At 42.5% G+C, this 144,179-nt stretch overlaps 1 protein-coding gene across 2 annotated transcripts; it reads left to right on the forward strand.

Moving 5' to 3' along the window:
* Positions 1-13,723: 13,723 nt before the first annotated feature.
* LOC148018225 (protein ESMERALDA 1-like) lies at positions 13,724-89,287 on the forward strand. Of its 2 annotated transcripts, XM_087661339.1 has the most exons (11): positions 13,724-13,935; positions 14,004-14,822; positions 73,966-74,041; positions 86,068-86,135; positions 86,386-86,474; positions 86,606-86,803; positions 86,964-87,171; positions 87,317-87,484; positions 87,900-88,067; positions 88,205-88,395; positions 88,483-89,287. In XM_087661339.1, the coding sequence occupies exons 2-11, from the start codon at positions 14,442-14,444 to the stop codon at positions 88,676-88,678; spliced, it is 1,743 nt and encodes a 580-aa protein (XP_087517465.1). In that variant the 5' UTR covers positions 13,724-13,935; positions 14,004-14,441; the 3' UTR covers positions 88,679-89,287. The 2 variants fall into 2 exon arrangements, with proteins under 2 accessions (XP_087517465.1, XP_087517464.1); XM_087661338.1 differs by having other exon boundaries at positions 13,724-14,822.
* Positions 89,288-144,179: the final 54,892 nt, after the last annotated feature.

Here is a 144,179-nt window from a genome sequence, read left to right on the forward strand (position 1 = left end):
ATATAAAGTTGAAAAGTAAATGAGAAGCTCATTCTTGTGTGTGGCCAAAAGTAGCTCTCCTCTTCTTCTTCTTCTTCTTGTTCTTGCTTGCTTGAGCTTGTGCTTGAGAGAGGGAGTGTGAGAGTGTGAGGGAGTGAGTGTGTGAGGGTGAGGGACCGAGGAGGAGAAGCTCTCCATCTTCTCCTCTCTTCTTCTCTTTTCTTGTATTCTCTTCTCTTCCCTTCTCTTGCTTGCGGCAATGGAGCTTGGAGCTTGGAGCTTGAGGATGGAGCTTGCTTGAAGCTTGCACTTGGATCGTGGAGCTACCGGAGTTCGCGGGAGAGGAGGTAACTCGAAAGGTAAGCTCACTACACCCGTAGATATGGATGGCGCGTCGGTTATGTGAGAGATAGCCATTAGTGCTCGGCTTGGAACGCTTGAAACAATAAGCGGTCCGTGGGTCTTGGCGGTTGAGCGAAAGCTCCCACACCACCAATAAACCAACCCCAAGGGTAAGTTTTCAAGAAAAGGGGATACCAACAGCTACCAAAGAGCAAGGGAGTAATCCTTCCAAAAAGTGATTTAAAAATATAAGGGCTTCAAATATATTAGCAAAGAAGAGGTGATCATTAGTAAATTGAGGTTCTCCCTCTGTAGTCACAAAGGACTAGGCTATAATCAAGGATAAAATACCTCTTTGAGAACCCCCTAAAGGGAGAAGCCTGAGTGAGAGCACCAGTAAGAAAAAGCATTGAAGGTGTGAGCTATGGCAGATGGAGCAAGAAAGCAAGAGAGAGAGAATGAGAGAGAGAGAGAGAGAGAGAGACCGAAGATGTGGGAACTCCAATAATCACAATGTGCGGTCGGCCTTCCCTTATTCAAATGTCATTGAAAGAATAAAGAATAGAGTGATAGTGATGGCCGACCACCACTTGCAGTGTATAAGTGTGAAGGTACTATCAATGTAATGGATACATAGGTGGTTAGGCACATGCACCTTTACCCCCAACAATACATGGATAGTTAGATACAGGTACCTTTAACCCCGATAATCTCCCACTTAAAGGCGAATGTGGCCCTAGTGAGGAGAGAATAAGAAAATAGTGACAAAATACAAATGTACATAAAGTACAGTAGGATGAGGAAGGGCATCATCTCATTCAATGCCCATTAGCTTCCTAAGGAAGGAAAAATCCTTCACTGTGAGACTTTTAGTGAGAAAATCTACAGGATTTTGGTTAGTTGAGATCTTGACAAGCTCAATGGACTTGTCCTCAATGACCTCTCAAATAAAGTGGCAATGCACCTCAATGTGTTTTATCTTCACATGGAAAAACAGATTCTTAACCAACTGAATAGCATTCATAGAATCAAAATGTAGTGTAGGGACCACATCATTAATACCAAGGTGTGCAACTAGATAACCTAACCAGAGAGCATCCTTGCAAGCCTTAGTGGCTACAACATACTTTAGCTCTAAAGTGGATAGAACCGTGCATGTATGCACCCTAGACATCTAAGAAATAGTACCTCCAGCAAAGGTGAAGCACAACTAAAGGTGGACGTCTTACTCTCTGTATGTCTTGCATAATCAAAGTTAGTGTACCCCATGACTCTTATATCCTAGCCACCATAGCATATGCACATATCTACAGTGCACTACTCAAAGACTTTAGATACATACTCACCCCCATTGTTAGGTCATAGGCATTTTAGCCTATACCCAAACTTGTTCTCAACAAGAGTAGGCCAATGTTGAAATGTAGCTAAGACTTTCAACTTTTGCTTTATGGAGTATGCCCGGACCTTATGTGAGTAATCATCAATGAAAGTAACGAAGTACTTTGCACCATCTAATTACTTGTAGGTTATAGGTCCACAAACATCATAATGAACAACAGTTAGAGACTCTCCCATGCGCATAATCCCAGACTTTTTATGCAAACTACATGTATGCCTACCATAAAGACAATGATCACAAGAATCAAAACACTTATAGTTAAGGGGAAAAAGATACAACAAAGGGGTAAGCATTTTCATTTCCTTTAATGGCATATGCCCAAGGAAATGATGCCATAATGATACATGTGCTATTGCAACCACTACCAAAACATGGTTGATAAACCCAAATAGGAGTAAGGGATAAAGAGTCCTAGACTTGGCATCTCATGCCAGGACAAGATTTCCACAAGTAATCTTCCATGAGGAATCACCAAAAGAGACAACATAACCTACATCATCCAACTGTCCAGTAAAAAGTAGACTTTTAGTCAAAGTAGAAACATGGTGTACATTATACAAAGTAAACATATTGCTCAAACCAAAGTACAGCTGGATATCTCCGATACCAAAAATATCCAATGCCAAGTCATTACGAAATCAAACAAATATTGTCATGCTGTGATAGGAGTGGAACCAATCTTGATGAGGGATAAAATAAAATAAAGTCCTTGAATTAATCATCCAATATTGAGCATAGCTAGATGAGACATCAATCAATTGCAAAATATTAAGAGAAGAAGCTGCAAGTATGTAATTGTCATCAAAATCAATCTACACAACACCAATCTCTTCAATTTTGATGTTGGACTTGCTAGGGACAATGCTGTGATTATCATTATTTTTTTACACTTTCCACTTTTTCTTCTCCTTGTGGAAGGAAGTGAGCCCTGAAGTGGAAGCATGGAGCAAAGGCAAGAGCTATAATGGAAGGAGCAAGAGAGAGAGAGAGAGAGAGAGAGAGAGAGAGAGAGAAATGTGGGAACTCCGAAAGTACAAATGTACATAAGTACAATAAGTACAACAGGATGAGAAGAGATATCATCTATGGTGAGAGACTTTTAGTGAGTAGATCTACAAGGTTTTGGTCAATTGAGATCTTGACAATGCCAATGGACTTGTCCTCAATGACCTCTCAAATAAAGTGGTACTGCACCTCAATGTGCTTCGTCTTTGCATGGAAGAATGGATTCTTAGCCAATTGCATAGCACTCATAGAATCTTGGTGCAATGTAGGGACCACATCAGTAATGCCAAGGTTAGCCTAACCAAAGAGCCTCCTTGCAAACCTTAGTGGCTGCAACATACTCTAACTCTATAGTAGATGGAGCCGTGCATTTCTGCATCCTAGACATCCAAGAAATAGCACATCTAGCAAAGGTGAAGACATAGATAGAGGTGGACTTCCTATCCTAGACACCATAACATATGCATGTAGCTATTGTGCCCTTTAGGTGCCTCATGATGCCCTTAACGACATCCAAATGCCATATAGCGTGCCTCAACTCCCACTGTAAATGTTGTGTAAGGATGAGTGGCTATCATGGCATACATTAAATTGCCCATTGTGGATGTATAAAGAATCTTGGCCATCTCCACCTTCTGCTTACTAGACTATGGACAATCGGCATGATTAACCTTCACATGAGAAGGTAAAGAATAGCCAATAGGCTTAACACCCTGCAAATGAAACTGCTCAAGGACCTTTTGGATGTACTCCTTCTATGACAAGTAGAGGACTCCTTTAGAGTGATCGTGTGTAATGCACATCCCAAGAAAATGTGAGGCCTATCCCATGTCCTTCATCTCAAAACTCTTATTGAGCTAACCTTTCAAGGCATCCAACTCATCATGAGCACTCTTAGTGATCAACATATCATCCACATAGAGTATCAAAATCATAAGGTTGTCATCATGAGCCTTATTCATGTATAAACATGAAACCATATCACTATGGGAATATCCCTATGAATGTATAAAAGCATCAAATTTGTGGTACCATTCCCTAGCTACATGCTTAAGGCCATAAAGGCTCTTTCTCAATCTACATACTAGGTGTTCCCTACCAGGGTCTACAAAGCCCTTTGACTACTCCAAGTAAATCTCATCATGCAAGTCTCCATGAAGAAAAGCCACCTTAACATCCATCTGACAAATATCCAAGTCAAGCTGACTCAACCAAAGCCAGTACCAAGCATAGGATAGTCATCTTCACAGTATAGGGTAGTCATCTTCACAACATGAAAAAATAATTCATCAAAGTCCACACCATGCTCTTGTTTGAAGCCCTTAGCAACCAATCTGGCCTTGTATGTTGGCTTGGGGTGTCTAAGGGTACTTTTCAACTTGTACATCCACTTACATCGCAAAACACTCTTTTCACTAAGAAAAGGAACCAAATTCCACATATGATTTTTATATAGTGAGTCATACTCTGACTGCATGGCCCTCTCCCAAGAGTGATTGTCACCTCTTTATATGGCCTCATCATAAGTAAGAGGCTCACCAGCATCTACCACCATAACATAGGCCATAGAGGGTGCAAAATGCTTAGGATGATGTCTATCTCTGATAAATTGTCTCAAAATAGGCTATGGAATATGTACTCTCTTGTGGAGCATCAATAGATTGCTAATGCAGGCTGTCTAGCTAGCTGTATAGTAGCAAAAGGCTTCTCCTGAAATATCACCATGTGTACCTCAACGACATGCTCAACCTACTTATGCATTTTCTCCTCATGGAAAACAACATCATGGCTGTGAATAACCTTTCGAACTTGCAGATCCCATATGTCATAGCCATCTCACCTACATCCCCATAACCAAGAAAGATGCATTTCATAGATTTAGGAACCAACTTGTTGCACTTGTCCATGGAAACATTGTAGAAAGCCTCACAACCAAAGACATGCCGCAAATGAGTATATGATAAAGATTTTCTAGATCATGCATCCTCTGTAACTTGATAGTCAATAACAATGCATGGGAACCGATTAATCAAGTGTATGGTAGTAGTAACTACCTCAACCCAAAAATGTTGTGGTAAGTTTGATTGGCTAAGCACACTATGGACTTGCTCTTGAATTGTCCTATTTATATGCTTGGCCATAACATTTTGGGGTGGGTTATACGGGGTGATCAATTGACGCGTAATACCTTGCTTGACACAAAACTTCTCAAAGGCTTTATAGACATACTCATCCCCATTATCTAACCTTAGGCATTTTAGCCTATACCCAAACTGGTTCTCAACAAAAGTAAGCCAATGTTGAAATGTAGCCAATACTTTTGATTTTTGCTCAATGGGGTATGCCCAGGCCTTATTATGTGTATAGTCATCAATGAATGTAATGAAATACTTCGCACCTCCTAATGACTTGATGGGCCTGGGGCCACATATACACGAATGAACAAGAGTCCAAAGCTCGCCCATGCATGTCATACCAGACTTTTTTGTGTATTATGTGTCTACATGCCATATAAACAATGAGCACAAGACTCAAAGCACTTATAATCAAGGGATGAAAGATACAGTAAATGGATAAGCATTTTCATTTTCTTCAAGGACATGTGCCCAAGGTGACAATGCCAAAGAGATATATGTGGAACTGCATCCATTGTCAAAACATGGTCAGCTGACCTACATACAAGCAAGGGACAAAGAGTATTGGACTTAGCACTGCGTGCAATGATAAGATTTCCACATGTAATCTTTCATGAGGAATCACCAAATGAGAAACATAGCCTGCATCATCAAAATGCCAGTAGAGATAAGGCTCTTCATGAAAGCCAATACATGACATACATTACAAAGAGTGAACATGCTACCTGAACCAATGAGCATCACCAATACCAACTATCTCTAATGCAAGGTCATTACCCAAATGGATAGATCTAGTCATACTGCAATAGGAGTGAAACTACTCTCTACGAGGGGTCACATGAAGGAAAGCCCTTGAATCTATCAACCAACACTGAGTATATCTTGACAAGGCATCAATCAGCTATGAAGTATCAAGAGAAGAAGCTACAAGTATGAAATCATCATTTAAATTTGTTTGCATGACATTAATCTCTTCAATCTTAATGCTAGACTTGTTAGGGATAATGTTGCAATCAACATTTTTGTCATGTGCTTTACCCTTGCTCTTTTTCTTGCGCTTGTCCTCGTGCATTTTATGGTATTGTGGCTAAATATGTCCTGCTTTTCCATTGACTTACGGCCACAAGACTTATTGCGAGACTATCCACGTGATAAGAACAAGATTGCTAAGAGTCTCTCCCACAACAATCATTATTACTCCTAGCATTATTGCCTCTAACTGTCAAAGCATGAGAGATGGAGGAAGCATCAACATTCTTTCTATTGATCTCTTCATTCAAGAGTGCACCCTCTACATCCTACAACTTTAGCTCTTTAGTAGGCATGTTTACACACATAGCAATATGAAATGTATCCCGTGATTTAGGTAGGGTAACCAAGAAGAACAAGGGAGAGAGATTACCCTTGAATTCAATCCCCTATGAAGACAATGGTTGAGAATGAAATGAAACTCTTTTAAGTGGGTTGACATGGAAATGTTCTCCTTCATGTGAAGCTCCATGAGTTGCTTTAGCCAATAAATCTAAGAAGTAGGGCTCTGCTTGTCATAGACATTGTGAATCTTATCCCATAAGTCCCATGCAAACTGCCCATTAGAGATAAAATTATAAAAAACCTACTTAGAGAGGGACAATATGATCATGGACTTATATAGCTCATCCAGTCCAGCCCAATCATTTGCATCAATAGGTTCGGCCTTGATACCCTCATGTTTCAAAGGCTTAATCTATATTTTCTACATTAAAACTTTCTAGATTTGGGCCTTCCAATAGCTATAGTTGGTGCCATCCAACTTGTCAATATTAAAGATAGCACTATCATTAGAATCAATAGCCATAATGGGATCAAGAAAGAACTCAAAGTTACTTAGAGGTCTCAACTCCTTGAGCTCCCAAGATTGGCATTGGCAAGACAACTGAGGATTTCTATGGCGAGCCTCTCCTTTTATAGGTGTTGGAGGGTGGCTAAAGAACTTCTAGAATGCTCCATGATGATATCATCGATGATGCAAGCGATGACATGGTATATCTTTTAGAGGATTCTATGATGACATGGCGAGGGTGGGTTTGGATTGCTGGCTTAAGGATGTCATATTAAGGGTACATTCACATGTGGTGTGGATTCATATGTGTACTAAAGGGCAAAATGTGATGCTATAATAACTTGAAAATCAACCCCAAAACCATTGCCAAATCAAGCTAAAAATAAGATATATTGACCAAGTAATGAGCTGTCCACAAACTCAATACAAAGATTGTCAAATGGAGGTGACTGCTCACACAAACAATGTAGTATTGCAATTACAACATGCTAAAAATGAAGCACAATAGTAAAAAATCAATGCCAAAGAGGAGCAATCATTGATACAATAAAAATTGCAAGTGCCAGGGATATAGCTACAACTAGCAGTGAGTGAATATGCGACTGGCACCAATAATTGTCAAAGGATCAGTGTGTCAAACTGAGATATATCCCATATGCATAACTATCATGCATAGAGTAGGTCTCGCAGATAACAGAAGAGACTAATCAAAGGCACAAATAATTGAGCAATGTAACGAAAGCTCAATACATAGCCACCAAGATGCATACATAATTGACAATAGCATGACAAAGGTGTTGGCCCAAAAGCAATGTCAGATTAGCCCACTAAGCATCAATTGTGTACATAATGCATGACGAGAGCATATATATGTCACCAAGTCCCACGGTCTCACTATAAGACCCTCAAGCTCAACTACATAACCAAATGCTCAATGTAACATCCAAGTGTCAATTGTGCTATGGCTCAATACAAAAATCCTAGTAGCTCTCCCACTGCCAACAAAAGTTGAATACCAAGACGAGCAAACAAGGCTCAATGTGGAAGACATCCATACATCCAAGATCCAAGAAACATATAACTGGTAGCATCCAACCTAAGTAACTTGCAATGCTTATATGGTAGCATTTAATGACCATACATAATAGTGAATGACGGCCAATGTCAAAAGTCAAAGCTCCAATCCCAGCTCAAGAGCATGTAAAGAGCATAACCAAGCATGGAACATCAATGGTATACCTCAATGTAGCATCCAAGGTGCTCGAGAAGCATCCAATGGCTATAGACATACAAGATCCTTGATAAAATAGTGTGTTGCCATGTTATTCCAACAATGAAAAAACCTCTATAAACTAATCCAAAAGAGCTCAATGTGGCCCACTAAGCATCTCCAAGCAATAGCCAAACATCTATCGATGTGCCAGCATCACATGAGCATCAATAGACCAATATAGGAGCCATAATCTCTGAGTAGACACTATTTTAGATCTATGATAATAAGTTTACTATTCATAAATATCAAGAACAAAGATTAGAAGCTCCAAAGGATACCCAAGTTACATAATGCTGATGCCAAGGAGCTGGGGAAAGAAGGCCAAATTGACTTAGAGCTCATAAGAATTGGAGGATATGCCAGAGAGAGTCAGGAAGTGGGCAACAACCAACATGCGCAATTCACGTTGTTGTTGCTGCTCCTCCTACTGATGGGAATGGGGTTGGGGAAGCACTTCAAGGGACTAAAACAAGTCTACCCATGGCTTGGAGAAGTGGGAGATCAGACAAGTGACTAAAAATAGAATGAAACTCTTTAAGTAGACAAATATAGAAGTCCCATTCTTCATACAAAGGTCCATGACTTGCTTTAGCCAATACATCTAAGAGGGAAGGCTTTGCTTATCATAGACATTACAAATCTTATCCCATAACTGCTATAGGTGATCTGCCCTTTAGAGACAATATTATAGTAGACATGCTTAGAAAGTGACAAAATGATTGTATATTTACATAACTCATCTAGTTCAGCCCAATCCTGTGCATCAAAGTGTTCGGGCTTTACATCCTAGTGTTGTAATGGCTTAGTCAGCAATTTTTGCACTAGGACCTACCACATTTATGCCTTCCAATACCTATAATTTGTGCTATCCAACTTGTCAATATTGAAGATGACATTGTCATTCAACCCACTAACCATAATGCAAGAAATGAAAGCATAGTACAACACCAATAAGTTGTTGTAAATAACTACAAATAGCCCCAAAATCACAACCAAAGCAAGGGCTAAGCAAGAGGAACTACCAAAATGGTGACTCATCCACAATTTGTAATTGAGCAATGGTCAAATCCAATTGAATGCCCTTAAATAGAATGCATAAAACTAAAATGATTGATTGCTATAATAAATTGTAACAATATGCTATCAACAAACTATGAGCAACCAAGAAAGAAAGATTAGGAACAACCAACACTAAAAGTTGTCACAATTATAGTATGCCAACAGCCATACAAGTCATACTACTTTTTATAAATCTCATTTGACCACAAACATAATTGAATAGGGTACACACAAGACATTGAAAGTTAGTCCAACTTGGTGCAATCAAATCTCTTTTTTCAAATGCACTTATCTCTTGATACAATGCACATAAGCCCAGGTTTTACATCTAATTGGCACATACTTTGATCCATATCTCCCACCACCTAAATCTGCAAACTATATAGTCATAGAAGTGAAGATAATGAAAAATAAGGGTAATGGAGTACCCACTAAACAAAACTATATTGTGTGCTTCTCAAAACCATTTTTCTTTATTGGATAGGGTGGTAGATGACCAAATTTAACAATAAATAAATTTACAAATCTAAAAATACAAAATTTATCAATTAATCTTGGATAGGTGATACTTGATTGTCCCCAACAACTGGCACCAGTTGTAATATTACTTTATATTGTATTGCTCTAAGTTGAAGTACACTAAGATATGGATGGATCTCCTTTAATTTTCAATACTAATGATTGTCATAAACAACTAGCAACAAGAATAATCAATTTGTCCCTTTATTTGACATGAAATTGGGCACAAATTGCTAATTGGACTCTTACATGGGGCTAAATCAAATGGGAATAGGTTCACTCCTTGGATCAACTATAAATTCTCAATTCAGAACTCTTACTCTTAAGTATGGGGTCTTCATTTATTGGGCATTGCGCTTGAGGTGGCTGAGATCGATGCTATAAATTAGGATTTTAGTAAGCAAAAATCTCTATGTTGCTTTTCACATGGCTAGAATCAATTGTGAACTGCTAAGGAATTATGCAAATACTAGTGCAACTAGCGAGACCTCCTCTTTTATTGTCACCTCTCAATGAGGTGGAGAATGAAATCTATTGCCCTATCCTGTCATGCTGTACAATCAACAGTCAAGAATTTGACAATCCCATAATGCACCAACAATAGTCGAGATCTAGCTAGAATCCTCTCTTGCAACAATAGCTCTTCACCTCCCTCTACCTCCCGAATGCCTATGTACCACCCTTAGCAAACCCCAAACGACCTTGTCTTAGCTTGCATGGGCGAGCTTGCCACAAGTGGCAGCCTTCTAAAAGCAAATTCTAGCATTAAGCAAACAATTTCAAAGTTTAATTTTTTGAAAAATAAGTAATTATCCATTTGACCGTGCCTAAAAATTGGATGGTGCCCATCTACATTTTATGTGTTAACCTCTTTGGAACTTTAAGTTATTCCCAACATTAAATGGCCTTAGACCAGCATTAATGAATTAATTAATACATAATCCTAATGTCATCATAGGACATTCTAAAGGCTCATCTGAGTACTTATCCAACATAAGTCAATACAACTTTTGCCAATGTTACCCATTGGACACTTAGGGTACTTAGGCTATCACGTGAGTTAATTGACCTACACTTCACATGTGCATAACTTTATAATGCCAAACCTAACCATTGAAAATACATACCCATATGACCCCCCCGGGCTCTCTCACTCACCCTCTTGCACTCCATTGCTTTGACTCTGTATTCCACCATTGCTTTCCTCTCTTCAATTGATGTCAAAGCTACATTAGTGGGAGCTTGTTCTTGGAGAGAGGAGCATAAGGAATCAAGCTTCTTCATGAGGTAGAGGGTTCAAGATTCTTTCACAACATTCAAGCTTATTGTTTTGGATTTGAAAGACGTACTAATCTCACTATTGAGCTCTTTGTTTAAGTCAAATAAGTGTGTTGGTTTGATATTGATTTGAGGCCTACCATAGCTTGATTTTGGAAGCATTTTGACAGCCAATAATGGTTGGATTCAACATAATATAGTATGGTTTTGGATTGCTCACCAAGAGAATTGGGTCATCTATTCCATGTATGCAAGCACGAGGTCTGCTTAAGCACAAGGGAAACGTGTTTTTGAGAAGCAAGAGATCAAGTTAAGTGAAAAAGAAAGGAGCTTTGCTTTTTTCTTTGAAGCTCAAGTCCTACTAGTCTTGGCTTCTTCTTTTTGACTTGAAACAAGCTTAGATTCTTGATGAAAATGACCTATTTGGATGCATTTGGATGAATTGGGATATTCACACCATTTCCCCACCTTTTTTCACCTTGTAGAAGCTAAAGAGTATCAATTTTATAAAAAAGAACATTCATTGTCCCATTTGGATTAATGTCAAACAAGTTAGAACCATTTTCATATTGTAGAAAGAAGATATGTGTTTGCACTTGCCTAGAATTTCAAGGTGAAAAGAATTAAATGGTGCTCACAACAAATATGGATAGTAGTTAGGGTTTGTGCGGCTAGACATCCCATGTGGGCCGTTGTTGCAATTCAAAATGCTCTCTTTTGGCTCAACATTGAACATGCTTGACATGCCCTCCAAGTAGTTGAGGCCACACATAAATGTGTTAGAACTTAAAACTCTCATGCTTCATTATAGTAGTCATGACTATCTTGATTATAATGTGTTAGAACTTAAATTCTAATGTGTGAGATAAAAATTATATTGGTTTTTGCTTTTTAAGATACTCACTATTAGGGTAAACACATAGCTTAGAAGCTCAACTTTGGGCTTTTTATTAACTTGAATCTAGACAAGATCATGTCAAATTGGCAAACCAATAGATTGCAACTCTCTTGTTCATGTTTTATGTGTCCATGGCTCAAAAAGTTCCTTAGCATCTGAAGATCTCCTCACCAGTCAAAAGGTCAGGTCGATAAGTGTGCTCGTGGAGGCCCCCAAGATTTGATCAACTTCTAGTTTGCAAGTTGCTTGAGCATCACACCCACACTGCCACCTACAAGCCACCTACAAGCCAGCACATGATGGGCAAGAACCACACTTCAAGTTGCAAAAGCTGCTCAAGCACCACACTGCACTGCCACCTACAAGCCAACACATGATGGGGAAGAACCACACCTCAAGTTGAAGAAGCCATAATAATGAACCATCTCCAAGCTATTTTGTATTTATTACATTGTCCATATCAAAGGTTGTATTATAGCATTTGCTCGAACATGAATTTCTATCATCACTTTCACCAAGTGTCTCCACCTTCGCTTGCTATTGTAACACTAGGCCCTTCAACGCCTTGCCCTCCCCTTCTTCAGGCTACATAAAAGGTCACCTCACAATTGAAACGGTAAGAGAGAGAATATATATTACCGTTGCTTCTTGTAGGTGAGAGTGAAAAACACCTTGCCATTGCTTCCTACAAGTGAGAGAGAAACAATATCTCACTGTTGAAAGGGTCTCTCCATTGCCTCCTTTTTGTTTTTGCCTCCCTAAACTTGAATGAGTCCTCTTATGCAATCGATTAGGGCAACAACATCAAAGTAGTGAGGAGAGGAGTGCTTATGTAAGGAGAGGACAACAAATGAGGAGGTCAAGCAAGAATTGAAGTAGCAACATCTTGCTTACAGAACGGTAATCATGACTTTTGAAATTTTATTGTGGCATAGAGAGGGTGCATGATGGTGAAACATAAAGCACATATGAGAGAGAGAGAGAGAGAGAGAGAGAGAGAGAGAGAGAGAGAGAGAGAGAGAGAGAGAGAGAGAGAGAGAGAGAGAGAGAGAGAGAGAGAGAGAGGCATGTAGCATGCATTAAGTGGCCACACGTGTGAGAGAGAGTAGTGGGATCACAAGTTTGTGCTTTACTAGCATAACAAGTAGAATGCCCTCCATTGTGGGTTACAAAACAAGCATTGGTAGAGACATGGGAGGGGAATGCATTCTCCTATTGCCAAGTAGGGTTAGCTATTGGTTTGGGTTTTCTTTTGATTCTAGTACTTAATAGAATATAGTATGGTTTGTTTCAATGATTGCTTTGTGATCTTGAATTTTACTAGGGACATACAATTGTAAATCTTAGTATTACTTGAAATATGCAACATGAAAATGGGAGAAAGAGTAAAAAAGGGATTCTTTAATACACAAAGAGCACTTGAAAATAAAAAAGGAACACGCTCGAAGATCAACTTGTTATAAGGGTGAAGTGCTATAAACTTTTAAAAATAACGAGCCATATTAGTTAATAACTATTGACAAAATCCCGATTAATAAGGCACCTTAGAGTTTACAAAAGTTTAATGATAAAATAGCAAATATACCAGTAATATGATTGGCGTAAAACTAGGGAAAATAAACTAAATAAGGGGAATCAAAATGTGGATCATGTGCGTGGGGGGGGGGGGGGGGGGTTTTTGGACGGAGGCTTGGGCATGTGCGATGATGTTAAACAGTTAATCAGGCGCCAGCGGAGGGTGGGGCCAATAAAAGTGACGTCCGCGTCCACGTGGAAAGCAACGCAGCAAAGGGTCGCGTCTCGCCCGCCCCCAGAATCGAAGAATCCCGTGAGGAGCCGATCGCTCGCTTGCCACGTGGACCGCGAGCTAGCAAGTAATCGCTTAAATAACTTTAAATTAAATCTGCAGATTAATCAAAGTCAAAACCATAAATCGATTAACCGCCACCTCCAGTCAAATTGCAAAAAACCTCCACGCTTAACCCGATTAAAACCCTGTTTCAGGTCCGCCCCATATTGAGAGAGACAGAGAGAGAGAGAGAGAGAGAGACGGGGAGTCGTGTTTCCTTGTTTCTCTGCATCTTCCCCCCTTCTCACGGACGGTATCAACCGCGGGTTTTTCCGTCCATAGTCGCGACCTTGAAAGCTCCCTTAAGTCGAACCAGGGACGGGCATATTCTCCGTTTGTCTCCGTTATCTTGTGGTCTTGGATCGGCCATTTTCAAGGTACCAAGCTTGTGCAGGTTCCGGGTTCCTACGGCCTGCTTTGACCTTGCATCCGTGTCCTCTTGCAGAGCGTTAATGGCGGTTTGCCTCTCGCTCGTCTCAGCAAGCTAGTGCTCGCCGCTTGTCCGCTTATGTGGATTTTTTTCCTTTAAAACTCTCATTCGGGAATCGGAAGCTTCTGCACAAAGAATGTCATGATCATATGAGCCACGAGTTCGATTGTTTAAAGGCTATCTCCTTGCCGCTCCCTGACTTCTGCAGGCGTGGGTGCCAGATTGAAAGAGATTTGTGTGCTATTTGTGGAGTTGGCTGTGGAGCTGCAGAGTCATCACGGATTGAGAAGGGAGCATTCTTCCGCGTCTTCTCGAAGGCCTTCTTGCAGCATTTTTCCAACACGCTTTCATCAAGGCACAACCTTTTCTCAACAGGCTTTCATCAAGGCGAAATCGCTGAGCATGCCTTTACCTCCCTGATGCTGCAGCACCCCCACCTCTGGGCCGAGCCCTATGCATGCATACACTCGGCTGCCAACGGGTCAGCACAATCTCTCCTCCTCTTCCCCTCCAGCTTCACCTCGCCTTGCGTCACCTCGACTGCGGTATGGACGCACCAAGAGTGGCCGGATGCAGAATGTTGGCCCGGCTCTCCCACCTCGCACCTTTCTGCAGCGATTTGTGTGCCTTCTGCTGTCTGTGCTGCTAAGACGCCATGGAATTTTCCTGCTTGCTCCCCTCGTGTATATTTCAGGGATGCTTGTCTACATGGGGACAGTTTCATTTGATGCTCCTGCAGTTCCACACAGTGACCCACTGGGATCAGTGTATCGAAGTCCTGAGGTCTATAGGCGATTTTGGCCTGCCATGCAGAGGGCAAATAGTTCTTATGGGGTAAGACCTGTCTATAGCTTCACTCTCGTTTCCTATTTTCCCCACCAAGTTGCTTTCTTTTCTTTTGGCAAACATTTGAATTGATGTTCAACCGGGATATGGAGGGATTCAAATACTAAGGAGCCGTGCCTGTAAGTGGAAATCTTGCATTAATTATGCTGTAAAACTCTCATCAGCCACATGATATGGTAGACTTGGCTTACTTAGTTCGATGCATGATATAATTTTAGTTAAATTCCAAGAAAACTCTGGCAATCAGAGTTGTGTGCTTCGCAGAGGAGTAAGATGCCAGAGAAAACACTGTTTGTGATAGAGTCTGTTGGTAGATTGTGTTTTTGGCACTATGATAGTATCATGTCCATAGAAAAAACCAAACATCCGTTTTTCAAGCACATGAAGGTGGAGGACTCAGATTGCGTGCAACCACATACTGATGGCAAACATCCATGCATATTGCACAAGCATGAAAATTTGGATTTGTCGAACTCAGTAGAATGCTTTGACTGGTAGTGAAGATGCGTGTAGCAAAATGCTGTCTCATGGGCAGATTTGCTAAAGTCTTTTTGGTTAGGTAGACTCCATTATGGCTGTATGTGTTGCCCTATATTCAGGTTCATAGCATATCATTGGCTGTTTCTTACCTTTTTTTCAAAGGGTAAAACTGCAGTCAGCAACTACCATATCCCATCTCACATGGCAATGACAGGCTGCACACAGCCCAAAGTGTCAACAAGGGCACTGGATGAGAATGATGATGATGGCAGCATTGGAGACAGAGAAATAGGCTAGAGTTGGATTGTGCAACCCACAAGACAGAAAAGAGTGATCTGCCCCAACCATGCGGCTGGCTATAAAAAGCCACAATTGACCAAATCTGTCCAACTTGTCAATAGGGGCCAAAGTAGTGTGGTTGGCTAGTCTAAAACTGGCTGACCAGCCTGCCTTGGGAATGAAAATGCCGAGCAGCCATCAAATCGGGCCAATTTGGTGAAAATTGTGAATATGCAGCTGCCTGATCACTAACAAGGCTGGGTAACTAGCTGCATGTACAATGTGAATGCACCCGACACTCATTGAGAAGGCAATGCACACAAACTGAATGATAGGCTAGCAATATGGCTAAGAACAAATTCGGGCTCATTTAGAACATAGTGAGTGTTATCCTTGAGCTGTGGGACTCCCTCAATTGGAACCATCAGCTCACCTTGGCCCAATTGTGCTTTCAAATGACTCTTGTGGAACAACAAGTGAATTCAGATGTTTGGATGTAAGAAGCTTGTAGGATAAGCTACTTATCTTCTTGTAATCTAGAAAGAAACATAAAATTGTGAAGACAATTTATAATACTTGTTGATAGTTACTGAATTGAACTCCTTTGGGACTCTTAAGGTAAATCCACATACCCTCTTGAGACTCTGGAGGAGTACTATGTTAGTTAGCATAAAATGTGGCATGATTTTGGGCCATTTTAATGTTTTCCCTTGCAATTGTCAATATCTCCTGCATTTTGTGAAGGAAGTCGACCGTGGATTGCAATTTTACCCCCTTGAGCTCGACGACAATTGATGGTTTTGACTCATAACCGTATATAAGCATAAATAGGCTATATCCAATCACTGAACTCTTAGCACTGTTATAATCAAATTCAATTTGAGGAATGTGATACTCCTAATCATATTCCTCCATAGTTTGATGTGTCCTCTCGGTCTTTCCATCAGTCTTGTGATGTTTTGAGGATGACAGAGACAATGGAGTTTTCAATTTCTGAAAAATTGTCTACTGGAAATGGCTAATGAACTTAAAGGCTTGATCATTGACTATTTCATTGAGTAAACTATAAAGTTTATAAAGATGCTCAATAAAGAGACCAATCAAGTCATGGCTTTTAAGGGTTGTCTTTGTAGGGGTGAATCGAGCCATTTTCATCCATCAGTTGACCACAACCTAGATCGTGTCATGATCTTGATTTGTACGGGGTAATCCTACTACAAAATCCAAAGAATGCTACTCTATTTCTTATCAGAAATTTGTATTGAATGTAACATCTACACTTGTTTATGGCATTTAGCTTTATTAAGTTGACATTGCTAGCACTTATGCACATAATCCTCAACCAAAGTCTTCATGTGGGGCCAATAATAGTTGTGAGCAACTAAGGTCAAAGTTTGGTGTATGCTAGGGTGTCCCATGCTTAGCGCGTCATGATACTCTTAGAAATCTTGTTGTTGCAAATATCTTGATCAGTGGGCATGCACGCTTTGCCTTGTTTAAACAATAATATATTATGAATGGAATGCTTTCCCACCATCTTTCTCTTAGTAGTCAAACTTTGGATGCCCAAATTGTCAGAGTGCAGCGATGCGGAAGCGTGGGACCAAGACTGAGAGAGAGAGAACGCAGAGAGAAGAGAGAGAAAGAGACAGTGGAAGAAGAAGATTTGCTGTATAAAGTGTGGTGTATACAAAGATATGCAGATATGTAATGGGCGCAGTGCGCGGGACTGCGTGTCTCCACCTCAATGATGCAACCTACTGTTCACCTCGAAGTCCGCTGTAGTCTGCACGATCTCCAGCCTGAAATCTGCAAACAGAGATGTAATCTGCACGAATCTCCAGCTTGAAACTTGCGATCAGAAGTAAGAAAGAGTGTGCTGGACATCGGCTATAAATAGCCAGAAGAAAGCGCCCAGAATATGCAGGTCTGCTGCATTAAATGCAGCCGACATGTACAGTACAGTCGGACTGCCACGTGGCAGTCTGACCAGTCCGACTGGTATGGCCAGGATCTGACAGACATCGCTAACACCCCCTCTCAGAGCCTGGACGGGGCAGAAGCCTGAGGGATCTGGCATGTCTCCGAAGTAGAGCCTGGGAAAGCGCCTTCGTAAACAAATCTGCAAGATTGTCCTCCGTCTTGTAGTACTCCACAGCTATGGTCTCATCCAGAAGCTTCTCTCTGATGAAGTGGTAGTGGATCTCTATGTGCTTCCTTCAGGCATGGAAAACAGGATTCCGTGCCAAGGCAATGCAGCTCTCATTGTCACATTGTAGCAAAGTAGGACGAGTCTGGGGGTAGCCAAGCTCCTCCAATAGTCTCCGAAGCCACACAGCCTCACATGTGGTGGAAGACGCGGCCCGATACTCTGCCTCAGTAGAACGAAAGGGCTACCGTGGGCTGCTTCTTGCTACTCCATGAGATAACACCTACACCCAAGGTAAAATAGTAACCTGTAGTAGACCGCCTGTGGTCCACATCACCAGCCCAATCGGAGTCGCTCCAACCTGCAAGTACAAGATCTGAACCATTTGTGCTTGCTGGATAATGAATCCCTAAATCAGATGTTCCCCTCAAATACCGAAGTATCCTCTGGGCAGCCTGCCAATGCACCGTCTGAGATTCACTCATGAACCTCGCCAAGAGACCAACAACAAAACAAAGATCAACACGAGTGTTGAGGAGCCAAATCAATGATCCAATCAATTGACGGTAGCGGGAAGCATCCGCCATGGGAGAATCTGAATGTGAAGTGGCCTTCCAGTTCAGATCCATAGAAGTAGAAATGGTCCGACAATCCTCCATCGCAAAAGAAACCAAGAGCTCCTGTACATATCTCTGCTGAGAGATGAAAATCCCCCTCTGAGACTGATAAATCTCATGGCCCAAGAAGAAGTGGAGGAGACCCAAGTCCGTCATCTCAAACGCCTGATGTAAAGCTGCCTTCGTCTCTTTGACCTTCTGTGCATGATCACTTGTGACAATCAAATCGTCAACATACAATACAAAAAGCACATAACCAGCCTCGGAAGTGTGTACATAGAGCTGCGGATCGGCCTTGGAACGCCGATATCCCAATTGTGACTGAAGCAACGAATCAATCTTCTCGTTCCATGCACGTGGAGCCTGCTTGAGGCCATACAAGGCCTTCTTTAACCTGTAGACTTTCCCATCTGAAGATCCAAAGCCAGGAGGGTGCTCGACATAGATATCCTCCTTCAAATCACCATTAAGGAAAGCCGACTTCACATCCAACTGGTAGACAGGCCATCTCCTATGGCCAGCCAAGGCAAGAACAGCTCGAATAGTTGCCATACGAGCAGTGGGGGCAAAAGTATCATGACAATCAATCCCTGGGCGCTGTGCAAAACCTTTAGCAACAAGGTGAGCCTTGTGCTTGCCCAAAGAACCACCCTTGTCGGATCGCAAGGTCTTCAATCGCCGGCCTGATGGGTTCTCCTCAAAGAGAAGCCAATCCTTGAAGTGGGAGAAAGCCTTTGACTTCAGCGCCAAGAAATAGGCCCAAGTCATCCTGCTATAGTCATCTACGATCAACATGAAGTATGAGCTTCCTCTCAAGGACTCGTTCCTAATAGGGCCACAAAGATCCGTAGATACAAGCTCCATCAAGGAAGAAGACCGCCGCGAAGCTTTGTTGGGAATCACATCCCTATGCCGCTTTCCATGAATGCAGGAGACGCATGGCTGTTGGCTTACCACTATGTCTGGCAACCCTCGAACAAGCTGTCTACGTGACGCCCTCCGAATATAATCATAGTTGAGGTGACCAAATCGAGCATGCCATAGCTCTGACTGTGTCTGAGAGGTAAGAAGAAGAGTAGGGAGGGCAGTAGAAGACGTCAATTTGTAGATGCCGTTCTCATATCCGGATGAGAGAACCTTCCTTGACCCATGACCAAGGACTCGCACCGAATCACTGTCAAACTCCACCAAAAGTCCAAGTGAACAAATCTTATGAACCGAAAGCAGATGATACCTTAACCTGGCACATGCAAGACCTCTGAGGTATGGGTATCACCACGTCCATCTGGAATAAGTTGCATCTCACCCCGTCCTACAATAGACACCGAAGAGCTATCTCCAATGAGAATTTGCCCACGCGAAGGTCACAACTGGGCAACACCAACTGATGAAGGAGTCATGTGCCGGGAGGCACCATTGTCAACGATCCACTCTCGAGCCTGGGGAGCCGTCATCGCAGAATCAGAAGCATTCGGTGTAGAGTCAATAATGACAACTAGATGAAGAAACACAGCTGATGAGGGTACAACCACCGCTCTAGAATCCTTCGTGTCCTTCTTGTTGGTGTCCTTCTTGTCTTTGTTAGGGCAATCCTTCCAATGGCCGGTCTTTCCACAAATATGGCATGTGGATTCTTTTTCCTTGTCCTTCTTTGACTTGTTGTCCTCCTTCTTCTTCTTTTGGTCCTTCCCCTTCTTTTGAGAGGCTTGACTTGTCAAGGCTTCCGACTTGGAAGCATGCTGTCCCTTCAGTTGTTCCTCTTGGTCCAAGACCATAGGAACCAACTCTTCCCACCGAAGAGTAGACTCACGCCCCGAAGCAATAAGGGCGGAGTAAAAAGCACCGAATCGTGGCGGCAACTGGGACAAGAGTGTGATTGCCATGTCTTCGGAGGAAATCGGCTTCCCCGCATTCTGAACCTGCATCTGAATCTGTCTAAGCTTGTTGATGTGCTCCCGCAACGAAGAAGACTTGTTCACGGACAAGGTCCGCATCTGCACCTCCAAAGAAACCCGCTTCATAAGGGTCATCCGGTTATACATCTGGTCAAGCTCTAGCCATATCTCCCGAGCCACCGTCAAGTGTTCGATATGGGCTATCACGGCTGTCGTACAAGACAAAAAGAAAAGAATGAATCCGGGCATTCAGTTTGTCCCAGTGAGACTGTGCCTTGGCCAACTCCGCACGAGCATCGGAAGAGAGTTTGGACTCATCTCTCATCGAGGGCCAGTCGATCTCTTGTACAAGCTCCGCCAAATCGTAAGACTCAAGGATGGCCAACATCATCACGCGCCAGATGCGGTAATTGTCGCCATCGAGCTTTTGATCTGCGGGAAGAGCCGGTAAGACAGGCACCTTCCGGTCCATGATAATCTGGAACTCCAAGTCAATCTCTGTAGACATCTTCACCTGTAGTGCCTTCATAAATGCAAAAGCAGCCCCCTCTGACTGTGAAAACGCAGCCTGCTAGGGCTCTTTCTTCCACGTCCCGTCCCTTCTTCACCTGCCGGAGGCGATGAAAAAGCAAAACCTGCACTTGAAAGCTGAAAACTCAGCCTTCCTCCTCTTTAAACAGCAGTAAACAACAGCAAATTCACCAACTGGACTCCTTTCCCGCGCGCCCACGCTCGCTTCAGCCTTGTTCGGATGTGCAGCCCTTCCGCTCACCCTCGAACGCTGGAAACACATCCTTGTGTCGCGATGGAATCTCCTCTTCAGGTAGGTTATTCACTCAGTCAGCCCTTCTTCATTGCTCTGATACCATGTCAGAGTGCAGCGATGCGGAAGCGTGGGACCAAGACTGAGAGAGAGAGAGAACGCACAGAGAGGAGAGAGAAAGAGACAGTGGAAGATGAAGATCTGCTGTATAAAGTGTGTTGTATACAAAGATATGTAGATATGTACACGGGCGCAGTGCGCGGGACTGCGTGTCCACCTCGACGATGCAACCTGCTGTTCACCTTGAAGTCTGTTGCAGTCTGTACGATCTCCAGCCTGAAATCTGCAAACAGAGATGTAATCTGCACGAATCTCCAGCCTAAAACATGCGATCAGAAGTAAGAAAGACTGTGTTGGATGTAAACCGGCCTGTTCACTGGAAAGGGCGGTAGTGTACAACCAAAATTACATAAATGCTTTCACCCAATTTACAGTCGTCCACTTTACCTGAACTTCAAGACATAGAATCAAGAAGAAAAACAGGAAGCTAAAATGCTCCTGTTGCCACACAGACACCCTGTTGGCCCCTAAGTTAGGCGCCCCTTGCGGTATTTCTTTATTTTTAAAAAGGAGAAAGTACAATGGGCTGTCTTTACCTATTCTGGGTGAAATTTGGCAGTATAACAGTACAATTACTGACCCAAAACAAGCAGACCAGGAGGGGAAACTCTGCCCAAGTCTGAAACTTCTGGTTGGAGTGCAGAATTGACCATTTCAGCCTGCTGTATTTACTAGTTCAGACCTGTTCTGACACCTGTTTACAACTCGTACTGTTCCCTGTACTGTTCAGCCCACTGTAATTACTGGTTCAGACATGTTCTGAAACCTGTTTTCAGTTCATACTGCTCCCTGCACTGTCCTGCATCATCTGGGCCAAGTGCCCCTTGATTCTAACATCATTTGGGCTCTGAAATAACCTCTGAACAGTCCAGAATCAGAACTGATTTAATGCTGTTTCAGACACTTGCTTGGTGAGGTTACCACCCTCACCTGTTCTTGCTTGTGGGCAGCAAACAACTGCTCCTGTTCCTGGAGAAAAGAGGCTCTTGTCTCATGCAAAAACAGCATATTCCACGCAGCTGTACCTGAATCAGAAGAAAGGCCCTTGATTTTGCAGCATACCATACTGTCAGAGAGAGAAAGAGAGAGAGTAGGAAGCAAGCTCAGCCTTTTGTGCATCATAGACAAGGTAGACCAGCTCTCAAGAGCTCTCCATCTGCAGCAATCCATCTCCCTTTCACAAAAATGAGCCCCCCATGCATTGAAACTCGTTTTTGTGCTGCCCTCTCTCTCTCTCTTTTGGGAATTTATGCCCAAATTGTGACACATGGCATACATGTAACAATTTTCATGTTTAAACCTTTCGGTCTAAAATTCTCCATCCTTGGTTCAAAATTTGACCTCGGCACAGACCAGAGGATTAATCCGCGTACAAAAACGAAGATAACGATGCGAACAGATTCTGGGGTCCAAAAATAGCAACTCCCTAAATTTTAGGAGTTGCTTCCATTGCATCCCCACTAGTCTTCTAACCATCTTTGCAGACTATGGCTACATCCAGATCTATAATGTAGCTCAACTGAAGTGAATTTCCACTTATGACCCCACATGGACTAATCTCTTGAAGATTTGTCCATCTTCACTTTGAACTAGTCTCTTTCAGGCTAGTTCTTCAACACACTTGTCCATATACACTTTCACAAGTCTCTTCCAGGCTTGTCAATCTACAGTGCCATCAGTCTCTTCCAGACTTATACTGGACCTTAACTGTCCAGTCTTGACTCACTAGACATTCCTGTCCGTTTCACAAACTGGCCATGCAACTCAGGCGTTTAGATTTCAAGAGGGATCCTTCCAAAAAGAAAAACCAAATAAAATATGTAATAAAGAAATCAACAAAAAGGTAATAGTTGTCGGAGTCTTGTGACACTGGACATTGGCTATAAATAGCCAGAAGGAAGTGCCCAGAATATGCAGGTCGGCTGCATTAAATGTAGCCGACAGGTACAGTACAGTCGGACTGTCACGTGGCAGTTCGACTGGTTAGTCCGACCAGTTCGACTAGTACGGCCAGGATCTGACAGACATCGCTAACACAAATTGCCAAAGCTCCTTGGGCTACTAGGTCCATCTTGGACTAATTACTAGATTTTTCCAAAGCAAGGATTGTTTTGGCAACACTCTTTGAGAGAAGGATAGAAATCAATCAAAGTTTCAAAGAAGGACAAAGCATTAACTTTAGGGATCTAACCAAGGTCATCAATAACCACATTAGTTGTGCCTTAAACCTTTTTTATAACGGATCACAATGTGAAACTCTTGTATAATCTTTGTCGGTCATCAACACTTCGGGTTACAATCTATGGGCTGTGAAGAAATGCTCTAAACACAAAAAACACAAAACCAATTGTACAATGAAGCACATACTAATAAATTCAGAACACAGTTAGAGCTAGGGTAACTCAAAGATAACACAATGAATAATGAAGTGAATGACTACTGAATATACAATGCTCATGCAACAAACATACTATGCAATGGATATTGAACCTCGAACTCTTGTATCTTTGGGATAAAGGTACAGGTTATGAGCTGGAGAGTGTGTTGTATTTCGAATGGATCCCGAAATGTAGCTAGGCAGCCTTCGCGTGTCGAATACCAACAAACACAGCCAGAGAGGTTGGATCTGATGTAGACAAGCAATGCAAGAGAGAGAAAAACAAAAAACACATTGCCTAAGGAGAGAGAAAATTGGTGATTTTGCAAAGCTAGTAAATGTAAGATAGCTATGTTGGGTGATAGGTGGAAATTCAAGGTGAGAGTGTAGGTGCTAATGGCAACTTTTGGAGAAGAGAGATTGATTGCAAGTGCAATGTTACATTAATGAATGTAACTTATTGGGAATAGCATGAGAGATGACTGTTCGGGGGCTTTGGGTGCCCGTACGAGGTTAGGGGAGCTTAGGAAGCAAGTGAGTTATAAATTAGTATAACTCACCAGGAATTGACGGCTGGCAAGAGAGATATGTTGGGTTTCTCTGGGATCTTCCTAAGCATGGCCAGGTGGCGAATTGTGAGTTCTCGTGCTTTCTTTCAGTGGGGGTGTCTGTACAAAGACAGTCCTGTAATACTTAGTCCTAGTCCCTAATACTGGTATCAGAGCATTTTGTGACTTGGAGAGCCATTCATGACCTGGAGACGAGCGAATTATTTGCGATTGGAGACGAGCGCCGTTGCTAAGGGCCACTCGCAATTTTAAGACGGGCGACGTGGCTGGTGTCTGGTGGTCCAAGCGATCCTGTAATTCGTCAGGGTCATTGCCCAAGTTCAAGGGACCCTATAATACACGTGGCCGGTGACGTCCACCCCTTTGGCCGTAAATTTTCTCCTCTTGGGGTTGCAGGCGACATAATACATTAAGGACCACATCCAGCGTGATAGGGCAGCCTAGCTTCCTGCTCGATAGAAAAGCTCGAAAACTCCACCTCATCTTCCACGGCCCGTTTATTGTCACGCTACTTGATAGAAATCAGGCGGATGAAATACAAGAAAGTGTCCCACCCTTTGTTTCCAAACTTCTTACAATTTCTTTCCAATTCCAATTCCAATGTATAGATGGAGGGGAAAGAGAGAGAGGGGGTAATGGAAGGCTGTAGTTCCGGGGACCACCCTACGGTGGATTCCCATAAAATTGAAATGCAAGAACCCTAGAAAGAATTTTTTGCTACACGAGAGCAATTTGATGATCTAAGTGCTCGCGTGCAAGCATAGGGGGTTCAAATGGAGTTGCTAACTCAAGGACTCATCGAAATAAAATCCCAATCAGCCTTATTACTAGAAAGGGATAAAGGTAAAGTAGTGACCTCAGATATTCCATCTTCATTGAAAGATGTAGATGTGACTATGCGAGACCCAAGGGAACCCCACCAAAAGTTGAGGGATAACCCAGTGTCAAAAGATACGAAACCCCCTCAGTTTCATGGGGAGGAAAAGATAGAAACAAAGACACTATCATTTATTTCCTCCAAAAATGGGAGGATTTACACAAATTAAAGAATACTCCACCACATCTCCAAGCGCTGGAAGCCAATTTAACCTTGGGGCCAAAAGCATATAAATGGTGGAGAACTTTAAAGGAGGCAAGTAAAATACTTGAAACTTGGGCTCAATATGAATCGGTCTTTCTGAAAGAATTCCTTTCTGAGAATGAAATGGAAAGAAATTGGGAAGATTGGGATTTTGTCAGACAAAAGGGAAGACCTTTGCTGACATATCTCGAGGAGTATCGTGAGATAATCCTCAAATTGGAAGGAATAGATGAATTTCAAAAGACAAGAGGATTCATAAGGGGACTAGATAAGGCTAGTAAAAAGAAAGTGAAAAGCAGTTCACCTAAGACGCTTGAAGAGGCAATTAAATTTGCATTAATCAATGAAGATAATACGCGTCCAGGTGCACTCACTAGTCTCATCGACACAGAGCCCAAGACTAAGGAATTTGAGACCTCAAAATTTGTAGGTAAATCCAAAAGGAAAATGCCATCCCTTAAGGGTAAGAAACAACCCTTTGAAAAGAAACAATATGTACGGTTGAAGCTAAGTCAAGATGACTTTGATAAGGCCAAAAAAGAAAGGCTGTGTTTCAATTGCCTATCTCCTAACCATGCTGCTTGGAATTACCCTCAAAGGAAAAAGGGGGAAGATAAAGGAAAGGATAAGGACAAGGGCAAGGGAAAAGAGAAACAAATCCATGTAGTGCAAACTCTGGAATTAAAAGGGCATGAAAAATATAAATCTTTAGAGGTCTTGGACAAGGATGTACAACACAGGTGTTGTATGTCAACTTCTAGGTGGCAACCTACCTTCAGGCCAGATGATTTAGTTAGAGTGTATGGATCGATAGGTGGGAAGAGGGTTAGAGTTATGATTGATGACTTTGCCACCCACAATTTCATAAGTTATGCACTAATCAAAAAGTTGAAACTTTTCCAACAAAAGAGTGAGCATCAATATGTTGTTTGTATGATGCGAGGTCAGGATAATAAAATATGGGATACAATGGTATCCAATTTGGAAATGGAGATCCAAGGATATAAAGATAAGCTTGATTTCCAAATTATGAATATGGAAAGGGCCGATATTGCTTTAGGGAGGGAGTGGCTATGGTGATCGGAACCATCCTTAAAGCATTGTTATCATCATAATACACTGGAATTTGAAAGGGATAGTAAGACTTTTGTGATCAAGGTGAACATGAAGTATCTGATAACCCTTTGATGTGTTCCCTTGAAGTACAGAAGTTGATGAAGAAGGAAGCTTGTGAGGTATACATGTTATGGTCCCTTCTTATATAGGATACTTTACTTCTTGTAATATAAAGCAGCAATTTTCTTATGTTTGTGAGTTGAATGTAAATAATGAATTAAGTGGTTTGTTAGATGAATTTAAAGATGTGTTTCCATCTGACTTACCTAGTGGCCTTCCACCAGATAGGGGTGATGTAAATCACCCAATTGACATAGATAGGGATACACGCCCTGTTTCTAAACCACCTTACAGGCTAAGTGAAATACAGCACCAAGAAGTTGAAAGACAAATCAAGGATTACCTTGATAAGGGGTTTACACAACCCACCAATTCACCTTGGGCTTCCCCAATTTTATTGGTGAAGAAAAAAGATGGTTCTATGCAACTTTGTGTTGATTATAGAGCACTTAATAACGGTGAAGAATAAATTTTCTATGCCCAGAATGTAAGATCTTTTTGATCAATTACAAGGGGCAAAATTCTTCTCAAAGATTGACTTAAGATCAGGCTATCACCAAGTAAGAATTAAGGCCCAGGATGTATAAGACAGTATTTTGTGGCATTATGATTTTTTGATGATACCTTTTGGCCTCACAAATGCACCAGCTACATTTATGAAGCTGATGAATAATGTGTTACGGCCCTATCTAGTATGCTTTGTAGTAGTCTTTTTGGATGATATCTTGATCTTTAGTAAGTCAAGAGAAGAACATTTGGAACACTTACGGTTAGTATTCCAATTGTTAAGAACCCATTCCCTTTATGCGAAGAAAACTAAATGTGAATTCTTCGCACAAGAGGTCAAATATTTGGGGCATATTATCTCGAAGGAGGGAATCAAGATGGATCCAGAAAAAGTAAGGGCAATTATTGAATGGCCATCTCCAAGGAACCTGAAAGAGCTGCAGATCTTCCTAGGTTTATCTGGATTTTATCATAGATTCATTCAAGATTATACCAAGATAGTTATTTCAATGACAAACCAACTTAAATGGAAAGGGAAGAGCTTTAATTGGGGAACATACCAAAATGAAAGTTTTGAAAAACTCAAGGTAGCTATTGCTATAGCTCCAGTACTATTAATTGTGGATCCCAATACACCATTTGTGGTTGAAGCTAATGCCAGTGATAGGGCAGTAGGCGCGGTCTTATTACAAGAGGGTTGACCGTTTGCTTTTGAAAGCAAGAAATTAGACCTTGCAAAACGGAATTATTCCGTTTATGAGAGGGAGTTGTATGCAATAGTATATGCAATGAAGAAATGGTGGCACTATCTGTATGGTGCCAAACTTTTGATCTTGTCGGATCATGAAAGCATTAAGTGGCTTAATGACCAACCAGATCTATAAGGGCGTAAAGCTAGATGAGCCGAACTCCTTCAAGAGTTCGACTATGAGATAAGGTATAGAAAAGGAAAGTATAATATAGTGGCTGATGCACTCAGCAGATTGCCCATCATAAATGAATTGAGTTTTACTCAATTCTCTTCCGATTTGCTTGAATCCTTAAAAGGGAAATACCAGGTTGATCCGGCATATTCCAACATATGGGAAGCAATTAAAAATGGGGATCCAAATGGAAGGGTGAGGATGTTCAACAAGGAAATGGAGCATCAAGAGTTGCTCAAACGGGATTCAAATGGAAGAATGTTACTATTGATAATGGTTATTTACTCTACAAGGGTAGGGTATGTGTCCCGAAAGATGAAGAAATAAGGCGTCAGATACTCTTTGAGTGTCATGATACCCCTAGTGTGGGACATCCAGGAGTTAATAAGACTTATAGTCTTATTAAAAGGCAATTCTATTGGCCTGGAATGAATAAGGACGTCTTTGACTATGTAGTCAAATGTAATAAGTGCCGGGTTAATAAAGCTAAAAGATTGAAAATGGGAGGACTTCTCCACCCATTATAGATTCCTTCGAGAAAATGGGAGAGTATCTCCATGGACTTTATTGTTGCATTACCCAGGACATAAAGGGGGCATGACTCTGTGTGGGTGATTGTGGATAGGTTAACCAAAATGGCTAGGTTTATTCCAACTTCAACTAATGTTAAAACACCAGAATTGGCTAGATTGTTCATAGAGAACATATACGGATTGTATGGCCTTCCGGCAAATATAGTTTCTGATCGGGATAGAAAATTTGATAGTCAATTTTGGTGTGCGGTATTTAGGAAGTTGGATACTAAACTTAGCATGAGTACGGCGGAGCATCCGCAAATTGATGGGCAAACTGAAAGGGTTAACCAAATCCTTGAAGATATGTTGAGAGCATATGTAAGTAAAAGGCAAACTAATTGGGAAGAGTATTTACTGATAGCAGAGTTTGCATATAATAATGCCAAACACTCTTCCACTGGATATAGTCCGTTTATGCTAATGCATGAGTATGTTGAGAGCATATGTAAGTAAAAGGCAAACTAATTGGGAAGAGTATTTACCGATAACAGAGTTTGCATATAATAGTGCCAAACACTCTTCCACTGGATATAGTCCATTAATGCTAATGTATAAGTTTCAGCCCAGAGCTCCTCATGCAGTAGGACTGCATAAGGAAAAGGTTCAAGCAGTAAAGGATTTTTTGGAGGATATGAATAGTATGTTAAAATTTGCTCAAGAAAATATTAATAAAGCTCAAGACCGAGCTAGAGCTTATGCAAATCCTCACCGAAGAGACATCTCCTTTGAAGAAGGGAAATTGGTCTATCTTAAAGTGCTTGGACAAACTAAAACTATGAAAACGGGACGATGTCCAAAGCTTTCACCTAGGTATCGTGGTCCTTTCACTATACTTAAGAGGGTGGGGGAACAGGCTTACAAGCTCCAACTACATGCTGGTAGTAAAACACATCTAGTTTTCCATGTAAGCAAGCTAAGAAAGAAGCTGGGTGATATGGATAATCTAGTCTTAAATGATAAGATTGAGGAGCTATTCAGTGACCAATCTATTCCGCATGAAGCAGAAAGAATTTTAAATGTTCGTAATAGACGAACAAGGCATACTATTTATCAAGAATGTTTGGTAAAATTGAGAGACTGTTCAGAAGAAAACTCAACATGGGAGCGAGTAAGCACTTTAAGAAAAAAGTTTCTCAATTTATAGTTGGACCTTTTAAGTATCATTTTCGAGGACGAAAGGAAATGTTACATTAATGAATGTAACTTATTGGGAATAGCACGAGAGATAACCGTCTGGGGGCTTTGGGCGCCTGTACGGGGTTAGGGGAGCTTAGGAAGCAAGTGAGTTATAAATTAGTATAACTCACCAGGAATTGATGGCTGGCAAGAGAGATACGTTGGGTTTCTCAAGCATCTTCTTAAGCGTGGTTGGGTGGTGAATTGTGAGTTCTTGTACTTCCTTCCAGAGGGGGGGGGGTGTCTGCACAAAGACAGTCCCGTAATACACAATCCCAATCCTGTAATATGCAAGTACGACGATGATGGCGTCTGGATGCAAATGATGGTGACTAGTCTTGGTAGCAGCAAACGTAAGTTCCTTGATAATGGTGATAGCTCCAAGAGATAGATGACAGGTACAAAGATTGAAATTAGGTGTTAGATGTCAGTAGACTGTGATGGAAAGCTCTGAACGCAATATCTCCGCGAATGGGGTGTGGGTAGCATAGATACAATCCTTGAAACCTGCAAAACGAGATTAAGAGAGAGTGATGGGATGCATGCCTATTTTTAGAAATTTCGGCCACCCAAATTAGGATTTTGCGTGTGGGATGGAGTAACTCTCTAGGATCGCGTCTCTTTTTAAAATAAGAAGGTTTCTTGAATAAGTGAAGAGGGTTATTGGCAAATATTAGAGCTCAGTTGGATGAGCATTAAGCTTAGTAGTGGCAACATTTGGAGTAGAAAATCAGCATGGATTTATCAGCCATATCTAGATAGTGTGAACAACCCCGAATTTGCGCTTGGTTGTGATAGGGGAAGTTCCGCACACTCCGTACCGTAAATATTAACTGTCCGCACGCGGTGTAAACCCTGTGCAAAGGTATTCCCTACTTCGCAAGTTATTAGTAACTTAAACCATACCATTCACGAGGTCTCCACGTCGATAGTTAAAAGCCGGGGTTGAAGACCGTATAACCGCAAGGGAACGACCGCTTGGGAAGGGCAATAGGATAAATTAAGGCAAATTTTTTTACTATTATCCCTTCCCCTAGCCGATGCATGGCTGGAGGAGAGGGAGTGTGGAGGGGGGATGGCCAAGTGAGGGACTGCATGAGGGGAGTCCTCCACGTGTGTGGAGGCCCTCTTCCCCACCCCCATGTCTATATAAACACCCCCATCAAGGGGGTGTGCTAGAGAGGGAGAGAGTGAAAGGAGCTGTGAAGGAGGAATTGAGAGAGAGAGAGAGGGCCGTGCTGGAGAGGGAGGGCCGTGCTGGTCGCCATGGGAGTCACCGCCATCGTGCAGGAGCCGCCGTGCTGCCGCCAGCTGCCGTAGCTGCCGCCCAGTCCGCCCTGTCCACCAGTCACGCTGCCGGGCCGTCCGCCTGTCGCAGGCCATCTCAGCCGCCGCCACGCTGTTCACGACCCCCACGTGGTCCTGAAGAAGCTGAAGCTTCTTAGAAGCTTCTTCTAAGGGGGGGGCCCTCCTTAACCCCCTTTTCCACGACATCTCCCCAAAGGTCCATTAATACCCCCTCCCCGGGACTTTGAAGAGGGGAAGGTGAAGCCGTAAGGACCCCCACTAGACCGTCGGGAAAGGCTTTCCGCAATAAGTCTTTAAAGCCCTTTTTCTGCAAGCGACATCCCGTAAAGAAATCTTCCGCCTACGAGGAAAGGCAAAGGTTGGACGGTTGCATGCCAAGGCAAGACACTCCGTAGACCACAAAGGCGAATCGGAAGTCGAATTTACGCCTACGATGGGCCCAAAAAGATCACAAGGTGCGACCGCGAGAGGCTCATCTTCGAATGTACAAGTGAACATTCCCCCGAGCCCTCAAGTCCAGGTTCCTTCGAGTTATTCTCGCATGATTAGGCGCGCTTAGCTCATAAAAGGAATTGCATTTTTACGCTTAATTTTAATGCATACGGAAATTGGAAAGAAATACATGTGATAAAGCATCTCTTGAAACATTAGGTAAGGTTGAATTATGTCATGAATTTGAACGAGTAGAAGGCTAGTAGCATGTAGTTTTGGTGCATTATCAAAGTAATGAGTCTAATCCTAGGCAAGGAAATGGGATTTATAAGTGCATTATCTTTCGTCCTAGACATGGTAGAAATAAGCGTGTGCCGCATGTTAGGCAACATCCTTCTCGTAATGATTTCATGAGGCAAGGTTAACCCCATAAGGTATTATCCGAAAAGGAATAATAGAGTACAAAGATGATCTTATGAACTTGCAAATAGCATGTAAGATGGAATAAGTTAACACTAGCTTTGGATGAGTTTCATTGACTACTTCGTAACTAGGAGAATGTTGTGTATTGCGTAATCGTCATGCGAAAAATAACATTCATTAAGAGCCGCATTTAGGAGTCAAAGCATAAGATGCCAAAGTGTAGACAACAAGGTTGTAGGTATGACTATTGATGTAAGACCTAGTAGTCCTAGGAAAAGTTAGTACCCAGATTATCGTGCACCAGAGAAGGATAAAGTTATCATGGACCATGTGTTGCGTAAAAACAATAAACCGCATGTTTACGCGAATTGGTGGAGTTATAATTATTGTCATCCGTTAGATTTAGTTTATTACCTTTAGAAGGATCATCCTTGTCGCAAGACAAGCATAATTGAATTGACTAAACCACAAGGATTCATATGGGCATGATTGAGTCGATATGATAAGTATCCCAAGTGTTAACTAGGGTTAGTGTAATAATAATTCGACCTAGCATTACACTGGTTGCCAAGACAAAACCCGCGAATCTAAAGATCTTACCCACGTTCATGAAATGTCGAATCAATTGGATTTTCATACATGAAATGATCTAAGGTTTTATCCTAAGGATCATTCGTTCAAAGTGATGAAACTCCGACGGAGTTGCTTATCTTTAGTACCATGGGCCAACATAACTAGGAATGGTTTGGAGGATACCCTAAAACCCTGTTACTCGGCTGGAGGTAAATTCCGTGACCGGAAAACGCTAAACAATGGGTGGAATGATCCCGTGAAATTAGATGCAATACACGTGCAAAAAGCTGTAACATTGTATAGACTTGAGATTTGTCCACAAGAGAGTTTTTGTCATCTCTCGAAATGAGGTTGGCAAGTTATTGAAGGAATTTAACTTACAAGAGGATGAGTAATCATCCTGTTACTCACTTTTCTTGGGGAATAATTGCCAAGGGAAAGGAAAGTTAGGTATTTGCAAAGGACCAGACAATAAACTAAAGCGACATGGTCGCTGGATCCTGCCACAACAAAACCTAATGTATTGGTAGGGTATGACCCTAACCCAAGAATGATAGGAATCTTGCCAAGTTGCAATTGATTCCGGATCGAATGCGGGTTGCATTCGGGGAAAAGGAGTCACTCCTTAACAGTTTGCCAGCCAAACGACCATTGGAATTTGATTGTGCTTGTAGCAGTTTAGAAAGCACTGTTTGCATTGTTTGCTCAATGAACTAAAGGAGGAAAACATATCTAAATACTTCAGGTTGAAGCCTGAAGGGAGAGGCAGCTTCAGTTACCCCCGACTGCCTGCCTAACCCTAACCAAGGGGGTTGTTAACCGCGCCGGGAACGTGGACCGAACCCGCCGTGAGAGGTCTCTCCGTTGAGTTCTGCTTGGAGCAGGAGGACGCTTGGGTGCCAGGGGGAGCTCTGGCTGTAAATCCCTCGCCTTCCGGGCCCTGCACAAGAGACTAACGTGACTCGGGATTGGATCTCGAGGCCCGCATACTAGTCTACGGGCGGAAACTTGGAATAGTGATCCCTGGTGGATTACTGGATAGCCTTCGGGCGGATTATGAATACGCCTACGGGCGGGAACTCCTTGTATTTCAAAGATAAAAGGATAAAATGATAATAAAGAAGTTGTTTGGCATTGTTTTCTTTATGTCCTGTGATAAGATTACGTGAAGGAACCAGTGCATAACAGGGTTAATCAAAGAAGCTGTTTGTATATGTCAAACTAATGTGGTAGGTAATTACATAACTAAAACAAACCGAGGAAAGTGCGGAGGATGGACCATGGGTCCGTCCTACGGATGGGTGGTCCCGGTTAGCCGGGAACTTTTCTCAAAGTCTTCGACGAACAGCAGGTTGATCTTCAGCATCAAAGCGAATAACGAAGACGATGACCTAGAGTTACATCCTACCCGATTTACGCTGTTTTAGGGGAACGGAATGGGACTATGCCTTATGGCAGAGAGGTCGAACCTTGCATCCCTCTCGTTTCCCATTCTCCTTGAACCAAGTGCAGCTTGAATCCGCTTCAGACCGGGCGTTTCTACGTAAAGTAGTTCGATCGGGGCTGACGCTAGTTGCTGCTAGCTAATGATCAAACAGGAAAACCCAAATTCAGGTCGATCCTAAGCGGGAACGGCCAGGATACTTCCGCTACGTGGCAGACGCGGGAAGACCTAGATCGCAAGTCCCGTAACATTCCATGGGAGTGCCGGGCGGAGCTTTCTAGACCTCGTTACAGTTGGTCCGCTAGAATCATTCCGGACACGTCTTAGCAGTCCATCGGGAAGGAGGTCTAGAAAGCTCCGCCCGGCACTCCCATGGAATGTTACGGGACTTGCGATCTAGGTCTTCCCGCGTCTGCCACGTAGCGGAAGTATCCTGGCCGTTTCCGCTTAGGATCGACCTGAATTTGGGTTTTCCTGTTTGGTCATTAGCTAGCAGCAACTAGCGTCAGCCCCGATCGAACTACTTTACGTAGAAACGCCCGGTCTGAAGCGGATTCAAGCTGCACTTGGTTCAAGGAGAATGGGAAACGAGAGGGATGCAAGGTTCGACCTCTCTGCCATAAGGCATAGTCCCATTCCGTTCCCCTAAAACAGCGTAAATCGGGTAGGATGTAACTCTTGGTCATCGTCTTCGTTATTCGCTTTGATGCTGAAGATCAACCTGCCGTTCGTTGAAGACTTTGAGAAAAGTTCCCGGCTAACCGGGACCACCCATCCGTAGGACGGACCCATGGTCCATCCTCCGCACTTTCCTCGGTTTGTTTTAGTTATGTAATTACCTACCACATTAGTTTGACATATACAAACAGCTTCTTTGATTAACCCTGTTATGCACTGGTTCCTTCACGTAATCTTATCACAGGACATAAAGAAAACAATGCCAAACAACTTCTTTATTATCATTTTATCCTTTTATCTTTGAAATACAAGGAGTTCCCGCCCGTAGGCGTATTCATAATCCGCCCGAAGGCTATCCAGTAATCCACCAGGGATCACTATTCCAAGTTTCCGCCCGTAGACTAGTATGCGGGCCTCGAGATCCAATCCCGAGTCACGTTAGTCTCTTGTGCAGGGCCCGGAAGGCGAGGGATTTACAGCCAGAGCCCCCCCTGGCACCCAAGCGTCCTCCTGCTCCAAGCAGAACTCAACGGAGAGACCTCTCACGGCGGGTTCGGTCCACGTTCCCGGCGCGGTTAACAACCCCCTTGGTTAGGGTTAGGCAGGCAGTCGGGGGTAACTGAAGCTGCCTCTCCCTTCAGGCTTCAACCTGAAGTATTTAGATATGTTTTTCTCCTTTAGTTCATTGAGCAAACAATGCAAACAGTGGTTTCTAAACTGCTACAAGCACAATCAAATTCCAATGGTCGTTTGGCTGGCAAACTGTTAAGGAGTGACTCCTTTTCCCCGAATGCAACCCGCATTCGATCCGGAATCAATTGCAACTTGGCAAGATTCCTATCATTCTTGGGTTAGGGTCATACCCTACCAATACATTAGGTTTTGTTGTGGCAGGATCCAGCGACCATGTCGCTTTAGTTTATTGTCTGGTCCTTTGCAAATACCTAACTTTCCTTTCCCTTGGCAATTATTCCCCAAGGAAAGTGAGTAACAGGATGATTACTCATCCTCTTGTAAGTTAAATTCCTTCAATAACTTGCCAACCTCATTTCGAGAGATGACAAAAACTCTCTTGTGGACAAATCTCAAGTCTATACAATGTTGCAGCTTTTTGCACGTGTATTGCATCTAATTTCACGGGATCATTCCACCCATTGTTTAGCGTTTTCCGGTCACGGAATTTACCTCCAGCCGAGTAACAGGGTTTTAGGGTATCCTCCAAACCATTCCTAGTTATGTTGGCCCATGGTACTAAAGATAAGCAACTCCGTCGGAGTTTCATCACTTTGAACGAATGATCCTTAGGATAAAACCTTAGATCATTTCATGTATGAAAATCCAATTGATTCGACATTTCATGAACGTGGGTAAGATCTTTAGATTCGCGGGTTTTGTCTTGGCAACCAGTGTAATGCTAGGTCGAATTATTATTACACTAACCCTAGTTAACACTTGGGATACTTATCATATCGACTCAATCATGCCCATATGAATCCTTGTGGTTTAGTCAATTCAATTATGCTTGTCTTGCGACAAGGATGATCCTTCTAAAGGTAATAAACTAAATCTAACGGATGACAATAATTATAACTCCACCAATTCGCGTAAACATGCGGTTTATTGTTTTTACGCAACACATGGTCCATGATAACTTTATCCTTCTCTGGTGCACGATAATCTGGGTACTAACTTTTCCTAGGACTACTAGGTCTTACATCAATAGTCATACCTACAACCTTGTTGTCTACACTTTGGCATCTTATGCTTTGACTCCTAAATGCGGCTCTTAATGAATGTCATTTTTCGCATGACGATTACGCAATACACAACATTCTCCTAGTTACGAAGTAGTCAATGAAACTCATCCAAAGCTAGTGTTAACTTATTCCATCTTACATGCTATTTGCAAGTTCATAAGATCATCTTTGTACTCTATTATTCCTTTTCGGATAATACCTTATGGGGTTAACCTTGCCTCATGAAATCATTACGAGAAGGATGTTGCCTAACATGCGGCACACGCTTATTTCTACCATGTCTAGGACGAAAGATAATGCACTTATAAATCCCATTTCCTTGCCTAGGATTAGACTCATTACTTTGATAATGCACCAAAACTACATGCTACTAGCCTTCTACTCGTTCAAATTCATGACATAATTCAACCTTATCTAATGTTTCAAGAGATGCTTTATCACATGTATTTCTTTCCAATTTCCGTATGCATTAAAATTAAGCGTAAAAATGCAATTCCTTTTATGAGCTAAGCGCGTCTAATCATGCGAGAATAACTCGAAGGAACCTGGACTTGAGGGCTCGGGGGAATGTCCACTTGTACATTCGGAGATGAGCCTCTCGCGGTCGCACCTTGTGATCTTTTTGGGCCCATCGTAGGCGTAAATTCGACTTCCGATTCGCCTTTGTGGTCTACGGAGTGTCTTGCCTTGGCATGCAACCGTCCAACCTTTGCCTTTCCTCGTAGGCGGAAGATTTCTTTACGGGATGTCGCTTGCAGAAAAAGGGCTTTAAAGACTTATTGCGGAAAGCCTTTCCCGACGGTCTAGTGGGGGTCCTTACGGCTTCACCTTCCCCTCTTCAAAGTCCCGGGGAGGGGGTATTAATGGACCTTTGGGGAGATGTCGTGGAAAAGGGGGTTAAGGAGGCCCCCCCCCTTAGAAGAAGCTTCTAAGAAGCTTCAGCTTCTTCAGGACCACGTGGGGGTCGTGAACAGCGTGGCGGCGACTGAGATGGCGTGCGACAGGCGGACGGCCCGGCAGCGTGACTGGTGGACAGGGCGGACTGGGCGGCAGCTACGGCAGCTGGCGGCAGCACGGCGGCTCCTGCACGATGGCGGCGACTCCCATGGCGACCAGCACGGCCCTCCCTCTCCAGCACGGCCCTCTCTCTCTCTCTCAATTCCTCCTTCACAGCTCCTTTCACTCTCTCCCTCTCTAGCACACCCCCTTGATGGGGGTGTTTATATAGGCATGGGGGTGGGGAAGAGGGCCTCCACACACGTGGAGGACTCCCCTCATGCAGTCCCTCACTTGGCCATCCCCCCTCCACACTCCCTCTTCTCCAGCCATGCATCGGCTGGGGGAAGGGATAATAGTAAAAAAATTTGCCTTAATTTATCCTATTGCCCTTTCCAAGCGGTCGTTCCCTTGCGGTTATACGGTCTTCAACCCCGGCTTTTAACTATCGACGTGGAGACCTCGTGAATGGTATGGTTTAAGTTACTAATAACTTGTGAAGTAGGGAATAGCTTTGCACAGGGTTTACACCGCGTGCGGACAGTTAATATTTACGGTACGGAGTGTGCGGAAATATTAAATGTAATATTTCCGCACACTCCGTACCGTAAATATTAACTGTCCGCACGCGGTGTAAACCCTGTGCAAAAATGTAATATTTCCGCACACTCCGTACCGTAAATATTAACTGTCCGCACGCGGTGTAAACCCTGTGCAAAGGTATTCCCTACTTCGCAAGTTATTAGTAACTTAAACCATACCATTCACGAGGTCTCCACGTCGATAGTTAAAAGCCGGGGCTGAAGACCGTATAACCGCAAGGGAACGACCGCTTGGAAAGGGCAATAGGATAAATTAAGGCAAATTTTTTTACTATTATCCCTTCCCCCAGCCGATGCATGGCTGGAGGAGAGGGAGTGTGGAGGGGGGATGGCCAAGTGAGGGACTGCATGAGGGGAGTCCTCCACGTGTGTGGAGGCCCTCTTCCCCACCCCCATGCCTATATAAACACCCCCATCAAGGGGGTGTGCTAGAGAGGGAGAGAGTGAAAGGAGCTGTGAAGGAGGAATTGAGAGAGAGAGAGAGGGCCGTGCTGGAGAGGGAGGGCCGTGCTGGTCGCCATGGGAGTCGCCGCCATCGTGCAGGAGCTGCCGTGCTGCCGCCAGCTGCCGTAGCTGCCGCCCAGTCCGCCCTGTCCACCAGTCACGCTGCCGGGCCGTCCGCCTGTCGCACGCCATCTCAGCCGCCGCCACGCTGTTCACGACCCCCACGTGGTCCTGAAGAAGCTGAAGCTTCTTAGAAGCTTCTTCTAAGGGGGGGGGCCTCCTTAACCTCCTTTTCCACGACATCTCCCCAAAGGTCCATTAATACCCCCTCCCTGGGACTTTGAAGAGGGGAAGGTGAAGCCGTAAGGACCCCCACTAGACCGTCGGGAAAGGCTTTCCGCAATAAGTCTTTAAAGCCCTTTTTCTGCAAGCGACATCCCGTAAAGAAATCTTCCGCCTACGAGGAAAGGCAAAGGTTGGATGGTTGCATGCCAAGGCAAGACACTCCGTAGACCACAAAGGCGAATCGGAAGTCGAATTTACGCCTACGATGGGCCCAAAAAGATCACAAGGTGCGACCGCGAGAGGCTTATCTCCGAATGTACAAGTGGACATTCCCCCGAGCCCTCAAGTCCAGGTTCCTTCGAGTTATTCTCGCATGATTAGACGCGCTTAGCTCATAAAAGGAATTGCATTTTTACGCTTAATTTTAATGCATACGGAAATTGGAAAGAAATACATGTGATAAAGCATCTCTTGAAACATTAGGTAAGGTTGAATTATGTCATGAATTTGAACGAGTAGAAGGCTAGTAGCATGTAATTTTGGTACATTATCAAAGTAATGAGTCTAATCCTAGGCAAGGAAATGGGATTTATAAGTGCATTATCTTTCGTCCTAGACATGGTAGAAATAAGCGTGTGCCGCATGTTAGGCAACATCCTTCTCGTAATGATTTCATGAGGCAAGGTTAACCCCATAAGGTATTATCCGAAAAGGAATAATAGAGTACAAAGATGATCTTATGAACTTGCAAATAGCATGTAAGATGGAATAAGTTAACACTAGCTTTGGATGAGTTTCATTGACTACTTCGTAACTAGGAGAATGTTGTGTATTGCGTAATCGTCATGCGAAAAATGACATTCATTAAGAGCCGCATTTAGGAGTCAAAGCATAAGATGCCAAAGTGTAGACAACAAGGTTGTAGGTATGACTATTGATGTAAGACCTAGTAGTGTTTAAGTTAGACCAATGTAATTTTAGGTCAATACCTCCTCTCAAGCCCAAAAGTGAGCCACGAAAAGTAGGCTAGTCAAGCCCTTCCAATATGTATCTTTTAACCCAACGCATCCCACTCCAAAGCAGCCAAGGCATCAGGCTAATGGTGCACGTCGGCCGTCCAATGACGTACCAAGACTACAAAGGCGATGGTTATCTTACTAAGGAAGCCCAAGTGAACACCCTAGAGAGGCAAGGGCATCAAACCAAGGGTGCTTGTTGGCTGCCCAGGGGCTTAACAAGTCTTGCAAAGTTGGATGGAATCAACAATGATTTTTTTTTTTTTTGGGAGGGCTTTGTGTTAATTTGTTCACAAGATTTAGAATTAAGTTAGACTTTCAAAGCAGTGTTCGTACCATTGAGTCATTGCGCCTCGAAGTACAGGAAATAAAGATGGATAGCTCCTCTACCTTTAAAAAATAATTTAAACAATCTCACACACTACTAGGATAAGTGCCTAGGGATTCCTAAAGGAGTGTATTTGCCAATCATATGGAGAATATGTGGAGAGACAAGTAATATGACGTAGGAGCAAGCAAAACAAGCAAAGCTAGTATGCAAGCATAGGGAAAAAACCGTTGTTCGAAGATTGCTATGTGCAATGCCACAAGTATGGTGGATTCGGAGCTGACTACTTCAAGGGTGATTGAAAAGGGATAAATGTGTATAGATGCATGTTTACATGAATAGAATGCCAATGCATGGGGTAATGCAAAGGGAGATGTAAGCTTTTATTCTTATGTAGAATGTGATGCAATGGTGCCGCTTGGACAGTGTCCTCGTAGGAGAATTGTTCACTTGTCCAGGCATCCTTTTACAATCATGTCATCCTAAGAGTGCGGATAAAGTTATAAATGTCCATAATGTACAATACAAAGTAAATAAATGTCTGAGAGTGAAAAACTGTAAGTATAATCATTGTCACTATGAAGAGAAGGAAACTGTTGCCTCTTAAATTGGAAGGATAAGTAAGAGGGAAGTATCTTTTCCTTGTCAATTGGAAGTAGAGGAGGGTGTATCCAAGTTGATCCATGGTAGAAGGTATTGTGGAATCAGCCTATTGACAACCTTGGTCAAAATATCTGCAAAATTATTAGTGGAGAGTATAATCTCTAGGCGAATAGTGTCTAGCTCAATCTACTCTTTAGTGAAATGGAAATGATCCGCCATGTATTGAGTTTAAGAGATGATGATAAGATTGCCCGCTAGGGCAATGACAGTCTGGTTGTTGTAGAATACAACTATAGGTGACTCGCAAGGAAACTGAAGTACGGATAACAAGTTCTTCAGATAGATAGCCTTTGTGATACCATCAAAGAGAGCTCGATACTTTGCGTGAGCCGTGGAAGCCACCACTGTCTCTTACTTACTGTTAGCCCAAGAGGTGGGTGTTGTATCCAAGGTGTAGAGGTAACTGCTATGGGAACATTGGGTGTCAAGATCTCCCACCCAGTCAAAATTAATGTATCCTTGCAAGCATAGACCATTATCGTAAGTCCATAATTATAGATACACCTTAAATATCTTAATACACGAAGACAAGTAATCCAATGAGACATTCTAGGTACATTAAAATATTGACTAAGCAAACTAATTGAGTAGGTAAGATCTAGCCTAGTATGAATCAACCAAAGTAATTTTCCTATAATAGAACGATAGGTGTGAGCATCAAAAGACTAACTCGAGGTATCCTCATGCAAATGGACAATGGGATTAAGAGGCGTGGCCCATTGGTTGTGTTTGTTTAGTGCAATATTATTCCACAAGTTGTAGGGCGTACTTCCGTTGTAACAAAAAGAAACTCCCTTGGATCTAACAATCTCCATCCCCAAGAAATAAGACAATATACCTAAGTCGTCATCTTGGATGTAGAGCAACTTTGTATCTTTATTTTTGTTATAGCCGCAGAATCAGAGCAAGTGAGTAATATATCATCAATGTACAACAAAATATAGTTGACTCCCACGCTAGTGGTGTGCACATATAGATTTGGATCATTGGGGGTAGAATGGTATCCATGAGTTTGTAAGAACTAATCCATCCAGTGGTACTAAGAACTCGGTGCTTGCTTCAGCCCGTAAAGAGCTTTCGGCAAGTTAAATACTTGATTATTTTGTTCAACGAAAGAAAAGCCAAGAGGTTGCTCCATATAGACTTCCTTCTCCAAATAACCATTCAAAAAGACACTTTTGACGTACATCTGATAGATTGGCCAACTGTGGTAAGTGGCAAGTGCAACCAACAAATGAAATGATGTCAACTGAGCGGTAGGTGGTGTGCGGGTTTTCTCATAGTCAATGTCGTGCTTTTGCTCGAAACCTTGCACTACAAGGCAAGCCTTGTATTTGTCTAGAGTATCATCAACTTTTAGCTTGGTTCTAAAAATCCACTTCATCTTGATGATTGGCTTGTGACGAAGATGATCTACCAATGTCCGAGTCCCATTTCGATCAATACTATTCAGTTTCTTCTCCATGGCCTCATGCCACAAAGGGTCTTGGAAAGCCTCTTGCCAATTGTTCGGCTGAGAATGTGCAATGTAATCAGTTGTAACTAGTGATGCATATGAAGCCTGAGGAGCGAGTTGACGAAAGCTTCTAGGGCCCTACAGAGCAGAATTCGATGGAAGAATCGTCGAATCCCGCATGGTCTGTTGGTACGAGCGCGGAGGGGGACTTGGAGTAGAAGTGTTTGCAGAAAGGTCAAGGGTGGGCAGTAGGCGCGGCTCAGCAAGCACAATCTCAAATGATGTGAGTAAAGGTTAGGACGAAGAGTTCGGTGTTGAAGATTGCACTATGTTCCTCTCATCAAGGACAACATCCCTCCTAGTGATCATCCTGTTCATCTGAGGATCAAACAATGGTAGGCTTTCGCTTTGGAAGAATAGCCTACAAAGATCAAGAGATCAACTTGAGGGGTGCGCTTTCCTATCTTGTCATCAGAAGTGTGTGTATAAACACAACTACCAAAGACTCTGAAGTGAGAAACAACCGGCCGAGAGCCTAAAAATGTCTCGTATGGAGTTTTTTTTAGGGACTAGTGCAGTTGGATATTGGTTAAGGATGTACATTGAAGTGTTAGTAGCCTCAACCCAAAGGGGCTCATGGAGGTTTGCTGTGAACAGCATAGAGCGTCCCATATTTAGGACTGTCTGGTCCTGTGCGCTACATCTCCATTCTGGGTGGTGAGCTAGTAGAGGTGAGTTGGTGCCCAATGCCTTGCTTCTGTAAAAACTCAAAAAACTTGTGGGAGGTAAACTCATTACGAGAATCACTCCTCATAGTAACCACATGACCACCAATTTGGTTATGAATTAGCAACACCCAATAACTAAAATAAGTGAAGGCATTTGACTTATGCTTTAGCAAGTACACCCACATATATCTAGAGAAATCATCCACTATCCAAAAGAAGTATAGCGTACCATTCAAGGTTGTAGTAGATATGGGATTACAAAGGTCTACATGAATGAGCCTAAGGGGTTGCTCAACACGGGTGGTAGACTGTTTTAGGAAGGATATATGATACTGCTTACCTAGCTGACATGCTTTATTGACCTCTCGAGATAATTTTAGGTGTGAAAGACCCTCAGCCATCCCCTGATGCGATAGCTCATAAAGAGAGTCGTAGCCAAGATGTCCTAAGCGAAAATTCCAAAGACTCTTAGAGATCGTGGGGCTCTCGTGTGATGGGCAAGGCTTGGAAGTGATGGAATTCCGAATCATTGGTTGTCGGCTCGGTAAAAAAATTTGTCATGTGGTAAAGGCCATTAGGTTGTGCCTTGCCTTGAGCAATTACTAAACTAGTCTGAGACTCTACAACTTTGATTGTGCCTTGTCTCAAGCAATCACTAAACAAGTTTGAGAGTCTATGACCTTGATTATGATCGTTGTGAAGAAAATTGCTCGCCCCAAGTGGCAAAGCTGTTGAATGGACAACAAATTCACCTCAAGTTTGGGGACATGATTGACATCATCCAAGGAAGCTAGATCAAAACCTTGGTCAGTGGAAAAACTGAGGTGACCTTGGGCCTGAATCTTGTTCAAGGAGTTGTTTGCTACACGGATACTTTCAGCTGAAGGGGTGCGGGAAATGAAAATGTCTGCCATAGGAGTCATGTGATGTGTAGCTTCAATGTCCACAAGCTGGTTGTGACGAGTGGGCCATTGTAGACACCTCATTAGGAGGCAACTCGTAGATGTTGATGTGTGACTTGCTAGGATCGAGCCAGAGTACAAGACGACAGACTGAGTGCAGAGTTCCGAGTAGGAAGAGTGAACAGGAGTGAGAGCATGACACACAAAGTATTTGGTACAATGACAAGATGTATCACTTTAGGTTTAGATAATATATAAAGTACACGAGTGTAGGGGTTCATTCACACCTAAATATTGTAAAAGGCACGGTGAGCCTTTATTCCCAACAACCTTCCACCTAAAGGCAATGTGCTTGAAGGTAGAAAAAAGAATAAGTTAAGTCTATGTATGTACAAAGCTGAAATACACATATACTATCCAACCCCCATCATTTGGCGGCAATGAGCAAACTGCTCTGCTGGAAGACCCTTCGTGAGGTCTGTAGGGTTATGATCTATAGGTACCTTGACAAGCTCAAGGCTCTTGCTGTCAAGTACATCCTTAATAAAATGATACTTCACCTGTATGTGCTTTGTCTTTGTGCGAAAGATAGGATTCCGTGCTAGCATGATAGCTCTATGACTGTCATAGTGGAGGATAGAAATCTCTATAATACCAAGCTCTCTTACCAGACGTGAAAGCCATAAAGCCTCTTTGCATGCGTTAGTGGCAACCACATACTCTGCCTTTGTAGTAAACAATACAACACACTTTTGCAGCCTGGATATCCAAGAGACTGTTCCCTCTGTGAACATGAACACATATCTTAAAGTAGACTTCTTGCAATTAGGATGACCAGCATAGTTTGCATCTGTGAAGACAACAACAAATGACTTCTGCTTACCAAAGCAGATATACAAATCCTTTGTGCCCTTAAGGTATCTCATGATACCCTTCATTGCTTCCCAATGCCTTTTGCCAAGATATACCTTGTACTTGCCAATCACTCCCACCGCAAACACAATGTCAGGACATGTAGCAACCATAGCATGCATTAAGCTACCAACAACTAAAGCATAAGGAATCTTGGCCATTTCAGCCTTTCCATCATCAGATGTAGGGCTGTCATTTGCATTGAGTTTCATATATGGAGGCAATGATACACCAATGGCTTCCCCCTCTCCATATTGAAACACTGCAAAACCTTAGTAACATACTCTTGTTGTAACAAATAGAGAAGACCCTTTGATCTATCCTTGAGTATACGCAATGCAAGAATGTGATTGGCCTCACCAAGATCCTTCATATCAAAACTATTGTGTAATCTTTGCTTCAAGAAGTCCAAGGCATGAGTATCCCTGCCTACAATCAGCATGTTATCCACATACAAAACCAAGAGAATAAGGCCGCCATTTGCTGCCTTCTTGGTGTATAAATAATGATCAACTTGAGAGGATGGAATCCTTGAGATTGCATAAATGTATCAAATTTATGATACCATTCTCATGGTGCTTGTTTCAATCCATACAAACTCTTGTTGAGTTTACATACCATATGCTCTTTCCCCTTTGCAACAAAACCCTCAAGCTGTTGCATATAGATCTCCTCATGCAGATCACCATGTAAGAAAGCGGTTTTTACATCTATCTGTATGAGTTCCATATCTCTAGATGCAACCAAGCCCAAGATGGTTCACAAAGTAGTCATTTTGACTATTGGAGAAAAAGTTTCATCAAAATCAATTCCATGTTCTTGCTTGTGCCCTTTAGCAACCACGCATGCCATGTACTTTGGCAAAGAACAAGATGTGACTTTCATTTTGTAAACCCATTTGCATGGTAGTACTTTTTTGCCCTTTAGGCAAATTCAACAAATCCCAAGTGCCATTTTTCATGAGAGATTCCATCTCTAAAAGCATTGCCTTATGCCATTTCTTACTGGCTTTTCTGTCCATTGCTTCTTGGAAGCATAATGGCTCACCACAATCTGTCAACATGACATAATCAGCCACATAATTGACACCAAGAACAAACCTACTTGGCTATCTTTGCACTTTGGTTGACCTACGGACCCAATGGCCAAGATTTGCTGGCTGTTCAGCCTACAAATCTGCATTAACAGCTTGCTGTTCTGCAGGTTCAGCATGCTGTACAGTTGGTTTTGGTTGTTCCAAAGGCATTTGTTCTTGCTAAATTTGTGGTACATCATGGGCAAGATCTTGCTGATCATTTTCAGCATTATTCCTTGCATTTTCAGGGACATTCACAGCAAGTATTTGCTGTTGTCTCACGGGCATTCTTTGCTCTACTATCGGTACATCCTCCCGGAATACAACCCTTCTGACCTCCTTTGTCTTTTCGGCTGTTGTGCATGCGATCTGCCTTGAAGATAACATCATTGATGCATACTACCTTTCTTTTCTCAGGATCCCATAATTGATACCCCATCTCACCTTCATCACCATATCCTAGGAAAATACATTTACAAGACTTTGGCTCAAGTTTGCTGTGACTTCCTTGCGAATGTGCGTAAATGCCTCGCAACCAAATGCTCACAAATGAGCATATAAAGGTGGCTTGCTTGACCACGCTTCTTGAGGGATTCCCTTTCCCCCCCACCAAAAGACCTGTTTGGTGATCGATTAATCAAGTGTACGGCTGTCATAACAGCCTTTGTCCAAAATCCATGAGGTAAAACAACACGTGATAGCATTGTACGGACCTTGTCTTGAATGGTCCTGTTCATATGCTCTGCAACACCATTTTGGGGTGGATTGTGAGGGGCGGTGAGCTTCCTTTTAATCCCTTTGCTGTCACAAAAGTCCTAAAAGGTTTTGGACACATATTTCCCACCATTGTCAGAGCAAAGACACTTTCATGTCTTGTTGGCCTGATTTTCAGTAAGTGCCAGAAAATTTTTAAAGTTATTCAAGGCCTCATCTTTGCGATGGATTGGACAAACGCATACTTTGCGTGTACCATCATCAAGAAAGGTAACGAAATACTTCTTTCCTCCTAGAGATAACCCTGGCATTTGACATATATCTGAATGTACAAACTCTATGGGTGAAGACTTTACAGAAAGAGATTTCTTATGTGACGTTTGAGTATGCTTACCATAAATACAATGATCATACTGTTCAAAATCAGCATACCTCAAAGATGGCAAATAACCCAAGCAAGAAAGCACTTTCATTCTAGTTTGACTCATATGTCCCAAGCGGCTATGCCACAAAGAAACACTTGGCTGCTCGGTTATGGCAACTGCATGGTCACACATGCTAGATACATGCAAAGGATACAAAGTATCACTTTTGGAGCTCTTGGCAACAATGCGAGAGCTCTTACAAATTTTCCATTTGCAATCCCCAAAGGTGGTGCGATAGCCTTTATCATCTAGTTGCCCTGCGCTTATCAGGCTCTTCTTGAGCTGAGGTACATGCCTCACATTATGCAAAACATACACGGAGCCATGCTGAAATTCTAGTTTCACAGTGCCAATGCCTGTAATTTTACATGTATAGTTATCCCCCAAGTGGACAACATCATGTGCACCGCCATTGTAGTGAGAAAACCACTCATGATGTGGTGTAACATGAAAAGATGCACGTGAATCAAGTATTCAAGTGTGCATGTCATCCTTAGAATTTGCAACCAATGCATGTGCACTCAAAGAAGTAAGAAGTACATCACCGTCACTGTCATTCCCATGAGTGACTACATTTACCTCTTCTATCTTCACATTGCTCTTCTTTGCAGGCTAGTTGTCCTTTTTCTCAGCCTTATTGTCTTCAGTATTTTTGTTTTTGCCTTTCTCTTTCTTCAATTGAAAACAATCCCCTTTGTAGTGCCCTTCCTTGCTACAATGATTACACTCCACATTTTTGCCACGAGACTTGCTGCATGCTCTATCTTCAGAACTGCCCTTTTGTTGAAATCAGAATATAACAGCTGAGCATTTGAGTTACTCAAAGCTATCTTGAAAGTATCCCAACTTTCAGGCAAAGTGCATAGCAAGAAAGTAGCCTTGAACTCATCATCAATATGGAAATCCAAAGCAATCAATTGACTGAAAATTGAGTTGAACTCGTTTAAATGTATAGACATAGCTATACCTTCATGCAAAAGTCCATTAAATTTTTCAGTTAATAAACCTTGTTGGCTGCACTTTTTTGAGCACACAATTCTTCAAGTCTTTGCCACATTGCATATGCTAAATCCAGCTTCTCAATGTTAAAGAGCAAGTTGTCTGACACTGAGAGCTAAATGGTATAGCGTGCAAAAGATTATCCAAATCATCCCGCTCTTCTTGTTCCATACTTGCTGGTTTTATTCCCTTCGCTTTGATGGGCCTGACCTGTTTCTTGTGCACCAAGACATTGTATCATTGTTGTTGCCATATTGCAAAATTATGTGCATTCTCAAGCTTCTTGATGTGCAAAAGATTGCTGTTGTCATTGTTTCCAGCCATATTTTGCAGCACTAAATTGACTTAAGAGTCACAAAATGCAAGCCCAAATGTCACACAAGTGAGTACGATACACTACAAGTACCAACTAGGAGAGAAAATCAAGAGATTGCAGAAATTTCAGATCTGCAAATAGATTTTCAGAATCAGAGAATGTCTATTGCTGTACTCCACAAGCAATTACAGCCACATTTAGAGGCTTTGGCACCAATTACATGTGAAATCCCCAAATTTTGACTGCAATTTCTGCTCCAAAGGCATTCATGGGCAAAATTGACAATTTCAATCAAAAGTCCCAAATTTTCAAAAAGAAATCTGTCTAGATTGCATCAATATATGTATCCAAGTGCATATACCAGGCAATTGTTGCACAAATTGAAGAAAATTTTCAAAAGCCCCAATTTTCTTGGGTATGGTGTGCACAAATTTCAGTGAAATTGAAGAAATTTTAGTAAAATGTGAAAATCCCCAAGTCAAATTGTCTTGTCCTGTATCAAAGTCCTCCAATTTGAGAAAATCCCCAATTTTTTGGGTCAAAATTGCACACTGTGCTTGTGCATACGAACACCCTGCAAAGGGGAGAAGAAAAATTGTAGGAATAGATTTAAAAAAATGATGGAAAAATATGTTCGTTGAATTTGGGGCTTGATGTGTTGACTTGTCATGTTGCCTTTGTCGCTTTCTTGCGTGTGCCGTTAGCTCCGCTTACTTGCATGTGCCGTCAGCTCACGACCTTGTCAGACGACGAGCTGTCGTAGCCCCATCGACTCTGTTGACTACTCTTGGTTGCTTCATCTGTCACCTCTGACTTACGTGCCAACTTCTTTTGGCTCACATGTTGCTTGCCTGGTTGCGTCGGCCTGATTGCAGAGTCGACTACTTGCCCCCAATCTGCAGCTGTCCAGCTCACGCCTCATGCCTATTCACTGCACCTTGAGAAGTGTGCACTCCTGAACTGCCTCTTGCTGGCTTTGATACTAGTTTGATGTCCGACTTGCTAGGATCGAGACAAAGTATAGGACATGTTGAGTGCAGAGTTCAGAGTAGGAAGAGTGAGTAGGAGTGACGGCGCGACACACAAAGTATTTGATACAATGACAAGACGTACCACTTTAGGTTTAGATAATATATAAAGTATAAGAGTGTAGGGTTGTGTTCATACTTGAATATCATAAAAAGCACGGTGAGCCTTTATTCCTAATAGATGTGAATGAGACTCGCATCCAATGTTTATAAGGAGACGATATGTGTCTTTTTAAAGTAGTCAGGCAAACCTTCTGGAGTTGAGTAGTTTGCTGATTGTGATGGCTGATCAGTGGTAGTGTGGGTCTAGTCTCGTCATTGCCCCTACTGGGGGTTGCCACCCCCTTGCTTCCCTTGCAAGGGGTTACTCGACTAGGGTGCAGGGGTTTGATTCTTGGATTTTGGCTGTGTGTCTCTTGCCTTAGTCTAGTCTCGTCATTGCCCCTACTGGGGGTTGCCACCCCCCTGCTTCCCTTGTAGGGGGTTACGCGACTAGGGTGCATGGGTCTGATTCTTGGATTTTGGTTGTGTGCCTCTTGCCTTAGATTGATACTCGTCGTCATAATGTCGTCATAATGGCAAGCCTTTCGACAATGTTACCAATACCTATTTTTCTTGGGTACATTTTGCCATCCAAGTTTAGGAGCAGATTGAGTGGTTCCTTAGGATTCATTAGCTTTGTTTTGATTTTGATTTTGATTTGAGTTTTGTTTGCCCTTGCCCTGTTACCTCTTTTGAGAAGATGCAACAAGATCCCCTCTATCAAGGAAGTCTTATGAAATCGATCGAACAACTGCGCATAAAGCAATAGGTGACACTCAAACTCATAAAATGTGGGTATCTGAGGATGTGAAATCACTTGTTGCACAAAATGGAAATATTTTCTTGGCAGCTTGTTAAGGAAGTGATAACTGATCGTCAGAGGACTAAGAAGCCCTAGTGGTTGAGAACTCGGCAAGGAGACACCGATACTTAGTCAACTTGACTTTCAAGTCATCCTTGTATGTGATTTTAAGATTTTGGAGCTCATGATCTAAATTGATGTGATGGATCCTATCTTGAGCCGCATAGAGGTAGTGAAGAGTGCCCAACGCTCAAATGCTAAGTTGAAATGCTAAAGCTGAGAGTGAAACTCAAGCAATAAGTCTTACATAAGCTCGAGCCTTCCATGAGTGTATGGCCTTATACAAAACAAGTACGGGATTTGGTTGGGGTTCCAACCCTTGCACTAAATCCCATAGGTTTTGAGAGTCTTAAGGCATGCCTTGTCAAAATTAACCAAGAGGTCCAGTTTGGCGCGTTGAAATGAGTCTTGTCATCAAATGCATGCTCGACGGATGAGGAGCTAGAACCATGAGGTGGTTGTAAAGAGGGATAAATGGGGTAAGATGGTGTGGTGGTGGGGGATAAGGAGGAAGGGGTAATGGTGGATAGACAGAAATAGGTTATTGAAACGAGTCTTGTTATCAAATGGATGCTTGGTGGATGAGGAGCTAGAACCATGAGGTGGTTGTGAAGAGGGATAAATGGGGTAAGATGGTGTGGTGGTCGTGGATAAGGAGGAAGGGGTAATGATGGACAGACAGAAATAGGTTGCTAATATCCAACGAGTGCCGATTGTTGTAGAGGAACCGAAACAGACATAGGTCCATATGATACCGTAGATGGAGGTGGAGGCACTGAGATATAATAGCCCTGTCCAAATGTCGGTTGGGGCATAACATAATGATCGGATGGTTCACTAGGTAATGTCATAGAGGCAAGTTGCAGTACCAAATGATCCACATTTGAGTATGTTTGGGATGCACTCCTAGAGGAATAACTCGAAAGTGTGTGAGTGGGAGGTCGAGCCTCCATCATAGATACACCACTCGGAAATGGGTAGGTAGAGTTCCTTAAGGCTGTGTCTAAATGTGCAAAACCCCTCAGGGGGGTGTATGGTGATAAATGGGGTATACTCAATGGAAGCGGATAGGAAGGTGCAACGGAAGATGAGGGAGGGATGGGTAGGTAGAGTTCCTTAAGCTGCACCTAAATGTGCAGAATCCCCCAGGGTGGTATATGGTGATAAATGTGGTACACTTAATGGAAGTGGAAAAAAAGGTGCAGCAGAAGATGAGGGAGGGATGGGTGGGAGCCCAAATGGATTTGTGATGGATATTGTTGTGAGAAAGATGATTGGTTCCTTTTGTCCATTAAATGCATTAGATGAAGATGCACCTACTCCAAATTGACCATGAGAAATAAAATCATTTAAAGAAAAAGGAAAGGATGGAAAACTCACAAGTTTTTCTTTCAACTTCCTACCTAGTTTTGAGTTCATAAAGAAATATATGTCTTCCTCATTGAAACCGAAGATTGATTTGGAGAGTCCCTTCTTGACAAGCATCCCCCAATTCAACAAAAAATGCAGAATCAGTTGGTATAGAATGCAAAATGATAGGGTTTGTGCTTGGCATTGGAGAAAAGATGACCGTTCCCGGATCCAATAGAAAATATAGAATCAGTTGGCATAGAATGTGAAATAACAAGGTTCATACCTGACATTGAAGAAAAGATGTACTATGGAAGTGATGTGGAATCCGAGCTAGGTTCCACTTGCGGATGGCTAGTCCGTAGTGGAGATTCTGAAGGTCTTGCTAGATCATTAGTTTTGTGTGCCGAATCTGAAGGAAAAAACTCACGCTTTCCTTCAGTCTCCTGTATAAGGATGAGATTATACTCCGCGGCAGAAATATGATATGGTCTATGGACTCCATGGTAGTTTGATGGTTCTCCGTCCATGTCAGATCAAGCGGTAGCAAGTTGGGAGGCCCACTCCTAATTGTTTTTGTCCATGTTTGGTTGTGGAGACTGGAGCGGTGGTATGAATGTGTTTGAAGTCATCTAATCCTTTTGTTGATGTTGCTTTTGTGGATGAGCTTTCCAATCAAAGACCAAGGTTTCTCAGAGAGGTCCTAGCTTTGATACCATGTGAAAAAATACTCTAAACACAAAAAACCCAACAAAGCACATACTAATAAACATAGAACCCAGTTAGGGTTGGGGTAACTCTGAGACATTGAAGACAATGAATAATGAAGTGAATGACTACTGAATATGTAGTGCTCATGCAGCAAACACACTATGTAGCAAATACTGAACCTTGAACTCTCGTATCTCTAGGATTAAGGTAGAGATTATGAGCTGGAGAGTGTGTCATACTTGGAATAGGTCTCGAAATGCAGCAAGGCAGCCTACGTGTGTCGAACACCAACAAATGCAGCCGGAGAGGTTGGATCTGATTTAGACAGATAGTGTAGGAGATAGGAAAATAAAAATTTCAGGTTACTTAGGAGAGAGAAAATTGGCTGCTTTGCAGAGCAGGTAAACGCAAGCTAGCTATTTGGGGTGACAGGTGGAAATTGAAGGCGACAATGTAGATGGTGATGGTGACAGTTGGAGGAGAGAGATTGGGTGCAAATGCAAGTAGGATGATGATGGCGCCGGCTCCTATTGATGACGACTAGATCCAAGTGATGGCAATTGGCTCTAGCAATGGCAAACGCGAGTTCCGTGATGATGATGACAGTTTAGGGAGGTAGGCGACATGAATAGAGGCTAGAATCAGGTGCCAATTAATAGTAGATTACGATGGAAGGCTCTGACCGCGATGTCCTCTGCGAACGGGGTGTGGGTAGTAGAGTTATGGCTCTTGAAACTTGCAAAAACGAGATTAAGGGAGAGTGATGGGCTGCATGCCTATTTATAGAAAGTTTAGGGTACCTAAATTAGGGTTTTATATGTGCGACATAGTAACTTTCTAGGATCATGTTTCTTTTTAAAATAAGAAGGTTTCTTCATTAATTAGGTGTGTTTTAAGGCTATTTGAGCCAGACTAATATAATTTTAGCTCAACATGGACTAAGAGCCTAAGAGTGGTAATCACACCATGATGTGCATAATAGAGCCTTGAGTCCAATATGTTACAACAATCATAGTTGGTATGTTGAATGGAAATCATAGCTCTATAGTACACTCCTTATATAGATGGCCTTCATGGCGTTATTGTAGAGTATTTGATACTCAGCCTCGATAGTGGAGGCAGCCACCATCTCTTGTTTAGGGCTGGCCTAAACAATGGGACTGTGAGTGTGCGCAATAGAAGAGAACCACAAACCTAGAGAGAAAGAAAGAGAGAGACAGTAAGAGAAGAAAGAAAGAAATCTACACAGATTGAAGACGAATGTGGAATACCATAAGAGTTGACTGATCAATTCGTACATGTAGCTGAAGGCATCAGTGAGGGCACCAAATCAGGCTGAGAATGATGATGGCAGCATTGTAGACGGAGTGGTATGTGGGAGATGGAGTGTGTACAACTTGCAGAAAAGAATGAGTTTGCCCCAACCCCTAGACAACTATAAATAATTGAGGACAGCCAAAATTGGCCAACTTGCCTAACTTGGCTTGGTTGACTGCAAGAAATGTAGTCGGCAATAGTAAATGTTGCTACAATAGGTTGCTGACAGGGCAAAAATGCAAAGGTGACTGGGCAATGTCTGGCAAATGGAGATAGTTGGGAAATGCATATAATGCACAAGAAATACGTACTAATTATGCACAAACAAAAGAAATGCATGGAAATGCACACTAAACTGTTAGACCTTCAATGTGTATGTTAGACTCTGACACGAGCTCACAACCAAGTGATCATAGACTAGCAAACCCTAAAATATGTAGGCTAACACCCCCCTCTTAGATCTTGGGAGTGTTTGAAGACCCAACAATCTTACGTGATGAAGTGTGGAACCCTTGGGTAAAGGCTTCATGAAGAGATCCGTTGCATTGTTCTCCGTGGAATAGTAGGCCATTGATAACTTGGAATGCACAATCCACTCTCGACCATAATGGTATTGAACCTCGATGTGCTTCGTGTGAGCCTGAAACATTGGGTTCTTTGCCAGAGCTAGGGCACTTTGGTTGTCCATGTGTGGGTGAGTGGGTCCTGTCTATGGAAAGCCAATCTCTGCCAACATCCGACAGAATCAAAATGCCTCCATAGCTATAGAATAAAGGGCGCGGTATTTTGCCTCTATAAAAGAAAGCGCCGCAATAGGTTGCTTCTTACTGCTTCACGAGATGGCTCCTGATCCAGCATAACGTGTAGTGAAATGTCTCGAATCCATGTCACCTACCCAATTAGAGTCACTCCATCCAGAAAGAGTGGCTTCCTTTTTGTACATGATCCCGTAGGATTGAGTCCCTTGTAAATAGTGCAAGATGCATGAGGTAGCTTTCTAGTGAGCCTATGTAGGAGTCTTCATGAAAGAAAACAACAATGCCACCACTAAAGATATGTCCGGCTAACGCACTTGTAATGAGTAGCATCTCGAAGGGGATCACTGGCTACCAATAACTTGGACTTTGGCTCCATGGGGAAAGAAATAGACTGACACACGGGCATGCAAACTCTAAAAGTAACTCGGAGATGTACTGTGGTAGGAAATGAAGATGCCTTGTGCCATCTGGTAACTCTCCAAACCAAGGAAGAAGTGTAGGATCCCAAGAACCATGATGTCAAACTCTTGTCGTAATGTCTCTCAAGTCCCATCAATCTCTTGTGAGTCACTCCCTATGATAATAAGACCATCAACAGACAAAATGACCAAGACTACACCTGTCACCCTCAGGGTAATGATCCGATCGATGGAAGCTACTCTGTAAGAAGAAGTGATCAATCCTTTGGTACTAAGTTGGAGGAGCTTGCTTTATGCCATAGAGGGCCTTTTGCAACCTGTAAACATGGTCCTTATTCGCCTGCACAAGAAAACCAAGAGGTTGTGAGACATAAATCTCCCTCTCCAAGACTCCATTTGGAAAGGTTGATTTCACCTCCATTTGATAAACCAACCAATGATGATGAGTGGCAAGAGCCAAGACAACTCAAATAGTGGATTTTCGAGCTGTAGGTGCAAAGGTCTCAAAGTAATCCAATCCTGTTGGTTGAGAAAATCCCTTGGCAACAAGCTGAGCTTTATGCTTATCCAAGGATCCATATGCAAGATACTTGGTCTTATAGACCCACTTCACACCAATCATCTTTAGCTTCTTTGGACGGGGAACCAACTCCCAAGTCTGGTTCCGCTCAATAGAATCAAGCTTGCATAACATTGCACCAAACCTCTTGTGCAAGTCTCATGGTCCTGAAGAATCTGTGATATAAAGGCATAGTTCACATAGAGTAAACTATCCCGCAGGGCGTGAATCTTGGCTGGTCTACATGGGCCAAGAGGTGTCTTTGGGAACTTATAATCCTTGATTCTTACATGAGCTGTTGATAACACCTAGGAATGGTGATAGGATCATCCTGCTGCGAAGGTGATCGAGAAGCCTCGGATGCTTGTAATACACTTGTTTGTGGAAGGAATTCCCCCTCACTAAGGGAAGGTAGATCCCCCTTATTGGGGGAAGAAGGTTTCCCCTTTGATGGCTCAATCCCCCCAGAAGAAAGTTGAGGAGATGGGGAAGGGGTAGAAACACTCAATGACGAGGTAGTAGAAGAAGAAGGAGCCTTCAAGGTTGAAGGGAAAAGAAAAGGGAGATGGGGTAGAGGAAGGAGGGGAGGAGTTGCGTCGATGATGAAGAACATGTGAGTGCACAACCGAAAGAGAAAAGTGAATACGGAGAGAAGAAGACAAAGGGAGAATGTTGGAGAGAGGAGGAGCAATGTGACTGCAATGGCTGAAGGTATAAGGCTGCAACGATCAGCCCCAACACGTAACTCTACGTGTCAGTGTGGGCATTGCTGATGGTAGCAGGGGGAGGAGAGAATGAGGAGGGCACTAAGGATCAATGCTGGATAATGAAAGTGGGAGGGCAGGTCGCCTATATTTAGGCAAGAAGATGCAAAACCCTCAATAGGGTCAAAAGCCTAAAAATGGCCAAAAGTGCCCAAAAAGAAATGCCCTAATGTGCCCTCCATTTAAAGTGTCTAATACACATAAAATTAGAGACAAATACAATGTCAAAGCTCTAATGTCCTCATCTAACTTAGATTGAGGCTCATAGGTAGGAGATGACCACTCAAGTTACACATGATTACTAGTAGAACCACATGCAACAAAAGAATTATCAAATCAAATCTTTAGAGGTTGCAACCTCATTGAAAATCACATCCCTACTCACCTTGATCTTTCGTGTATTCGGGTCATAGAGTTGATAGCCCTTTGTGGTTGCGTTGTAACCCATAAAGATAAGCTTCTTCAACCTGGGGTCAAGTTTGCTCCCTCATTTCTTCTTGTCCACGTGGACACATGCCTCACACCCAAAGATGTGAAAGTGGGGTATGGAAGGTTTCTTCCCAAAGAAGGCCTCATAGGTAGTCGTATCCTTCAACGTTGAAGTAGAGGACTTGTTGCGGATATGTTTTGTTGTAGCCATTACCTCACCCCAAAGAGAAGTAGAGAGGCTCTTATGCTTTAACATTGATTGAGCCATTTTGAGTATGGTCCAGTTGGCCATAATCTTAGGGAACAAGTTGGATAGTGGGCTTATGGGACGTTGATGGGATGTGTCACATTTGTGGATGACATCACATTTTTGGTGTCACAAAGTGACGGACAATGACATGTCATGGGACGAACCTTTCGTGTTGGGGAGATAGGAAGTGATGGATGGGAATGGGCAATTAACTCCATCCAATTTTAATGATGATTATTTTAATTGCTTAATCTTTTGATGTAAGGTTGTACTTTTGCCAACAAGGTGACAAATAGATAAACACGAATCTTTTGGATAACAAAAGGTGCAACAAAGATTTGACATAGCACCCGCAACCTTCTACACCAAGAAACAACCACCTAAGTGTCGATACTACAAGTGTATTGGCCACACTGTTCACTGATGCTACAAGAAGAAAGATGAGCAATAAGATAAACAACATACTCAATATGTTGTTGTTAATACCTTATTAGATAGTGACTGTAATGAGCCACCCACTAGTTGTGACAAGGCCCTTAATGTATTTGTTTAGTCATTGTCTCTTGACAATGTTGAACCCTATCAGTATGCTTTTTGAATCAAATCCTAAATAAATTAATAATGTGTTTTGGAATTAGACACTGGTCATGTATTGTATGTGTTAAGATCTTTTCAAACACTCACTGGGTAGGGTTCTTTGCCGGGAATTTTATCCAAAAAGATTTGTACTTTTCTTATGATTCTATTAGGAGCTATATTTCAGGGGGGATTGTAACCATTTACTGCATGACCTCTGTGTTGATCCCAAAGGCTATACCCATGTACTTGGCCTTTGGTTATGTGCCTAGGGACTTTGAGCCATGCTGGTTTTGGATCAGCCTCTGAGCCATACGCACACACACCCCTTTGAATCATGCCTTACTTTGGGTCCCTAAGTTGCTTGGTAGACCATGTCATGATCTTCCTCGTGGCGCATCTCTCTTACTTATGTATCTCCTTTCCTGAATCATTGTACGGGATTAGACACTACCTCTTAGAGATAAGACATTCCCTTTTTCTTTTTCATATATATTGTGTCACGGGTTCAGCCACCCATGACCCGAAGGGGGATGTGTTAGATTTATTTACCTTGGTGTGTGAACACACATTATTGTGTGTAAAAGGGCATGTTTAGGTGTGAACACATTTTACACCGCTTAGCACCTAATAAGGGTCGAAGGTGTAGGTGGATACCTTAGCCCATATATTCAGGCTTTACTACTTATACTTTCATCACAAACTATCACACCAATCTATTCAGCTTGTTGTGTACTTGCAAGAGTTCTCTCTCTCTCTCTCTCTCTCTCTCTCTCTCTCTCTCTCTATCATATACTTCACCCTCCATAGCCTACTGGTCCATCTTCATAAGCTTCATACCCAATAGGTAACATTGTTAATTCGGCTTTAGATTCTACTCATAGGTCTAATAATTTTACATGATGGATGCAAGCTCCATATGGGATTGGCCATCCTATTGGAGAAGTAGACATGGAGTACAAACCTTCATATTCTTCCCCTCCTTCCACTTCAATGTTAAGTACACCACAAGTTTTTACTTGTGTTCTTGCTTTTAATATTTGTACCTCCATGCAAGATGTTAGTAATATTCCAGAAGAGGGTACTCTTCACTCAATTCATAATAATCTAAGTCCAAAAGAGGACAGCCACTTTTATGTAAATACAAAAGGAGGTGCATAGGAAAAAAACTCCAAATTTCCTTGAAGTTTTGTTTCTCAAAGTCAGAATAAAGCTAGTGCATCATCATTTCAACCATCATCATCTAATTTTCAATTTTTTAAAAATGAATTTCCATTCACTTCTATTCCATCTACATGACAATTTCCAATCCTATCCATCCCACCCTTTTCTTTCGCTACACCCACATCTACGTTTACATCATTTTCCACATCACCATTCACCATTCCACTTGTACAACCACACACCACACACCACACTGCTAGAGTGAAGCATTGCGGGAGTGTATGACCAAGATTGAGAGAGAGAGTGGAACATAGAAAATCTGCAATGAAGAATGCTGTATAAGGAAGTTGATATGTACACGGGCACAGAGTGTATGTCAACGTATGTCTCCACCTCCAAGATCTCACGGGCTGTGAACCTCGAAGTGTGTGCAGCAGTCTCCACGATCAGCAATCTAGAAACCTGTGATCAGACTATGTAAAAGTGTGTGGAGGCTGGGCAGAATAAATAGCCCAAAAGAAATGTGAAAAATAATGCAAGTCGACTGTGTTAAATGCAGCTGATTGCACAGAAACTGGCCAATTGCTCCTGCTGAGCCACATGGCACATGTGATGACTGCAACCTGCTGCGCCTGCTGATGTCACCTGCTGTACGACCAGACAGCCACGTGTCCTGCCTACTATGATTGTATAGAAATGTGCCTCGTGGATATTCTACCTACTCCACCACACATAACTGTCTGCGAATGCTTGCCTAACAGGGAATGCATATATACACAGCCTATCTAATGAATGCTTATCGAGGGGATGACAATCTCTAACACCCCCTCTCAGATCCTGGATGTGGTGTAAGGCTGAGGGATCTGGAATGCTATTGAAGTAAAGCCTGAGGAAGTGCCTTTGTAAGCAAGTTTGCAAAATTGTCCTTGGTCTTGTAGTAGGCCATATCAATATTCTCATCTAAAAGCTTCTCTCGAATGAAAAGGTATTGAATCTCGATGTGCTTCGTCCTAGCATGAAACACAGGGTTTTGGGCCAAGGCAATGCAACTGTCATTGTCGCATTGAAGAATAGTAGGAATTGCCAAGCTCTTCCAATAATGTGTGAAGCCACACTATCTCACATATGGTAGAAGATGCCACCCGATACTCTGCCTCAGTCGAAGATAGGGCAATTGTGGGTTGCTTCTTGCTGCTCCATGAAACAACAAATGCACCCAAGGTAAATCAAGAACTTGTCATGGACCTTTGATGATCCACATCGCTAGCCCAATCTAAATCACTCCATCTTGTAAGTACCAAGCCGGCATCACTAGAACCTACTGGATAATAGATCCCTAGATCGGGGGCCCCTGAAAGGAACTGCAAAATTTGCTGAGTAGCCTTCCAATGCACCATCTTGGGTTCACTTATGAACCTGGTCAGCACACCTACAGTATAACATAAGTCAACACGAGTGTTGAGAAGCCAAGTACAAGGAGCCAACCAAATGCCTATAATAGGTAGCATCCGCCAAAGGAGAACTAGAATGGGCTGTGGCCTTCCAGTTCTTATCCATAGAGGTTGAAATAGACTTACATCCCTCCATCTCATACGTAGTCACATAAGGTGTTATACCAACAACAACAGAAGTAGGGGATTGATTAAGAATGTGGACTGCAATAGCTAGAGCCTCAGCACGTAGACATTGAGGTGTTTGTATGTGCTCCATCATGGTATGGGCCATCTTGATCACACTGTGATTCTTCCGCTTCAATATGCCATTCTTCTTAGAGGTTTTTGTGTTGGCAAGCTCCTAGTGGATGCCATGATCTGCACAAAAACGAACAAGCTCATTAGAAACAAATTCTTCGCCCTTATCCGATCGTAAGAGTCTTCAGTTTTTGGCCCAATTGGTTCTCCTCAAAGAGTAACCAATTTGTGAAGTTGGAGAAAGCCTCCGACTTTAGCTTTAGAAAAAAAGCCCATGTCATCCTGCTGTAATCATCCATAATTAGCATGCAATACAAGCTCCCTTTAAGGGATTCTATTTGCATTGGTCCACAAAGGTCGGTAGAAACAAGCTCCAAGGGCATTGAAGATTGCCTCGAATCCTTGCTGGGAATAGCATCACGAGTTTTGCTTCCCACGGATGTAGGATACACATGGTTGTTGGCTCACCACAATATCCAACAAACCTCGAACAAGCTGTCCCCTAGACGCCTTCCAAAGGTAATCATAGTTGATGTGGCCAAACCAAGCATGCCATAGCTTGGACTGTGTTTGAGAGGTAAGAAGAAGAGAATTCAAGGTAGAAGAGGACCGCAACTTGTAGACTCCATTCTCCTCATAACTTGAAGCAAGGACTTATCTCCACCCATGATCAAGAATTCGAAAGGAATCCACATCAAACTTGACCAAGAGGCCAAGGGCACAAATCTTGTGTATCCAAAGCAGACGGTATCCCAAGGCCGGCACATAAAGCACCTCTGAAGTATGGGCATTTTCTTGCCCATTTGGAATAAGCTACATGTTACCCTGTTTGAATAGGAATAGAAGAACTATCACCAATGAGAATCTACCCATGTGAAGGCTGCAAATAAGCAACACCTGCTATAGAAGGAGTCATGTGCTAGGATGCACCACTGTCAACAATTTGCTCTCGAGTATATGGAGCCGTCAATGCAGCATCAGAGGCCTTCAGGGTCGATTCCTCAACCACCTCCAAGTGGAGGAAAGCAACTGATGAGGGAGCAATCACCACTCGGAATCCTTTAAAGATTTCTACTTCTTTCTCCTTGTCGGGGCAGTCCTTCTAGTGACTTGTCTTGCCACAAATGTGACGAGTGGACTCCTTTTCCTTGTCCTTCTTTGATTTGTCCTCCTTCTTTTGGTTCTTTCCCTTCTTTTGAGAGGATTGACCTATCAATGCCTCCGATTTAGAAGCATTGGTCCCCTTCAACTACTTCTCTTGGTCCAGGACCATAGGAACCAACTCCTCCCAACGAAGAGTCTTTGACCGCCTTGAGGCAATCAAGCCAGAATGAAAACCACTGAAACGAGGCGGTAACTGTGAAAGAAGAGTTATCACCATGTCTTCAGAAGTGATCACCTTCCTTGCGTTATGCACCTGCATCTGAAGCTGCCTTAGCTTGTTGATATGCTCCCGCATAGAAGACGACTTGTTGACACTCATGATCCTTATCTACACTTCCAAAGAAACTTGTTTCATGATGGCCATTCAGTTATACATATGATCAAGCTCTAGCCATATCTCCTGAGCCATTGTCAAATGTTCTATATGGAAGATCACAGCTGTAGTGCATGAAATAAATAAAAACGAGTGGATGCGAGCATTTAGTTTGTCCCAATGCTTTTGAGCCTTTGTGAACTCCCACTTATTACTTGTAGAGAGTTTGGACTCGTCTCTTGATGAAGGATGATGGATAGCCTCCGTATACAATCTCCGCCAAATCATAGGACTCAAAAATGGTAAGCATCATATTATGCCAGATGCGATAGTTCTCACCATCGAGCTTTTGATCTGATGGGAGAGCTGGTAATACGGGCACCCTCTGGTCCATGATCGCCTAAAACTTTGTCTTAGCCTCAGAAGACATCTTCACCTAAAATGCCTACACAAAACACAAAAAACAGAAGACATCTTCACCTAAAATGCCTACACAAAACACAAAAAACAGCCCCCTTTGATTGAGAAAATGTGCCTACAAGGGCTCGTCTCTGGTCATCCCCCTCCTCCTTCACCAGCTAGAGGCAATGAAAAGGTAAAATTTGCGCCTCGAAGGCCCAAAACTCAGCCTTCTTCCTTGTCAAACAACAAAAATTAGCAATAGCTTCAGCAGCTCCTTTCTTGCATGCCCACGCTCGCCTCAACATGGTTCTCATGCGTAGTCCACCTGTTCACCCTTGAATGCTGAAAACTTATCCTTGTGTCGCATTGAAATCTCCTCTTCAAGTAGGTCCCTTGGTCAGTCCTTCAATGCTTTGATACCATGCTAGAGTGAAGTGTTGCGGGAGGGTATGACCAAGATGAGAGTGAATAGAGAGAGAAGAGAGAGAGAAAGAGACAGTGGAGCACAAAAAATCTGCAATGAAGAATGCTGTGTAAGAAAGCAGATATGTACATGGGCATAGAGTGTATGTTTGCGTATGTCTCCACCTCGAAGATCTCATGGGTTGTGGACCTTGAAGTGTGTGCAGTAGTCTCCACGATCAGCAATTTGGAAACCTGTGATCAGAATATGTAAGTGTGTGTGGAGGTTGGGCAGAATAAATATCCCAAAAGAAATGCGAAAAAAAATGCAGGTCGGTTGCTGCCGACTACACAAAAACTAGCCGACTGCTCCTACTGTGCCATGTGGCATCTGTGACGACTGCAACCTGCTACGCTTGCTGATGTCACTTGCTATACGACCAGACTGCCACATGTCCTACCTATTGTGATTGCACAAAAATCTACCACATGGATATCTTGCTCAAGCCCCACCCTATTCTTCCATTTTTCTAGATGGCCACATAGTTTGCCAATATGACAATATCCAATGGGCCATCCTACACCGTTTCGGCGTGTGGATCTTTCACAAGTCAAGCACCTTCTTTAGGGCACACATCTGGATGCACCATGCTAGGCACTTCGATGCTCGTAGCACCTAGCTATTCTCCTTTTTATACAATGCCACCTACTTATCTCTCTCCTTATCAAGCTATCCAGCCATCTATATCAACCAAGTATGTGTTTACTAATAAGACTCGTTTTAATAGGCCGAACTTTACCACTTGGTCTAATTTGATGTGGCATGTCCTGGATTTCCAAGGCTTGTGGAAACTTGTTCAGGGATAGGAGCCTCAGTTTGGATCCTGTTGGTCCTTATATAAGGTAGTTCGCTCTTGGAAGCGGAGAAATGCCATAACCGTAGTCAAGATGATGGACTTAAATTTCATTCTCAACTCCAACAGTGCAACCTTGTATTTGAGCGTTGGGCACATCTCACTCATAGTTTTTTCATACGTGAATCAAATGTCAAATGCAAGTGTGTATGAAAATATGCAACAAAAAATATTCAAATCGTGGACTTGAATCATACGTGACTCTAATTAGAATAGGTACTGTTAGCATTGCCAAAAGGTCGGCCATTTTGACAATGAGTGTTGCTCAAAGGCTAGGGGCAATCAGTCCAAGTCTCGACTCTCTCCCTTGTATGTAGGAACTTGAGCACATCAGGCAAGGGCGCTTTAGGCTCCATCTCCATAGTCGAGGGGAGTCATCCTCCATTCGAGCAGGGTGGATCCACTAGTCACATGTTGGCATGACCATGTGCCCCCACTTCACCCAAGGGGTTATCTTATTGGTTTGCCAATGCAGCTACTTTGGACTTCGGTCCTCATGCACTCCTCGTCTCCCTTGAGGATAGACTTAATGACTCCCGCTAATTGAATGCAATGCTCATGTTGAGCCTTTGCAAGACTTTTAGTAAGAACGTCTGTAGGGTTATCTTGGGTTTTGACCTTAGTCAATGACAAGACCATCATCCAAGACCTATTGAATGAAGTTATACCAAACATCTATATGTTTGGTACGTGCATGAAACATGGCATTCTTAGCCAAACGTACAACACTCTGGCTATCACAACCAAGCATTGGAGTTCATGAAGAAAGACCAAAATCCTTGACCAAATGGCCAAGCCAAATAGGCTCCTTAGAAGCTTTTGCGGCGGCTGAAATATATTCAGCCTTCGTAGTACCCAGTGCTATAATTTTTTGCAATTTTGAACACCAAGAAATAGCCCCACCAGCCAAAGTAAAGACATACCCAGTGGTAGATTTTCTAGTGTCAAGATCTCTTGCCATGTCCAAATCACAGAAACCTTGCAACTCTATTGTACCCTTTCCATAGTATATGCACTTTTCTTGTGTACCTTTTTAGTATGTGTTTGGGCTTCCCATCAATACATTTCACCTTGTAAACCCATTTATTAGGAATAGCTTTCCTATCCTTGGGCAAAGGTACAAGCTCCCATGTGTTATTCGCATACAGAGACTTCATCTCTTCCCGCATAGCAAGCTCCCACTTTCTCTTGTTTTCACACGATTGTGCCTCTCTAAATGTCACAGGCTCACCTTCATCAGTCAATAAAATGCAATCCAAAGATGGCTAAAACCTATGTGGCTACCTTCTAACCGGTGTAGACCTTACCCAATGATTTGTATTGATAGGCAATGGGCCTACATCCTCAGGTATGTGCATACCATCACTTGGTGGTTGATTTTCAGTATTTTCTTGCTGATGTAACCTGTTTTCAGCATGTTCTTCTTGATGTACTGTTCCATCATGTGCATCTATATGCTGTCCATTATCTTTTGGCTATACCACAATAGGTTGTTGCTCATTTTCAGCATCAAAAGGGACCGAATCTTCAGCTAATGGTTGCTGAATGGTTGACTGTTCATGCTGAAATTTGACCTTCTTTTTGTCAAGGTCACCATATGTAGCATTTTTCAGCAACTTTACTTCATTAAATACTACGTCTCGGCTATGTACTATTTTCCTGTCGCGAGCAAGCCAAACTCTATAACCCATCTCTCCCTCATCTTTATATCCCATGAAGATGCCCTTGATGGATTTCATGTCTAGTTTAGTTCTCTGATTTACAGGAATATACACGATTGGGAGAGCGGTTGCATACATTAACTGCAGTTTTAAGAGCCTCTCCTCAGAACTGTTGTGGGAGATTAGCTATGGACAGCATGCATCTAACTCTCTCACAAAGTGTGTGATTATATCTTTTAGCCACGCCATTTGATGCAGGATTATAAGGGGCTGTTAACTCTCTTTTAATGCCATGCATCTCACAAAACTTTTTGAACTCATTAGAAACATACTCGCCCCCATTATCCATTCTTAGGGCTTTTAACTCAAGCCCTTTCTGTGTGGTAACAAAAGCATGCAACCTTTTAAAGGGATCCAACACTTCCTTTTCGCTCTTTAATACAAACACCCATGACTTTCTATTAAAATCATCAATAAAAGTGACAAAGTATAGTGCACCGCCATGTGAATTAATTGGCATAGTGCACACATCAGAGTGTACTAAGTCAACTTAATGACACTAGAGTAATAAGTAGACTTCACATGTTTTTCATATATGCAATCATTACAAAAGTCGAGACCAAAGCCTTTTACATCAAATCTCCCTAAAGAGGAGATAACTTGAAGGTCTTTCTGTCTCATATGGCCAAGTCTTTTGTGCCAAAGTTCCATTTGTGAATGAACTATAGCTACAGCCAAAAACTTGCTAAGTAATGCTTCATAATGCAAATAATACCGATGAGTGTACTGGTTAGTGTCACGGTGCACAAAGAAAAAAAATGCATTTATATGTTAGGGTACAAATAAGGGTGTGTTCACATCCGTAAATTTATACACATGGAGATTAATGGAACTTTACACCCAACATTTTACTGATTCTGTCCTTGATTGCTCCATTAGACATTGCTTCAGCCTCTTCTAAGCTGTGTTTGCTGTTGCTTGGCATCTTTGAAGGCTGTCTATTGTGTTTTGGGATCCTAGTCAAAGTACGAGGTACACTCCTACTCATACTCTTTGCCTTGGTCCTTCAGATACGAGAGTTTGAGGGTTAGTATTTCATCTTTTCATATTGTGTTTGCTGCATTGAGCATTGTACATATATTCATTTATCATTTTGAAAGGTGAGAAGGATCGAAGCTTGCACACGAGCTATGGCGGGAGACTAAGAGCAAGAAAGAGAGAGACAAGAAATGGGAACTCCAACAGTCACAATGTATGACCGGGCCTTCCTTTATTTACTAGTCACTAAAAAATGAATGTAAAGAATAAAGTGACGTGACGGGCGCCCGCCACCTGCAGTGTGCAGTGGCGGGTACTGTCAGTGTAGTAATACATGGGGCGGCACGGCGGAGGCGCCTTTACCCCAACAACCTCCCACTTAAAGGCGAATCTGCCCCAGTGAGAGAGAGAAAAGAAAAAGACAGTACAACTGTACATAGGTACAAGGGATGAGGAAAGGCAACATCTCATCCAACGCCCATCAATCTCCTGAGGAAGGCAAAGCGCTTAGTAGTGAGGCTTTTCGTGAGCAGATCTGCAGGATTCTCGTCAGTGGAGATCTTGACAAGGTCAACAGACTTGTCCTCCACGATACCACGTATGAAGTGATACCTCACCTCAATGTGTTTTGTCTTCGCATGGAAGACCGGATTCTTAGCCAACTGAATGACACTCATAGAATCCAAATGCAGTGTAGGTATAGCATCAATCCCAAGGTCAGCAACTAGACGGCCTAGCCATATGGGCTCCTTGGAAGCCTCAGTAGCTGCAACATACTCGGCCTCAGTGGTAGACAAAGCCGTACACTTCTGAACCCTGGACATCCAAGAGACAGCACCTCCAGCATAGGTGAATACATAGCCAGAAGTGGACTTCCTACTCTCTGCATGTCTTGCATAATCGGAGTCAGTGTACCCCACGACCCCTGTATCCTGGCTGCCATAGCAAATACACATATCTGTTGTGTCCTTCAGGTACCTCATGATACCCTTCACGGCATTCCAATGTTTCCTACTAGGTGTAGCCATATAGCGTGCCACAACACCAACTGCAAAGGCAATATCTGGACGAGTGGCTATCATGGCATACATCAAACTGCCCACGGCTGAAGCATAAGGGATTTGGGCCATCTCGGCCCTCTACTCATCTGTCTGCGGACAATCGGCCTGTGATACCTTCACATAAGAGGGCAATGGACAGCCAATAGGCTTTACGTCCTGCATGCGGAAGCGCTCAAGGACTTTATGAATATACTCCCTCTGTGACAAGTAGAGGAGTCCCTGATGCCTGTCACGTCTAATGCGCATACCAAGTATGTGAGAGGCCTGTCCCAAATCCTTCATCTCAAAGTTCTTCTTTAGCTGAGATTTAAGAGCATCTAGCTCATCATGAGCTTTCCCTGCTATTAGCATATCATCCACATAGAGTACCAAAATAAGCAATGAACCATCACGGGCTTTCTTCGTGTAAAGACACGGATCCATAGCACTCCTGCTGTAGCCCTGTGACTGCATAAAGGCATCAAACTTATGATACCATTCCCTAGGTGCCTGCTTCAAGCCATAAAGACTTTTCTTCAACTTGCACACTAGGTGCTCCCTGTCAGGTTCTGCAAAGCCCTTAGGCTGCTCCATATAGATCTCATCATGCAAGTCTCCATGTAAGAAAGCCGTCTTGACATTCATCTGATATAGATCTAAGTCAAGCTGAGCAACCAAAGCCAAGACCAAGCGCAGGGTGGTTATCTTAACCATAGGAGAAAAGACCTCATCAAAGTCTACACCATGCTCCTGCTTAAAACCCTTTGCTACCAATCTAGCCTTGTATGCCGGCTTGGGGTGTCCAGGGGTACTTTTCAGCTTGTACACCCACTTGCATGGCAAAGCCTTCTTGCCCTTAGGCAAGGCAACCAAATCCCAAGTCTCATTCTTATACAAGAAGTCGATCTTAGACTGCATAGCCCTCTCCCAGGAGTGACTGTCACCCCTGCGCATAGCCTCATCATAAGTGAAAGGCTCTCCTGCATCTGTAACCAAAATATAATGCATAGAGGGCTGAAATCTATCAGTTGGACGTCTGTCTCTAGCAGATCGTCTCACTGCAGGCTCTGCTGTCTGCCCAGCTGCCTGTCCAACACCCTGACCATGAGCATCTGTTGCAGTTGTAGGTTGTCCAATTGGCTGTGCAGGAGCTCTAGGCTCCTCTTGAAAGATCACTCTGCGGATCTCAACCACTTTCTCAAGCTGCCTGTGCATCTTGTCTTCATGGAAGACTACATCATGGCTGCGTACTATTTTCCGCGCCTGCGGATCCCATAGGCGATAGCCCATCTCTCCTGAATCACCATAACCAAGAAAGATGCATTTAATGCTCTTTGGATCCAACTTACTCCTCTTGTCCTTGGGCACATGGCAGAATGCCTCACATCCAAAGATACGGAGATGCGCATAAGAGGGTGGCTTACCAGCCTAAACTTCCTCTGCAAACTGGAAATCCAATCCACTAGAAGGTGATCGGTTTATGATATGCACTGCCATACTAACTGCCTCAGCCCAAAAGCTTTGTGGTAGGCTTGCATGGCTAAGCATAGAGCGGACACGCTCCTGAATAGTCCTGTTCATGCGCTCAGCCAAACCATTCTGGGCGGGGGTGTAAGGGGCGGTTAACTGACGCTTAATACTCCTGTCATCACAAAACTACTTAAAAGCATGTGAGACATATTCTCCCCCATTGTCAGTCCTAAGGCATTTCAGCCTATACCTAGTCTGGTTCTCAACAAGAGTAAGCCAACGCTGAAAGACTGCCAAGACATCGGACTTTTGCTTTATGGGATAAGTCCACACTTTCCTAGAAAAATCATCAATGAAGGTAACAAAGTACTTCGCGCCACCCATAGACATACATGGCATGGGCCCACAAGCATCTGAATGCACCAAAGCCAAGGGCTCACTCATGCATGGCCTACCCGATTTCTTATGCGTAGACCTATTCTGCTTACCATAAAGACAATGATTACACAAGTCAAAACGTGCATAGTCCAAAGGCGGAAGATACTGCAAACCAGATAACATTTTCATTCCCTTCAAAGACATATGCCCCAAACAGGCATGCCAAAGTGATACATGTGGGATACCTAGCCCACTGCCAAAACATGGTCTACAGAAGACCCAGATACAATAAGAGGATAGAGGCTGTCAGCCTTGGCACCTCTAGCAAGCACAAGTTTGCCTTTGGTAATCTTCCAGGCAGAATCCCCAAAATAGACATGAAACCCTGCATCATCCAACTATCCTGCAGACATAAGACTGCGCGTAAGCGCAGGTACATGATGTACATCCCTGAGTAAAAAGGAACTGCTAGTGGAAAACTGCAATTGAATATCTCCACAGCCCACAATATCAAGAGACCTGTCATCTCCAAGTCTGACTGATCCAGATACAGTACGGTAAGAGTGAAATCACTCACGGTAAGGTGTCTCATGGAAGGACGCACCTGAATCCAATAACCAGCACTGTGTATACATACTAGGTGTCTCAGTCAAGTGTGAAGCATCAGAAGAACTAGCTGCAAGTATGAACTCATCACTACCATCGGAATCCTTGGTCTGCATGACATTAATTTCTTCAATCTTGACGTTGGACTTCGCAGGTACTGTGCTGCGATCAGAGGACTTCTCCTGCAGTTTCTCTTTGCCCTTATCCTTTCGCTTCTCATTGCGCAACTCATGACACTGTGGTCTGATATGGCCCTTTTTCCCACAATGATGACAAGTGACATTAACGTTGCGCCCACGCGACTTACTACGCGACTTTCCACGAGATTTAGACCGACCCTTCTGCGAGTCACGGCCACAGTTATTACCACGATCATTCCTGTCATTCCTACCTCTAACTGTCAAAGCATGTGAAACACGAGAGGCATCCAAGTTTTTGCGATTAACCTATTTCTGCAGAAGAGCACTCTCAACATCATTCAGTTTCAGAGTAGCACTAGAGGCACATAGGGCAGTGCGGAATACATCCCATGACTCATTCAGAGTCCCAAGCAAGAAAAGAGGAGTTACTTCCTCTCCAAAAGGTGATATCCTGCGAAGTCAGGTTCTTCTGTATAGCATGGAACTGGCTCAAGTGAGCAGACATAGTCGCATTATCCTTCATGCGCAGATCCATAAGCTGCTTCAACCAGTACATCTGACTCGCCGGACTTTTCTTATCATAAAGATTCTTGATCTTATTCCATAGATCCTATGCACTCTGTGCTTCCTCAAATACATTATAATGTACCTGTTCAGTGAGAGACAATACAATCGTGGACTTGCATAGCTCATCAAGTTCAAGCTAGTCGTCATTGTCCATAGTTTCAGGCTGCTCCCCACTCAACCAAAGTGGCTTAATCTGAGATTTTTGCACCAAGACTTGCCAAATTTGACTCTTCCAATAAGAGTAGTTGGTACCATCCAACTTTGTGATGTTAAATATGGCATTATCAGCCGAAGAGGACGCCATAATGGAGGCTGTAAATGCACAGACAATGTAAAACTGCTGGCTGTTTTACTCTAGAAAATGCCCAAAATCCAGTGAAATGAGCTCCAAATGGCGAGAAAAGTGTGCCAAAAGATGCTACCCACTTAGTACTAGGTGCAGTACACCAAATCAGGATATTTCAGCATAAAAAAAATACTGCTCAGTCCACCAATATATGCTTGCTGTAATAAATTTCAGAATTGCAATAATGAGAGCAAACTGTCCCAAAATTGGATCTAATGCCAACTAAACAATGCTAGGTCCAAAGCCGGCATAAAGAGGACAAAGCAAAGCCAAATAACAGTGAAAATACATGAGCATAACACCGAGAGATGTCAAATAGCATCTGCCAGCAAGAGGCACACCCCAGACAATCTAGGCAAAATGTAGAACCAACTGCCAAAACCTGACACAAATAGGTGTTTGCTCAAAAGAAAGCGGATCCAAAATTGAGACTCAGCTCATAAGCATCCTGTGAACCAAGACATATACTCAATGCAACATCCAATTGTCGGAGTAAAATCCCAAAGTCTCAATACATCTAGAACTACTCAATGACATAGACTGCTCCAATAGCATGTAATCCGTGCTCAAGGTCAAGTAAGCATGCAAGATGCTTCCACTGGCACAAAAGGCGTACAATCGAGTTAAGGGCTTAAGCAACCCAAGACAAAGTACCAGTGACAAGTGACCAAGTCAATGCGTCATACGCTTCCCAAGAGCATGACATACATGAAGCAACTGATGTAGCAACTACTAAGCAAGACATAATCCCAATGGCAAGATCTCTGTCAAGTCAATACATCCAGTAGCAAGCCAAAGTCAATATCCCTGTGAGTCGGAAGTGCTCAAAACATCCAAATCGGAGCTCCAAAATATCTGTCAAGCATGGACAAACTAAGAGGCATCAACCACGGACGAAAGCATGTAATGCATAGAGTTTATCCGTCAAGTACAGACAATAGGCATAAGCGGCCCAAATGCTAGTCAAGTCGACCAAACTGCCAATGACAAACCAATAACAACGGAGTAAATGCGATGCTCAAAAGCATTCCGGAATCACGATCATGAGTTCGAAGTCGATCCCCAAAGTGTAATACATCATGACATAACCCATAGCATACATCCGGTATCGATAGAGAAGCAATACATGTGACAAATGAGCTTCAGCCCGCTCATATACAGCAGCTCTAAACAGTCCAAAACTGTCAATTTCCAGCCCAAAAACAATGCCAAATCATGGGCAAATCGAATGCATACATTCCCAAGACATTAGGCATCATGTAGACCGCATACGGGCATCAAACAAGGTAACCGGAGTAGAGTATAAGCATCAAATGCCAATGCCAAGTGTGGCTGCCCTGTTTCCAGCACTGTATAACAGTAAATAACAGTCCCAAATCAGCCAATATTTCAGGCCAAAATCATGGCATAATCATGTGCATACATTCCCAAGGCACTAGGCATCATGTAGACCGCATATGGGCATCAAATAGCACAACCGGAATGGAGTATAAGCAACAAATGCTAATGCCAATGGTGCTGCCCTGTTTTCAGCCTGTTATGACAGTTTATGACAGTCCCAAATCTGAAGAAATCAGCCCCGAATGATCAAGACCAATGCCCAAAGCTTGAATGACATCAAACATGAAGTCTATAGCCCTCTTGATCAAGGTAGAGAGCAAGAAGCAATGGCCAAGTGTGGAGCTGAAGTAGACGAGTGCTAACAGCCTGAAAAAAATGGTGCAATCTGCCCTGTTGGTGCTGAACTTGTTGCTGCTCCACATGGGCTGAAAAGGGGGTAATGGGGGGCTCAAGAAGGGCCTATCAAAGGCCTATGACAAGCCTCTTTGAGCCTTGATAGGTGTAAGGCACAATATGAGGGGAATAAGCTTCAAGGGTTTGAAGCCATGGCTGCCCTTGCTGTTTGCAACCTGTAGACTGAAATAAAACCCTGAAAGAATGATCAAATATCTCAGTATCAATGCCTTGAAGGTGTCTCAATAGGCCGGGAAGGTGCTCGGGAAGCCGGGGAGTGACGGGAGCTCGGGGAGATCGGATATGGCTACCGAGATGGAGATCCAATGCGTGAAGGGAGTCGATTCGAAGGTAGAGAAGCACCGAGTCGAGCTCGAGCAAGAGGAAGCCAAGCTCTGATACCAGTTGAAAGGTGAGAAGGATCGAAGCTTGCACACGAGCTATGGCGGGAGAGCAAGAGCAAGAAAGAGAGAGACAAGAAATGGGAACTCCAACAGTCACAATGTGTGACCGGGCCTTCCTTTATTTACTAGTCACTAAAAAATGAATGTAAAGAATAAAGTGACGTGATGGGCGCCCGCCACCTGCAGTGTGCAGTGGCGGGTACTGTCAGTATAGTAATACACAGGGCGGCACGGTGGAGGCGCCTTTACCCCAACACATTTTCCATCATCGTCTTCAGTGATTGTCTTTGAGTTACCCTAACCCTAATTGTGCTTTGTTATATGATTGTGTTTGTTATTTGTAGACAAGTATTTCTTTACATTGGGTTGAGCAGAAATATAGTCCTTTGTTTTTTTGTTTGGGGGGGGAGGTTTGCCCATTTTCAACCCTCAACTTGTCTCTTTTAGGTGTCCATGGCTGTATTTTTCTGAACAATTGTCATATTCAGTGTCAAGTGCTCATTCTTTCCATTTTCTTGAAATGTTAAGTCCTAGAAATAAGCTTATGTTATAGTTATTAAGCATACTTTATTGTATGGAGTGTTTACAAGGCAAGTGAATGATTTACGAGGAAGGGGATTGTATACCCTAGCTCATCTCCTTTTTGTCCACTTTTGCTGTTGGTCGAAAAGAGAGATGGCAATATCTACATTTTTGTGATCTATTAGACCTCTCAATAAGGCCATTATTATGGATTGAGTAGTCACTGATTATAACTTGGATTTATTTGGTGCTATCTATCTTTAGCCCCATTGACTTGAAACATGGTATAGCTAGAGATGTATGTGCATGATGATGTCGATAAGATAACTTTCAGGATTTTCTTTGAACTATATGAATGCCTTGTGATGCCTCTTAGTTGACAATTGCACTTGCTACATTCAATGGCGTGTTAGCAAGATTATAAAAGACTTCATGGTTCTTTGATGACATCTTGGCCCTTTCAAGGATGAAGATAGCATTGTTGACTTTTTGATGTGCTGTTCCAGGTATAAAGAAGGAATAAGTGCAAGTTAATGCCAAAAAGACTGAATATTTCTCAAAACTTAGCATTTGTAGTCTTATCTTTTGGCTTTCAGTCAGTAATTTCAAGTTTCCTTATATTTTTTGTTTTTAGCTGAGTCTAGTGTCAATCTTTTAACATTCTGCTTTACATGACCTTTTTCTCAGCTGTACTGCGCGGATCAGAATTCTCTAAATTTGCAGGACTCACTTCATTTATTTACACATGTTTCTTTCCCTATTGAGTGAAGGGAGGTGTTCTAGTTGAAAATCTAATTCTTTACAGTGTGTCATTGTGGATGCATGATATGTGTTTGTAAAGTGAATCCAGTTCAGCCATCCATACAAGAAAAATTTCAGCTTAATGCTTGAGTCATATCATTATTTGAAGTTGGAATGGAATTTGAACTTCTGCTCATATTCTGCAGGTCACAGCAGCATGGCAGCATCTCAAAGAAGGGAATTTTTGGAAACCTTGTGTTGATCTCAGTAGGCCGTCAAAAGGTATGTCACTTAGTGCAGCAGTGCATACAGAGGACAAATGTTTGAGCTAGTTAAAATGCTCTCAAGAGAAGTTTGAAGCCTTTTGCAAAGCTTTGGGTTTACTCACCTTTGTGGATTGATTATAGTTTATTGGGCTTGGCACATCCCTACACATGAGTGCCAGGTCTTGTTCTCCGTATTATACAATATATTATGGTAGTGATGTGTAACATGCTTTGGACTGTTAGGACAAATTTTTCCCTTTCTAGGAGGGTTTTTTCCCCTAGACCTTGTATGTAAGCCTATCCACTCTAGGGTATACTTAGCGTTGTGCTTTGATACCACTCCATACACTTCATGTTGTGTTCTCTAAAGCTTGTATATAAGCCTATCCCCTAGACCTTGTATATAAGTCTATCCACTCTGGGGTATACTTAGCGTTGCACTTTGATACCACTCCATACACTTCATGTTGTGTTCTCTAAAGCTTATTCTTCTCCAAGCTTTACTTGTGCATTCCTGCAAGTCTAGTCTATCAGTCTACAGGTTTGCGGAAACTTTGTGATTAACATGGACAGACTAGAAAGACCAATATCTTGTCCAAGTGACCAATACTAAAAAGTCAACCAATAGTGTATGGCATCTATCAAATATCTAAAAATATATTTGAAAAAAGAGACCCTTGGAAATGTGAGTTGAAGGTTAGCAAACAATCTTCTCAGGAAATGTAGTTCTAAGACAAGTTCATAGGAGATGTTGCATTGTTTTCGACAAACTTATTGAACAATGTCTTGAAGCTTTTTTTGGGGGGGGGATTTGCCAAGCAAAATGCATCTTGAAGAGGAGTCGTTATGTCAAGGGCAGTTTTTGATTTGAGATGTATTTGACTGTTTTGTCCTCATTCCAAAGCTAATTAGTGCACTTTGCTATCCAAGGTTTAGAAATGAGCTGAAGCTCCAAAGATGATTAGTACAGTCAGCCTTGCCTTCACTTGCACAGGTGAGTTCTGTTCAGCCCTTGTCCCTATCCAAAAAATTAGATGTGCCTATTGTTAGAAGTGGATGCAACAATGGAAGCATAAACATATGCTGAAATAAACTGCTGAACACAAGGATAGAAGAGAAAAACACAAAAGAATTCTACAAAGAAAAAACTTAGAAGAATGATCGGGAAATAGAATCCATATACCAAACACGAGATAGTTGTGTACAATGGTGAGTCATTGGCAGCATGGGCATTGGCACCAGCTCCCTCTCTCCAAGAGAACTTGTAGGTGATGTATGACTGACAGTGGAGGAGGAGCTTGAATAAATAGTCTAGAAAGAATGAAGTAATGCATTAGGTTGGCCAACATTTAATGTTGGTCGGCCAGCATAACATGCACAAATAATCACTAATGTGACCTCTGGAAAGTGCCTAGAATACTCTAGAACACCTGGCTCAACCTAGACTTACACATGAGCCGACTAGACTGCTAAAACCCTCTCTTAGATCATGGGTGATGTGATACAATACAATGATACTATGAGAATGAATAATTATGGTCCATACAACAAAAATTTGTAGAATAGAACCATGGATACCCAAGCAGTGGGGGTGATCAAGCCACCACCAACGTGTGTTGGAGATAACCTGATTGTTGATGTTGATTGGGCTAGAACTTGAAAAATAGAGAAGAATCATAACAGATCTCTGTATTTGTCAAGACTATCTTGTAGTAGCATATAAGACCATCGTGTCAAAAATGCCTCTGAACATACGTGACCATGGATTCTCGGCCTTTGGCCAAATTGCCAAAGTGTCCCCTCATGTGAGCTTGGAGGATGACTTGGCAGAGGATTCTGTATCTTGCTTCTTCTTCTCCTTCTTTTTCTTGGAAGCCACTAACTTTTTGTAATCCTTGTACAAATGTCCCTAACCACAATGATAACATTGGGCCTTCAACTTATTCTTCTTGTCACTCTTGAAAATTGTAAAGGCCTTACTAGAGCCATTGGATTGTGATGGAAGCTTCCCATATAACCGTAAAGACGTCTCATGCTCAAGCAACATTGAGGACATGTGTAGAAAATTGACAGGTGTCGATGATGTTTACGCCTTCAAAGCATTGGCTACTCCATCAAACTCCAAAGGGAGCTTGTAAAGCACATTCCCCCATAAGATGAGCCTGTGAGAGGGTGGAGTACACGTGTCAAAGCTGATCCTGTATCTGTGATAGAAAGTGAGAGCTGTCCATAAAGAGTGATGGCACACATAGGCAAAGGAGCCTTGTACATGTGAAGCTTCGCCCACATCTCTAGAGTAGTCCTAAAGCAGGTGATCGTCGGAAGGACTTCTTTAGAGATGTAGTGAAGAAGAGTAGAATATGCGCGGGTATCATCATTATCCTATTTGAGCACAGCCTCTTCATAGTTGTCCTCATCGAAATCAGTTGGAAGAGGAGGACCCTTAGGATGCTCAAAAACTCCAAAAACAATGTACCATAACTACTTATGCACAAACCATGCTTTCATAACAACACTCCATGTTAGGTAATCAAGGCCATGTAATTTGTCATTAGTGGAACAACACGGACAATCTATTTGGAGAGAATAGGAGAAAATGAAGGAAATAAGAGGAGGAGATAGAGAATATAGCCACACCAATAACACTGATTGCACTAAACAGAGTATACACGCAGTTGTACACCAGCTGATCATAAAAATGACTGCAAAAGTAGAGAAAAGAGATGGATTACAGCCAACAGAAATTGTCAAAAGCTGGAAATTGCTATTGCCCAGCCTGCAAAGACATTAAATGCAAAAGTGTAAATGGAGCTTGCGCTGGACCAAAAAATGCAGCCTGCAAAAGGCTGGAAATAGGACGATGGGCAGTAGTTAGCTGTCGCCAGGCTATAAATGGTGTGCAGCAGTGAAGAAAAGTCAATGATCAGTAGGGGCAATCTTGTAATTAGTAGAATATAGCACTAGGAGGATAGATCCTGAAATTTGATACCACGTTATAAGTGGATGCAACAATGGAAGCATAAATAGATGTTGAAATAAACTGTTGAACACAAGGATAGAAGAGAAAAACATAGAAGAACACTGCAAAGAAGAAAACTCAGCAGAACGATTGAGAACTAGAATCCATATACCAAACACAAGACAATCGTGTATAATAGTGAGTCATTGGCTGCGTAGACATTGGCATTGGCTCTCTCTCTCCAACAGAACCTGTAGGTAATGAATGATTGTTAGCGGAGAAGGAGCCCAAATAAATAGGATAGAAAGAAGGTAAATAATGCATTAGGTTGGCCAGTATAAAATGCATAAATAATCACTAATGTGGCCTTTGAAAAATGCCTAAAATACTCTAGAATACCCAACTAAGCTAGCCAGCCATTTGGTTGTGCAGATTCTTAATCTAAGTGATGAATGCTTCAGCCGTCTCTCCTTCAGAAAACTTCTGCTAGTTGATTCTCTAGATTTTGAATCCTTGTTTGATTTTGTGTTTCATACTTACTTCTCAGTACAATCCACACTTTTGATGCCTTGGTTGTATGCTATATCAAAGTCAAAACACTATAAAAACAGCTTGTAACTAAGACACACAATGCATCTACATTCCTTCATTTCCAAGCTCGTAGAAGATATGCATTTGGAGGAATCATCACACTCGAATTTGATGGGTCGGGGGTTGGTTGTGGTTTTGGGCCAATTCCTAGCAGCGTCTCCAAGAGCTCTTAAGAATCAAGGATTGTAGTGATTTAAACTTCCACAAAGTATAGTTTGTATCATCTAACTTGTCTTTGTTGAAGGTTGGTGGACGAATGCTCAGTGCTTGAATAGCTGGTACAATAGCACCACCTCTAGCATTGCTTCCTGATGCGTTAGAATTGCCTGCGGAAGTTGACATCACTCCTCCTTGCTATTAAAGCCTTTGCCTCTTGTGTACTCTTTGATCCCTAGAGCCCCTTGGGCTCTGATACCATGTAAAAATTACACAGTGCAACGAATAGAATTTGAGCAAGAGATAGAGAAAGAGAGTACACAACAGGTAAGAGGAGAGCAAAAATTTATTTAACTCCAGACAAGTTGATATAAAGATGGCTCTGTCCACCCATGCACTTCCAATGTGAAGCTTAGATGGCGATCTAGACAGAAGATAGGTGAAGAGCTTAAGGCTAGCTGGAATAACTGTGATCGGGTGAAAGGATGGATTGTGGAAGCTGTGAAGGGGTCTACCTTTTATAGCTTGTGAAGGGGGTCATGATGGATGATCTTTCATGTGCACTTGTCTGTTGAGCTTCCATGTGCACCTCTACTAGTTGACCAGGGAATATTCCCTATCCCTAGCCAAGGGCTACTTCCACGGCCCTCGGATCCAAAATAGGGGCCCTTGGTAACTTCCTTACCCCGCAACTTGATGTGCGGTGCCTCGACGAGTTGCTACCAGCTTCAACTACTTTGTGTTAAGAAGAGTGCTAGGGTTTGCATCGAGGACACACAGAGTGTACGACCATGATAGAAATGCAAAGACACAGACACAGACACAGAAGGCAAAACTCAAACCCTAAATGCAAAACTCAAAACTCAAACACAAACAGAAGAAGGGAGAGAGAGAACACAACTTTGAAGTGAATGAATGCTGTAAATGAAGAGTGTACAGTGTGCTCAAGGGCAGAGCAATGTCGGAGTGTGGCGTCCACCGAAGACGGATCCCAAGTCTGTGACCACTAGTCACCAAAACGCAGCAGTCTGGAGGTTGGAAATTGGTAAACGCAGCAGCGTACCACCGATTGGGGGTTGGAAACTGTGTACAGTCTGTTGTAAACAACAGGTTGAAACAGTGTCTGAGAGTGTCAGGACTTGCAATGCTGAAAACGTAGGCTGGCTGACCCTGGAGATGATGGATAGTAGGCTGAACAGGAGTCTGGGACAATTTGGAGCAGTCTCCAGTAGCTGACAGTTGTCGCCTACAGCAATGGACAGGCTGAAGATGATGTGGCTGCAGTCGATGATGGCTGGACAGCAGATGGAGGTGGGCTGTAGGTTGAAAACTGGATGCCAACAGCAACAGAGGGTGTGTGGGCTGGTGTAACCTGCAAACAAGGATGATTGTTGAATGGGGCAGCCTGTCTATTTATAGATGTGGAAGGGCGTCCCAAAAATTAGGGTTTCCACTAAACTTTCTCGAATCGCTCCCCGTTTTAGGGTTTCCATTGAACTCTCTCGAACTACTCCCCGTTTTAGGGTTTTACTCTAAAAGAGCATTTTTAGTGTGTTTTGGGGTTGTTTAAGAGGCTAAGCAGCAAGTAATGTATATTTTAGCTCAACACTTTGTCTAACCCAAAGGCTGGACTCGCAACAGTCACCTTTTTGGCCACCTAGTGACATAGACCTCATCTGACATACAAGATAGGATCCACCAATGTCCAGGCTCACACATGGTTTCTCCTCACAATGGAGGCCTTACAACTTTGAGCACCATGGATCATTGGTGGCACCTTACGAGGATAGGCCCTCTCCAAGGAGGAAGGTTGGTTTCACCATACCTTGCAGTGTGTTTACCAAAATATATAACAAATCCCCTATGGGAGTGATGTGGTGAATGAGAGCTGACACTCATGTATAGGAAAGTGCCATGCCTAGTGGACTAGATTAATTCACAAAAGGGAGTAAGCCCAAAGCTTTGTGCAAAGCTTCAAACTTCTCATGAGGTAAAGCGTTTGTGAAAAGAATTGTAAGGTCATTGTGTGTTGGCACACAAGACAAGTTGATCTCTCTTGCAGAGAGGCTCTCCTTGGAGGATGGTGGTGGTAGATGCCTGTCCAACACCCAAATCTACTCAAGAGGTAGCTAAGCCAAACATGTTTAAGTATAGACTGTAGTTATGAAAGTTGCCCTATACTCAGCTTTACAAACTAGAAGTGGCCATAGTGGCTTGCTTCTTACTCAACTATGATATGCATGAGCTACCAAGTATGAAGCAAACCACTTGTGGATACATGAGTATCATAGCAACGAGACTAGCTTGAATGTGAAAAAGCATTTAAATTTGGCGGTAATGATCCTCCCTTGGGATAAAATAGTCTAGGGTGTCGAGTACCACTCAAGTAGCAAAAGATCCGCTTTATTACTTGCCAACGCTTAGTGCTTGGGCTATTTATAAATTTGCTTATCTGTGAGATTGCTAATTGAATGTTAGGCCTTGTAATGCATATATAAATTGAGCATCCAATAGCTTGTTGATAGAGGAAGGAATCAAAACTATCCGCAACTTCATGAAGACTCAACTTCAAACCTATCTCCATAGGAGTAGCAATAGGCTGGCAATCTTCTAGATCAAATCTTCATATTAATGTTTCAACATACTTTTTTTGACACAAAGCAATACCTCCATCATATTGCTTAAATTGAATGTCCAAGAAATGATGTAGTAGGACTGGATCTGACGTGTCAAAAGCTGAGTTCAACTCAGCCTTAAATTCAACAATATGTGTGTCATTAGGATCAGTGGACTTGCATGTCATCAACGCAAACCACAATGATCTAAGGCATGATATCCTCATGTCTAACATATAATATGCTTTGAGTGGGACTATTTTGAAGACCATGTGCAGTCAAGTATGTATGTATCTTCTCATACCAAGCCCAAGGTGCTTGGTTTGGACCATACAAAGCCTTTTTCAATCTACATACTTTGTTTTCTTGTGCCTTTGCATAGAACCACGAGGCTGAAATACATACACAGTCTCATGTGAACTACCATTTAGAAATGCAGTTTTGATGTCCAATTGATGTACATTTCAACCATTACAAGCTGCTAATGCACAAATGCTATAATTGTTATACAACAAGTGGAAGAAAAGGTCTCATCAAAATCAATGATCTTCTGTTGAGCGTAACCCTGTGCCACAAGTCCAGCTTTGTAGTGATCAACAGTACCTTTTGGGTTGCGCTTTAATCTATAAACCCACTTGGTACCAATGGCCTTTTTGCTAGGAGGCAAATCACATAAAGACCAAGTACCATTTTTGATAATAGCATCGTACTTGGTTTGTATAGCAGCCATCCAATTTCTGAATTTTCTCTATCTTTAGAAGTCACAGGCTCATCCTTGTCACACAAACTAGAAATGGCTAATGCATAACAATTTGATGCATAAGAGGCACTATGAGAGTTCGGATGAGTGCAACTAGCCAACAGTGCATCCAACTTATTGTCACACAATGTGTACACCATTCATTTTGGCATAGTTCTACATTGCTCAATCTCTACTCTCTCATCAAGAAGTGCATTACTCACATTGGGATTGGAAATAGATAGATCTGTGTTATTATGAGAAACTTGCATAGGCTGAAAACTACCTCATTTGGCACTGTATGTGACTACACACCACTAAAAAGAGACAACAAAGTGTTATAGATATTCTGCGAGTGTACATTTGTCTCTTTCGTACATGAAAGTTTTTTGTAGCTTATTGCGAATGCCATAGAGGTGCTGAAGGAGAAGCCACATAGCTGCAAATCGAGTCTTTGAGGGCTTCTTCAACTCAAAGTCTGAGTATGAGCGATAAATCGTAAGAACTTGGACCTTGGAGTTGACAAAGCCTACGATTTTGCAAGCATCGTTGACAATCCTCACCCCCCACTCCAACTTGCTTATATCTTTCATAAGAAGATCTAGACAATGTGTAGCACATGGTGTCCATACTATGGACGGAAACTCAGCCTTGAGTTTATGCCCCATAGATACACAATTCGAGGTGTTGTCCGTGACAACTTGCACCAAATTTTTCGGCCCAACCTACAAGATTACACATGATGAAGTTAGAATAAATTTGGGAGGTTAAAAGAAAAGAGAGATTGCAAAATAGTGGATTTAGAAGCATTACCTCAATGATGGTTTGTCGTACGAGCTTGAGGGAGTACAGAAAGGCTAGAGTTGGATGGAGGAGGAAGTTGGAAGGGTTGAGAGGTTAAGGCAGGAGAGAGCTTGAGAGAGTAGGAAGGATGGAGAGCTTGAAAGGAGGAGGGGCGGAGAACTTGAAAGGATGGTTGAGATTTGGGGGGGGGGGGGCGTGGGGGCTCATTTTTTATAGAAAGGGAGATTGCTTTGGGTTTTAGGGTTTTGAGAGAGAGAGATTTCAAATTCTAAAATTTAAATGGTGGCCCATGGGAGAGGATGGTTGTATTGTGCCATCGTGTGTATATGAGAGAGAGAGATGGATGAATCATGAGAGAGGGAGAGGGAAGGGGAGAGAGTTTTTAAACTTGTTAGTTTAATCTTCAAACTTTTCTCTTGAGTCTTCGTGTGAGAGAAAGAAAAGATAGAGAGAAAGATAAGAACGAATGAAAAGAATAGAGAGAAAGAAATAAGAAAAAAAAGACAGAAAGAATTTTTTAGGATTGGGGGAGAATGGCCAAAAAGGGCCAGTTCTTTCGCACTAAATCGTATGAATATGTATGGTATGGTACATAGACGGGAGTGGAGACATTGAGAAAGAGAAGTTTGAGAGAGAGAGAGAGAGAGAGAGAGAGAGAGAGAGAGAGGGGGGGGGGGGGGGGGCAGGGGGGAGAGGTTTGAGAGAGAAAGAAGAAAGAAAGAAGAGAAAAAAAGAAAGGAGAAAGAAAGTTGTATCCTTGGGGAAGAGTGGCAAAAAAGAATAGTCACAAGTGACGGGGGACGAGAATGGTGATGAGGACAAGGACGGGGGGGACTGTCGAAAATAGGGGATGGGGGACGCGGACAACATTTAAAAAAGTCAAAATATACTTGAAAATTAACAAAATTTGTACTTAACATTCTTTAGAATGAGAATATGTATCATCAAAGTAAAATATAAAGGTGTAACTTGAGCATTGATACTAATACAGGCTAATAACATGATACAAACGGCCCAAGGGACCAACCCCTAGGGCAAGCTCGTTAGTGTCTAATAATAAAGTCCAAAGATGACAAGTTAACATTTGCCATTGATGATCAAATTTCAAGAAGTACATACTACGAAGTTGAAATTTAAAAAGAAAAGCCCAAGGGCCAATGAGATGAATCGTAAATTACTAAGAAGTAAAGACTAAAGGTTGAAGTAGAAAATCTACTTAGACAAATTCTAAATGCCAAAAGACTAAGGCAAATCAAAATGACAAAATGGCATATCATACATGCCAAGGCCCAAGATATATGGAGCAAGTACAAATCAAAATGGGCAATCAATCATACTCTTTCCACTCCACAAAAGGATCCGCTTTGGTAATCATGCTTTTACCAAGCATGCACAATTTGGCACTCACAAAAACCAAATCACTTGTCTTTTGTGTGTCAAGGCGATTTTTTTAAAAGATGCTCTATGATTGTAGGGGCTCCACAATTGCTCTAGACAATATAAACTAATTTTGTGGCTAAGTACATGAATGGCCAAAGCTTGCAGCTCATGCCTATCTGCACCATGATCCTCCCACCATAATGCTGTCCCAACCTTAAAACGGTCCACAAGTGCATTTGGACAGCGAAAGGAGTCCTCTTGCTTCCTATATAGAGCCAATTGATTTCTAATTTTCCTACTAGTGTCAGCATTGAGTACCAATCTCTCAAATATAGTCTTCCAACTAGCTTGCACTTCCTTTATCTGTCATTTGATTACTGCCGTGAAACTTTGAATCCAAGACAAATACGGTTGCATGCAAGGGAGAGTAAGTCAGAACTTCATTTGTGGATACACAAGTTATGGATAGAGTCTTATACCTATCTGCATCAAGCTCTAAATCTTTTAGTCTCTCTATCATCTTGTCCATAGCCTCATACACCTTACTAATGCATGGTTGCGTACGATTCACAAACCTCAACAAATGCATTATTGGGTGTACCATAGCATCAATACATTTCACATCCTCCCAAAACACAAGGTTCTTTGCTGATTCTTTGCATTCTATCCCTGCAGCATTGTCAATAAGCGGTGAAGTAGTAAAGTCATCACTAATAAAAAGATGACTTGGAGCACCACTGCATGTGCTCAATTGACCTAGCATAAGAAAATTAAATACAAATTGGGTCTTAGAATATTTCAAGAGCATTTTATTTGATTTCTTGCTGAACTCATGGCGCAAGAACTGATGATTCAGCACAAATGATACCATCAAATTTGCATTATTGGGATGACAAGCTCTATCCATGAGAGCTTTCCAATATCTTTCAACATGTGATCAAGACAGTAAGCCACGCAATAAGGAACAGTAATATGAGGATAAACATTTTGCAAAATAACACCTGCTGCCCTATTTGCGGGCTCACCATCAACAACAAACCCTGCAACAAGCTCTCTACACTGCATGTACCCACCCAACAGCAAGTGTATTAGCTGACTTTCTTGTTCTTGAAGCATGATGAGATGAAATGATGTACATCTCACCTCGAGAGAAGGCGATCATACCATGGATAGATCTTTTGTGCAAGTCACTCCATCCATCTGCAACGAGTAACACACTATTCTTTTGCCATACATGCCTATTTTTTTTAGTTGCTTGCTCCACCACTTGCCTTTCCCTTTCAAGCAATGTGATAGGCAAGGTCTTTGATGGAGGAGTATAAGTTGGACCATACTTCCCTATCTTTTTGCACATTGCTTTAAAATGTTTAGACCTCGCAACATTAAATGCAATGTGATCATGGAAAAAGAACCATGCAAGGGCAGCATCAACTTCCTCTTTTTCTTTGTGGATCGTGCATTGTCACCTAGGAGGATGAATTGATGCTTGCCTAGCTCCTATTCCAAATGCATCTCAAATAGATGATGTGTGACTAGCATCAACACTAGATGATGCATGAGATACCTAAGAGGTTGATACCATCGCAAATACAATAGGGTTAATGGCTGTGGATGTGGTGTTCTCCTTGCTACCGATGCGGCTCATAGCCTTGCATCCTTCTTTGTAAGCTCTCTTCCCTTCTCGAGAGTCATGTTGGGGCAATATTGCACCTCATATCCTTAAATGTGCAAGGAAGTGAGCTCGAACTTTGCTTGTCCCACTTATGCGATGATACAGGCACAACTTACACATCCTTGCACGAGATCATCCCCCACTTTCGAGGTGCTCAGCATGCGTTTGAGTCCCACCAAGACCATGTGTTGATCCTCCTACTTTGGCCATGATGACCGCCTCCATAAGAGTAGTTACCCCATGCTTTGGGCCGAGAGAGAGAGAGAGAGGGGGGGGGCGGGGGGGAGGGGCAAACTGTGATATATTGGGGGTGCATGGGGGTGTGTTCTGGGAGAGGAAGCTTAAACAACACCTACAATCACCCAAAAGTAACCCCAAATGGTCACAAAGGGAGCACTTTAAAATGGTCAAACAGTTTGGATCATATGGCATTGGATGAGTTGTACTGGACAGGTCGGGTCGGCCTAGTCCATCTGTTGGATGTGGACAACCATGATCACAAGCCTCTTGGTAGTTGCATGGCTTCCGACAGTGAACATGATTTTGTACATTTCAGAATAATCCTAAATGAAGGGATGTTAAATGTTATTCTTCTTTCTTTCCATATAATCTTAGAAGAATATTTCCATTTACAGTATGTTTCATGTTTACTAACTAATGTTGAAGTGCAATCTTCCTCCTAACACAGCAGTGGCCAAGGGAACATGATTTTGTACATTTCAGAATAATCCTAAATGAAGGGATAGTAAATGTTATTCTTCTTTCTTTTCATATAATCTTAGAAGAATGTGTCCATATACAGTGTGTTTCATGTTTTCTAACTAATGGTGAAGTCCAATTTTCCTCCTAACACAGCAGTGGCCAAATGATGATAATTTTCTCTTATCGGTCCATTCTTTCAATGCATATTCAACAAACTTTCTAGTTGTACAGAGGAATTTCTGCTATAATCTACACTATTAAGAGAATATAAATTGCCTAAAATCAAGAAAGCGAGTATGTAATGTCCATCTTGAAGCAGGCTATGTTACAAATAATCAAGAAAGAGAAGTATGTAATGTCCATCTTGAAGCAGGCTATGTTACAGATAATAAATGACTGTTGTAAGTTTATCTTTGCATTGTAGGTTTGCAAAAATCAAATGGTTTCATTGTGGTGGAAGCAAACGGTGGATTAAATCAGCAACGTTCATCAGTATGGTTCTCTGTTACTTCTTTCATTTTTAAGGAGGTACAAAAAGTAAAATTCTGTTGCAAGGGGTAATGTGTTTTCCAGTAAGCTCCCTCTAAGGAAACTGTTCCATGCACATTCGTACTTGGTTTCTCCCAAACAGCACACTTGTTAGAATCTTCCAAGAAGCTGAATGCTACTTCAGAAATCACCTTATAGATGCTCTCAAGTAGGTTATAGTCTCCATTTGCATAACAAACTTCCTGTTCTGTAGATTTGCAATGCTGTAGCAGTTGCTGGACTTCTTAATGCAACTCTTGTGGTTCCAAGGTTTCATCTGAATAGTGTTTGGCAAGATCCAAGGTAAGGCTTTGAGTGCTCAAGCTTATTTTACTGGACTTTTGGGATTGTTATATAGTGTTTGCCTGTCAATCTTTGCCTGCAAGGTACAAACTGAGCCTATTATGAACATCATTTTTGTTGTGGCTTCTCAGCTCGTTTGGGGATATCTATGATGAGGAGCACTTCATTGAGTCTCTAGCAGATCATGTAAGAGTAGTGAGGCAACTTCCCGAGTACATTATGGAAAGTTACGATAACAACATAAGCCTCATCCATAATTTCAGGGTCAAGGCATGGGCACCTGCAAGCTATTACCTCTCAACTGTCCTCCCCAAGCTGTTAGAGATTGGGTATGCTCATCCTCCCATGATTACAGTGTGGCAAACGTGTCTTTAAAGTTCTCATGTTTGACATATGCTTTAGTTTAACAGATTAATTTCCATAAAAGTACTGATTGCTTTTGCTGAAACTGAGTGTATAATGTGTGATACTTGTTCGGGGTTTTGCCAGGGTTATTCGGATATCACCTTTTGCAAACCGGCTTTCCTATGATAAGATTCCTCCAAAGTTTCAGCAGCTCAGATGTTTGACAAATTTTCAGGCTTTAAGGTTTGCAGAGCCAATTGCTGCTGCAGGACAAAAGCTAGTTGATGAAATGAAGCATCGGAGTGCAAGCACTGGTGGAAAATATGTTGCTGTTCATCTACGATTTGAAGAGGTCTTCTATGTTCAGACACATATTTAATGTGTTATTCTTTTTTGTGCTTGAAAAGGGGCTTAACTTGTAGCCTGTACTAGGTCAGGAAACTTGAACTTCCTGAAGATTTTATGCATGCCTAGTTCTGACATGTTGCAGCTGTCAGGATATGGTGGCATTTTCGTGTTGTATTTATGATGGAGGAGAAGATGAGAAGCGTGAGCTAGATGCGGCCAGGGAAAGAGGCTGGCGGGGGAAATTCAATAAGACTGGGCGTGTCATTAAACCTGGTGCTATCAGAATGGATGGCAAGTGCCCCTTGACTCCACTAGAGGTATATGGGAGCAATCTAAAAACTGATTTCTCGCTTCTTAGGAGAACTCCTGAAATGTAACTGCTTGACAAATCAAATTGGTTAGGTGTTTCAGGCCATTTACATTCTGTCTTAATGTGTATGGTAGTATTTTTTCTGCACGTGATAAGTTGCGGGTGTATCTCAGATTGTTAATCGGTAGTATTTACATTCTGTCTTAATGTGTATGGTAGTATTTTTTCTGCACGTGATAAGTTGAGGGTGTATCTCAGATTGTTAATTGGTTAGGTGTTTCAGGCCATTTACATTCTGTCTTAATGTGTATGGTAGTATTTTTACTGCACGTGATAATTTGAATCTCAGATTGTTAATTGCCCGTGCCTTGGTAAGTCTTTTAAATCTTGCTCTGTTGATAACAAGTTATTTGTGTTGCCAGGTTGGAATGATGTTGCGGGGCATGGGTTTCCAAAACAATACCCCCATCTTTTTGGCTGCAGGAAAAATTTACAAAGCTGAAAAGAACATGATCCCTCTTCTCGAAATGTTCCCATTTCTTCAGACTAAAGAGACTCTACTTCCGCCTGAGGAACTTGAACCCTTTAAGGTGTAGTGGGACTTGCTCTTGCCAATCTTTTAACATAATGGCCTTTTGTATTGCCGGAAGGAGACTCGGGATAATTGTTTTGCACTAGTTACAATTATCCCTGGACACTCTGTCATTAAGTACAACTCTGCATGCAGAATTTCTCATCGCGGATGGCAGCATTAGACTATACTGTCTGCCTCCACAGTGAAGTGTTTGTTACCACACAAGGGGGAAATTTCCCTCAGTTTTTGATTGGACACCGGCGGTACTTAAACAGAGGGCATTCTAAGACTATCAAGCCAGATAAAAGAAAGTTGGCTGTACTCCTGGGCACACCTAACCTTAGGTAAAGTGCTGATTGCAAATCTCCTGTTTTGATCTCAATCACAGTACACTGTTCATGATACATCCATATGTTTTTGGGTTGCTGCAGATGGGAAACCTTCTCAAAACAGATGCAAGCCATGCGTCGCCATAGTGATTTCAAGGGGCATGAGCCTCGAAAGTCTAGTGCTTCAATTTATACATACCCGGCACCAGATTGTATGTGTCCCGACAGATCTGATGATTCTAGCAGGAAGTCTGTGGCCACCATCACCAATCGGACTAGCAATATGCTAGGAGTTTAAGCATTCAAAAAGGTTTTTGTACACGGTTTTACCACCACCTTTGGTGTCATTGAGTGTTTTTGGGTCATTGAGTGTAGGTATTTCTTCTTTTCTTTTTCTAGTGGGTGGTTTTGGCTTTTGGGGGTTAAATTTTGGTGTATTATTTCTCACATCAGAGGAGTGTCAGTTCAGGTGTTTTTAGTCAAAAGTGTGTCCGGGAGATGAGAGGTTCTTTAGCTAGGATGAAAGTCATAGCGAGCCATTTCCAAACCACACGAGTTTGTTTTACAACTTGGATCCAAGCTGTCTTGGTGTTTGCTGCTGTAGATTCTGATTGTTGTATTCCTGCACTGTCATACATCTTGTAGCTGAATTGTTTTCATTGAATTTGAATAGAAGAATAGAACTATAAAGTGAGGACTGGGATCAAGGTGCACAAATGTGATCTTGAACTCAGGTTCTCCATGAAGGCCTGGGTCATGAACTTATCTTGGGCCCTGAAGAAAGTACTCGTCACCCTATTCTGAGGAGCATGCTAGCATCCCATATCTAGCAATTGTACAATTTCTTGAATTAAATGCACATCTTTAGGCTGTATCCTATACAGAACTATGGCGTTACTACCTGAAATTATTGAACATCCACTTCATATTTTCATGTTCGGTTTACGAGATATGGATTTACAATAGAGGACCAAATTTTCTGGCTATTTATGGACATTCCGTTGGGCCAGGGTTGATATATGCACACATGTATTGGCGAAGCTGTGTCTTCTTACACATTGGAGACTTGGAAACACGCCCATGCAAAGAGAGGGCAATCAAAGGCATTAACATGAGTTCGATTTGACATCCGCAATGTAATGATCACTCCTGAGACAAAGGTATAACATGAGGGTCTAACATTCCTTGATGGTATAAAAGCTTTTCCAAAGTTCTTGTGAAATCAGATCAATTGAACTGCTTCTCAGCGAGCTGCCGTGAACCTGTCTGGTATTTGGCATGGACTACTGATTCAGGAGAGAGAGATTGGATTCAATGCTTTCAGATTCGATGCTAAAAAGCACGGAGTGGTGAAGCAAGCATAGGGAAACCAGGTTTTGGAAGCTCATTGACAAAGTGTTCTTTTGTGGGAGAATGTGGGATTTGCATGTTTGGTGACACAATTCAGAGCTATCCTGCGAGAATTTTACTAGTACGATGGCTTTAAAATTCTGCAGCAAAAGGGGAGAGAATGTTTCTTAATGCACACGTTACCTACATCGAATGTAAAATATTCGTATGCATCAACTTTTGTATCATACTGCACATACTTGTGCGATTTTGCAGCATATTATATATAACCAAACCTGGATATGTGGAAGAGGGCTCGAGAAATTTGACCCAGAAACGAATCTTTGCACAACGGTACGAACAAAGAGCCAATGTTCAAGAGAGCGTTTCATACAAAGGAAGGATTCGATCGGAAAAGATCAATCATAGAAAGTCATTATGTGCAAGCTTCTATCATGGCGGCCTACTGCGTGGCACTGTCCTGAGCACCCTGCCTTGCTGAATGAAGCAAAGAGAACTCCTATGATATAAAAATAACGTGCAAATATGTCTAGAAGCTGCTTTCCTAACAGGAACTAGTGTGAGGCGTGCAGGCAGTTGTAGTTGATGGATCTACATTGTTTCTTCAGGAGGTTACCTAAGTCTAGGATGCAACGAATCTACGTACAAAGGTGACTTGTCCAAGGTTGTGGGGGTTGTGTGTGAGCCCTGGTCGGGTGGCTCTAGAGGGATTTTTCACCTAACTGTGACGTTTAGCTCCAAATAGTGTGACTTAGGATTCTTTGGGCTAATAATCAATTCATCAAATAAGTAGTTGAGAAGGGTTTGCATTACAAGAGATGTGTCACTCTTGACGGGATCCATAGAGTGGTGACCTTAGCCAACCATGTCTCTCTCAATAGTTCTTTTTTCTCAATTATATTCTCTTTTCTGAAGGATGTTTGTTCCTTTCTCCCATCCTTTACATTCACATTTTCATTGTTGTTGTGAGCTTCACAATGGTCATCTCCATGCTTTATGCGTCTCCTCTACATATGATGGTTATGGCACCTTGCCTCTCATGTGTGAGGTTCACATGCTCATCTCCTTATTGGATGTCCTTTATAACAACCCATTTGCTATAGCTTGTTCGGTAGCTTAGCCCACTCAATTCACATCATGCTAAATGATAAGCCTCTCATGACCTTTTATGAGAGAGAGAGAGAGAGAGAGAGAGAGAGAGAGTGTGTGTGTGTGTGTTTATTGGGAGTGTAACAAATGAGAAGTTATAACTAATCCATGGTGCAATTGATCATGGATAAACAAAAGAAATAACCAAACAAAAAGATAATGCCACCAATACATGTATACAAGAGCTCTAGCAATGTATAGAGTTAAGATAAAGGGGTCCCAATTCATTGATGATACTATCTATTAAGTTCAATCTCCTAAGGAAGCTTTGAGGGTTGATAGCATGAACCCTTAGATAATCTTATGAATGTTACTTGTGGGGCAAAGGATGTACTAGCTCTCCATAGTTTTCTAGCTTTGGTCAAGTCACCCAAGATAGTCCTTTATTAGGTGGAGTTGTGCTTGGTGGGTCAGGCTTGTGCTCAAGTGCTATGGTTGTGAAGTAACATATGTGCCCACTATCTCATGCCTTGCTATGGGATGCGTTTTTTGGGGAGCTTACTTGGGTGAGCTTTTGCCACCATTATGAGACATCCAAGGCTAGTGAACATCAAGTAGTAAGATCCACTTGGAAATGGTAATGTGAGAATATGAAAGCAAGGATAGTTGTATGTATGTGCATAATAGACTCCTTTGATAGTAGGTAGGACTTAAGGGGAATTGTATCCCTTGGTATTTTGGAAGTGGCCTCTTTCATTGTACAACAAATAGGCTTATATAGCAACCCATGATCCTATGGAGGAGGTGCTATTTGCTATCTTCTTTAGTGAGCATTTATGGGGAGCCATAGCAACCCTTAAATTCATGCACTTCATAAGCATTGAACAATGCACCTTTTACACAATCAAGACAAGTCAACATTGATGCTTTACATCGTATGATCACACACACACATACTAGGCACCTCCTGGTAGCAATATTGCTTGGCCTTCAACATAGATTTTAATCATAACTTAGGGATTAGATACCTAGCTTATCCTTATCTAAGCACGTGTAATGTTGTAGATATGCACTTTCACACATCCTTGCCATAGTCCCCAATCCACTGATATTAATCTAGTAGTTGAGATATCCTCATCCACTTGGTGAAATGGAAAACAGGTGCTATGCATCATTGATCTTCCTAAAAATGCCTCACATATGCACACATTGAATGAAAGAGTGCATATGCAAGAATTATTTAAGTAGTAGTAGCGATGCATATAAATCTCTCTTTTTTAATGCAAAATGAACATAGTGCATTGTTGGATACCAAAGCTATTGGCATTAAATTGACATCCCTCATGCTAGAAATAGCTACATGCAGTACAAAGACAATCCTAAGAAGGCATGAAATGATGAAAAGATAAAAATTTGGATTGAAAACAAAGATATTGAAACACCACCTTTATATCATGTCACAAACTCTTATGGCACAACAATAAATGGTAAAGTTGAACACCTACAATATTTATGGCAATAGTCATTTTAATAAGTATTTTGGTTCTCAAGAATGATAGCTCATATTTGTTTCAATTACTATTATGACATATAAACATAAAAACACCATCATATGTGTTAGCACCATTCTAACAATACAACAAATCCTTATTTTCAGCATTACTATTAGCAGAGATTGCAAATGAGTAAGTGATCAAGAATAACATCAATATGGATCAAATCATCAATGCAATGATCAACACTATATCCTTTTCATTAATATCAAATTAGCATTTAGAATACCATGATGCTTTTAAGATATAAATAATCTAGCTTATTTAGTAATTGTAGTGGGTGCATGTAATATATAATTGCACCACAACTTATATATATACATATTTATTTATTTAAATCCTTACATGATATCTATCATAGACTTGTATACATGCTTCATTCTTTATGGATAGAAATATCACACACATCAATAGTGGACACTCATTAGAACAATGAAGAATTTGTTTACTTAATGTCACATCTAGAACTTTTATTATATCTCTAGCTTATTGGAGTTGACCATCATAGATGCTCTCTACACTCTTTCATACATCCTAATATCTGTGCTCACATATCAAGTCCATTTCCTTCAAGAGACACTTATGAAACTCTTCTTAAATTTCAAACTTCCCTTGATATTGCAACTCCATCTCCATCAAGAGACACGTAGAATCCATGCACTATTAGTTTATGTTGAGTGTAAGGGACCTAAAAGGGTGTTGATCCAATGGTGATATGACCTCTAGGCATTAGTTTCTTTGGGGATTCTTTTGTAGGGTTCAAGATACTTTGAAACGGGTTTACTTATGTGATAGCTATCTACCCTCTAAGCCATGGCTAGAAAGGTCATCAAGCTCAAATTTTATCAATTAATTAAGCATGAGTAGGAGCAGGATTAGATATGTATAATTTGAGTTATTTTTGTAAATACCTAAAGAAATATCCACTTGAGATTTAGGGTGCCTTTTAGCCAATAAAGTTTAAGAGTTTTTTCCTTTAGGTCAAGTGGGTAAGGTTGCAAGTGGTGATATATGTATTGCATGGATCATAATGAAGTAAGGGGACAAAAGAAAAGTCCTTGAAGTGAATCACTTTGATGTATTTTCCAATAATACATGAAGAGGTGCTTTGAGATTGTTGAAAGTTTATTTGACGCTCTAAAAAAAGACAATGGCCTTCAAAGGAAAGTCTCTGACATGATGGGTTATGGGACCATAAAGTGCTCAACCGTGAGGAATAGCAACAAGGCTATGATACCATAAACATATTTTTATCAAGAGTACCTCAAGGGTATTTGTCATGAGGACGTGTATTTTTGAAACCTCACTTAACATGTGGATTAAGTTTGAATCACATGGTTTTAAGTAAATGTTGCACATGTGAGATGTAATTGGGGTAAGAGTAAATTTACAAGCCCGGGACTTGAGAAAATCATGGGATGTCAAATGCAAAAGTTAGTATAAGTTATGTTGCACAGGTACTTGGTAGTATATGACGTCAGTTGTTGGCTTAGTCATTCATTTGGCCATAAGTGTAAGTTGATGACACTAAGAAACTTGTGTTTAATTGTACTTAGTGCTAATCTGATGGTCAATGATGGCACAAAGACACTCACCGGGAATGGAAGCTGCCTAGCTAATTTAATTATTGGTAAGTCAGACTTTATTTCAAAGCACTGAAATAATTATTAGATTGATTTTTAGTATTTAAAGATAAAATTAATATTTAATTATGGATAATGTTGGAAAAACCATTTAGTAAGGTGGAGTCCCAAGAGGAACACCAAGAAAAAGGGAATTCTCTTACAAGAAAATCTATCTTGTAACATCAACAAGCTTGTTTATTATGTTTCATATGATCACAATGAATAAAAGAACACCAGGCACAACAAATCTTCATGTAGCATCATGTAGATCTCCCACGGATTTGATAGAATCAACCATATTCTTCAATATCTTTACAAAATCCATCAATATAACAAAGAAAGCAAAGAAATACACCATCTTTGAATGGAAATACATCACATAGTATTCATCTTCAATATCTTCATAGTCTTCTCTCTCAATCTCTCATATACAATCACTCTGTTTCAATAGAATTGGCTATCTCTGACTCTCTCTCTCTCTCTCTCTCTCTCTCTCTCTCTCTCTCTCTCTCTCTCTCTATCAATAATACATCATATCCTCACTACAATCTTTTATAATCACTCTCAATAATCCTTCTTAGGTCGTGGATACCTCTCCCAAGAGGTATGTTTGATATGAAGAGTCACCAGAGCTACTACAATGTTCTTTCATAGCTCACTACTGTCACTTCACTCCACTCTTTACTTGAGTCTTCAACAGCTACTTCTTTCACTTCTTTTAGCTCTTTTGCACTTGTATTCACCTCTTTCCAAGGCTAGAAAACTTTCCCAAGCTACACTCTCATCCAACAGAATACATACAGAAGCATACAGAATAGTCACAATACAGTACTAGAACAGCTACAGTACAGAGACAGAAGCTCTACAGAAGACCTATAGAAGGTTACAGAAGGTCATCAAAACCACTTAACTCATACTCAAACCATTCTAAACTCTCAAAAACTATTCAATAAGTTTTCACAAGATCTCAATCTTCATCAATCATCAATCCATGCTTCATACAGAAGACAATCAGAACAAAACAGAAGCTATACAGAAGGTATACAAAACCAATCAGAACATCACAGAACCTCATATCTCTACTAATAAACATTATGAACTTCCAAAACATAATCAATATTATCCAAAACACTCTTAAACCACTTCTAAACCAATCAATCATCTCATAAAATCAACCATTCAGCTCTCAAAAACAACAAAAATCAATCAAAAAAACAGGTCATTTTAACACTCAACATATCCCCACACTTAATAAGGAAGCGTCCTCATGACCCAGAAAAAAGGGAATACAAGTTCATTCAAAAAGCTTAACTTTACTATTCAATACATATTCAAAAACAGTCCATCCAACCACGATCCCAACTTATAACCTGTAGCTTATATAAAAATACAACGAAAGGAAAACCCTTTATACATTAACACTTCTTATCAAACTGAAAATCACAATAAACTTGTAAAGGATATAAGAGGTTTCTTCTTCTTCTTCATCAACATCTTCAACTCTCCAACCACGACCCCATCACCACAATTTTCCAAAAATGTAGCTCGCACGAAAGCCAATCCAATAGGCAATCACCACGTTCTTTGTACATAAATTAACCCACAAGACAAACACTACACACAACACAACCATCTGAATGACTCCTCCAAAAAGAGAGATTTTCATTAAAAATCATCCACCATACATTGGAAAATGTATCAATGAAGATGATCCCTCTTGAAAGATTGATGATTTTGAAAACGATCCATAGACAATGATTCATCTACAAATATTGTGGGAGGATTCTGAAAAAACTAAAGGCAACACATCCTTTCTAACAGGACAAGGTATCTGCTAGGCAAACAAAGGGCATGAAAATACAATATATCCAGCTGCTGGGAATCAATGCTCACATTGACATTCATGCACAACTTTGGAATAGGCTTTGAATCATTATGGGAATGCCTATGCATATACGTCAGATACCAAGCAAAGTGAGCAGTTGATCTCACTGAAGAATTTGCAAACTGTGAATACTGCTGAGCAAAATGAATATAGTTCTGATATGCTTGACTGGCAGCTGTCCATTCTCTTGGAATTACTGGCCAATTTATCTGAGGTCCTGTAAGGGAATCATTCGAGCTCCATCCCCTCCTAGAAATCTGATTATCAAACCCGTCATAGTCACTAACCAACTAAGGTGGTTGAGATATAGAAGTGTTAGGAGAGGGAAGTGGAATAAGGAAAAGTGGATGAAGTGAGGGGTAGGCAAAATCATAAAAGGAAGAATGATTTAAAGAAGGAGTGGCTGAAATTTGTAGGGAATCACTTAAAAAGGGTGTTAACTGATAAATAGGAAAGGTAGAAGGTATATGAATGGATGGAGAAGGACATGGTGGAGAAGGGGAAAATACTCTATCCTCAATAAAGGAGCAGTATGTACAAATGGGAATTTGAGGAAAAGATTGAGGTTGGAAAAGAAGGGGTAAAATGGTTGTGGAATTAGTTTGATAGAGGGAAAGATATATATGATATCGGTGAGCCATTTGTTGGTAATACAAGAGGGTAGGAACAGAAGGTCCTAAGAAAGATCTTCTATGATAGGCATAAAAAAAGGTAGAATCAAACGGATTATGTTTGGAAAGATAAGCTAAGAGATCCACCCTCAGTTGATTAGTACTTTGGGCATAGGTAGGGGCTGTGTTCTGTCTTTGATTCAGGACCACATAATTAATCATGGTATGCCAGGAATTATCAGGGCAATTAGCCACTTTGGAGGAGTAACTCTGAGACATGTCAGCTATGCGCAACTCCAAATGGTTGACATACAAAACAGCTTGTAAAACCACGTCTCCCACATACCAAGCCATATCCACTTCATCTGGAATCAACAAGTCTCCTCGTAGATACATGTATGACATCAACATGGTATCTGTCGTGACAGAATCTTCAAACACCATCCTTACCACCTCTGTCAGCAACTCAGCAGACCAAAGCCTCACTCCATCCATCCTCTGAAAGAGGTAAATCCATCATAGAAAGCTTCATGTAGAAGGCCAACTTCTGTAATTGGTAGTGGACAAAGAAAGAATGGTCTGGAGGAACATATTCCTGAAACTGCTCAAATGTAGACCATAGCAAATCCATTCTGGATTGCAATCTTTCCACTTTATCTTGGAAGAGAGGAGACAAGGTAGCCTGTCTCTAAAGAGCTGCCAAGTCCTGCTGTGAGAGAGAAGGGATCAAGGGAACATGAGGGCTTGGAGGAACAAACCGTGACTTTGCCAGTTGATCTTGCAACTGCTTGATTTGGGAGGCTTGTGATTCCACTTTGTCATTAGCAGTCTGTAAGGCTGAAAGTTTGTCATCTAAAAGAGTTTGGAACTCTTGCGCGTCTCTGGACATCCTCTCCTTCTCCTCTGAAAGACTAGTAACCTCTGATTGAGCCTCTGTTAATTGAAACTTCAAAGAAGATATCTCATCTCTTTGGGTTGCAACTAGTTGGGTTTGTTGCTCCATCTGCTTAAACAAATCTGCTAGGGTATCCTTAGCAGAGGCTAACTCGGATGTTGCCTTATGCAACTGGTCCTTAGACTACATCAACTCTTTATAAAAGGAAGCGTACAGCTGTTGAACACAGGCTGTCACTGACAATTCAATGAAACTCTGAATGTCTTTACAGAGGAAAGAAATTGCATCTCCTGAGACTAGACTGTTCAGTGAGGGGACTGATATATCCAACGAACCTTCTCGATGTGCTCTGAATGGGTTATTACAGGTGAGATAACCAGGGAGATCGCTGCCAGAGGTAGCAGAAATGGGCACTGAAGGAAGAACTAAAGGAGCTTTATCTGCTATCCGCTTCAAGCGTTTGCACGGTATGACCAGGGAAGACGGAGAATCATCATCCTCTATATCAATGGGTTCTGACTCATCTGAAGGTGGAGGAGGAGGTACTGGATCTGATGGAGGAGGTGGAGACACACTCTTCTATAAACCTGAGTAGGTCAAGAAGGCAAACAAGTACGATCCATAGGTGACATTGGTAACATTGCCCCTGGTGACTTTGACGAAATGTTGATCCATTTTAGTGAGTAGGTAAGTGCTCCAATCAATAGCTACTCCTTTCAACACCATGCTTGAAGCTGTGAAAAGCTCTTTGGACAAGTACTGGGATGGCGTTTTGGCAGGCATAAACCTGTCTTGGAGAAACTGACAGACCATCTTCCACACAGGATCAGTGATCATGGAAAAGGAAACTCCTAAAGAGTTGATCACCTTCTTAACATTCAGCATTTTCCGTGTCTGTTTTTGTAACAGCTTCAAAATCTCTTCATTAGAGAAAAGCTGGCGAGTGGTAACAAAGGGTTCACCTTTGGAGGGAAAAAAAAGAGCCTTCCTTAGGCCTCGAGGTGTCAAAGTCATAGAAATACCCTGGACCAGTCCCGACTTCTTGCTGTAGGAGGCTAGAAACTCATTACACAACGATGGATCCTCTGGAAGCAATGGAAAAGAGGTAGCCACAAAAGCAGCGAGTCCCGCCTTCGTAAGAGGCTCAAAAGTGAGTAGGGAAGAGTAATCCCTACTGACTAGTGGAACATACTGGATAGGGGGAGGAGCGTGAGAAGGTGCCATTCAGATGGTTACACACACACCACAAACACAGACAATCAAGGAGAATGTCTGCAAAGCAACATACAAAAAACCAAGGATAAGATAGCAACCAATATGATAAAACATGACTCGACCAACTATCCCCAAGCAAACCACAACCTAGAAAAAAATTGATATGACCTCGAGACATATGCGACTGAAAGCTTCATGCTATGCAACATGCAAACACCCAAAATCCCCGTATTAAGCAATTAAAAAAAAACTACACACCGTACCCTTCACCGTAACAAAGACACTGAACCAAAACATCACAACAACCCACACACATCCAGACCACAACGTTTAATAATCAGGGTTTGACCATGGAGAGAACTCCAAAGACTTCGCATACCCATCCCACGAAATCGGGTTCATTAAAAAGGGAAAATTAAGTGCAGTGAGGGGGAATTAATTTAATGAAAGGTTCATTTTAATAAATTATTAAGAATGGGTGAAGTTTTATTAAGTGATAAACCTTAGCAAGAAAATGGTGGTTCCTTCTTAAAAATTTAATTACCAATTATTAGGTTAAAGCAGTGCTTTAGTTCGAATCCCGGACTTCGATACCCAGACTGGGTCTCTAAATGCAAATTTATTTATTAAAAATTAAGGTGATATGGAGCGTTTTTTTTTTTTTTTGCCAACGCGTGCTCTTGTGACGGCTAGTTTATTTTAATTAAAAATATTAAAGTGCCTCTTTAGCGCACGTAGCGCGTGCTAAGTGAACAGCGAGTTTATTTTTATGTTTAAAAAAAAATGGTGTGTTGAGCACGAATGCGCGTGCCATGGTGGTGTTTAGGGTTCTTTTGTTTTGTTTTTTAAAGAAATTAATCGTGATGTTTGGGGTAGTTATAAAAATAATAATAATAATAATAAATATAAAAGAAAAAATACTTGGTAGTAGGTGTATGTAAATGCAAAGAATGCGCTCTCCTCAATCCAAAAAATATCAGGATTTTTTCTCTGGAGGGTTAGTGGATATGTGGATGAAAAATGAGTTTTGATTTTAGTTTTGGTTTTGTATTTGTATTTTATTTTATTTTTTAATTGGAATGAATGTAGGTGTTGCATGAAGTAGTTTGTCAGCTTAGAAAATATGTCAAAAAATAAGTAAAAATGGTAATGGAAGTTTTAAGAAATTTTTGAAATTTAATTTGGAATTTTTTAGCATTTTTAATGAATTTGTTTCTTTTTTTGGGTATTTTTAAAAGAATTTGAAATTTTAAAATGGTCGGAAATGTTTTTTCTAAAATTTACAGGTTGAGAAAAATAGAGCCATGGGTGACAGAAATAGTAGGAATTTTGCTAGATTTTTCTGTATTTTTGCAAAATTTTTAAATGAGTTTGTATAGTTTTTCAATGTTTTGTTTTGTATCTTTTGTGGTTTATTTTTTTATTTTTTTTTGTGTTTTTAAAAGGGTTGGTGGGATTTTGAATAAAAAAGCTGGGAAAATACCCAGAAATAAGCTGGTGGCAGCGGCGTGTCTGCAACCAACGAACAAGCTCCCGCACCCGCGCACAATCAATCGCGAACAATCTCAAGCTCCCAGGCGCGCGTACGCACCTACGCGTGTGTCTGCGTCTCGAGGGTGTCGGCGGGTGGGACAGGGGTTTATGAAAGGGGTGTGGTGAGTTGTTGCGGGGGAACAGGGGGCTTACAACGGGGTAGGGTGGGTTTTGTGGGTTAACTACGGGTGTGGGTTAGGGTACGGTGTGAGTGTGTGACGGGGGGACTTGCAAGGAGGTAGGTGTGTGCGGGTGTTGGTGGGGGGAAAGGGGCTGAGGTGGGGGTTCAGTGTAGTGGGTAATGGTGGGGGGAAGGGGGGTGTAGATGGGGGTAGGTGGGTTTAGTGGGAAGGGGGTGCTTAGGGGGGTAGGTGTGTGTTTATGGGGGGGAAACGGGGCTTGGTTGGGGGGTTGTGTTTGTGGAGGGAGGAAGGGGAGCTTGGTTGGGGGGTGGGGGGAGGGGTTGACTGTGGGCACGTGGAAGGGCGGTGAAGGCGAGCCCCAGCGGCAGGTGGACCGTGTCAGCGGTGGAGCAGCGCGTCAACAAGCGGGCAGGGAGGGACGGCGCAGAGGACGAGGAGGGGGCGCACGGCACCGGTGGGCCACAAGACGCGGCAGAGGGGCGGGGACGGCACTGTCGAGGGCGGCACAAGGCGAGGTAGGGACGCGGCAGGGCAGCGGCGTCGGCGTCGGCGTCCACAACGGCGAGGAGGGAGGGCGCTCGTCGGGCAGGCGGGGAGGATGTCACAAGCAGGGAGGGCGCCAAAGAACACTGTGGCAGCGGCGCGCAGCAGGGTTGTGGGCACCAGTCGACGGGGGCAATGGCGGCGTGGCACGGTGGACGCGGCGTCAGAGGTGGCGTGCAGGGCGGCAGAAGAGGCTGCGTGGGGCTGGAGGGCAACGGCCCACAGAGGCAAGGCAGGTAGAGGGCGGCACGGCAGGGGGCGACGAGGGGAAGAGGGAGGGGAAGGAGAGGAGGAGGGGAGGGGAGAAGAAGATGGAGGAGGTGAAGAGGGAGGTGGAGGACAGGCGGGAGAGGAGGGAGGGAAGAGAACAGGTGCATGCAGAGAAGGAGAGGGAAAGAGAGGGGGAGGCAGTTGGGATGGGGAAGGGGTCGATAGAGGGAAGGGGGGATAGGGAAAGGTGGGGGTGGGTAGGGTTAATGGGCAGGAGGGGTAGGGGTAGGGTAGGGGTAATGGGCGGGGTGGGGTAGGGGGTAGGGGTAGGGGTAGGGTAGGGGTAATGGGCGGGGTGGGGTAGGGGGTAGGGGTAGGGGTGGGATAGGGGTAATGGGCGGGGTAGGGTAGGGGTATGGTTGGGGTGGGTAGGGTAGGGTAGGGGTAGGGTAGGGGTAATGGGCGGGGTAGGGTAGGGGTAGGGTAGGGGTATGGTTGGGGTGGGTAGGGTTAATGGGCGAGAGGTGGTCAAGGGGAAAGGCATACCCCCGTCTCGCGCCCGTGCGCGGGGGTAAAAAAATTTACCGTGACGGGATCAGAAGAGCTCACGGATGATGGGACGAGGCATGCGAACGCGACCGGGGCGCGTTAAGATGCGTAAAATCGAAAACACGCGCGTTCACGCGCAGAACGGTGCACACGAAAACACATAAAAATAAAGAAAATTTAATAACTCCCAATCCGATCGTCAAAACGAAATGGTGTAAAAAAGTGGGCAGGACGACAGGGGGAAGACAGGAAAAATGTGCAACGGGAGTTCCGGGGGGGTAAAGGGCAGTCACGTGCAAAAAACACAAAAAACGGGTCCAAAAATGCAATTAAATTTTAATATCGGAAGATCCGTGCATCGGAACGAGGTGCAGGAAAAAGGAAAAATGTGCAGAAAGACGGTCCTGAAAATGCTACCACGTCAAAACATGGTTCCGACTAAGATAAGATGCGTTCACGTGGGAAAAACCCAAAAAACAGACCCAAAAATGGGATCGAAAATTAATATTGGACGAACCGCTTGCCAGAAGGACATGCAGTAAAAAGGAAAAATGTCCACAGGAAGGGGGGGTACAGGGTGGTCATGTTAAAACGCAGTTCCGGTGGAAGTAGGAGGGGTTCACATGCGAAAAATACCAAAAATACGCCCGAAAACACATTTAAAAATTAATAATAATAAATCCAAAAGTCGAAAGAGGGTGGAGGAAAAAGGAAAAAGGTGGGGGAAGGCACAGGGGACATGGATGTCAAATCAAATCGGAATTCCGATGCGAACAGGGCAGGTTCACATGGAAAAATGTCAAAAAGACGCACGAAAAAGTCTTTAAAAACCGGAAAATTAATATTGGACAAACCGTGCATCGGAAGGACACGGAATAAGAAGGAAAAATGTTAGGGGAAAAGTGATTGTCAGGGCTATGACGTCAAATCACGGTTTCGAAGCAAGCAAAGCGCGTTCATATGGAAAACCGGCTAATTTTCACAAAATGCTTCAAAAATTAATAACTCAAAAACCGTGCACCAGAACAGGGGTAGGTAAAAAGAAAAAATGGTCAGTTCAAAGGGAGAAACATGGCTATAAGGTTGGATTTGGACTTCGGTGAACGTAGGGTGCATTCACATGGTAGGACCGCAAAATCAGGGAATGAAGGAAAACTGCAAGGGAACAGTCCCAAGGGTGGGTGAAAAATAAACGGTTGGGTGGGAAGGGACCCCATCAGGGTAAAAGCAAGTCATGGCATAGAGGCATTAGGAGGTTAAGGCATATGCAGAGGGGTATGCAATGTAGACACGCAGGGATGCGTCCCCACAGTTAAGACCTTAACGGACAGGGGTAACCGAGCAACAGGGACTCAGGACTACATAACAGACCATCCGCTAACGTCCCCACACTTAAAACATGATCGTCACGGAAAAACAGAAGGTGTAGGGTTAGAAAAACTTGGCCCATGTTGTCGAGGATCAAGGTTGATTGTCAATGGCACGTCCTGTGTCGTTGTCGGTTGCAGGAGGTACCAAGGCATCTTTACAGCACATGTTCTTCATGGCAGGGACCACACGGCAGCACCCAGGGAGGTAGCTGGTTGAAGGAATCGCAAGAAATTCGTCGATGATAAGGAATGTTGCACTCAACTTACAATCACTCATATGGAATGAAAGAACTGTCACTCGCCCCATGACTAATATCACTCGATGAATAATTATTGAAACCCGTATCGCATACTCGGTTTAGGAATCAACAGGGGAATGGTGCAGAGGGAGTATGCCAGGGTGCACAGTTGATGGTGCATTAGTGCGTCCAACCCATCTGGCATAAGTGCAAGGAGGAAGGCAAGGGAGCCTTACAGTGTAGTGTACAAAATAGGGTAATGTGTCCTGTGATGACGGTAGAGACCCATCCCGTGGGTGCATAGGGAAACAGGAACATACCTGACTCCAAGTGTCGTAACGTCCCTCAATCTCACCTCTCGGTAATTGATTGAAGAAACTCCAGTCACACTCAGCCCACCCTCTGTCTCACACTCGGCTAATAGATACAGGAGGGCAGCATTTTCCTGAAACCCATTAATGTAATCCTCACGGTCACTTGTGCAAGGGTTGTATGCCTTGTGCGCATTTGATGGTGCAACTGTGCATCCCGCCCTGTGCCGGCATACGGTGCGAGAAGGAAGGCCAGGGAGCCTTATGGTGTAGTGCACAGAAACAAATTGTGCTTTGTGCATTGAGAGGCCCATCCCGTGCGTGCAACACTTCATTCACACTACTCACCTCTTATTTGATTTGAAGGGAAAAGACTGGTCACTCGCCCCACCCTTTGTCTCACTCTCTATTGATAGTTACAGAGGGCAACCCATACTCATTTCCCCGTCCGGTTAAGATGAAAGCTCACATCACTCGATTGTTTGTCGATAAAGATCACGTCATCAATTGTTGAAGAGGCGTACCTAGGGAGGTAGCCATCAAATCGAACATTGTGTTGGATAGAACATGGCGTCTGCTACTAGAGGACAGTTAGACGCTCTGCAGAGAAATCCAGGACACAGCATACCAAGGGAGGTAGCTTCAGAATTGGATCCTGGGGATATCAATGGATGAATCCACTTTCTGAACTACCGGGTGTTGCCACCTTTTCCACAGCTAGCTTCTCGCCCAAGGGTGTTTACTGCCTTTTCTTGGAATGAGGCCTGCTATGACATGCAATTGCTTCCTTTTCTCCCATAACAAATTTGTTTTTCTTATCTTTTTTTTTTCTTTGTTTTCCCCTATTCCCGAGGGTGTTTCCACCTTTTCTCGAAGAATAGGTCGGCATGACAGGGACCTAAGTCCTTTTCTCCCATGACCAATTTGTATATTTTTTTCTTTCCTTTTTTTTTTTCTCTTCGAATTAAGCAAGGGAATGGTAGAAATACCATGTATCAGAACCAACCTCGCCACTATCGCTGGTGAAAAATAGAGGATAAGAGATTAGGGCTGGAAGGTGGGGCTGAGGGGACAGAGGGTTGCGTCCACTTCATCAGGAGTGGTTGAAGAATGGCTATCAGAAGTAGCATCATAAGAGTGATAGTGCCACGCCAACGAGGGAAAGGATCTGATGACTGTGATTGTCAAGATCCCCAAGGAGGGAAGTACTTCTTCAGGCAAAATCCATTGATCACGAAGGGATCATCAGAGGCATCAACTGTCTACACTTGGACAGAGCCATTAGGGTTGACGGTAAGTACCTTATATGGGCCCATCCACCGCTGTTGAAGCTTGCCAGGAAACTTGCCAAATCACGAATCATAGGCTAGGACCAAATCACCTTCGTTGAACTCCTTGTGCTTGATGAAGCTGTCATGGTAAGCCTTGCGTCGAGCTTGCATGGCTTCCATGCACTGTAGAGTCATCCTACGAGTTTCGTCCAAATATTCCAGGTGCAGGAGACGGCGTTGCAGTGAATCATCGTCCCCCAAATGCTCTTTGATAGCCACTCGCAAAGAGGGTAATTCCAGTTCAATAGGGAAAACAGCTTCTGTACCATACACCAGCTGGAAGGGTGTCTGTCCTGTTGTTGCTTTATGGGAGATTCTGTACGCCCAGAGGGCCTCTGTAAGTCGATCATCCCAATCACGACGATGTGCGGAAATCGTTCTTGTCAAGATCGAGCAGAGGATGCGATTGGTGACTTCGACTTGGCCGTTGGCTCTAGGGTAATAAGGAGTGGACTTGCGATGGCGGATCTTATACAACTCTGTCAACTCTTCCATGACTTTATTAATGAAATGAGTGCCTCTGTCACTTACCAACTCTATGGGACTGCCAAAACGGGTGATGATATTCTCGTACATAAATAGGGCCACGCTGTTACCATCCTCCCGCTTTAGGGCTTTAGCTTCACACCACTTTGTGACATAATCCGTACATACGAGGATGTATCGGTTCTGCTTCCTTTTGGTGGGAGGATCGATTGGACCTATGAAGTCAATGCCCCACTTCTCGAACGGCTTCAAAGGAAGGATAGGTTGTAGTGGCATGGCACTTGTCTTGGTGGGTTTTTCCATTCTCTAACAGGCATCGCATCGCTTGCAGTAATCATAGGCATCCTTATGAATGGTAGGCCACCAGTATCCTGCTAGTAGAGTCTTCCTGGCTGTAGCTTCTCCTGCAAAGTGGCCTCCACATGGCTCGTCATGGAAAGCCTTCAAAACAATCCCAATCTCATCTCTTGCAACACATCTTCTGAGCACTTCATCTTTGCCTTTCTTATACAGTGCGCCGCCTAGCAAGGTGTAGGGGGCTGATTCTAACATAAGCTTCTTCCTTTCCCGACTAGAAATGCCAGGAGGGTATTGTTGGGTTGCCAGGAGATTGGCAATGTCTGCATACCAGGGGGTTACAGTTTCTACCAGGAATAGGGAAGCATCAGGGAGGTCTAGATCATCCTGCTCCTCGTCTGCAGTCTGTGGGATACGCGACAGATGATCAGCCAGAACATGGATACGACCAGGTTTGGTAATTACCTCAAAGTCGAACTCCTGGAATAGAAGGAGCCATCTCATCATTCGTCCTTTCACATCTGCTTTGTTCATCGAGAAGGATAGGGCCTCATGATCCACATAAAATTTAAAGTGGGTAGACAGGAGGTAGTGGCGAAACTTCTCTAGGGCAAACACCATTGCCAAGCACTCAAGCTCTATCACTGTATAGTTCTGTTCCCTATCAGTGACTTTTCGGCTTGCATAATAGATGGGTTGATCCAGCTTCGAGGAGCCCTTCTAGCAGAGAACTGTGCCTAAGCCTTTAATGGATGCATCAGTGTGGACATGGAACTCTTTCGTCCAATCAGGAGGTTGCAGAATGGGTGCCTCAATTAGACACTGCTTCAGAGTGTTGAAGGCTTTGTCACATTCTTCCGTCCAAACAAACTCTGCATCTTTCCTCATAAGCTTGTGCAAGGAGGTTGCCTTTGTTGCGAAATGAGCTATGAACCTTCTGTAGTAACCCACATGGCCTAGGAATCCCCTCAACTGTTTGAGGTTGGTGGGTGCTGTCAGAGCTGCGATCTTTTCGATCTTTGCAGGGTCTGTTGATATCCCTTATGTAGAGACAATGTGGCCCAACAGAACTCCAGAAGAGACCCCAAAGATGCATTTGTCGGGGTTGAGGGAAATCCCATACTCTCAGTATCGGTCAAAACATTGTTCCAGGTGTCCCCAGTGTTCATGGATCAAACTATAGACACAGAAATCATCCAAATATACCTCAATAAAGTCGTGCAGATGATTTTGGAATGCGGCCATCATGACTTACTGGAAAGTAGCAGGGGCATTGCAGAGCCCAAACGGCATCACTCGGTAAGTGTAGGTCCCCCATTCTGTGATGAAGGTTGTTTTGGATTGGTCTTCTTCTACTATCTGCACTTGGTTATATCCACTGAATCCATCCAGAAGGGAATAAAGCTCATGTCCTGCCACTGTGTCCAACAGTTGGTCTGTGAAAGGAATCGGAAAGTGATCCTTCTTCGTCTTGAAATTGAGCTTGCGAAAATCCACACATATTCGCAATTTGCCATTTTTCTTGGGTACAACCACGATGGGTGAAACCCATTCACTATTTGCCACTGGATAGATGAACTCGGCTTCCAGAAGCTTTAACAACTCTGCTTTCACCAATGTGGAATAATTCGGGTTCATTTGCATCTGTCGTTGCCGTACTGGCTTGGCATCAGGCTCCAAGTCAATATGATGCTGACATATTGTGGGATCAATCCCCTTCAAGTCTTTGTAGGACCACGCAAACACGTCCAAATTCTCTTTCAACAATTTGTACAAGGTTGACAACTCCTCTTCTGGTAGGCTGCTACCCACCTTCAAGTGGCGTTCCGTGCCCTCTGCATCCATAAAGGTTAACTGCTTTTCACCTTTTACTTCTCGGATGAAGGTCCCACAGACTGCTTCTGGATACAGATCCGACTCCTTCAAGGGAGTGATGTCCTCTTCGGATGTCCCACTAGAACCAACTTCTTCTATTGGTGGAGACTTAGGTTGCTCCTTGAGATGTTGAAATGGAATTAGAGCTGTTTCGGGTTTGGTTTCAAGATTAGTTACCTCTTGGCTTGAAGATTCATCTTCTGATGACACGTCCAGGAACGTCACATAACAAGGACCCTCTGATGTCAGTTGGAATCGTGGGACTGGTGCTTGTTGGCACGGTGCATCATCATCATCTTTTCTTAGCAAAGGTGGTTGAGGACGGCAAGAGCCACTGCTGAAAGACGGCTTGGTCTTCTTAATCCATTTCTTATAAAGATTTTGCATATGAGAAGCTCCATTTACCAGACCAAATGGTACCATCGCCATTCTGTCCCATAGCATGAGCTCGTCTACTTCTGATGCTTCTGGAACTTCTTCTTCAAATGTATCCTCTGCAGGTGGGATAAATTCTTCTGGCTCACTTTCATAACCTTCTTCATCCATATCATCTTCATCCTCTTCTGTCTCTAGCTCTGTCTCTGTCTCGATCTTTGTTTCTGTCTCTGTCTCTGGCTCTGTAGGAGCTCTGTAAGAGAAGAACAAGTTCTCTATTTCATCTTCTGCCTTTGTCTCTGGCTCTGCTATGGCCATGTAATAGGGAGAGCAGTACATCCATGCTTCTATCTCACTGTCAGAAGTGATTTCGGAAATCATTCCTGGTTCAGGCAGGAAGTATTCACCCATTGATAATGGCTTTGCATCTTTTGGAAGTTGGCTTACAGTATCCATTGTTAAATAACGTGCCACTGTTTTCTTGGGAAGAATCTGTTTGACAGCATCTTCGTCTCTGCTGATGTTCCATCTGTAGCCTCATTAGGAGAGTCAGAAGATAATTCCAAGGAGGTGGATCCATGCCCTTTTTGAGAACCATATAGCTTGAGCACCACTTTATTAGGTCCTCTACCCAAAATCAAGGTTCCTTTGAACCAATCCGTCCCTGCTCTGGCTTCAAAAAGCCATGGTCTGCCTAGTAACAGAGGGTAGGATGTACCATAAGAGTTTGGCTTCACCACCAAATAGGTTAGCCAATAATCTTTTCCAGCCACTGTAGTCTTCACATATGGGAGAATGCCCAAAGGCTTGACTCTGCTCTGATCCACCAGTCTGATGAGCCATTGGGTTGGTTGCACATCTTGTAGGCCTAGATCCTTCATTGTTACATCCGTCATAATGTTCACTGATAAACCACCATCAATCAGTGCATTTGCAATGAAGCAGCCTTCTATCCACACGCCAGTCTCTGGGATACCCAGATCTAGAAAGGCATTAGCCACGTCCACGTCTTTTACAGATGCTGAAGCTTTGTCGGACTTTGTTGCTGTTGAGGGAGCAATCCTTAAGCCACGTCTTCTTGTCAGTATACTTTTGAATCTTTTTCGGCAAGTGGGAAACAGCATCAATAATTGTCGCAATGTGAGGTTTGGTTTAAAGGTATCTAGATCTCTGACCAGATCGTATTCCTTAATAGGATCCACTGGCTTCTCTAACCGGTTAGGGAATGGGGCAACACCCATTTTCAGTTTTCTTCTTTCTTCCAACAGGGGAATCATGGGGACTTTTTCTGCCCCTTGTGGCACCTCCTCCTCTTCTATCTCCTGGACCTCTGGTCCTGTCTCTGGAACTGTCTCTGTAACTCTCTGTGGCACTGTAGTGCTCTGTATGGCACTGTCAGGCTCTGGTCTCTGTTCTTCTGGTGGAAGATTGAACTTCACTGTTTTGGCAGGAGGATTGTTTTCTTTCTGGATAGGTGGTTCCTTCTTCTTTGCACGCATGATGGCAGCAACTTCCAATTCCACTAAATTGGAGGTAGGCTCTTGGGCCTTGGCCGGATTATCAGTAGCACTATTTTTCACTGGGGCTGGGCTTGGACAGTCTTTTGCAGTGTGGCCTTCTCCTTTGCATCGACTACATAAGGGCTTGTAATCCACTGACCTTCTGGGATTTGGACAATTTGGTGAAATGTGTCCCTTTTCTCCACATCTGTAACACTCCACTTATGATCTCTGACCACCGACAGACTGTCTTCCTCTGTAACTTTGGGATGAAAATCTTCTGGGTCCGAAATTAGGACCGAACTCTCTAGGCTTGGATCCAATATCCTGTGTTGTCATTTTGGATTCCAACAAGTTGAATCTTGCGTCTTCTTCCTTCCTTCTCCTATCATGCATCTCCTTCAGAGAGCAAATATCCTCTGTATGGTTCTTCCGCAAACAGTAGGAACATAAGGCTCCAGGAATGGTTGGTTTTCGTGTACATTCACTGGCTAAATGGCCTGCTTGATGACACTTACCACGCCAAGTATTTGACCGCATCACATCTCTTCCTGCTCCTGCAACGTTGGATATGCTAGCGGTATTCACTTTCAGCGTCTGTAGCTGCTCTGTAATCACATCCATCAACTTCTTTTTGATATTTGCAACTGAGTTGGATAAATAATCCTTCAAGATTTCTCCTCCTGAGATACAGGCAGTAGGGTTTTGAGGAGTCTCTGTAATCACTGCATAAACAGGTTGGGCTGGTGCAGAGGAAACTCTGTTCTGATTCTGATTCAGAGCTCCTGTTTGAACTATTGGCTGTTGGCTCCAATTGGTAGGGTTCCACTGTTGCTGCTGATTTGACATTGGGAAAATTGGTTAGGACCATTGTTGTTGTGGTTGAACCATCATTTGAAACATTGATTATGGCCATTGTGGATTTGGTGCACTGTACTGTGATACTGGGGGCATCTGTTGGTAGGGGTAGGGAACTGTCCCTGGGATTGCATTTGGTGGGTACATCATTCCTGGCATCAGAGGAGGTAGGACTCCTCTTCCTGGATTCATCGCCAATCTAGCTTCCACTTCATCGTACAGTCGTGCACCTTCTGTTGTAGCTTGCAGTGTGGCTGGTCTTTGCAGCTCCACAAACTTACGGACTTCTGGTTGTAATCCCCTGAGAAACACCCCCTTTTGAATGCCATCATCTAGATTATGGTTAGTCCATCTCTTCAGGATGGATTCCATTCGTGAGACATAAGCTTCTACTCTTTCTCCAGAGGACTGACTTAGGTTCATAAATTCCTCTCGCATCCGCTCTTCAAAACCTTCACGCCTGAATTTAGTGAGGAAGGCCAACTTCAGGTCTCGTCCCATGTGCCAAAAGTTCTTGTTGCTTGTCTCTCATACCACTGAAATGCCGTGCCCTTGAAAGTGGCGGGGAATATTACCAACCAATGCTCAGGGGTTCTGGCATTGTTAGCCACACATGCTACCATAAACTCTGCTACATGAAGATTGGGGTCCTCATTGTACTCTCCCTTAAAAACTGGCAACGGGACTACATTCGCTGGCCTGTCTCATTAATATTTCCAGGATGGATCTGGCTTGGAAGTGGACCTCCAGCAAGAGAAGGAAGGGCTTGATGTGCCATTGGGACTTCTGTAAAGAGTTTCGCAAGGGTGTCAAAGGCGGCTTCTGCTGCGAGCTCGTTCTCAGCTTTGATTTTTGCTTTTTCTCTTCTCACGTACCTCTGGACTCGTTCTAACGCTTGCCTCTTTATTGCGTCATTCATCAGGGGGTTGGCTCCACTATGTTGTTAGTGCTCCACAGAGGTTAACAGAAGGCTTCAGTCTCTGGAGGACTGTCTTGCCAACATTTCTTCTACTTCTTCCTTTTCAACGTCTCTGAATTCTGCTTTCATTCCATTGCACAGAGGAAGGTATTCGGTTCTGAAGGTGTCAAAATGCATACATCTAAGCATTGTAGTGGTGCCATCATCATAGTAATGCCAGCTTCTGATGGTTTCAACAGTGTATGTTGTGAAGAACACTCTGTCTACCAACTTCCAGTGGGTTGCTAATTGAACAAACAGAATATTATCAGTGCACCAAGCATCCCATGTATCTTGCTGTTGAGCATCCACGAACAAATTCCAACTCTTTTCCTTCTTGTCTTTGTGAACCTCTACAGACCAAGACTCCTGAAGCTTCTTCACAATCTCCCACTTGATGATGTCCGGAAACTTCTCAATGAATGCCAAATCTTCCATGTATGGTCATTCTCTCTGTTTCTGCTCTTCAGTCTGTTCCCAAACAGTTTGCCACTAAGATGCAAGTTTCTGCTGCTTCATCAGGAAGAGGAAACTGTCCACTACATAGAGCATGCATCATGATGGTGATGTGTTTCCGCCATTGTGGGATGAACTTCTTGTGGAAAGTGGCTTTGATTATGAGAAATTCCAACTCTTCAGTGGAAGAAAGAACTTTACAAACATCCATTGAATTCTTCTCTTCTTGGCAATGCCATTTTCTTCATTTTCAGCCTCTTCTGATGCTTGTTGATGGCAAGTTTCCCCGACTGCGCACCAAAAATATGGAGCCCCAAGAGGAACACCAAGTAAAAGGGAATTCTTTTGCAAGAAAATCTATCTTGTAACATCAACAAGCTTGTTTATTATGTTTCATATGATCACAATGAATAAAAGAACACCAGGCGCAACAAATCTTCATGCAGCATCATATAGATCTCCCACGGATTTGATAGAATCAACCATATTCTTTAATATCTTCACAAAATCCATCAATATAACAAAGAAAGCAAAGGAATACACCATCTTTGAATGGAAATACATCACATAGTATTCATCTTCAATATCTTCATAGTCTTCTCTCTCAATCTCTCATATACAATCACTCTGTTTCAATAGAATTGGCTATCTATGACTCTCTCTCTCTCTCTCTCTCTCTCTCCATCAATAATATATCATATCCTCACTAAAATCTCTCATAATCACTCTCAATAATCCTTCTTAGGTCGTGGATACCCCTCCCAAGAGGTATGTCTGATATGAAGAGTCACCAGAGCCACTACAGTGTCCTTTCATAGCTCACTACTGTCACTTCACTCCAGTCTTTACTTGAGTCTCAACAGCTACTTCTTTCACTTCTTTCAGCTCTTTTGCACTTGTATTCACCTCTTTCCAAGGCTAGAAAACTTTCCCAAGCTACACTCTCATCCAACAGAATACATATAGAACAGTCACAGTACAGTACCAGAACAGCTACAGTACAGAGACAGAAGCTCTACAGAAGACCTACAGAAGGTTACAGAAGGTCATTAAAACCACTTAACTCATACTCAAACCATTCCAAACTCTCAAAAACTATTCAATAACCTTTCACAAGATCTCAATCTTCATCAATCATCAATCCATGCTTCATACAGAAGACAATCAGAACAAAACATAACAAAACAGAAGCTATACAGAAGGTATACAGAACCAATCAGAACATCACAGAACCTCATATCTCTACTAATAAACATTATGAACTTCCAAAACATAATTAATATCATCCAAGACACTCTTAAACCACTTCCAAACCAATCAATCATCTCATAAAATCAACCATTTAGCTCTCAAAAACAACAAAAATCAACCAAAAAAACAAGTCATTTCAACACTCAACATAAGGCAACCACTTGTAAAAAATGCCTATGCAAGACTGACTAATTCTCTTCAGTTCTTTGCATCTACAAGCTGTTGAGACAGGGTAGCAGTAGTAAATGACATATTTTCTTCAATTCTTTGTGGCGAAGAAAGTATAAATTTTCTCTCTCCTGAGCATTCTCTCTCATCTCCTAGCCTTTCTACAGCCTTACTCCAAAGATTGTAGCACTTAGTTACCAAAGACTAAGAAATTTCAGTTTTTTTGTTGTAAATCTTAATCTGCAATAACAAATAGGGTTTACCAACAACCTTGGGAAACATGCTAGAAATTGGGAGCTCCAAGACTTAGATTTAGTAGGGCTGAAGCTGTTTTTAGCCTATTCAAGTGGAGAGACCAATGAATAATTGAATTTGGGGCATTTTTCCATCTCCATCAAAGCAGGTGAAGGCTAATTGATTAGCGAATCAAGGGGCAAATCATATTAAAGACTTGTTGGTCATTTTGAATAGCAAGGGGAGCTGGAATACCGAAAGGGATTGGGAGAATCCCATTGTACATCAACTTCTTCTTCAATTAAGTTAAATAAATACCAAAAGGGGCACCAGTTTTGGGGCCAACAGGGTGTCCAATGTCCAAGATTATATGATAAATTATACTTTTCAATTTTGTGAATTTGTTAATTGCTATAAATAGTGCTTAATTAGGTTATTTGCCACTCTATCCGAGGAGAAAGGCTTAATCCAATGCCAAGAATCTCAAGAAAATTAGCAAACAATCCAACAATTTTACAAATAGTACATAGACACTATGCAATGGATGTGTATAAGCCATGCAAGGTGCAATTATATGGGTGGCAAGTAGGGTCATGAATAGTGAATAGAAGCCCCTCAAGGTATTATTTTGCAAAATCACTTGAGGGTATGTAGAAATACCTTGATGTGCTAAAAATGAAGTATTTGAGGTGCATCAAGAAAACCTATGCAAAGTAAAAGTCTATATAAATGCATTTCAATGCACATTTTTAGAGAACCATAGGGAAACTTGAGCCACATTTTCTTCTTCTTCTTCTTTTTTGGGGGGGGGGATTCTTTGGAATTAACAAAGGACTTATATTTAAAATATATATACTTATGCTATTACTATCTTATCGGAACCAAGGCATCAAGTTACTCAACATTAGCTCATTAGTTTGGTTACTTATTAACACGCAGTAGGTGTACCAACCACAATAGCGCACATGAGAGATTTCACAGACTTTATACAAAAAATATTATGCACGTCTGAAAAGCATGACACCATTAGCTTATTGTAAAGAGGTAAATGGCATGGAGGTGATGACAGAGGCAGTGTTTCACAATTTGTCAAGGGAACGGGAATAGTGGTTGTGCAATCAAGATAGAAGTTAAGAAATTTAATAGTGAAGCTAATTAGTCAGCATAGTACCATGGACCACAACGTGATGTTGGAGCCAATATACAGGTCGTGGCTATCACTGACATAGTGAGGGCCATGGATAACAAGGTTGAGGCATATGGAGATGGTAGAGTCGTGGTGCTTGATTGATCCTCGAGGTAGAGATCGTCCAAACTTTGAGAGCTCCAAACTCAATAATTTACCTTTTCCCAAGCATTTCACATAACTTATGTCCATCCATACATCATAATGAGTGCATACATTGAACATGAGTGTATATCCACGAAGGATTATTATGTATCATGCAATCCCAAATTTGGATTATGCAACCATATCATATGCTACATCCATATGATCGTCTTTGCATTCAAAAGCCATATGGCATGTGTAGGTGTTGACAACCACACAATACTATTGCACACATTGTATTACATAGACTACTAAATGCTCAACATAATATTTTAACTAGAGCATCATCATGCAGTAAGACCTTGCTTTCCCCATATCCTATCACAATAATATTTATGATTAGCCATGAATATCCAAACATATCTACCATTTGTGTTTAACTCTGGCGGCCTAAGATGACCCAAAGATCACAATAATATTTATAATCCACCACGAATATTTAGACATATCTACCTGCACTTCTCTAATCATGCCCTAAGATGACCCAAACATCACAAACATCTATGGTGGAACCTAGGCAGATTGGGTCTGAAATAGTTTACACTAGCTAGGTGCTTAGAAATCTACAAAAAACTTTGAAGCTTTGGTAGCTTTGAAATGTGTAGACCGTTTCGGAGCTCCCATAGCTTCAAAATGGATTGCACTCTCGGGATTTCAAGGAGACACAAATTTGCATGTTACCCTAAATTCCACAAAGAGACACATAGAGAGAGAGAGAGAGAGAGGTGGATGTTGAGGGGAATGAGTGCTATGTGCTAGAATCCTTGAATAGGATGTAATACACAAGGTAGTGATTGTTAATGATGGTAGCTCTAGTCATGGACATGGCATGGTGATTGTGAGCTATTCTCATGCTACTACTCACTGTGTTTAAGTGAGCTACTTCATTCACTAATCTTAAGAATGAGATCTATTTACTAAACCACAATGTAATTTGCACCTACATATTCAAAGTTGCAAGAACTAAAGAGCATGTTCTCTTATGGCTCCTATTGCACTATCCTCAATACAAATAAGTTGTTGTCAGCATTGAAAAACTAAAGATCATGTTTGTTGCTAAAGGTAAAGTGCCATTGTAGCTGCCGATTAATCACTTCAATACATTCTACAATTGTGCCTCATGTAATTCATATTGTTAAAGCTCAATATAAGTCATTATTGGTACCTTATCTCTTAATTATCTTCGTTATGAGCTATTGTATGCAAATTTACCATCATCTTATTGTTGTTCAATGCTATTGCTATTCTCTTTGATATCTCTACTCTTCATTGGGCCTACTTCAAGGATGCCATCATGCTTACTAACATTTTTTCCATAAAATAGGAATTATTACTATAAATAAGTAATGAATATGCCATAGTTTTTATAACAATATTGCTACCTACTCTCTAGCATAATTGAGAGTTAGCAAGTCAGTGTCTTATATTGATGATGTTTATGATAAATTAGGTTCACTCTCTCTACTCTGTTTGAAATAAAATTCCTCATCATAGCATTCTTTTATGGACTCTTCTTCTCATTCTCTCTACTACTATATGTGCACAATAAGATGCAAGAAATACTAAAGGAATACAACAATGTATTTCCTCCTAATTTGCCTCCAAGGTTACCTCCCAAATGTGCTATAATACCACTAAGAGATTGTGTCCCATTTACAATCCTTGAACATGTTGATGAAGTTGCATACAGATTAGATCTACCATTCTCAAGTATGTTCTACTCAATCTTTTATATTAGTCAATTGTGAAAGTAACTTGGTCATGAGGATAGTCTGGTGGAACAAGGAGTGCTAGTGAAGCCCATAAGAGTTCAAGTAGCCAATGGTGAAGAGGAAATCAACACCTAAATGTGTCTAGAAGTTCCCACACAATTGGTTGAAAATTATGAAGCAAAGGTGAACCTGATTACTTTGGAAACGGAACCATAGATGTTGTACTTGGTTGTGATTTGCTCATGACCTTAGGGAGGATTGCTATGGATTCCTCACAAGTGTATACAAATTTTGCCATTGATGGGCAGCATGTCCATCTACAAGGGATCCCTTGTAAATTAGATGCCTCTTATGCCTTTTGATCTACTTGCACAAATGGAGTATAGACAAGTCGTGGCAAGATTTTTATCAAATACATCAAGATACTTGATTCCATAAACTACCACAAATAACTTGTATAATTTTGCTTTGTCTTGTTATTTGTAGAGCCCTCATCAAGATGAAAGTCATTCTTGTGGTTGGAGGGTAACCATAAATGCTAGGAGACTGGTCAAGTGTATTTATCTCTATGATGACAAATTTATCAAGGTAACGTGGAAGGTGTTTAATTTTAAGATATTTTTTTACTTAAAAGAGAGTGCATTACAAAATAGCATTGAACTAACATTCCTTTCTTTCAAACTCATTCTAAGCACCAAGGTTGCAAGGACTAGTAGCTACAAATCGCAACCATAGTATTTCAATGTTATTGTAGGACAACATAGGAGCAAAGATTCATACCTCTAAATGTTTTGGTACCATGTGGTTAGATTTGAAAGAGAGATGAAGAGAGAGATAATTATGGCACAATAGAGGACCACAAATTTTGAAACAGAATTGAAAATGAATTGCATTAACAAAAGAGATGGGGGTGCCTTTATATAAGCTTTACAAGTAGTGGTATTAGAAGGTGGTTTTGGTAGGTGCTATCTCACCTATTGTATATTTCCCTAATTAACTAGAGTTGATAGGTGAAGGGTGATCTTCGATCATCCATCATCCATCATCGTCATCGTCATCATTCTCTTATGTGCCATCAAGCTATGACTTAATTTTCTTCTCTAATCTTTGCTACTTTGATACCATGTATAAGGCACTACTTGTTGAAAATTTTTAGTAGTAGTCAATCAAATCTCTTGGTTCCACGAGCAACATCATCCAATCTCCCTTTTAAGAACATGGATTCAATTTGAATATGGGACTTCTAATCCTACTTTATAGGAAACATTGGATGGTCATCCTAGTAGCAATTTAACACCCATTTGAGAAAGATTGCTCCATAACCAATCAAAGGTGAGAAAAACTACACTCAACTTGGTTCAAAAGGGTATGAAATGATGGGGAGCTAAGTGTCGACCCCTTTGATGTACCATCCATCTAAAATAGTGTTAGCTCTATAGGTCAGTCTAACACCCATTTGAGAAAGGTCACTCCATAACCATATGAAAGGTAAGAGTAACTACACTAGACTTGGTTCAACAAGGGTATGAAATGATGGGGAGCTAAGTGTTGATCCCTTTGTTGTAGCATCCATCTAAAATAGTGTTAGCTCTATAGATCAACATGATTGCTTAGCTCTGGTTGTACTAATAATAAGTCTACCCATCCATAGGATGGGGTCATCGAGGCCTCCATCCTCATGCTTTTCAACCACTCTCACTAGGAAATCTTTGGCTATCTTAATATTTTATTCTACCATCATTTTCTTGACATATACAAACAACTACCTTAATTAAATGGTTACATAGGGTACTAGTCCACTACTAGACTTCTAGTCCATTGGTAGGTATGGCGTAAGGGATTGTACACCTCATCCTAGGTAGCCATCAAGGTAATGAGATAGCTAATAACCCTCCCTAAAATGCAACACTCAAACCCTTTCACTCCTCAAAGAAATATTGCATGCTAGAGGTAGGCTTTATTTCTACCTATCTCACACACAAGGCTAGGGAGTTAGCACAATTCACTCACAATGATTGCATAGTTTGCACCACAAGTGGCCATCCTACTCCAAGGCTAAAATGATGCCTCCAATATATCACAACCGATCTTCCAGCCCAATGGAGGCATTAGTGCAAAGAAAAAACAAGTCCATCTCAAACTTAGCGTACCGCAAAAAGAAATTAACAATGCACTTTTCCTTACTAAATAAAACCATCCTTTTTACAAAACAATAATGAACCTCACACTCTAATTAAATAACATTCCTAACTTGGGTGCTCACAATTTGGTTATTTTTCTTGTTGATAATATTGTTCATAGGGGTAGTATTAATAATGACCATATGGTTTTTTGCCACATCCTCATTGATTTCTACCCCTCTCATGACAATTCCCAACTATGTGTGTGTGTGTGTGTGTGTGTGTGTGTGTGTGTGTGTGTGTGTGTGTGTGTGTGTGTGTGTGTGTGTGTGTGTGTGTGTGTGTGTGTGTGTGTGTGTGTGTGTGTGTGTGTGTGTGTGTGTGTGTGTGTGTGTGTGTGTGTGTGTGTGTGTGTGTGTGTGTGTGTGTGTGCGCGCGCGCGCATGCGCGTGCGCGTGTGTGTGTGTGTGCGTGCGCATGTGCGTGTGCGTGTGCGTGTGCGTGTGCGTGTGCGTGTGCGTGTGCGTGTGTGTGTGGGGGTGCATGTGTGTGCATGCGTGCGCACGTGCACATGCGCACACACACACGCACATGCTCCCCCACACGCACATGCACACGCACGCATGCATGTGTGCACACGCACAGACACGTGCACATGTGTGTTTCTGATAGTATATATGTATGCTTGCATGCATGTGTAAATAGATGCATATAATGGATGAATATGAAGAGAGTTGCAACAAAATATGAAGAATGAAAAATTAAGTAAGTATAAATTCTATATATAAAGAAAGGAAGAGTTGGTGTATTTGATTACTTTGTTGAGATAGAGTGAGTGATGAGTAGTCACAAAATAATGTGAATGGATAATCCACAAAAGGTAGCAAACGAAAAAAGAAGGGATGTGCAATGCCACATAAAAGCTATAATATGTTGTAGATGGGGACAGATGGAGATAATAATATGAGAACTGTTCAAATAAAGAGAGGGAAAAAGAGGGTCAACAAGAAACTAGATCATATCTAAATTTTGATATCTATGTTTTTTTTGTATTTGTTTTTAGTCTCACATCCTTGTGTATGTTTATGTGTACTCTCTTTTGCTCCCAATGTTTTAAAGTGTTTGTATTTGTGTTTTCATAAAACATGTAAATGGATAATTGGAAGCATATGGTAAAAATTAAGATTCTTTAAAAATTAGAATCTATATGACCTGTGATAGAGCATTAACATTTGGTTGTCATGTGTTCCAGTTCCTCATTCAAGCAATAGGTAGGAGTTATGGTTACTTGTTTGTAGACAAATCATATACATTGGATTCCATGAGATATAGACATACATAGATTGCCAAACTTAGCATATAGATGAATAGACTGTAAAGGTAGGGCTTTTTAAAGATGAAAATCAATGTGTTGTGAGAATATTGAGTAGTCAATATTGTGCTTCAACACACATCGATGGTGGAATGTTGCCTTCTATTGTATGGTGGGTACATGGCCATAGTGAGTAGGGTCGTGGCATAGTGGTTTAAGCATGGGTTGAGTTACTTGAGTGCATGAGTTCAAGCCCTGCATCTTGCATCCCTTGAGGCATACTAAGATATCTACTTCTATATAAGACTAAATGTTGTGTCAATGGTTGTTACACCCATTGTTGGTAAGGAAAATGTTGGTATTTCCATGTTGAATGGAGAGCAAAAAAACACAACATATGTTGTTGATCCAATAAATGGTGATTTTTTTACATTATCACATATTATATTGGTACTCTTGTTTTTGTCCACCATCAAATCTTGAATTGTATGCCATTTGGTATCTTTTGGAAAACTTGTAAGCAATATTTTGCCAAGTTATGGAAGTGTGGAGCTCAAATGCATCCCTCTATTTGGATTTGTAAACATTGTCAAGAAATGAAAAAGTTACATTTCCAAAGTTACATTCACCACAATTAGTGTATAATTTATTGAATGGAGTGCATACTCAATTCTCATAGTAGGGTTCTAAAACAATATTCATGCATACAATAGTGCTATCGTGTTTGCCTCTTCGATCAGATGATAATAAGCTTATTGTTATGTAATGTACTTGTAGCTCATATCAATAAAACAATATGCATCTCAAAACAAGCGAATTAATTTACAAAAGTTATTGAACAAATGTTCTTGCTAATGAAATGTGAGTCTTGAAATATTTGCACATTTGCACATTGTTCTATGTAGATATAATTAATAAATTTAACTCATACATACATACATACATACATACATACATACATAATCTACACATTTTAAAATGGGTAAATTAATATTGGAATTGCAAAAAAAAACTAATTACTTAGATGGGTTTATTCAAAAAATTAGTCCCTCTATAATTTTACAATATATTAATCTAAAATTAGAGGCACTCTAGGCATTACTTAGCCAATAAATAAGAAGAAAAAGTGCTTTTGATGTAATAAAATAATAGAATAAGAAAAAATAAATTAGAATGAAAAGATAAATTTGGATAGTGAAAATAAATGAGCTAAAAACAAATTCACTCTTTTAGAGAAGACACACTAAAAAAGCTAAATGTAAAATAAAATGATACAAAAAGAGGAAAAAGGAGAAAAGCATATTGAACTCTCTCTTCCCTATCTCTCTTAAACATGTATATAAAACTTTTCCTTTAGGCCCAAAAACCATGGATTTCTACCTTCATGAGAGAGATCAAACCCCTCGATAAGAGGGAAGCAATGGCAAGATGCAAAAGGTGGAAGCTAGGGAGTGCAAGAGGGTTGAGAGAGAGAAAAACAAAAGAGAATTATCTAGGTAAGAAATGAATAGTACCCTTATTCTTTACCATTTTCACTTATATATGAATGTACAATGTGTACTTATATAAGGGGTGCTTTCCAAACTATAGATCACTACCCTTTACCCCAACAACCTCCCACTTAAAGGCCAATGCACCTCTATATAAGTATAATAAGAAAGTTATAATACTATCCAATGTACCCTTATGGGAGTATAAGAAGAAAGTGAATAAATTATCCAATGCCCATTAGTATTCTATAATGTGTCAAGCACTTAGAAGGTAAACTGTTTGTGAGAAGATCTGTAGGGTTATCATTCGTATGGATCTTGGCAAGCTCAATGTACTTATCCTCAAGAACCTCCCTAATGAAGTGATAATTTATCTCAATGTGCTTTATCTTTGCATGAAAGACATGGTTTTGAACCAGTTGAATGGCACTTTGACTACTAGAGTGCAATGTAGGCACTTCTCTTATAATGGCCAAATCTCCCACTAGACAAGTAAGCCATATAGCTTCTTATAGGTCTCAATGGTTGCAACATACTTTTCCTCAGTAGTAGATAAAGCCATACATGGCTGCAATTGAGAGGCCCAAGAGACTGCACCACTTGTGAGAGTGAAGCAAAACTTGTAGTAGACCTCCTAGAGTCTACACTCCCACTATATAGACAATATTTGGACATATAACCACAATGACCACTATCAAGCTACAAATTGCAGAGAGATTGTATATGCATAAGCAACCTTGGCTATTTCACCTTTTTCTTATCTAACTTGGGGTTGTTATTAACCCTCAGAACAACAGAAGGCAGAAAAAGGGCTTAAGAATGAGCATAAGAAAATAGCCCAATGGAAAAAGAAGACCAAGAAGTGTGAAATTTTTTAAAATCAAGAACATGGCACACAAGAGATAAAGCACATTTTACCCCTTTGTAAAAAAGTGCCAAGCTCTCTCCTATGCAAGTTGTAAATGAAAAGACATATGTAAAGGAGCCATAAGAATAGGAAAAGAGTGGAAAAGAGGACAATGGGTTGAGTGCCCAAGGGGAGAAGGGCATGTATAAAAGCCAAAAAGTGAATGGATAAGCTCATTCTTGGTGTGTGTTAAAACTAGCTCTCTTCTTGTTTTTGTTCTTGCTTTTTACTTGTGCATGAGAGAGGGAGAGAGGGAGTGTGTGAGAGAGAGTGTGTGAGTGTGAGAGTAAGGGACCGTGGAGAAGCTCTTCTTCTCCTCTTATCGTCTTCTCCTTCTCTTCGCTTTTCTCGCGCACGCAACTATGGAGGTTGGAGCTTGGAGCATAGAGATAGAGCTTGCTTGAGCTAGCGCCTTGAAATATGGAGCCATCAAAAGATTCAAGGAAGAGGACTACAATGATCAGATTCAACAGTAAGCTCACGGCATCCTTGCATGAGAGCGTGTACGACTATATGAGAGATAGCCTTTGCCCCTCACTTAAAACACTTGACTTGATAAGCGGTCTCTATGGTCTTGGTGGTTGCTAGTGATAGCACGACATTTTGGTTCTATTACCAGCTTGAGTGGTTGTGCACTCCAAATCGAACACAGAGTAGAAGTTCATCTCCAAAATGGTGCTTGATGTAGGTAGGAAGTGAGGGAGTCAGAACGTATTCGACCTCCTTTGCCGAATAGTTTAGGTTTTTGATGATTTAGGAACATTAGTTAGATCAGTGATATGGTGTTTTTCATTAGTAGGATGCATTAAGGTTGAGGAAATAAGGATAAAATAAAGAAAATATATGTTTCTGTAACAACCAAGAAGCATGAAAAGAAAAGAAAAGAGATTTTGAATACCTTAGAAGGAAAACAAAGAGTAAGGGAAAAAAGAGAGAGCATTAAAAGAAGAGAAAGAGGGGGGAAGAGCTCATTTTAGCATGTGAGAGATTGAGAGAGAAAGAGTAGCAGGTCAAGAGAGCAACAACAACAGAAATCTATATTATCTTCACTCTCAGTCATTCACGTATGCTCATCACCTTCCTTGCTGATTGAGAAATAAGGACACGATCATAGCTAGGTGCACATGTGATTGATCATCAATTTTTATCATTCGAAGTGTTTTTCCACTACTCGGATGACACCCCTCACATGGTCGTCCCCTCAAAAGGTCCCATTGGGATACCTAAAAGTCCACTCGAACAACTCTCACTTAGATGCCTTAGATGATCGAATTGTCCACTTGAATGCATCCTCTCAGACTCAAACGAGCACCCCTATCTAAGTTAGATTTGATCACTTGGACATGCCAAATTCACTACTCGGATGGTTGAGCCTGGGACTTTGATGGACGAAGACCTATAGATTGAATATCTGGATTTGTAGACAACCTGAACCAGAACACAATTTTAAGGACCATCTAGACCTCCCAAACATACCAAAGGCTGGGAGCTAATTACTGGGTGAGCCTAACTGGATTCCAAACTTGCAAGTGTGACCATTGAGTTGACAATACTAGAGTTTTCCCTAACAAGCCCAAGAATTGACCAAATCAACCGGTCACTTGCAGTTTACTTCCCAATAAAGACACTATTTGACTTTCTACAGGCGGACCACCCACCATCAGAACCCCATAGAGAATCAAGGACAAAGAAACAATAGTGCTAGCCTACTTGCGTCTAATGGTAATCACATAAAAGGCACATATCTTTTATGCATTAATCGATGGGAGAGCTGACAACAACATCCTCACATATGATCATTGGACCCTCATTAGTCAACTGCCCTAAGTGCAACCGACTAACACCAAGACTAACACCAAACTCAGCCCATTTGGGGAACAATCCTATGCATTATTAGGAAAGTGCAAGGTAATGTTTTCTATCAAGACTGAGGGCCTCTCGATCATCTTTTACATATTTTCTTAACAAAAAAGGTGTTGGCAAGGAATCACTTTTGGGTCTCGCTTTCAAGAAATAGACTCACTACAATGTTGACTATGACTCTTAGTGCATCCGCCTTGCCCGAGGAAATGTTAGGATAGTCATGAATTTCAACAAGGGTACCATGGCTTCACCAAAGCCTACAACACCCAACATACATGTACCCGTAAGCCAGCAAAAGGTAAAAACTAGAGCGAGCAAAAATATGCTCAATCCATGAACAATCTATCGCCCAAAATTCAGACCCACTACTGATTGGCCTTACCCTACTACCTCCAATGCACGACCCACTACACAAAAATAGAACCACAAGCTCAATCAAAGGTGACAGATAACAAACACTCCAATGACCACCTCATACCAGAGGTAACCATAGCTAGGTAGTCCATTCGAATCACCAAATCCTAGCCCCACCCATAGGCCTTAAACCATCTTATCAAAACTGATCCATTCTTGAATTGGCATCCGATATGGCCATGAACATAGGGGATGACTTAGTGACATGTATCAGATGATTAGACTCAACTTTCATGTTGTTTGCTAGAAGCTATGAATGCTTGGACCTAGGCATGCTTCATGAACAAATAGCAAATTATATACCCTCTTTGTCTTGTTCTTCAGAGGAACTTAAATTCATATGCACAAAAACTCCCACAATTGTAGAAGAGTTGATTGCCACCACTGAAATCTCCTGAGAAAAAGCCTTAACCCAATAGTTAGTCACGTCCTTCAAGAAAAGTAGAGTTCCAATGTCACCCAATGAGCTTGATGAGCTGAAAAAGACAACTAAATCTAGATCCAATTTCCTCTATAAATGGTACACTCTCCACATCCAATATGAATAAGAGAGATGTCAAATCATGACCAATGTAAAGCAAAGATGGATCATCAAGAGTTCCAAATGTCATCCCATTTACTTGGCCCCAATTTTGTTTAGAGTACTGGCCATGACATGAAACAAACTATTAGAAGACGATGTCATGTTGAATCCATACTTAGATAGGATCCTAACATAAGAAGAACTTCATGTTGCTAGTAGAATGAACTCATGTGATGCTCTTGACTGATGTTTTGACATATATCACACATGTGGGTATCCACCCATAAGACATGGACCACCATGCTATATTGGAATATAACCCAAACTTCTACTATTGGCTCTTGAGATACTAGAGCACACTTAGAGCATACCAAACACCCTTACCCCTTCATTCTCTAATCCTAGGAAGGATTCCCATCATTCCAAGAGAGGGGAGGGAGTAAGGTAAAAAGTGAAGGTGAAAGGTGAATATGAATCAAAATAATATTGAACTCCAAAGAGAAGGATGAATTTAATTTTCATTTAGTGAAAATTTATTCACAAAGTTCTTGCATGGAATGTATGAATTGATTGATATGAAAAACTTTCATTCCTTGGCTTATACATTTCACTATTTGATAATGTTTCCTTCTAACCACTTTGCTTTTTAAGCAAAAATTATCCTTCAAAGAGAACTCATTGTGAGCTGTTGTGATATGATAAGAATCAAAATGGCTGGACTCCCATTTTTTGAGGAAGAACAGAACAAATATCACTTAACCACAAATGTGCAAGTTTCCAACCAATTATGATACTGAAGTGTATACAACCTAGAACAACTTGTGGTAACTAAGGACACAAGGGGTAGGCAAATTGTCAAGCAATGCAATCTAGCCAAGTACCTTGAGAAGGTCGGCCAACAAATAGATCATGACAAGTGCATAGAATTTCTCAGATCCTTTAACATCAAGAAGAACAATGGTATAGTAATAGTCAAACAAGGGGATGTAATCAAGAGTGTGGAAGTTGTGCTTAGTTTGAAGTTGGTTAAGAAAGCTCTAGGATTAGTAGACAAGCCAAAAAAGAGGTCAAAGAGAGATGTGTATGGCATGCTAGGGATGAATAAGCAACAAGTGTACATGAATGATGGAATCAATCTAGCAGACATCCCCGAGCCCACTGCCACATTGCATGCTCTCATTTCAATCCAAAGGTACAATGCACTCACAAACACAGAATAGGGGTACCACTGCTCAAGAGCATTGCAGCAAAGTCATTAGATGAAGTAAATCTAAACTACTATGTCTGAATGACAATCCAAGCATCAACTAAGATACTGGCATTAGCTTCAAGAGCCACGAATGAAGAATCCCTAGTGAGGACAAAGATTGAGTCAGAAAGGAAAAAAATATGCATCCAAGGCATCAAATATAGGTTTCAGAGGAGTGCTAGCATCCCTAATACAAGAGGTTGTGGGAAAGATGGATAGAGAAGAGAAAGGGAAGAAACACTCAAACAATCATCAATCCATGAGCATCATTTACCCATTCCAGTGAGCCCTCCCATTTGTTTCTCTATAAGGAGTCTTGGGGAAGAAGAAACTAATAGAGTTTAACAAAGCAACAAGAAGTAGAGTAAGCGGCTAAGAAGAGGGAAGCTTACTACCAAACTCAACAACAAGGAACCTCAAACAAGAGAATGGTTAGTGAATCATGGAAGTAAGGCTCAATACCATCCAGTCGATGAGAGAGACAAAGAATTATGCCAAGGATTTCCATAAGGAAGACTAGAACCACTAATGAAAAAAGCAGAGACTTACAAAGGGCTAAAGAAGAGTCAAGGAAACTTGAAGAGGAATGTAAAAAGAAACAAGAGGAGGAGGAGCAAGTGGCCATTGCCATCAAAAATTTGGTAGAACAAACCTCTCAATCCCAAGAACTAGCCATGATGAGCCCGACACATGAAAATGTGCCTAGCACAAATGCTGCCCTATAGAGAGGAGGCTTAAAAGAGACCAGTGGTAGAGGGTAAGGGAAATACCCCCATGCATGCAATGCCATCAGTCATAGCTACCACAACCACTCCAACACAATGAGCCACAAAATTAGTAGTCAATGAAAGTAACGTGATGGCATGGGTGCAATACCTATACTGGGCAAAGTGCATGAGCTAGCACCAATAGCATTAGAAGGGGCCCTAATGGTAGGAGCCAAGACACCAGCATCAACTGATACAGAATTGTGCCAAGGTCCTAAGGTGCCACGCCTTGAGGTATCAACCACTTTGGTACTATGCTGATAGTGTGCAACACTCATAGAGGAGTATGACGAGCCAGTGAAAGAGCTTGATAGTCAATGTGAGAGAACGAATGAAAAGACAAAAGTTGTGCTTGCCAAGCTAGAAGCATAAAAGGATGCTTCTTGCCTTTTGAATAGAAAAGACAAGGCAAATGATGATATATACTAGGGAAGTGATGATGCTAAAAGAGGCCTTGAAGATAAGACAGGGTGACAAGAATGTATGGGACCTATATGAGGAAGAAAGGGAAAGATGCATGGCATTAGAGCAACTATGTGTCTTTAATGCCAAAGAAAACAAACATCTAGAGTTAAAAAACAAGGAGTTGAAATGACAAAGGAATGAGTTGAGACAAGAATTGCAAGCCAAAAGGACGCAAAGAGATGAAGAGGCTATGAAGAAGATGGTAGAACTAAAGAATCAACTCTAGGAAACACTCCATGAGCATGGAACCCTAAGAAGTAGGTGAAATGCCAAGGCCAAGACAAAAAGAATATGCTTACAATATGGAAAGAGCAAGAGTAGCTCTAATAACCATCCTCTCACGAGAGAAAAACCAAGTCTCAAACAAATGAAAGAGAAAGCTAAAGGATGGGTAGAAAGGGACGATGTTAGAATTAGGGATTCAGCAAAGCACCTAGCACTATCAGAAAGTGGGCACACAATGGCTAAAGAAAAAGCGGAAGAAATAGAGACGAGGATGCTAGCACAATAGGAGGCTTTCTTAAACACTATGCTACATATCACTCGGGCAGAAGGAGAAGAAACAACTGATGGGCTCAAAAGGAAATTAGAACTCGCAAGGAGAGCATTGAGATACAGTCTCCATGAAAAGACACCCATGGCCAACATTAGCCTAAGTATGGGAGAGCAAAGGCAACATTGATCAAAGTAGGGTTTCCTAGGCAAGAGCTTGGCCTGGCGGGATTCAAGGAATAAGAGCAGCAAGCACAACCCCTTGTTGAGGAGCCTATAGAGCCAATTCTAGAAAAAGGGCTTGATTTTGAGCATGAGAATGATGAGAAGACTAGCCCAACATGCCAAGTCCATCCCCACAACCAGAGTTGCAAGCAAAAGTGCGTGACAAAGACCCCGTTGTCTCAGAGAGATTGTGGAAATGAGGTGTAAAAGGAGGGAATTGGTAGAGTTGTCACAGAGAAAGCTTAGTGCCAAACCTTAGCCAATGCCTGAAATCTATTATATCCCTCAACATGTGAAGAGTGATTGCTAGTCAATCGAGCACAAGAACTGACCTTGTAGGAGCAATACAAAAGCCACTGCAACCCATTCGAATTCATCTTTTCCTACCATTAATCACTCGATTGAGTTCTGTTCACCAAGGGTGGTAAAGGAGGCAGTCAAGCTTTCAATGCGATTGGGCAAAAGGTGTCTGAAGAAAGGGCAAGGCAACCAACATTTTGGCAGAGGAAATTGGCAAGATACTAGGAGGATAAAGTAATGGATGAGCCTAGAACAATTAAGGGCTATAAATCACAATTGAAGTGGAGATGGAACATATCATATGCCAATATGAATACATGGATGGATTTTTGCAACACATTGTCATATGAAAGGGATAATCCAGCTTGCATGCCCTACCCAAGGAGATATGGAATAGATTTTGATCCAAAGGTGCATGGAAGGTACAGTTTTCCACCAATTTACAATGTTAATCATGTGACCCCCCTAAGGAGTGCATGACCTTTAGTGGAAAAGATCTTCTCCCATCTATTGTATACTTCCTCAAGGAGTTTTCTTCATGTCCAAATCCAACATTTATTATCACTTGTAACTATCCATGTCTCCTAAGACCTTTCTTAAGAAAAAGCCCACTAGAGAGGGAGAGCAACTACTGCCTCTCTTTTTTATATAAATGCGGGCATAGATAGTTGTGCTATGACTAGACTCATGATGAGAGCTACCCTATTGCTATCCTTTTGTATGAGCCTACTAGAGAATATGAGTAATAACTGTTTCACAAGGTGTAACCATCCATTTTTTCCCACTACACCTCTATGCATGATAGTTAACTTAAAAGGCTATATGCTAAGCCAATTCTTTCTAAAAGTAAGTCACTTAAGCCTCCACCCGATTCTGCCCCTAGAAGAGAAAGAGATGTAACTTAGTATCATCCCTTGTAACAGAAAAAAAGATTTTGTCATTTCTAATATATGAGTGCCATGAACACAACATCTAGGGACCATTAAATCCCTAACCTCTCTCCACTTCACACACTTAGGGCACATCAAGGAGGGCAAGATATTGTGATAGACTTGTCTCCCTAAGTCATGCACAACACCTCCTCCTTCCATGAATTAGTTTCTCAAGTGTGGGACAACACATGAGGCTTGCTTGTAGTTCTCAACCCATCTCCTAGTTCCATCACCACTTGCATAATACACTACATGGTAAGGTAGACACACTCCCTAGGTAGTGTACCTGTTAACCCTCAAATGAACAAAGGTGGAAAATCCGGAAAAGATGAAGCAAAAGACAAGGCCAAGGCAAAAGTGAAATAGAAGACGAAGGCATGCCAAGAAAAATCTAGAAACACAAGAAGCGCAGAAAAGTCCTAAATAAGGGAAAAAGGTGCAAAGGAAAAGCGCAAGTCAATACTTTTGTAAAAGAGTGCAAGCGCATCATGATTTAATTTAAGGAGCGTCGGGCTCTCACCCATGCAATTTGTAAATGTAGACGGGCGGTGGAAAGGAAGCTAGGAAGATAGAAGGACAATGGGGAAAAGGGCCTAGGTCATGATCGGCCATGTAAAAAAGGAGATAAGGGGATGACCGCCCAAAAGGGATTTAAGGTTTTGTATATAAAGTTGAAAAGTGAATGAGAAGCTCATTCTTGTGTGTGGCCAAAAGTGGCTCTCTTCCTCTTCTTCTTCTTCTTCTTGCTTGCTTGAGCTTATGCTTGAGAGAGGGAGTGTGAGAGTGTGAGGGAGTGAATGTGTGAGGGTGAGGGACCGGGGAGGAGAAGCTCTCCATCTTCTCCTCTCTTCTTCTCTTCTCTTCTCTTCTCTTCTCTTCTCTTCTCTTCTCTTCTCTTCTCTTGCTCGCGGCTATGGAGCTTGGAGCATGGAACTTGAGGATGGAGCTTTCTTAAAGCTTGCACTTGGATCGTGGAGCTACCGGAGTGTGCGGAAGAGGAGGTAACTCGATCGGCATGGAGGTAAGCTCACTATACCCATAGATTTGGATGGCGCGTCGGCTATGTGAGAGGTAGCCATTAGTGCTCGGCTTGGAACACTTGAAACAATAAGCGGTCCGTGGGTCTTGGTACTTGAGTGAAAGCTCCCACATTTCGGTTCCATTGCCGAGACCAACGGATTCAAGCCTTGAGCGCTTGCGCGCTTCGAATTGAGCATTGAAGTAGGGTTTTCCCTGAACATGTGCTTGAAATAGATAGGTAGAAAGCAAGGGAGTTTGAAGAGGTATTCAATCTCCTTAGCAAGTAGGTTTTTGTTGTTTTGGACTTGGGAAAGCATGATGGAGTAGTGTAGGTATTTTTCTTATAATTTTTTCTTGCATTTAGGAAGGATAGGAGCAAAATAGTGGAGCAAATAGTAGGGTTTTTTGTTGCTGTATAACAGGCTGAAACAGGGAAATAAGGACACAGATTCAGATTTCTGGCTGAAAGAGTACGAGGGATTAATTTCTGAGGTTACAGCAGGTTGGGATGGGGCAATAAGAGACCCAGAGAACCAGGAAGACCACATTTGACGTCCTTCCTTCTGAGAAGAGAGTGAGCTTGAGAGCCAGGGAGAGAGCAAGAGAGAGAGAGAGAGAGCAGCGGGGAGATCCCTGAATTGTCGATCGATTCAAGCGCCACAGTGATTCCAGGTAAGTCTAGCATTTCCTTGTATTACTTTGCATCTATCTGGAAGGCACGGCATGATTCCGTGGAGTAGGCATTGACCTTAAGGCATCGTGCACAACTCGCGGGCCGTCGTCCATGCCGTCGGATCAGTTCATTCAAGTCACAGAATAGGACTGCCTGACTTCTGGAGTCGACCATCCGACTCCGAAAATCAGACCACTTTTTCAATCTGATTCCCAGAATCGGACTAGTCCTAGAATCGGACCACCTTTGCCTGTCTGATCGTCCGATTTTGAAAATCGAACACTCGAACCCCGAAAATCGAACACACTGAAAATCGAACTTCAGAATCGAACACATGAAAATCAGACGCAAGGAATCGGACGAGCTCAAAATCGAACACCTGTCAAAATCGGACGTCCGATTCTAGAAATCGAACATAACCAAAATCGGACCACTGGATCGATCGGACCAACCCAAAATTAGACGTTCAATTCTGATAATCGGACTCCTAAAAATCGAACATTTGAGAATCGGACAGAAAACTGTCAAAATCGGACAGGTATCTAAAACACAAATTTTGACGTATCTAAATCCCGAAATTGACCCCAAGGGCGCAAAGCTAAAGGCACATCACGGATCCATCACTGGGTTGAAACTTAGAGCAAGTAGTTCAAAATTTGGCTATAAACGGTCCTCCAAATTGCACATGGTGTTTATCGTAACGGCCCTATGGACCGGGGGGGGATTGCCCCCCCAGACCCCTACAGAGGGGGCTCTGCCCCCTCTACACCTCCCCTAAGTAGGTTGGAGAGAAAACGTGCATCGTGTCAGGTCCTCTGGATTAGGCCCTAGTGTAGTAATGGCTCTACAACAAGCATAGATCTTCACTTAAAAAGCAGCAAATAGAAGCCCATACCCAAACAAAAACAAAAAGAGACCCTAGAACCTCAACATGCCAATCTGGCCATCAAGGGCAAAAAGGCCACACCATGAGAACACAAAGACATTGTGTTCAGACCGTGTCTAGTCGGAACAAAATGCAACATCAGCAAGCTACAAATGCGAAGATGACTAGACATGACAATCCTGACGATAGATGCTCCTTGAATAGCACTACACTGATGATCCAAGACATCAGTGGAGAATCCACATCTGATCGTGCAGCTGGGGACTCACGGGCATTTACAAGCCAAGACTCGAAAGACGAAGACATAGTACCACCTGCTTATCTTAGGGTCAAACTCACCGCAAAAAGAGAGCATACTATCGATGCTCTGATTGATGAAGGAGCAGATTTTAATATCTTGACCTATGAATCATGGACCCTACTAGGCCAACTAGAGCTCACACCAACTAATGCAACTCTTAGTCCTTAGGGGGGACACCCACAAGCACTCATAGGGAAGTGCAAAATCCTTGCGACAATTGAAACTGAAAGCTTGCCTATCCTATTTCATGTTCCTCCAAATAGTGCTAATTACGGGAAGGAAACCCTTCGAGGAAGACCCTTCAAAAGGGCAACCAAGTGTGAGGCCGACTATGTAGCACAAAGGATACACCTGATACTATCGAGTGTGAGGATAGTCACAACCTTTAGCAAGGGTGACCTCATCAAACCTCCAGGGAAAGGCAAGGAGGGTGCTGACATAACAGTTAAGCCTGCTAATGAGAGCAAGGATTTGTTAGAAGAGTTCATACAAGTAGAGGTCGAACAACAAGAACCAGTGAGTGAGGCCATCCCTGAAATAAGAAGATCAAGAGACAATGCCAAGGATGGGTTTTGGACTTACAAATATCGTAGAAGACCCCAAAAGAAGCCCAAGACTTATAGACGAAGGCATCGATGGAGGGTCAGCACAACGCCACGATGGATATCCAAAGCATTGCTACGTGCTCAAGGGTATTATGCAGGTAACCGATGGATTTGGGTACCAAAACCCCTTGCTAAACTAGTTCTATTAGTTGAAGGTCAGATTGCATCAAAAGCAACGAAGCATAGGAGGAAATTTAAGAGAAACTCCAGGTCTCAAGGTAAGAAACCAAACATGAGTGTTCGAAAGAAAGAGCCTCATCCTAGTATGCTTAATATGCAGATGTCATGTGTAACCATTGAGCGTGCACAAAGACCACTAGTGCTCAAGGAGCTTTTGACTTCCCAAGAGGATAATGAGCACCAGAGGCACAACGCTGCTCGTGAGAATGCTGACTGCTCAACAAAGAAAATGGCACAATCGTCTAATAGCCTCAAGCAAATCATTCAGTCAGTGCCATGTCCACCTAAGAGTCCTAAATCTCCTACACCCTCTTTTCCCAAACAGACACAGGAAGCACAACAGCAGTCGTCAAGGGTGGCTGCTCAATCCCAATCTCTAACTCCATCTAAACTTCCAAATGTCCAAGAGGTGGGACATGACATCATCTGTAGCTCTCGGCCCAAGGGTATGCCTATGCAACCTAATGTGACTAGATCAACTCATGCTCGATCTACACAAGTGAGTGCTCAAAGGGCAACAAAAGACACGACCACTTTCAATCGCCCTAGGGACTTGACACTGCAATCTACTAGCAGTAGCCAGTCCACTGAAATAGCCACTACTACTTCCAATCAGGGATCACAACAGTCACAGCCCTTGGCCATGACAATGCCCCTTGCAGAACGTGTCCTTAGTAGTTCACCTGTGGAGGAGGTATCGCAACCAACTTCCTTGACAACTCTAGCACTTCCAAAGAGCCTAAAGTCTAGGCTGGAGGAGTTAAACAGAAGGGAATTGGCTGAAGAGCTAGACTCTCCAAAAAGGGAGGCAGTTGTACCCTCACAACCTAGCAAGGCTATTCAGCAGGCCATGGCTATGTCCCATAAGGACACACTAGAGAAAGAGAATGTTGAGGCCCAACCAACATCAACAGTTGACCTGGTCCAGGGTCCTGAGTCATTGAGAGATGCACCTTCACTTACCAAGAAAAAGAGGAGAAAACAATGAAAATAATAGCAGTTACAGGTGGTTGTGGACCCCAAGAACATTGAGACCAAGAGCGCTGGAGAGCTCAAGAATAAAGCATCGAGTCCATCCACCAATAAACCCATTGTTGCCTCTCCTAATAGCAGTGAAACCTTAGACACATCCATGTGCTCTGAAAAATCAAAGCAATCGTTACAATCAACGGTTGCTTGCAACACTCAATCCATCGATAACAGAACTCGCATTGACTAATCAAGAGTGGATACAATGCTGTCACAACAGGGTGACAAATTTATACTAATCACATCCAAGGAGAACCATGACGCAATAACAAAGCCTCAGGAGAAACATGGAAACCCCAAGTGCATAAGAAATCCTAGCGTTGACCAATCTTGCTCATCTAGGCCTGAGCCCCCAGCTATGCTAAAGCCTAGGCAAACTCCTAGAACCTTGCATGAGATGGCAACCGAGCAAGCCCTCGTTGAACATAGAAGTGTCGCAGAATGCTTAACCGAATTGGATGGTAAGCTCAAAGTGTTTGCACGTGTCTATGTCCTGGCAGACATGGGTGCATTCCCTAAAGAGCAGCTTGAGAATACTTGCCATTTCCCTTATTCTGGGAAGAGCAAGAGCATCTTGACGAGCACTATAACAGGCTCCTATATGAACACATGTGACTCATCTCTGATGAGGATGCCAAAGAACTACACTTAACTGTAACATTCAATGATGTGCTCTACCAACCAAATCTCTTAGAGATGGAGTAACTAGAGTGACAATCAAAGGGTCGAAGTCAATTCGAACAACGTTGGTGTGAAAACCGCATTGCAATGGCCCAACTAGGAGGCCAGATCAGTCTCAAAGGAGCGATTGGCCAAATGGCGGTCTCAAAGAGACCCAACCTATGTGGCACCAACTTCCTTTCGAGTGTTGACTGCATTCGAACTAGCCAAGAGAACTCTCTGTCAGATAAGGTTCTCACTGAGGAGGAGTTACATGTTGCCAGTAGACTTGGACAAGGTTTCATGCTACTCGATGTTGCAAAATATCTATCGATATTGAGTAAACTACCACGAGTACTAGATGCGTGTGCCACACTCCAGTACAATCCGAAGTTCTACAATTGGCTTTTATCCTTGAGAAGTGGCATGGATTCGTAAATATGTACATAAATAAACAATGAATTTTGTGACCTTGTATAGACAATGTCAACACACATAAGCAATGATAGTCAAGCGCAGGGAGAAGAGTTGGGTTCAACAGGCTAAGCTCCTCGGGTCCTCCTCTCATCACACATTTAGAAGTCGTGTGACCATTCCCACCTCCAAGTGGAGGGCATGCAACCCTCATTACTGCCATAGGAAGCGTTGACCAACAACTCTGATGGTGTAGACAGGGTACCGTCCCTTTCTATACACCTTTCCCCCTTTCTAGTCTATCCTTCCGAGGATGAGCCCTTCCCCACTCCATGACAACCAGTCCACAAAACTTAGCATAAGCCAAGATCTGCTAATGGCTGGAGGCAAAACGAACATCATCATGGGGGCCATCCCTCTACAACAAATACTGCATGCCTCACCTCTCCCCTCCTCATCATATGCACTTGATAACCCACTGTATAATCCTTTCCATGCGGATAGTTTTACCCTACCTCAAGGCCTAATCCTTGGTTCGCATTTTGCAGGTCCCCCTACGATAACCGACATGGAGCACCCAGTGCAACTAGCTTGCAAGGATGCTATCCACCATCGAAGGAAGCGTATAGCACAAGCTCCTTTGCCAGAACGCTATGTACTTACCCTTAAAAGGTAAGCAAACAAACGAGGCCCCAAGCAACACCGCCCTGGCTAGGGAAATAGAAGCTCAAGAGAGCACACAAGGCGTGGCAAAAAATCCCAAGGCTAGGGAAATAGAAGCTCAAGAGAGCACACAGGGCGTGGCAACACCGGTCGTGCAGGCCCCCAACAGATGCTCGGGCGCACCAGGTTCTCGAAAGAGGAGAGGGTAGCTCGAGACAAGCACAAATTTGATGCATTGTTCAAAAGTATTCTGGAAACAGTTGCGGCCAGGGAGTACACCATTTAGGTCCCGGGCGACATCTCCCCTGCCCAACCTCACAGGAGCCCCTCACCAACACAACCTCAATTGCCCGACCACCTAGACTCGCCCCACCTCGTACAAATAGAGTAGCCCCATCTTATATAAAAGGCTTATCAAATGCTACCTGGCCATGACATTTTGTCTGTAAATGGTTAAGTGCTGACATGTTCTCCAATTGTACAAACTTTTCATATTTGCATTTAATATATTTCACGTCTTTAGCAAAAGAAAAAGCTAATCAAGTGCAGGTGATAAGTATCTAAGCCAACACCATGGAATTCAGATAAGTGATGTCTCCCTGCGTTGCACTGGTTTATGATAGTTGTGGCATGTGCCGTGCATGTACTCTCATGAAATGACAAGTGGATATGCAGGATGACCCAGGTCTTTGTGCGAAAGCGTTCAATACCCAAGACACCACAAGACCGCCAACCCCACGAAAAGCCACGACAAAGCCACGCCGCCAAAAGCGAAAATCACCCTTGCGAGTGCCCACGTCGCATGGCCCAAAGCATGATCTTAACCACTTCCTCTTTTTGGGTTACACTCTACGGCGGGCACTCATGGTAGCTGTTATCCCAATTAACCAACATCACACGTTCCAAAGAGGGTTGCAATATCTCAAGTGTATCTCCCCATCCCAACGATTGTTTCTCTAACAACGAGGCTAGGGCACAATCATCACTATAATATCCATTTCCTGAGCCTTCGAAGCTTGACATTTCCTAACCCATTGAAAGGCTGATAGCCTCAACATATTGCAATGGTTGTACTTAGGCAAGGCAAAAAAATAAAAACAAACAAACAAACAAAAACAAAGAAAAAATTTTAAAAAAAGAAAAAAGTAAGAAAGAAAGAAAGAAAGAAAAAAGCACAAGAAAAAGAAAACGAAAAATGAAAAAGAAAAGAAAAGAAAAGAAGAAAAATATACAAAGCACCCACAATCACAGCACAACACCTAGGGATCCTCAAATTAGGTACGACCAATGACCTTGGTTGGTTGGCTCCGTCCCTAGTCCCCTAGCCCTTTAGCATCACCCACAATTGTTCAGGGCACATCAAGGGCAGGACATACATAAGGAGCTTGTCTCGCCTATGGTTAGACCTGTCACCCTGACCCATTCGCACAATTCCCTCTTTCACTCTACCTTAATACCATTGTAATCAATTGTGGTAAGCACCGCACGAATGGCCATGAAAAGTACACCGTCCTCATCAAGCAAGTTCAATAGCTCCCAACTACCGAAAGTGTAGTGTCCTTGTGTTCAATTAGGCTACATCGTGCAGACACGATGCAAAGGATGTCTTATACACCTTCACGTGTACTTCTTCTCAACATGGACAACTTTGCTTCATCCACACATTGTTACGAGAAACCAACCCACGGTCTTCTAACTACGTAATATCTAAGTATCCACAAGCAGTTTGGGTCTCAAGTGCAGGGCAATACTCTCGGCTTGCTTAGAGTTCGACATGTCTCCCAAACTAATTGAACTGTGTCTTGTGCACGATAGAGAAGACTCACACTATCCCTAGGGAGAGACCACCTATGAGAGGTTTTCAATTGTAGGTATTGAAGACTCCAACAAAAGTGTCGTTCGCTCTTCATCGACACCCAACTCTGAACTCTTATCCTTTATCGTCCTGCAAGCCCGCCAAAGAATCGTCATATGCAGAATCCCCAACAAACCAACACTTGTGCTGGCCATCAATGCAATCCCCAACAAAAGGCGTGCCAATAAAAATCTAGAAACACAAGAAGTGCAGAAATGTCCTAAATAAGGAAAAAAGGTGCACAAGGAAAAGTGCAAGTCAATACTTTTGTAAAAGAGAGCAAGCGCATCATGATTTAATTTAAGGAGTGCCGGGATCTCACCCGTGCAATTTGTAAAGGTAGACGGACGGTGAAAAGGAAGCTAGGAAGATAGAAGGACAATGGGGAAAAGGGCCTAGGCCACAACCGGCCATGTAAAAAAGGGGATAAGGGGATGACCGCCCAAAAGGGATTTAAGGTTTTGTATATAAAGTTGAAAAGTGAATGAGAAGCTCATTCTTGTATGTGGCCAAAAGTGGCTCTCCTCTTCTTCTTCTTCTTCTTCTTCTTCTTCTTCTTGCTTGCTTGAGCTTGTGCTTGAGAGAGGGAGTGTGAGAGTGTGAGGGAGTGAGTGTGTGAGGGTGAGGGATTGAGGAGGAGAAGCTCTCCATCTTCTCCTCTCTTCTTCTCTTCTCTTGTCTTGCTCGCGGCTATGGAGCTTGAAGTGTGGAGCTTGAGGATGGAGCTTGCTTGAAGCTTGCATCTGGATCGTAGAGCTACCAGAGTGCGCGAGAGAGGAGGTAACTTGATCAGCATGGAGGTAAGCTCACTACACCCATAGATATGGATGGTGCATCAGCTATGTGAGAGGTAGCCATTAGTTCTCGGCTTGGAACACTTGAAATAATAAGCAATCCATGGGTCTTGGTGGTTGAGCGAAAGCTCCCACAGTACCTATTTTTCCTTTACAAGTACATTTTGCAACTATGTAGCTAGCCAACAACTACGAAGGTCCTCTTCAATCAATCAACATATCTTCAACACACCAGTAATATCTAATCATATGTCACAAGCTTATCCTATATGACTAATTTTCCAAAAGCCCCAAGTACCATTTCACAGACCACCCTCAACCTCTCCAATCCATACCATCCAGTGCCATGGAACTCACACTTAGCTAGGAGGGGGTTAATGTTAAGCCTCAGAATGACACAAGGTACAAAGAAGGCTTAAGAAGGAGCATAAAAAGACAACCTGATGAAAAAGAAGACCAAGAAGCATGGAATAATTTTTAACATCAAGAATAGAGCACACAAGAGATAAAGTACATTTTATCCCTTTGTAAAAGAGCACTAGGCTCCCTCTTGTGCAAGTTGTAAATAAAAAGGTGCATGTAAAGGAGTCATAAGAATAGGAAAGAATAGGAAAAGAGTGGAAAAGAGGACCAAAGAACAACCAATCATGGAAATGGTTTGGGTGCCCCATCAAGGGGAGAAGGACATGTATAAAAGCCAAAAAGTGAATGGATAACCTCAAACTTGGTATGTGTGCAAACTAGCTCTCTTCTTGCTCTTGTTCTTGCTTCTTGCTTGTGCATGAGAGAGCGAGAGAGGAATTGTGAGAGAGAGTGTGTGTGAGTGTATGAGTGAGGGACTATGGAGAATCTCTTATTCTCCTCTTCTTATTTTCTCCTTCTTTTCTTCTCTTTTCTTTCATGCACGGATATGGAGGTTGGAGCTTGGAGCATGGAGATGGAGCTTGCTTGAGCTAACACCTTGAATCATGGAGCCATCTAAGGATTCAAGAAAGAGGACTACAATGATCAGATTCAACAGTAAGCTCAGTACATTCTTGTGTGAGAGTGTGCACGGCTATGTGAGAGATAGCTATTGCCACTGTGGGAGCTTTCCCTCAACCACCAAGATGACCCACGGACCGCTTATTGTTTCAACCATTCCAAGCGAGCTCTAATGGCTATCTCTCACCTAGCCGACGCGTCGTCGATCCTATGCTTACCTTGATGCCGATACGAGTTGCCTCCTCCCTCACACACACCGGTAGCTCCATGATCCTAGATACGAGCTCAAGCCTCCTCCATTTCCAAGCTCCATCCTCCATAGCCGCGCGCGCAAGAAAAGAGAAGAGAAGAGAAGAAGAGAAGAGGAGATGGTGAAGAGCTTCACCCTCTTGATCCCTCACTCTCACACACTCACTCCCTCACACTCTCACACTTCCTCTCTTAAGAGCACACACAAGCAAGAAGATGAGGAGAAGAGAAGAAGAAGAAGACTCTTGTTGCCACACACCAAAGAATGAGCTCTCATTCACTTTTTGAACTTTATGTATACAAACCCTAAAATCTCATGGGCACCCATCCCTTTTTTACATGACCGGCCCTTGTGGCAAGGTCCTTTTTCCAGTTCCCTCTTCTAGTCTTATGTCTCTAGCCTACACCCATCTAGTATTTTACAATTGGCACAAGAGGAAGCCTGGCACTCTTTACAAGAGTTTTTCGAGTTTTTTGAGGTGCCCTTCATTTAAAATTGCACTTTTTTCCCTAGCTTGGTTTTGGAGATCGCCAGCATATTTTTGCTCTTTTTTCATGTTTTTTTCTACTTTTTTCTTCCTTTTTCCGCCATCTCGACCTGGGGCCATCTCAATTTGGGGTTAAGATTACCCCCCTCCTAGACAGGTGCCAGTCCCATGGCACTTCTATGTTGTTGCAGGTTGGCAGGCAATTGGCCAAGTGGTGCAACGGTGAGGGCCACTTGGAGACTTAGGTGCTTGTAGGAGCTGTGACATTGTTTGTCGGAGGAGCCAAACGGGCATTGCGTGGATGACGGGGCCTCCAAAGTCGGTGGTTTGTTGCTCTCTAATATTTGGAAGGAGAAGGTGCGATAATGTTCCTAAGGGGAGTGCTTGTCTCAGCGTGTTAGTGCATTGTGCTCATGCTAGTGGAATAGGGAGGTGGGTCTAACCGCAGGCGAGCCTAGGCGATGTCCCACACTTGAGGACCCCATTTGTGTGAAGGGGGGTGCTGTGCAAATGGCTTAGGGTGACAGGTCTAACCATAGGTGAGTGTTACCTCCCTAGGTGTGTCCTACCCTTGATGTGCCCTAAGCATGAAGTGGAGAAGCAAAAAGGGCTAGGGGGTTGGGAGTGGAGCCGGCCGACCGAAGCCATCGGACACGCCTAATTTAAGAACCCCTAGGTGCAGTGATCATGCTTTATGTGGTGGTAAGTGCTTCTACAAGTGGGTGATGTTGACCAGTCAGTTTTTTTTTTAAATAGTGGAATGAATGACAGCCAGGCCTCATCCTCTTCATCTGAATGAGGGGGGAAGGAGGGTGGATGGCTTTGCGCAAAAATTGGTGGCTTTGCATGTACACTTTCATGTTTATGCAGACGTGGAGAGAGGTGGTGGAGAGAAAGTGGTGATTACACCTAGTAAATTGGTTGTCACTCATGTCCTCTAGGAGAGCTAGGCAAAAGGAGGGGAGGAGGCTAGCCCTCATTATAAGGCGAGCCATCGCACAGCTATCAATGGCGTTAGGGTCGAAGAAGAGGGGAGGCAGACCGCGCTCTTGTGGAGTCAGGTCCTGCTTAAGTAATAGCTTAAATAATCTAAGGTAGTTACATGTAGTTACAAAAGCCGGGTCGGGACATGAGGAGAAATCTGCGAGGAAGCGCGTCATAGAGTCATCTAGGCTTTCTAGGTTAAAGAGGAGGGCATCTTCGAAGGATACTACATTGGAGTTGTAGATAATGGGAAAGTCAAAACGCCCGTGGAGGGTGGCATCAAAATCTACGCCTACCCTTTGAGGGTATGCCATGTATGTGGGGTTGTTCCTCTCGAAGGGCAGCGTGTTACAAAACGCCATCCAGGCAAGCATACTAATGTCGCATACTCGCCTCCTCCACAGGGGTTGGCTTTTATAGCCCGGTACCGTGTGTGGAACTTCAAAAACTTTGTTTTACCAGTAGTCGGCCTCTTCAGTTTCCTAAGAGGTGGGGGTCTTCTCTCTCTCTTCCAACCACTTTTGCCCTAGTCGGCCACCAATTGCGATCACCTCCTCCATCACCTTTAGCGACAAGACCCTCCGCAGGCTGTTGGGCAGGAGGAAGCTAAAGGTGAATGGATCCTTTTCTTTTTCTAGTCCCTCCCAAACCACTAGCTCTACGTGGAATCCAACTGGGATGTCATCAGGGCAAGGTGGGAGGGGTACAGATGGCTGCACTGCTAGCTTGGCCCTTAACTACTTCCTACTTCCTAGCTTCTTCGACTAGCTTCCTACGTCTCTCTTTAAGTGTGGCTTGTCTCTCCGCATATGGATCCTCCTGTTGTTGCTCTTGAGACTGCGGTGAGGGGGGTTGTGGGATCATATCCTCTCTGAATCTACCCATGACGAATTCAAGTTCTGCTTCCTCCCCCTGCCGGTCTCCCTATGGTGCTCTCTCTTCTAATCCTATGTCATCCACTTCTTGGGGGGTTAGGCCGGACAGTAGCAGGTATTTCCTTTGCTCTTCCAGGCTCAATCTAACCTTCGTAGGTTGGGATGGCATTTGCAATCCTGCATGCAGGGCTCTGCGTGCAATGTTAAGCTTCTTTTGTGCCACCTCCAACGATTCTCCCTCCTTTGGGCTGGTGGTGTCCATGATTGTGTTGAGGAACGCCTTCTGTTGGGCACCGAAGGCCACTTGGGCGGCTTCTGCCTTGCTCTCTACGAAGATCTTCTCTTTTTGCACCAGAGCGAGGCATCGTGCCAGTGTCTTCACCCTTCTTTCATTCTACGTAGCCCACTCCTCTGCCCTCTTGTTCATCTCTTCTAGGCTCTCTCCTTGCCTTAGGACCACGGTCGTGAGCCTTTGTTCTTGGTCTTCCCATTCTCTGACCAGTTTTTCATGTTCTTGTTTTTTGGAGTTTAGGTGATCGGTCAGGGACTCGATCTCATTCTGCTACTGCTCCAAGTTCTATTTTCTTTCCTCGTCCCTGGCATTGAGCTCAACCATAAGCGCTTCGACTCTGGCGGTTTTTGCAATGAGCTCCTCATATTGCATGATCAGAAGCTTGTGTTCTCTCTGCATTTTCACAAGTTCCTGTGTTTCATTGTCTAGTAGCTGCCTCCAGTGCTCTTCCCTGTCGTCCCTAGCCTTCACTTCTTGCTTGAGATCCGAGATCTCCCTTTGCTGCATGGCTATCATTCTAGTTTTGTCGAGTTGGAAGGTAGCTACCGACTCCTTTTTAGTTGTCAACTCAGCCACAGCTATCTTTCGTTCCTCCTTAGCTTTCTCCAATTGGGAGAGTAGCTCGGCGACGTACTCGTCGTAGTTAGCTGATGGCGTGATCGTTGTGTGGGTTGGTAATGTCAAGGCTTCCACCTTCTGCCGTTTGGGGTCTTGCCTTGATTCTACATCAGTGGGTGGCCTCTTTCACCCTGTGGCCGTAGTTTTAGTGCTTTGTCCCTGGCCCATTTCCTTATTGATGAAGTACTGCATCCATGCCACAAAATTTGAAACATCAGCACTGGTTGGGATGCTAGGGGTGATGATGGTTGATTAGGTGGGAGGCACCATGAGGGGAGGAATCGGGTGAATTGGGGCTTTGCCCTTGCCCTCAATGACAACGGGCGGCACGATTTTCGGTGCCTGTGTGCTAAAACCCGACTCTCCTTCTCTTTGCGGACTCAAATTCCCCAATTCATCTGCCCTGCTTTGTTGTTCGATAGACCGGCATGTAGCCTCAGCCAGGTCTTCTTTCTCCTTTCTTCTTAGCTCCTCGTCTTCTTTCGTGGCTTTTTTCTTTGCCTTTTCGCTTCTGTTTTTCGGCATTCTTCCTCCTTTTTGTCTTTTTCTTCCTTTTCCTTCTTTTTTCTCTCCTCGACCTCTTGTTTTGACACCTTCTTTGCCTTTTGTAATTCCTCCTTTTCCTTTTCTTCTTCTTGTTTCTTCTTCTTCTCCCTCTCCTTGGCCTCCTTAAGGGATTCTTTTTTGGCTTTCTCTAAGTCTTCCTTCTCCTTCCTGCGGCCTTCATCCTGTTTCTTTTTCTTTTTCGCTGCCTTTTCAGTCCTATCACTAGACCTCTCCTGGTGTTGATGAGGGGGTGACCTGTCAGGTGTTTCCCCCTCCCCCTCTTCTGCCTCCTGCGTCTCTTTCACGGTCTCTTGGATAAGCACCGCTAAGATACTCTCGTAGGCGAATGAGGCTTTGAAGAAGGCCTTCTTTCTTTCTGTGGCCTTCGACGCTAGGGATTCTCCTCCTGTGGACATGCTTCCTAAGGCTAGCGCTCTAGCTGCCTAGTCGATGGTTTTGCGGACATAGCTGTTCCAGTCGACTTCATGCAAGGTATGGGCCACCACATTCTCCAGTATCGGCACACTGATCCGGTGCATCAACACGTTGTAGCGTTGGCTAGAAAAGAGTGCATGCATGAGTTTCTCCTGCAACCTGGTCTCTGCATCGAGAATGTCTTGGATGCTGATGTCATCGTTTGTCAGCACGTCCTCCTTTCTCATCCCCAGCATGG

The sequence above is a fragment of the Lygodium microphyllum genome, chromosome 21 (assembly GCF_053477565.2).
Source record: "Lygodium microphyllum isolate KBCC chromosome 21, Lygodium_microphyllum_v1.1.10, whole genome shotgun sequence".
NCBI classification, from domain to species: domain Eukaryota; kingdom Viridiplantae; phylum Streptophyta; class Polypodiopsida; order Schizaeales; family Lygodiaceae; genus Lygodium; species Lygodium microphyllum.

Coding starts and splice junctions, on each gene's coding strand:
- LOC148018225 (XM_087661338.1), top strand. CDS start 14,442: ATGCATGCATACACTCGGCTGCCAACGGGTCAGCACAATCTCTCCTCC. Junction 14,823..73,965: donor GGGCAAATAGTTCTTATGGG/GTAAGACCTGTC, acceptor CATATTCTGCAG/GTCACAGCAGCATGGCAGCA. Junction 87,485..87,899: donor GCCCCTTGACTCCACTAGAG/GTATATGGGAGC, acceptor TTGTGTTGCCAG/GTTGGAATGATGTTGCGGGG.